Source organism: Entelurus aequoreus, linkage group LG05 (genome assembly GCF_033978785.1).
Source record: "Entelurus aequoreus isolate RoL-2023_Sb linkage group LG05, RoL_Eaeq_v1.1, whole genome shotgun sequence".
NCBI lineage: Eukaryota > Metazoa > Chordata > Actinopteri > Syngnathiformes > Syngnathidae > Entelurus > Entelurus aequoreus.
In genome coordinates, this window is record NC_084735.1 from 33,117,247 (window position 1) to 33,219,746 (window position 102,500).

The 102,500-nt window shown below is 39.3% G+C and overlaps 3 protein-coding genes across 7 annotated transcripts; 2 read left to right on the forward strand and 1 right to left on the reverse strand.

Moving 5' to 3' along the window:
• Positions 1 to 3,305: 3,305 nt before the first annotated feature.
• hsd20b2 (hydroxysteroid (20-beta) dehydrogenase 2) lies at positions 3,306 to 22,879 on the forward strand. The gene is made up of 12 exons (XM_062046650.1): positions 3,306 to 3,343; positions 9,366 to 9,415; positions 14,768 to 14,814; positions 14,908 to 14,983; positions 15,164 to 15,274; positions 16,493 to 16,560; positions 16,768 to 16,812; positions 16,890 to 16,924; positions 17,010 to 17,091; positions 17,184 to 17,249; positions 22,211 to 22,357; positions 22,736 to 22,879. The coding sequence occupies exons 1-12, from the start codon at positions 3,306 to 3,308 to the stop codon at positions 22,877 to 22,879; spliced, it is 909 nt and encodes a 302-aa protein (XP_061902634.1).
• A 12,619-nt stretch (positions 22,880 to 35,498) lies between these two features.
• Positions 35,499 to 68,363, reverse strand: slc12a9 (solute carrier family 12 member 9). Of its 3 annotated transcripts, XM_062047854.1 has the most exons (15): positions 68,253 to 68,343; positions 62,071 to 62,242; positions 54,840 to 55,067; positions 54,623 to 54,757; positions 54,397 to 54,534; positions 51,683 to 51,985; positions 51,510 to 51,617; positions 51,014 to 51,125; positions 47,274 to 47,431; positions 47,123 to 47,205; positions 46,923 to 47,047; positions 41,872 to 42,064; positions 41,637 to 41,811; positions 40,839 to 40,985; positions 35,499 to 38,245 (listed from the first exon to the last, which is right to left on the reverse strand). In XM_062047854.1, the coding sequence occupies exons 3-15, from the start codon at positions 55,042 to 55,044 to the stop codon at positions 37,407 to 37,409; spliced, it is 2,721 nt and encodes a 906-aa protein (XP_061903838.1). In that variant the 5' UTR covers positions 55,045 to 55,067; positions 62,071 to 62,242; positions 68,253 to 68,343; the 3' UTR covers positions 35,499 to 37,406. The 3 variants fall into 3 exon arrangements, with proteins under 3 accessions (XP_061903838.1, XP_061903839.1, XP_061903837.1); XM_062047855.1 differs by lacking the exon at positions 62,071 to 62,242 and having other exon boundaries at positions 68,253 to 68,363; XM_062047853.1 differs by lacking the exon at positions 68,253 to 68,343 and having other exon boundaries at positions 62,071 to 62,359.
• Positions 68,364 to 79,350: 10,987 nt separating this feature from the next.
• gnb2 (guanine nucleotide binding protein (G protein), beta polypeptide 2) lies at positions 79,351 to 96,365 on the forward strand. 3 transcript variants are annotated; one of them, XM_062047857.1, is made up of 11 exons: positions 79,351 to 79,577; positions 79,773 to 79,857; positions 86,329 to 86,409; positions 86,500 to 86,538; positions 86,615 to 86,721; positions 89,467 to 89,530; positions 89,657 to 89,819; positions 92,297 to 92,363; positions 92,449 to 92,650; positions 93,460 to 93,676; positions 95,875 to 96,365. In XM_062047857.1, exons 3-11 carry the CDS (start codon positions 86,353 to 86,355, stop codon positions 95,979 to 95,981), a joined length of 1,023 nt encoding a protein of 340 aa, XP_061903841.1. In that variant the 5' UTR covers positions 79,351 to 79,577; positions 79,773 to 79,857; positions 86,329 to 86,352; the 3' UTR covers positions 95,982 to 96,365. The 3 variants fall into 3 exon arrangements, with proteins under 3 accessions (XP_061903841.1, XP_061903840.1, XP_061903842.1); XM_062047856.1 differs by having other exon boundaries at positions 79,351 to 79,573; XM_062047858.1 differs by lacking the exons at positions 79,351 to 79,577; positions 79,773 to 79,857 and having other exon boundaries at positions 86,308 to 86,409.
• Positions 96,366 to 102,500: the final 6,135 nt, after the last annotated feature.

Below are 102,500 nucleotides of genomic sequence, written 5' to 3' on the forward strand. Positions count from 1 at the left end.
CAGGCCAGCCGGGAGACATAGTCTTCCCAACGTGTCCTGGGTCTTCCCCGTGGCCTCTTACCGGTCGGGACGTACCCTAAACACCTCCCTAGGGAGGCGTTCGGGTGGCATCCTGATCAGATGCCCGAACCACCTCACCTGGCTCCTCTCGATGTAGAGGAGTAGCGGCTTTACTTTGAATTCCTCCCGGATGGCAGAGCTTCTCACCCTATCTCTAAGGGAGAGCCCACCACCCGGCGGAGGAAACTCATTTTGGTCGCTTGTACCCGTGATCTTGTCCTGTCGGTCATAACCCAAAGCTCATGACCATAGGTAAGGATGGGAACGTAGATCGACCAGTAAATTGAGATCTTTGCCTTCCGGCTCAGCTACTTCTTCACCACAACCAGGGGTCGGCAACCCGCGGCTCCGGAGCCGCATGCGGCTCCTTGACCACTCTGATGCGGCTCAGCTACATACATACGTGTCATCACGCTCTGATGTTCGGGAGTCTCCGGGAATAATGAGAGGGTTGGCAAGTATGACGCTATCAAGCGACATTCATTCAAAACTCGCGGGCTGCACCAACATCAAATTTCCACATTAAAGTGCGTGCCTGTGCGTGTGTCGGAGACCCCTGGTTAACATAGCACAAAGCATGTAAGCTTTGTATGCGGTGTTTTTCATTTTAAATTTTAAAAATTTTTTTGTGGCTCCCATTACTTTCTTTATTTGTGAAACTTGCCAAAATGGCTCTTTGAGTGGTAAAGGTTGCCGACCCCTGACCACAACGGATCGATACAGCGTCCGCCTGTCGATCTCACGATCCACTCTTCCCTCACTCGTGAACAAGACTCCGAGGTACTTGAACTCCTCCACTTGGGGCCAGGGTCTCCTCCGCAACCCGGAGAAGGCACTCCACCCTTTTTCCGGGCGAGAACCATGGACCCGGACTTGGAGGTGCTGATTCTCATCCCAGTCGCTTCACACTCGGCTGCGAAACCGATCCAGTGAGAGCTGAAAATCCTGGCCAGATGAAGCCATCAGGACCAAGTCATCTGCAAAAAGCAGAGACCTAATCCTGCAGCCACCAAACAAACAAATATAAAATAATGCGATATATAATATCTTTAAAGTCCAGATATTATGTAGACTACCTAATTACATTTAACATAATATAATACAATGTAATGTAATATAACATAATATATTGTAATTATATTGTACAATATAATAAAATATCATTGATTATAAAAAATGGTGATTGCATTATACTTGTATAGTGCTTTTCTACCTTCAAGGTACTCAAAGTGTTTTGACACTATATTTCACATTCACCCATTCATCATACTTGCCAACCCTCCCAAATTTTCCGGAGACTCCCGAAATTCAGAGCCTTTCCCGAAAACCTCCCGGGACAAATATTCTGCCGAAAATCTCCCGATTTTCAGCCGGAGCTGGGGGGGGCGTGGCCTCCAGCTCCATGCGGACCTGAGTGAGGACAGCCTTTTTTCACGTCTGCTTTCCCACGATATAAACAGCGTGCCTGCCCAATCACGTTATTCCATACGAGGTGTCCGGCATACCGCAGATGAGCATGGTGCAGATGGAGAAGATCTTCTCGGCGTCCATGTTGGCGCACACATTGCCAAAGCCGACGCTGGTCAGGCTGCTGAGGGTGAAGTAGAGGGCGGCGATGTACGAGCTGCGCACCGACGGGCCGCCGACCGTGTTGTTGACGTATAGGGCATCTCCTGGCGTTTGCCCAGCTCATGGAGCCATCCTTGGGGAAGAGACGGGAGGACAACAGGGTGACAAGAACTAAATCATCCAGACTAGAGATGAATTGTATTATTATGTTTATCTTACCAAAAAATTAATATATTTATTAATTTAAAAAAATAAAAAAAATAAAAAAAATGTTTTACTATATTTGCAAAAATCATCAAATTAATTGTATTTTTATTTGTATTTTTTCTGACTCCTTATTACATCCAGCCATAGAATTATACATTAAAATAAACATATTTGAAATAATTAATTTTAAATTATCATAATAATTCATTTAAAATGACCATATTTAATTATTAAAATAAGTGCTTGTTTATCAACAACTTTAGCATTTTATTCATTACATTTTGAAGCTCTCAGAAGCCATGTTATGTTATGTTCCTTAAGATTTATTTATGCAAGTTTGAAGTATCAATTATCTAAATACAGTTTTGTTTGCACATTTTCAGGATGTAGATATATATATATATATATATATATATATATATAATATATATTATATATATATATTATATATAATATTATATATATATATATATATATATATATATATATATATATATATATAATATATATATATACTATATATCTCCTCCCCTCTTAACCACTCCCCCCCCCCTCTCCGCTCCCAACCACGCCCCCGCCCACCCCCCGAAATCGGAGGTCTCAAGGTTGGCAAGTATTCTATTCATACACACATTCACACACTGTCGGCGGGAGCTGCCATGCAAGGCTCTAACCCCAACCCATCAGGAGCAAGGGTGAAGTTTCTTGCCCAAGGACACAACAGAGGTGACTAGGATGGCGGAAGCTGGGATGGAATATACAGTATATAGTATAAAAGTCTAAAGTCAAGATATGTAGACTATATAATATAATGTAAATTAATATAATGTATTAGATTATACTGTGTAATATAATATATTATATATAAAGTCTGGATATTTTGTAGATTACCAAACTACTGTTTAAATTGTTGTATTTATTTGTATTTAGTTTTTCCTATTACTGCCGTGTTGCATTACCAAGATATTTTTCAATAAAAGTGTCCTTCACTACACATTTTTCCCTATTATAATGATTTCTTCTTCACTGATTGGCTGGAAGAAATCAGGTGCTTGTCTCACAGGGAGGCATATTGGCTCCATTTTATACATGACCAAGAACTGTTTAGTTCCTTGCCAAAGCACCGACATCTTACTCTGTTTTGGCAAATAATCGATGCACTTTTTTTTCTCTGGGACCAGGAATTGCTCAGTAAATAATGAGTTTTAAAAAGAAAGAGTTAAGTCATAATCCAATTTAACCTCTTGGATATTCATTCCACATGTTGATGTCAAAAGTCCGAATTTAAACAGATTCAAAATGTTCACATTGTGTTAAGGTGGAGCTTTAAGTCCATGGCTTTCCTCCACATGCAAGTGTGAGGAAGTTTGTCCTGACTTGCACATCGATAGTTGCCTCGCTGCAGTAATCAGATTAGCCGGAGGAGGCTGTGCTAAACTCATCATGCTGCCTGCAAGCCTCTTAGTGACATGACTAACGGTGCTGTCGGAGATCACGGCAAAGTGAGGTTGGTGCCGCTCAGCTAAGAAGCGCCGTGTGCCAAAGTGCGGGCATCAGGAGTAGCCTTCGACACTTTTGAACTCAACTTCACCTGTACGAACTCCATGTGTCCTTTATAGTCCAAGGCAACCAAGGTGGCGTACGACAGATGGCATATTGGTGTTTGGTTGCATGACTTTTAAAGAACATCCTTCCAGGAATTCTTTACTTTTTAAGAGGTAAATTCTTGTCACCAGGAATTAATCAAAGGGCCCGTGGGCGGGGCCATGGAGAGGCTTGGACATTTGTCTCTTTAGTAGGGTCAAGTAGGGTCAAATAAATGTCTTGCCCCCTCAAATCATAATGTTTGAAGTTGAGAAAGTACATTTTAATATACAAAAGGTATTTATGACAAGTTGACAAAATTATTCGCAATAGCGGAGAAATTCACTGAAAAAGGGACACGCTACAACACTTGTATGATGTCATCTTCCCTCTTGTCTGTCCATCACCTGTGTCAGAGGCTACACTAGTCCATGCGCACACAGACACACACACCCCTCCCCTCAGCCCTCAGTAAACCTGCGTCCACAAATAAAAACGAGACTAAAAGTGGTCAGAAACCAAATCCAATCATATTTAATTTCGTCTTGTAAATGGGTGGGACACGTTTTTGAATAACTCCAATCACGGTTCTTTACGGACAAGCTTCACAGTGTCTTGGCTGGATGAGCGCGTATCGGACGCCTCGGTCTCCTTGGACGTATCCTCGCTCATCCATGCGGACTGGACACTGGCCGAGAGTTGGTGGTCGGCCGAGGGTAGAGTCTTTGTTGCTTTGTTGGGTCTGCTCCTGTCTCTGGCCATGATCCCCCCACCCCAGCAGACGATGGCGTGGAACACCGCAGGGGCCACCACAGTGTACAGTATATGTTTTTTTTGTGTTGTTTTTTTTTGTTTTACTTTTGTGGCTGTGTGTAGAAGTGGCTGGTTGCATCAGCTCTGCTCTTTTAATGTTTTTAATGTCCTTTGGGTTCTTTGATGTTTCCCTCTTACACACGTGCTCATGTGTGCTATGGCTATGAGTTTTTTTCCCCCTTGGCCTCAGTCTGGACCCCCTCTCCAGGGCCCAGGCTTAGACTGAATTTTTTTTTTCTCACATCCCCCCTCTCCCCAGCGTTTACTTGTTTCTCACCTTTTTTGTAAGGGGTGCCGGAAGTTGGCAGACCCGTCAGCGATCTTGTTCTGTCATCCCTGTAATGTTTGTCTGCTCTTGAATGGTATTGTGCTGAAAATCTTAATTTCCTCTAGGGGATTATTCAAGTATTTCTGATTGTAATTCTGATTCTGATTTAATAGCGTACAATATGAGAGAGGGTGGGGGTTAGCGAAGAATAATTTTCCTTCTGAGAGGAGGAAGTTGAAATTCTTACCCACAAAAGTGTGGATTTTAACATGTTTTATCAATATGATAATATGTGAACACCTGGGATGAAGTGAAGAAGACACATTTTATTTTTGATGTTTTATGATGCCATCAGCAGGCGAGCTATTAATCGGGACATGGACACAACTGTAAGTTAAATCTGTGTATTTGCTGCTTCGTCGAAAAGAGCTGTCAGTTGCTATTACCGTTTAAACGGTGATGAAAACAAATATGTAGGCTACCATTGTTGGCGTCAATGTGGACTTCCTCACGCTGTAAGTGTCTACATGCTTCATGGTCAGAGAACACAATGAAATAAATATAATTTAAAAGAACAGGGGAACTGTAAAACACAACTTGCAAAAAAACATTACGATGTCAAGAGTGTAGGCAGTGTTTTTAGGTTTATTTGTCTATGAGAATGAGTGTAGAATGCAGAAAGTTTGAGGCATGATGCAACCGACCTGATGATAAACTAGTTTAAGAAGAATGTTTTTGTATTATTCATTAAACTGCTTTACCTTTTAATTTTGTAAATATTGACTATAGTGTGTGAAGTCCTAAAGGTTAAATTAAGTTTAAGAATTAGGCCATCATGTTAAGATAAATGTTGTGATACTTTATTTTATTTATTTTACTTTCATTTTTCAGTTTCCCTCCTGAGAGATTGCCACCTTATTGTGGTTAGGAGGTACCAGCAGGAGTTTAGTCGTCAGGTGTGAATGTAGAGGCCTGACAAAATGCATTTCTCTTCTCTGGGTTGGAGTTGGACAGATAGTGTCTGGTTTACAGTTTTTTCCATTTGCTTACACACAATTTTACTGACTGTGTGTCTTTTTTCGAAAGATATACACACTTTTCCAAACACCACATTCAATTGTCTTAATTCCTAGATTATTTGCAAAATGACACACTTCGGTCAAAAGACATGCCCATTCATCAAAATATAGCAAGCATTTGTAAAATTGCAGTTTTATTTTCATCTCATTCACACAGACTTCAAATGATAAGACACTATTGGAGTGAGTTACCCAGAACAGTGATAAATACAAAACACATTTGTAAAAAAAACTATTTTACTATTAGAAATCACATGTTTGGGGCATTTTGCACTACCTTTTGAGTATATGTGATAAATGATTACTGTAACTTGACAAAACATATTGGCAAATCCAAAGCAATCGTCATTGTTTACTTTGAAGTGGGCCTGTACGTAAGGACCTAAATCTTTTCAAGAACTGCTCAACAATGATGCTGCAAACTGAAAATATGTATTTTTACCAAAGTCAGGTAAACATATCACAGTAGTCAACAATGATATGCAGTACAAATTCAAATATGAGACGAATAAAAAGGTTTGAAAAAATATCTGGAGATAAATAAAAATGACAGCATAGAGTATAGGCTACATGTGCAGACTTAGGCAACAGCAACTCTATGAAAGAACATAGTCAAAAGCCTCAGTTACTGTTTCTAATCATCACCTGCCCGTCTAGCTGGATCAGGCCATAGTGTCTCATCCACATCACATGTGCAAGATGGGAAGGTGTGTGTAAAGCATTGTGTGTAATATTTCACAAAAACTGTGAAGCAGAGTCTATGCCTAATAATAGGCTAATCTGCACAGTGGTTTTGCTTACTGTGTGTAGACTTTGTTAACTGTGTGAACATTTAACATTTAGTGTGTAAGCAATTGGAAAAAACTGTATTAAAGGTTTGCATTTACTCAAACATGTGCAAACTTGATAAGCTGATAGCACACACAAAACTAATCTACTAAACATATGCAAAGTGGACTGCATCTCTTAAGTGAACAGAATAAGGGGTGCAATACATTTTGCATCTCTGTCTCCATTAATATGCAAAATATACACTGATCATCAAAATACTGGGAGAAGAAAATGGCAATATAACTATTTAGCATGCACAATGTGATTTATCAAAACTCATCACCAATTTGCAATCCCTATATTATGTTTTATTTAGTAACTGTGTAAACTGAGAGTTCCACACGGCTGCAGGATCAGCGCTCGTGCTGCACACACACCCCATGGACAGATGACAATCCTCCGTCATACGTGTACCTTTCAACATATTTGGATGGTCAGGAAAAATATATACATATTAGACATATCGTCTATTTAGCAACATAATTGTATAGCTGCTAGAGGACTTAAGGGATGATTAAAACTAATTCAATTGATGTGTTTTGGTTTCCTTTAGTATTTTTGAAAAAAAATTTCACATAAAAATTACTCATATGAAAAAAAACCTACTTGAAGTATGCATTGTTGAGTATTGAGCGGAGAAAGTGCAGCCTCTCTCCCATGCACCTTCAGCAATAAAAGGGGAAAAAAAGGATGTCAGTGTAGATGCACTGCACAACTGCTTCTAAAATGCCCATAAAAAGTGGTAGATGTCTCCTGCATATTTGAATGAATGTGCAGTGTCTCCGTGGTGATGCCCCATACACTCAAAATCCTCATTTAAATAAGGCGGTCTACACCACTTTACAAATCACACGCAATACGCCCACTAATAGCACACACTATTTATAGATAAATCACGCTGTTTAGCGCGTGGTATTTGGATCTCAGTAAATCAGGCCCATACTGTAGCCAACAACCAAACTCTATGAAGAGGGCAATGCTACTTCTGTATTAGCACAGACAACTCGTGCTGGAGCGTGATAGAGCAGCGCGTGCACATGATGCCCCCTTCACATTTCTGACTGTCCCCTCATACATGCCTCCTCCTTAGTGACCTTACTTGATTGCTCAAGTGAAATAACAAGACAGTAACATCATGTATGTCTTTCAGGTGCACAAGAACTGCACTAGAAGTTCAGGAAGCCAGGCTGTGTATCAACAACGCAGATAAACAGTACATCTTATCAACATGTTTAACACAGCGTGCAAAACTGTGTCAAGATTCTCATTCAACCTTAACCGACACAGTCCAAGGTCTCTGTTACTATCACAGAAATGCATACCCAAGCTTCTTTCTGTAGTTCAAGTAAATCTCTAAACTATATCTGTGGCTCCCTCCAGTGGCTGGTAGTACGCTTTCAGTGCTTTTTAGGATGGGATGGAATAGATAGACCAGGGGTGTCAAACTCTTTGTAGCTCAGCTTACGTGGCCCGGACGGGTAAAATCATGGCATAATAACTTAAAAATACAACTATGGCAACTTCAGATTGTTTTTTGTTTTACTTTGGCCCAAAATAGAACAATCACATTCCGAAATTGTACATATCACAAATAATCCTCTTGATTAAAAAAAAAACCTTCAAGTTAGTTGAAAATTCTCAGGAAAAAATTGGTGCAGATTCAAAAACACCATGAAAAACACAATAAACTTAGACTTAATCTCAGTGCATCTACAAAGCAGTTAAACTTTTAAGTCACAGCCCATCTACGATTGAACAAAAAACTAAATAAAGCGTAAAGAAAAAGTCTTCTATGCATTAACTACCTTATTTGTCATTTTCACTGTTCATTTTTTTTTATTTGCACAGAAGAAAATAATTTTCACAGAACTATTTCAATGTGCAGTGTCTCATGCAGCATTTTTGCTGTATAACATATTTTCATTTTCTCCTCCCAGTATTGTTGGCGTTTTGTTGATCAGCATATATTTTGCCCCTTAATGAAGACAGATGTAAGGTGCCCCTTGTTCTGCTCACTTAACAGACACAATCCACTTTGTACACGTTTAGTAGATCAGCTTCGCGTGTGCTATCAGGTTTGCACATTTTTAGTATACGCAAACCTTGAGTAGATCAGGCCCTAAATGTACAGCGGAAAGTAGGGGTGTAGGAAGCAGTGTCGACAACGCTGTGCGTACTTCCTGAATGTTTCAAATCACACAGTGCTTGTCCATTGCCTTCTTTGGACTCACAACGAGCTAGCAAAACTAGTAAAAATGCTAAAAAAAAAAAGAAGGGTTGAAAACACTTAAAAAACACACAAAGTAGCACAGTAGATAACAGCAACGCTGCTCTCCTGACTGAATGAGCACGGAGGTCGATGAGCATGCTCACGATGGATGTGCTGCCGGGAACAAAATGGCTGCACCAAAGCATATTTTTATTCGTTATGTGATTCCTAAATTGAAAAGTTTGTATAATGAGAGGTTCGTAAATTGAAAAGCGCATACATAGAGGGGTTCTTAAATGAAGGTTCCACTATAGTTTTATTTTGCATAAAGTCTAGTCAAGGAGTGCTACGTTTCATTGAAAGACACATGAACTGTAGGGTATGCAGAAATGGCACCGCTGAGCTCTGTCTCTCTTATGTCCTTTGTGTTTGTGGGGAGGCGTGGCTGGCAGACCGACAGCGAGGCAGGGCACGCCGGGGCCGACTCCAAGATGGCGGCGAGGAGGCGTGGCCGGCGGGCCAGCGGCGAGGCGGGGCGCGCCGGGATCGACGCCGAGATGGATGTCAGGTGTGTGGATCGCCCACCTGGGCACAATTATATAATCTCCTCCGAGTATGTAAAAGGGCGGCAGCCAAGAACGACGGGGCAGAAGGAGGTGGAGAACCAGCAGTGGATGCAGCGCGGAAGAGACAGAGAGCGAGAGGCAGACGAAGGCGATGACGCGGCAGACTGAAAAGCGTACAGAAGAGGGAGCAGCGAAGAGAAGCTGAAAAGCGACCCAACGTGGACTGAAGGTTTATTGAAAGAACAAAACAAAGTCAAATTCGCTCAACGTAATGTCTATCCTTGGTGGTCCATGGAACCCAGACGACAGCGAGAGTCTGTCACCGTGTTCTTTTATGTTTTTTCATTCGTTTTTGCCTTTTTTGTGGACCTTTTTAAAAGCTTGCGCTGCGACCACGTGGTTTTGAGGTGCACCTGAAAGGGTGGAAAGCTGATCACAGCACAGTAGCTCCTAAGATTGTCCTCATTTGACAATTGAGCTCCTGTGTGTCAAACAATTTTCTTTGTGGTGTCAATAAAGTTTTTCTTAAAAACTAATTGCATAACACTGAAACTGTAGGGCTTTTAAAATAGCAATTATGTCTAAGTCCAAACCAATTATGGGACATTGTAAGTCACCGTTTTAAGTTCTTCATTAAAAATGTCTAGCGCATAGCAAATGTGACCAGGAAAGAAGTTACAGTAATGCCTAAATGAGCAAAATACTGTAAATATTATGTTATTATTAATGTGCATGTTACTACATTACATAAATACTTACAGCATGCATATAAAATATAATTTTTGAGCGCATTATTAGGATTGTTAGCTGCCTCTTACTAGCAGGATTACTATTTAGAATGCACAGAAAAGGAAAAGACGTGTGTTTTTGTCTCACATATGGATCGTGGATGATGGGATACGTTGTAAAAAAAAAAAGTGCAGTTCCTCTTTTTAAATGCAACACAATTTTAATTCTAATGCAGCTGAGATAGGCTCCAGCACTCCCCGCGACCCCAAAAAGGGACAAGCGGTAGAAAATGGATGGATGGATGGTTTGCTTTTAGCGGTTACAACATTAATAGGCACGTGGAGCTCACAGTATAAGATAAGATTGTGTCATGTTCTGCAGAAGAAGAATAGTTGGCCTATCACAAACATTATCACGCAAACATTCAATCAGGAGCATTTTCTGGTTATCCGGGAACAAACGTCGATTGCCATTAATGAGGACTGCCTCTGCTGATACCAAAACATGGCGGATTGTAAAATTGTGCCGTCACGTGTCCGAGAGAGAGAGAAAACTTGTTTGCCATAGACTATTCAGATTCACAAGGTTTTTATTACTGCTATCACTCATGTAAAAAAAAAAATGTCTTACAGACCTTGCATCATCGCCAAACACTTGACCGTGATCTATGTTGCAGTACCCCCTAACCCATCCAAGTTAAGGATATATAGTTGTGTCTTGTTATGTCTCACCTATTGCACAAAAGGAAACGCTACAGTACATGTTACATTTTCTCATCACAACATTGCTGCTTTATCAATGAAAGCCAAAGCAGTGTCACAACTTTGCTTTGTTAGAATGTGATTAGATTGTCACTGCTTGCTTTAGTGGGAGGGGATGCTCCATTGCCCCACTTGATGATGTCACTGTGATGTAAGCGTGCTTATCTCTTACATGGGTTCTTTTGGATGATGATTACGCTCGGCTAAATTGTAAGTTAGTAAAGCATCCTTGAGCACAAACATGTGGTCGGATGTGTTTTGAAAAATAGAAACATTGTTTTAAAGAATGACTTCCCGTCCATATGTGTGTGTATGATTGCATAATGCATAATGTCTTGCATAATTTCAACGCTCAATAAAAAATGTATATGTAAGAAAAGTGGTGTCATATTAAAAAATAGCGAGTGGAAAAGGTAGATAAATTGCAGTCATGAAACTTAATGAATTGACATGCATTAATTTGGAATCTGAATATAATTACATTAATTACTTATTCATAAAAAAAATATATAACTGACAATACAGTACATATAATTAAATAGAAATGTAATATTTATGAAATGTTTAACATTTTACTTAAACTTGTGTGAATGTGAGTGTGAATGTTGTCTGTCTATCTGTGTTGGCCCTGCGATGAGGTGGCCACTTGTCCAGGGTGTACCCCGCCTTCCGCCCGATTGTAGCTGAGATAGGCTCCAGCACCCCCGCGACCCCGAAGGGAATAAGCGGTAGAAAATGGATGCATGGATGGATGATTAATAAATAAATTGTATTTTAGTGACTCAGACTCATGCTCATTTTCTTAATGACTGTATACTTTTTTATTAGATATTAATTGCAGAAAAATGTCGAAATACATTATCAATTATCAATGAAAACATAATTAATAAGTTCATATACAATATGAATTAAACATATCAATTACACATTTAGCATTTTGCTTAAACGTGACTCATATATAATATAATAATATTTTAGTGACTGAGACTTATGCTCACCTTCTTTATTACTGTATATATTTTTTTAATTAATTAATTATTAATTATTTGCCTAAATACCCTTTATTACTACTGTACCTTGCAGCATTAAAAACTATTCCATATCAAATGCACATGATTAATAGTAGAAATTGTTTTTTTTTTCTCTTTTCACAAATGTTATGGCATCATTTAATGAAATGTGTTTTAGTATTCTACTACCATATATATATATATATTTAAAAAAAAAATTAAGTACAGTATGTGGTAGTTTCCTATGTCTTGTGTCTGTGATACACTGTAAGAGGTGGAGCAAATTAGGGAGGAGCAGAGGTCATCTTGGCACATAAATACTTGTTGCTGTCTCACATATAGAACCATAGTTTGTTCACAGTCCAAAATGTCTTCTGCTGACATGCTGCTGGTCATTGGTGGATTCACGCTAATTTTCTTCTTGCTTAAAACGGGATGGAAATGCTGGCGTGGCTTCAGAGAGTTCATTTGGTCAGAGTTTTGGCGAGTGGATCTTAGGACTTACGGGCAATGGGCAGGTAATGTTTAACATTTTGCGTGTTTATTTGCACAAATCTAAGCATGGCGCTAAGGTTCTTGTAGTTTATTATTGTCCAAATGGGATATGTTACAGTGTGTGCTACTTATATACTTGTTCAAACCCTGATTGATGATGTTGCCTGAAAACCAAACTGGAGCTACAAAAATTGTCAGCTTCAATGTTAAAATCAAATTTATAACAGAAATGTGGCATTTTTCCACCAATAAGCACACATCTGATGATGAAAGTCATGTCATTTTGTCTTTTAGTACTTACTTTATTTCATGTTTTTGTTGCAAGTTGCAGACATTTGACTGCTTAGATCAGGGGTTTCCAAAGTGTAGTCCAGGGGCCATTTGCGACCCGCGGTACATTGTTGGCATAAAACGAAACAAAATAAAACAGCAAAGATGGAAACATAGAGAAAAACAACCAGGGAGGTGAAGCTCTGAGAGAAACAAGGTATAATGGGATGGGTACCTGTCTAATTTGGGACAGTCAGTCAGTGTGCAGTCTGAAGAGTGCAATTCCGAATTTTTCATATCCGACCCTGGCCTCTTTTGTATGTGGATATAAATCGGATGAATACGTGGTGCATCCTCAATGTGAACGCTCCCGCGTTCAAAAAGTGAAAAGTGTCATAATTATTTGCCAAAATAGACGGTTACAAAATGAATAGTTGACAACGGAGCAGAAAACAGGTGAGAATAAAAGGTTTTAGGAAATCACATGAAAGTGTCACCACTCCTGTCACCGACGGCTTGCCCACAGACACGCTCTTCGAGCAAACATCGAAGCAAATGATCACGTAAAACAGGCATACGTGTCTTCTTTCTTCTTAATCTTCTACGTGCAATAATTTGGTTCAGAAAATGCTTCCGTTGATTGCACAAAATCCTTGAAATTGCCAGGAATGCGGCAGTACTGAAACCGACAAGAGATGAAGACATTTTTACTTCCAAAAACGCCGCAGTGCTTGCGACGTCATGCACGGTGGCTTCCCATTTGGCCGCAGGTGCACAGTACCTAGGCTCAAAACTAAAAAGCACAGGTGTAGTTTTGTCCCTGCAGCCATCATAAAGTATATCTCAAGAGAACTAGGTGATCCTCTGACAGGGGTTTGTGGCGGTGTTGATGCTGATGTTGATACTGATGTTGATGATGGTGATGACGATATCATGAAGAGTGCCACATATGCACTTTATGCCATGCACTTTGAAGGTAACTAAATGCACTTCATGAGGCAGCATAGAATGATGATGGGGATAATGACAATTTGTATAGCTAGTTTATTGTTTTTTTATTCATCTTTTGTACTGTTTTGCATGAATGTCTCTCACTGCAAGCCAAATTTACCTGCGGGTAGAAAAAAAAATAATGTAAAAAATCTACTGGTAATCTAATCTAATCTAATCTAATCATGTCCGCCTGCGGGTCAGATTGCATTCACATTAGAAATTTAAAAAAAAATGTATAATGTGAACAGCCACTAAAAAGATCGGATTTGACAAAAAAGTCAAAATTGAACATCAGACCCTGCAGTGTGGACCATGGCATTATTCTTGCTTTGTTGGCATGGAAAATTGTAACATTACCAAAGAGGCACTCCGACTGAGGCTACTCTGAGCGCTTTACTGCTTGTTTCCTTGCCAAGTGCTTTAGCCCGTGCAGAGGCTGCAACCAGACGATTTGATTTGACATTAACTGGTACCCAGTAAGGGCAACAGCGTGGAACAGGGGTTAGTGCATGTGCCTCACAATATGAAGGTCCTGGGTTCGATCCCCGGGACTGGGGTCTTTCTGTGTGGAGTTTGCATGTTCTCCCTGTGACTGCGTGGGTTCCCTCCGGGTACTCCGGCTTCCTCCCACCTCCAAAGACTTGCACCTGGGGATAGGTTGCTAGGCAACACTAAATTGGCCGTAGTGTGTGAATGTGAGTGTGAATGTTGTCTATCTGTGTTGGCCCTGCGATGAGTCTAATGTCTTTTGTTCATTTGTTGTTGTACGCGTTCCCAGCTGGATATCAGGTCCTACCTGTGACTCCTTAATTAGCGCAGTGGCAGCGACACCCGGAGAACATTTGTTAGAAATGTAATGCAATGGTTTGCCAGCAATTTTCTGTGAGTTTAAAATGAATATTTTCACAGTCCTGTGGGCGCAATCCTTCATAACCTGGGTTAGATTGCGAGCGTGCCTGTTTCTGTTTGTCAATAATAACGCTTGCAGAAATATTTATTATGCTACATGACTTTCTACAGCCTGTATAATGTCTTTAAAGTAAGTGGGATATATTTATTCTTGCCCATGGGACAATCAACTCCAGAGAAATGTTATAAGGCGAGTACCAGCACAGTACCATGGCTCATTGAGATGTGGCGGAGGTGTGGTCCTAATGTACATTTTTGCTTATTTTTTCTTGTTGTCTTCTTAAACAAGCAACCTGTATTAAAATTTGGTAGAGTACAATATTTTTTAGTAAAAGCCCTGGTTTAGATGAATGAAACCGTATGTTTTCCCTCAGTAAAAACAGTTATGCGTCATCTTTGTGCTTCCTCCTACAGTTGTCACAGGAGCCACATCTGGAATAGGTAAAGCTTATGCCTTAGAGGTGAGTCTCCTAAATAGTACACAAAGTTGTTGGAAAAGTCCAGCACTACGTTTCATCATTTAATGGTCTTGTTTCATGTGCTCTTGTCTTCAGTTGGCACAAAGAGGCCTGAATGTCGTTTTAGTGAGCAGATGTGACGAGAAGCTTCGACAGGTGGCCAAAGAGATTGGTGAGAAGGCGTCACAAGGGCCAAAAAATCCTGCCAATAATTTTGAAAATACATATTAGTATTGTATTGGCTCTGAAAATAAAATTTGGTAGACAAAACATATGGCAGGATTCTGGCCCCCATTACTGTATATCACCATTGTAATCATTAACCTAATAACATTTTAAATCTTTCTGTCAGAGGGTCAGTATGGACAAAAAACTTGCACCATTCGAGTGGACTTCACACACAAACACAACATTTATCCTTTCATTGCCAAACAACTACAAGACATGGACATCGGAATACTAGGTAAGGAAAGAGCAGCTATTATGAATCATAACAAATGTAGTTCTGTGCGATAACATAAGCATCACCTGTAACATTCTAAAGATGGACGTGATTGAATAATGTTCATATCAGTCTTCTGTACACGAGCATGGTGAAGTTATGTGCTCGTGGCCTAGCATGTAATGTTACGTTATATGTTATGTTACTGTTTTTGTTATGTTATATGTTGTTACTGTATATGTTATCTGTTATATGTAATGTTATGTTACTGTATATGTTATGTTACTGTATGCTATGTTACTGTATATGTTATGTTACTGTATGTTATATTATATGTTATGTTATGTTACTGTATATGTTATGTTACTGTATGTTATATTATATGTTATGTTATGTTACTGTATATGTTATGTTACTGTATGTTATGTTATATGTTATGTTACGGTATATGTTATGTTATATGTTGTTATGTTACTGTATATGTTATGAGGGGGGGTTACCCACATATGCGGTCCTCTCCAAGGTTTCTCATAGTCATTCACATTGACATCCCACTGGGGTGAGTTTTCCTTGCCCGTATATGGACTCTGTACCGAGGATGTCGTTGTGGCTTGTACAGCCCTTTGAGACACTTGTGATTTAGGGCTATATAAATAAACATTGATTGATTGATTGATTGATTGATGTTATGCTGCATGCTATGTTCAATGTCCTGTTATGACGTTGCTTATGATGTATGTTATGTGTCAAGTTATATGGTATGTTATACTGTATGTTGTGTTATATGATATGGGTTAGGACTTTATATGTTATAAGTTATGCATCTGTTTTGTCATCTTTTCTTGTTATGTTATGTTGTACGTTACGTTACACGTTACATTATGTTGTAGGTTGTTTTATGTTAAGCTTAGTGTTACGTTACTTTGTGTTTTGTTTTATTGAGGCATTTTTTCCCTCTTTATATTCTTTTTTTAAATTTATTGTTTATTAAATATTTAATAATCATTATACTACATTGTTTTTATTAAATTTAAATACTAAATTTAATTTAAGAAAATGAAATAATATAGTTGTGTCATTCGCCACATGATTATGTATATTATTTTAGAACAAAAGTACACAAATATATATCGAGCATGTTTAAATTCCGATCATGTGTTATCCAACTTATAGTATATTTGATTACTTATTAAATGGGTAAAAGAAATATTGATAACTCCGCTTATGTCTGTGTCACAGTAAACAACGTGGCAATGTCCTACTCTGATGATTTCGCCTCATTCCTCGAAATTCCAAATGCTGAGCAGGTAAATGTTTGTTGAATGACAAATTACTAATCTGTAATCCATGTAACATCTTGGTTCTTTTGTGTGTATGTGTGTGTGTGTGTGTGTGTGTGTGTGTGTGTGTGTGTGTGTGTGTGTGTGTGTGTGTGTGTGTGTGTGTGTGTGTGTGTGTGTGTGTGTGTGTGTGTGTGTGTGTGTGTGTGTGTGTGTGTGTGTGCGCGCGACCAGAAAATCACTGAGGTCATCAACTGTAACACACTTTCTGTGGCTCAGGTAAGAAGTTGTCATGTCATACAGTATTTGATGTTTGACTATTACACCATCTAATTTCATTCTCTCTCCATGCTCAGACCACAAGGTTAGTTCTTCCTGGCATGCTTAAAAAGTACGTTAATGCGCCAGGTGGCCAATAAAAGTGTATATCTACTGTAATAGAATGTTCACACAATTGTCATGGTTGTCTTTTGCAGAAACAAAGGCTTGATCATAAATATTTCCTCCCAAGTGGGGATCCATGCACAGCCTTTGTTGGCCCTTTACTCCGCTACTAAGGTACACTTTCATTTATATACAATAACTTAGATTAATTTAGATTCCAGTTTACCAGTGATTTGTTTTGTGGCTTTTCTTTTTCTTCCTTGCAGGCGTTTGTGATTTATTTCTCCCAGTGTCTGCATGCTGAGTACAAGTCAAAGGGGATTACTGTGCAGGTAAACAGCTGAAAGAAATGTGAAAAGTTATCGACAGAATGAAGAAGTAAAATTTTGTTTTCCAAAACAGAGAAAACGAATATTGACAATCTATACAATTCTGATTACATACCCGAATATTCTTACTATGTTATAAAAAGTTAAATATTGTCAAAAAACCTTAAATAAATTATTCATCATATAATTGATAACAATGACAGAAATATTCAAATGTCTGATAATACATTGAATTATGATGATTAATATAGAAATGTATCAATCGTACAGTCCATGTATAAGTAATTGTAGAAGTATTTATTCAAATTTAACATAAATTAATACATGTCATTTTAAAAATTAAATAAAAACTTAATATCTTACTGGGAAATTTGGCATAACATATCTCACAATTGAGTGCATAAAACAATATGTCATTTGTAATATTATGCCGGGTTAAAACACGACCTGAGCATATTACACTCCTTCTGTCTTTCTTGTAATCGTAAAAATAATCATTTTACTTGAAAAATCTGAATCTTTGGGAATGGAAATCTTAATATTTGGTGACTAAACATTTCTGTTCAATTATCTAACAAGAATAATATCGTTGCATTTTGGTTACACAGTGGAAGTTTTGACACTAGCTCATTAAAGGCCTACTGAAAGCCACTACTACCGACCACGCAGTCTGATAGTTTATATATCAATGATGAAATCTTAACATTGCAACACATGCCAATACGGCCGGGTTAACTTATAAAGTGACATTTTAAAATTCCCGGGAAATATCCGGCTGAAACATCGCGGTATGATGACGTATGCGCGTGACGAAGTCCGAGTAACGGAAGTTATGGTACCCCGTAGAATCCTATACAAAAAGCTCTGTTTTCATTTCATAATTCCACAGTATTCTGGACATCTTTTGCAATTTTTTTAATGAACAATGAAGGCTGCAAAGAAGACAGTTGTAGGTGGGATCAGTGTAATAGCAGCGGACTACAGCAACACAACCAGGAGGACTTTGTTGGAGCGCTAGCCGCGCTAGCCGCGCTAGCCGCCGACTTCACCTTGACTTCCTACGTCTCCGGGCCGCCAAACGCATCGGGTGAAGTCCTTCGTCCTTCTGCCGATCGCTGGAACGCAGGTGAGCACGGGTGTTGATGAGCAAATGAGGGCTGGCTGGCGTAGGTGGAGAGCTAATGTTTTTAGCATAGCTCTGTGCAGTCCGGTTGCTAAGTCAGCTTCAATGGCGTCGTTAGCACAGCATTGTTGACCTTCGCCAGCCTGGAAAGCATTAACCGTGTATTTACATGTCCACGGTTTAATAGTATTGTTGATTTTCTATCTATACTTCCAGTCAGGGGTTTATTTCTTTTGTTTCTATATGCAGTTAAAGCAAGATGCTATCACGTTAGCTCGTAGCTAAAGCATTTCGCCGATGTATTGTCGTGGAGATAAAAGGCACTGAATGTCCATTTCGCGTTCTCGACTCTCATTTTCAAGAGGATATAGTATCCGAGGTGGTTTAAAATACAAATCTGTGATCTACAATAGAAAAAGGAGAGAGTGTGGAATCCAATGAGCCAGCTTGTACCTAAGTTACGGTCAGAGCGAATCATCTACGAATCTTTCATCCTCGCTCAAATTAATGGGGTAATCATCACTTTCTCGGTCCGAATCTCTCTCGCTCCATTGTAAACAACGGGGAATTGTGAGGAATCCTAGCTCCTGTGACGTCACACTACTTCCGGTACAGGCAAGGCTTTTTTTATCAGCGACCAAAAGTTGCGAACTTTATCGTCAATGTTCTCTACTAAATTATTTCCTTTAAAGGCCTACTGAAATGATTTTTTTTTATTTAAACGGGCATAGCAGATCCATTCTATGTGTCATACTTGATCATTTCGCGATATTGCCATATTTTTGCTGAAAGGATTTAGTAGAGAACATTGACGATAAAGTTCGCAACTTTTGCTCGCTGATAAAAAAAAGCCTTGCCTGTACCGGAAGTAGCGTGACGTCACAAGCTGGAGTGCTGCTCACATTTCCCCATTGTTTACACCAGCAGCGAGAGCGATTCGGACCGAAAAAGCGACGATTACACCATTAATTTGAGCCAGGATGAAAGATTCGTGAATGAGGAACGTGAGAGTGAAGGACTAGAGTGCAGTGCAGGACGCATCTTTTTTCGCTCTGACCGTAACTTAGGTACAAGTTGGCTCATTGGATTCCACACTCTCTCCTTTTTCTGTTGTGGATCACGGATTTGTATTTTAAACCACCTCGGATACTATATCCTCTTGAAAATGAGAGTCGAGAACGCGAAATGGACATTCACAGTGACTTTTATCTCCACGACAATACATCGGCGAAGCACTTTAGCTACGGAGCTAACGTGATAGCATCGGGCTTAACTGCAGATAGAAACAAAAGAAATAAACCCCTGACTGGAAGGATAGACAGAAAATCAACAATACCAAAACCAGGGACCTGTAACTACACGGTTAATGCTTTCCAGCCTGGCGAAGCTTAACAATGCTGTTGCTAACGACGCCATTGAAGCTAACTTAGCAACGGGACCTCACAGAGCTATGATAAAAACATTAGCTATCCACCTACGCCAGCTAGCCCTCATCTGCTCATCAACACCCGTGCTCACCTGCGTTCCAGCAATCGACGGAGCGACGAAGGACTTCACCCAATCATCGATGCGGTCGACGGCTAGCGTCGGATAGCGCGTCTGCTATCCAAGTCAAAGTCCTCCTGGTTGTGTTGCTGCAGCCAGCCGCTAATACACCGATCCCACCTACAGCTTTCTTCTTTGCAGTCTCCATTGTTCATTAAACAAAATACAGATGTCCAAAATACTGTGGAATTTTGCAATAAAAACAGAGCTTTTTGTATTGGATACAATGTGTCCGAATACTTCCGTTTCAACGATTGACGTCACACGCATACGTCATCATACATAGACGTTTTCAACCGGAAGTTTCGCAGGAAATTTAAAATTGCACTTTATAAGTTAACCCGGCCGTATTGGCATGTGTTGCAATGTTAAGATTTCGTCATTGATATATAAACTATCAGACTGCGTGGTCGGTAGTAGTGGGTTTCAGTAGGCCTTTAGATTGGTAGGTTGGAGTTCAAATCCCAGTCGAGTCATACCAAAGACTATAAAAATGGGACCCATTACCTCCCTGCTTGGCACTCAGCATCAAGGGTTGGAATTGGGGGTTAAATCACCAAAAATGATTCCCGGGCGCGGCGCCGCTGCTGCCCACTGCTCCCCAAGGGGATGGGTCAAATGCAGAGGACAAATTCACCACACCTAGTGTGTGTGTGACAATCATTAAAAAAAAAAATAAAAAAAAAATAAAAAAATTACTGTATTCCTGCGATTAAACCTCTTTCTCAAAATAAAATCTCATATTATTCTATTTGTGTATTATATTCTCATATTATAACTTTATTGTTAGTTTTGATATTTACTAGGGATGTCCGATAATGGCTTTTTGCCGATATCCGATATTGTCCAACTCTTTAATTACCGATACCGATATCAACCGATACCGATATCAACCGATATATGCAGTCGTGGAATTAACACATTATTATGCCTAATTTGGACAACCATGTATGGTGAAGATAAGGTACTTTTAAAAATGTTTTAAAAAATAAGATAACTAAATTAAAAACATTTTCTTGAATAAAAAAGAAAGTAAAACAATATAAAAACAGTTACATAGAAACTAGTAATTAATGAAAATGAGTAAAATTAACTGTTAAAGGTTAGTACTATTAGTGGACCAGCAGCACGCACAATCATGTGTGCTTACAGACTGTATCCCTTGCAGACTGTATTGATATATATTGATATATAATGTAGGAACCAGAATATTGATAACAGAAAGAAATGGGGGGAGGGAGGTTTTTTCGGTTGGTGCACTAATTGTAGGTGTATCTTGTGTTTTTTATGTTGATTTAATAAAAAACTATAAAAAAAAACAAAACAAAAAAAACGATACAGATAATAAAAAAAACGATACCGATAATTTCCGATATTACATTTTAATGCATTTATCGGCTGATAATATCGGCCTGGACATCCCTAATATTTACAGTAAAATTCATGTGACTGATCTGCAGTTTTTTTTTACTGTCAATTAGGGATGTCCAATAGTATCGGATTGCCTATATTATCGGCCGATAAATGCTTTAAATGTAATATCGGAAATTATTGGTATCGGTTTCAAAATTATCGGTATCGGTTTCAAAAAGTAAAATGTATGACTTTTTAAAACGCCGCTGTGTACACGGACGTAGGGAGAAGTACAGAGCGGCAATAAACCTTAAAGGCACTTCCTTTGCGTGCCGGCCCAGTCACATGAACAAATACCCAGAACCCCTTGCAGCACTAACTCTAACTCCACACCTCTGCTGTTTTGAGGCATATTAAAAAAAATCATGCACTTTGTGACTTCAATAATAAATATGGCAGTGCCATGTTGGCATTTTTTTTTCCATAACTTGAGTTGATTTATTTTGGAAAACCTTGTTACATTGTTTAATGCATCCAGCGGGGAATCACAACAAAATTAGATATAATAATGTGTTAATTCCACGACTGCATATATCGGTATCGCTTGATATCGGAATCGGTAATTAAAGGTTGGACAATATCGGAATATCGAATATCGGCAAAAAAGCCATTATCGGACATTTCTACTGTCAATGTTTTTACAGCTCATTACTGTACATAAAAAAACAAGTACCGGGGTTATTTCTACAGTAAAATTCAGGCAACTGAGCTGCAGTTTTAATTACTATATATTCATTTTCACAATGCACTTCTGTAAATGTAAAAAATAGTACTACTGTTGTTTTTACAGGAAGATAATGGTACAATTGCTGGACTTTTTTTAACAATGTATTTAGAAGCCTTCTATTACTTAATAAGGAATATCATCCCTGTATGTTTCCAGTGTGTTATGCCCTTCCTGGTGTCCACCAACATGAACAAAATGAAAAGCAGCTGCTGGGTGAAGAGTGCAGCGTCTTACGCCCGAGAGGCCTTGAACACAGTCGGCTACTCCAACTACACCAGTGGTTGTCTTGTACACGCAATGCAGGTCGGCATCAATTCTAGTGGCACACACACACACACACACACACACACACACACACACACACACACACACACACACACACACACACACACACACTGTTACGTGTACAGGGAGAAGAAGACGGCACAGGCAGCAGGGACGTCGTTTAGCTCTATATTTATTATTAAACGATAATAATAAACAAGGGAATGGAGTGTGACTGATCCAAAAGGTGTATGGGTGTGACTATGTGTAGCGAGTATCTGTAGTGTGTTACCGAAAGTGTTGAGCGAGGTGCGGAAGTCCAAGAGGTGGTGCGCCCGGGCCGTGACACACACACACACACACAATCATTCATCGTCATCATAAACCACTCATCAACCATTTCCTGTCATGTTGCAGAGTTTTGCTTTTGGACTTCTTATGCCCGACTGGCTCCGCTTGTCCTCGGCCTTTGTGGCAAAGTTGCACCATGCTGCTCAGAAGAGAAAAGCCCACAGAGGAGCGGGCAAGGATGATTGTACACTGGAAGGAATGGAGGACTAACTAATGGTCACTCGTCTGCAACAAAAAACACATTACTTATTTAAGATGAATGACTTTGAGGATCCTTTTACTGTATTCTAATTACGAGACACAATCCTCCTGAGGCCCAGCAATGCTTTTTCTCAAAGACAAGCCTTTCTAATACAAAACTCAAAAATAATAAAAACCTGTTGTCCCATGAAAAGGACATCCTGGACTTTGTTTTTTGTGTGCAATAAATAGTGTGATGAGGTGGCGACTTGTCCAGGGTGTACCCCGCCTTCCGCCCGATTGCAGCTGAGATAGGCTCCAGCACCCCCCGCGACCCCGCAAGGGATAAGCGGTAGAAAATGAATGGATGGATGGATAAATAGATCTGTTTATTCGAAATGGTTAAAGTTACTGAGTTCTTCTCCTTGGCAGCCTGTGCTTGGGTTTTGTTAGAGATTAGACACTTTTATGACACCTGATGCATTCCTGGAGTCTGATAGAGATGACTCCAAACCGCCACTTGCTCCAAGGACAAAGAGTGCTTTGCCTTTGGAAGATCACTAATTCTTGTATTTGTCTTTTCGTCAAAGGTTTTTGTCATATGGGTTTATTTTGTTATTGTGACTGCCTGGCCATGTTGAATCAAAGCATTCCTGTTTTGCTAATGTCACAATCAGATAAGATGTGTTTTGCTCATTCTTCCAATTCCCTCGTCCAGGATGAGACGTTTTCCCCCGAGCCCTCCTTCCTCTCATTCCTAAACGCGTATAACATTTAAAAGTTCTGTCTCACTCTCTCATGCATTCTTGCTCTTTTTTCTTTCTGGCCATAGCAGCGTAAAACCTTTCTTCTTTGTAATCTGATGTTTTTTAACTATTCAAATTTCTTAAAAAGACCTTTACTGTCCTCTGGACATTTCCTTATAGATAGATAGATAGTACTTTATTGATTCCTTCAGAAGAGTTCCCTCAGGAAAATTAAAATGGGATAGAACAAATTCCAAGTCAGGAGTTAAGGGGAAACAGCACATTTTTGGGGGGGAATTTTGCCTATCATTCACAATCCCTTTGAGACAAGGACACGTTTTTCTTTATTTTTATGCATTCTAATTTGTAATATAGGGCGGGCAAATATGAGGTGACTAACACTGCAGCTTATAGGAGTCCTTTATTGCGCTCATAAAGCCCTTTAAGAAAACATCCAAAAACCGCCAACAATACTCATTTACATGTTGTGACTTGAATATTAAGCAAGTATTAGCGTTATTGCTATTTTGCACAAACGCAGAGGAACTACTTTTAGCCCAGTGATAAGAGTAGTAACTGCTGCAGCTTGTGCAGATATTAGCATACTGAACCGGTGAGCTGTTGCATTAGTGCTATTTACAGATTGTACAGTAAGTGATTGTTTTATTGTGTTAATACGCTGTAAAAAAAAATCACCGCAAAAACTACGGCAAGCAATTGTTAAACAGCAGCAGTAAAACACTGTAAAATCCCAAATAGTTCATAACGGTTAATGCAATGGATTTCTGCAAACTAAGACACAGTAGATGGCGGCGCTTCAAGGCAGCAGCTTCTTGCGAGCGCTCCTGGAAGTGTAGACCGATTTGGCAAAAACACCCGTCAATTCAGTCAATTTCATGGCTGGCTCACAGCGTGTTCACTCCGTGATCACTTACGACCGATTTACGATTCTGGATGTGGAGAGATCGGGCCATTTTGGGCTGAAAGATGCGTGTACGGTGGACCTACTCGCTAGCTTGGGAATTATTCGCGAGCTACATCCAGCAGTGGCCTCTGAAGCAGCGGCGTCCACTACTAGCGGAGACCGTCAACGAAAGCGACGTAAGCGGTGCGCTCGGAAGCAGAAGCGGGGGTGTCGGGCGGGGCTAACAACAAAGCTAAATGCGTTGTTGTTAGCGGGGCTAACGAAAAAGCTAAATGCTAATCCACAAAGAAGCGCTAATAAGGAGTCTGTTAAGCTAGAACTAGCCAGTGCCAGGCTGGATAATCCCTGCACACATAGAAATTCTCTTAGAATAATATACAACTCACATAATGTTTTTTCTGCGTCAGAGGTGGACATGCATTTTACTGAGGTGGCACACAATCTAAAAATTCCTGTCATATCAATTCCTAGATATGGTCGATATTATTTAAAGTGCACTACGCATAATAAACGTAACATTATTAATATTGCTACTACGGATACTTTCAACAAAAACTCCTCAAAACAGCCCACTACCTATAATATGGGCTTTTTAAACATAAGGTCATTGTCTTCCAAAACGTTATTAGTTAATGAAGTCCTTAGAGACAACAATCTTGATGTCGTTGGTCTAGCCGAGACCTGGCTCAAACCAGACGAATTTTTTGCGCTGGGTGAGTCGTCTCCTCCTGGCTATACGGGAACGCATATTGCCCGTCCCATTAAAAGGGGTGGGGGTGTTGCACTAATATACAACAAAAACTTTAGCCTTACCTCGGACCTAAATAATAAATATAACTCGTTTGAGGTGCTTACTGTGAGGTTTGTCACACCGCTGCCTCTGCACCTGGCTGTCATCTACCGCCCCCCAGGTCTCTATTCGGACTTTATCAATGAATTTTCAGAGTTCGTTGCTGATCTAGTGACGCACGCCGACAATATAATCATAATGGGAGACTTTAAAGGCCTACTGAAACCCACTACTACCAACCACGTAGTCTGATAGTTTATATATCAATGATGAAATCTTAACATTGCAACACATGCCAATACGGCCGGGTTAACTTATAAAGTGCAATTTTAAAATTCCCGCCACACTTCCGGTTGAAAAACTCCTTTGGATAGGATTTATGCGCGTGACGTCACAAAAGCAACGGAAGTGGTTGGACCCCATCGGACCCGATAGAAAAGCCTCTTGTTTTCTTCGACAAAATTCCACATTATTCTGGACATCTGTGTTGGTGAATCTTTTGCAATTTGTTTAATGAACAATGGAGACTGCAAAGAAAAACGTTGTAGGTGGGATCGATCGGTGTCTTAGCGGCTAAGTACAATACTATAATATCTGCGATATTTGCATTAGTGTACTGTCTTTGAGGGTTTGGGGAACGCGCATGCGCGAGTGAGTTGGCGGAGAACTTGGGTGTGTGAGCGTGAGTTTTGGCTAACAGCAGCTCGTGTATGTGTGTGCGTTACTTTTTGAACTACAACCAGTTACCGCTTTTTAATAAAGCGATTGAGCAGCGCTTCCTCGTCTGTGTGACTCCTTCTCCACTGCGGGGCATTACAATACTTACAGCAACACAAGGACTACTTACTACGCCTAGCCGATGCTTGCCGCCAAACCCACGGATGAAGTCCTTCGTCGTGCCGTTGATCGCTGGAATGCAGGTGAGCACGGTTGTTGATGGGTTTCTATCTTCATTTGAGAATGATGCTACGCGCTAGCTCAGTAGCTAAGTGTGTCACCGATGTATTGTCTTGGAGATAAGTCACTTTAAATGTCCATTTCGCGTGCTCGACTCTCATTTTCAAGAGGATATAGTATCCGAGGTGGTTTAAAATACAAATCCGTGATTCACAATAGAAAAAGGAGAGAGTACATAGTTCTGTGAGGTCTGGTTGCTAAGTTAGCTTCAATGGCGTCGTTAGCACAGCATTGTTAACCTTCGCCAGCCTGGAAATCGTTAACCGTGTATTTACATGTCCACGGTTTAATAGTATTGTTGATTTTCTATCTATCCTTCCAGTCAGAGGTTTATTTATTTTGTTTCTATCTTCATTTGAGAACGATGCTATCGCGCTAGCTCAGTAGCTAAGTGTGTCACCGATGTATTGTCTTGGAGATAAAAGTCACTTTAAATGTCCATTTCGCGTGCTCGACTCTCATTTTCAAGAGGATATAGTATCCGAGGTGGTTTAAATTACAAATCCGTGATCCACAATATAAAAAGGAGAGTGTGGAATCCAATGAGCCAGCTTGTACCTAAGTTACGGTCAGAGCGAAAAAAGATACGTCCATCACTGCCTCTCAAGTCGTTCACTGTAACGTTCCTCATCTACGAATCTTTCATCCTCGCTCAAATTAATGGGGTAATCATCACTTTCTCGGTCCGAATCTCTCTCGCTCCATTGTAAACAATGGGGAATTGTGAGGAATCCTAGCTCCTGTGACGTCACGCTACTTCCGGTACAGCCAAGGCTTTTTTTTATCAGCGAGCAAAAGTTGCGAACTTTATCGTCGATTTTCTCTACTAAATCCTTTCAGCAAAAATATGGCAATATCGCGAAATGATCAAGTATGACACATAGAATGGATCTGCTATTCCCGTTTAAATTAAAAAAAATCATTTCAGTAGGCCTTTAACATCCATATGAATACCCCATCGGACCCTCCATGCGTGGCGCTCCAGACTATAATTGATAGCTGTGGTCTTACACAAATAATAAATGAACCCACGCATCGCAACGGTAATACGATAGATCTAGTGCTTGTCAGGGGTGTCACCACCTCTAAAGTTACGATACTCCCGTACACTAAAGTAATGTCCGATCATTACCTTATAAAATTCGAAGTTCTGACTCATTGTCAACAAACTAATAATAATAATAATAACTACTATAGCAGCCGCAACATTAATGCTGCCACAACGACGACTCTTACTGACCTACTGCCTTCGGTAATGGCACCATTTCCAAATTATGTGGGCTCTATTGATAACCTCACTAACAGCTTTAACGACGCCCTGCGCGACACCATTGATAGTGTAGCACCGCTAAAGCTAAAAAGGGCCCCTAAAAGGCGTACCCCATGGTTTACAGAAGAAATTAAAGCCCAGAAATTATCATGTAGAAAGCTGGAACGCAAATGGCGTGCGACTAAACTTGAGGTTTTCCATCAAGCATGGAGTGATAGTTTAATAACTTATAAACGCATGCTTACCTCAGCTAAAGCTAAATATTACTCAAATCTCATCCACCTCAACAAAAATGATCCTAAATTTTTGTTTAGTACAGTAGCATCGCTAACCCAACAAGGGACTCCTCCCAGTAGCTCCACCTACTCAGCAGATGACTTTAGGAATTTCTTTAATAAGAAAATTGAAGTCATTACAAAAGAGATTAAAGACAATGCATCTCAGCTACAACTGGGTTCTATTAACACAAATACGACTGTATATACGACGGACACTGCCCTCCAAAATAGTTTCTCCCTCTTTGATGAAATAACATTGGAGGAATTGTTAAAATGTGTAAATGGGACAAAACAAACAACATGTTTACTTGACCCAATTCCTGGGAAACTTATCAAGGAGCTTTTTGTTTTATTAGGTCCATCAGTGTTAAACATTATAAACTTATCACTTTCCTCTGGTACTGTTCCCCTAGCATTCAAAAAAGCGGTTATTCATCCTCTACTCAAAAGACCTAACCTCGATCCTGACCTCATGGTGAACTACCTTCCGTTTATCTCGAAAATTCTCGAAAAAATTGTCGCACAGCAGCTAAATGAACACTTAGCGTCTAACAATCTCTGTGAACCTTTTCAATCCGGTTTCAGGGCAAATCACTCTACGGAGACAGCCCTCGCAAAATTGACTAATGATCAATTGCTAACGATGGATTCTGATGCGTCATCTATGTTGCTGCTTCTTGATCTTAGCGCCGCTTTCGATACTGTTGATCATAATATTTTATTAGAGCGTATCAAAACGCGTATTGGGATGTCAGACTTAGCCTTGTCTTGGTTTAACTCTTATCTTACTGACAGGATGCAGTGTGTCTCCCATAACAATGTGACCTCGGACTATGTTAAGGTAACGTGCGGAGTTCCCCAGGGTTCGGTTCTTGGCCCTGCACTCTTTAGTACCGTAATTTCCGGACTATAAGCCGCACCTGACTATAAGCCGCACCAGCTAAATTTAGGGGAAAATACAGATTGCTCCATATATAAGCCGCACCCGACTATAAGCCGCAGGGTTTTGATGTGTAATTACCGTAGTATATAGGGATTCCTGCTACCACGGAGGGGATTGTCGGGACAGAGATGACTGTTTGGGAACGCAAAGCGTCCCATTTATTAACAATAAATATTTCAATCATTCAATCAAACTTTCACATCTTTGACATGGCGAACAGCATTCGTGCAGAGTACAAATAATACAACGGTGCAAAGTAATACAAAGTGCTCGCCTGTACGTTATCAAAATAACCAGCCTACCGGTATATGAAAAGTCAGTCTTTAATCATTGTGTCATCGTCTTCCTCCTGCGTACTAAAACCACCGAAATCCTCTTCGTCGGTGTCGGAGAAGAACAGGCCGTAAATAAGCCGCACCCTTGTATAAGCCGCAGGGACCAGAACGAGGGGAAAAAGTAGCGGCTTATAGTCCGGAAATTACGGTATTTACATGCTGCCACTAGGTGACATCATACGCAAATACGGTGTTAGCTTTCACTGTTATGCGGATGACACCCAACTCTACATGCCCCTAAAGCTGACCAACACGCCGGATTGTAGTCAGCTGGAGGCGTGTCTTAATGAAATCAAACAATGGATGTCCGCTAACTTTTTGCAACTCAACGCTAAGAAAACGGAAATGCTGATTATCGGTCCTGCTCAACACGGACATCTATTTAATAATACCACCTTAACATTTGACAACCAAACAATTAAACAAGGCGACTCAGTAAAGAATCTAGGTATTATCTTCGACCCAACGCTCTCGTTTGAGTCACACATTAAGAGTGTTACTAAAACGGCCTTCTTTCATCTCCGTAATATCGCTAAAATTCGTTCCATTTTGTCCACAAGCGATGCTGAGATCATTATCCATGCGTTCGTTACATCTCGTCTCGATTACTGTTATACTGGCTCACTTGCACTGGCTTCCTGTGCACCTAAGATGCGACTTTAAGGTTTTACTACTTACGTATAAAATACTACACGGTCAAGCTCCTGCCTATCTTGCCGATTGTATTGTACCATATGTCCCGGCAAGAAATCTGTGTTCAAAGAACTCCGGCTTATTAGTGATTCCCAGAGCCCAAACAAAGTCTGCGGGCTATAGAGCGTTTTCTATTCGGGCTCCAATACTATGGAATGCCCTCCCGGTAAAAGTTAGAGATGCTACCTCAGTAGAAGCATTTAAGTCTCATCTTAAAACTCATTTGTATACTCTAGCCTTTAAATAGTCTCCCTTTTTAGACCAGTTGATCTGCCGTTTCTTTTCTTTTCTACTCTGCTCCGGGGTGGACCGCTAGCCTGTTCATCGGATGGGGACATCTCTACGCTGCTGACCCGTCTCCGCTCGGGATGGTTCCTGCTGGCCCCACCATGGACTGGATTTTCGCTGATGTGTTGGACTTTCACAATATTATGTCAGACCCACTCGACATCCGTTGCTTTCGGTCTCCCCTAGAGGGGGGGGGGGGGTTACCCACATATGCGGTCCTCTCCAAGGTTTCTCATAGTCATTCACATTGACGTCCCACTGGGGTGAGTTTTCCTTGCCCGTATGTGGGCTCTGTACCGAGGATGTCGTTGTGGCTTGTACAGCCCTTTGAGACACTTGTGATTTAGGGCTATATAAATAAACATTGATTGATTGATTGATTGATTGATTGATAGATAGCCTAAATGACTATGGTTATAGTACGTAGAAAACACATGACTTTACTGTGAAAATCATGACAAAATTGTACAATGCAAAATACTGTAACAAGCATGCAAATACTCTAAAATGTACAGTATTAAGTAGAAATTAAATATTTTGTAGGTTGTACATTTAAATTTCCAGCATATCTTAATTGTTCTAGGGATTTGTGGTGAAGAATTAGTTAACTTTTGCTTTATTTTATTTTTGTGGCAAGTGGTTTCCGACATTGAGGGTTTATGTCTATGTGCTTCATTGCAAACTTCATCGAAATGAACCATGCTTTGTGTTGGAACTGGTTGCAAGTAGCTATTTAACAGATACGGAGCATTTAAGGCTCACTTTTAATAGCTCACTTGAAGGAAATTGTTGCGGAAGGCCATGTTGTGATTTGTCCAGTGAAAGGTTGTACAAATACTTTCAAGTTAAAATCCTCATGTACCGCTCACATGTCTAAGAAACACAGGCATTTTGCAAATACTAGTGTCCATGAAAGGGCAGCATGGTGACGCAGTGGTTAGCACTCGTCCCTCACATTGGGTCCTGGGTTCGATTCTGTGTGGAGTTTGCATGTTTTCCCCGTGACTGCGTTGGTTCTTCCTGATTACTCTGGCTTCCTCCCGCCTCCAAATACATGCACCTGGGGATAGGCTGCTAGGCAACACTAAGTTTGGCCCTAATCTGTTTCACGGTGAATTCCTGGCAACCACAGCTGCCATTATTTTACTGTAAATTCTATAGTTTTTTTTGTAAACAGGTTAATATATAAATCTGTTGTTTTCATAGTAATTTACTGTAAGCAAAAACATTTATCAGCTGTAAAATAAACTGGTTCAACATCAACATACTGCAATGTCCTATACATCGTGACTGTATTTTCTATGATAATTTCCTGGCAACCACAGCTGCTGGTATTTACCGTATCAATCAATTAATCAATCAATGTTTATTTATATAGCCCTAAATCACAAATGTCTCAAAGGGCTACACAAGCCAAAACGACCTCTTCGGTTCAGAGCCCACATAAGGGCAAGCAAAAACTCACAACCCAGTGGGACGTCAATGTGAATGACTATGAGGAACCTTGGAGAGGACCGCAGATGTGGGCAATAATGCTCCCTGCTGGAAATGTTTATCACCCAGCTTCTAAAACTTGTAGCTCATCCTCAAAAAGATAAGGTTCTGATTGATCATTCCTCCTAAACTAGTCTTTGTTGACTCTCATGAATCTGCCATGAGTAGTAGTTGTTGAAGAAAATAGCAAACACTGTGATGAGTCTGTGAAATGAATGCGCCATCATGCTTTAAATGGTCAAAATACATAATATATGACATGCTATTGTGACTGCTACCACATTACATATATTCTTACATCATGTATATTAAATGTTGATGGAGGTTTTGAGATGTTTTTAGAGCTCTTTATAGGCAGGAATATTTGCAATGACGTAATGACTCCCATTACCTCTACTGACTACGTTTCCATGCACTAAATTAGTCTGATTGCTCAAATAATTTGGCTCAGAGCTCATGTTATTCTATTCTGTGTTATATGTGTTTTATGTTGCACGATTGCACCAAGTAAAATTCCTAGTTTGTGAAACCCGTTCTCAAACAATGGCAATAAACTCTATTCTGATTCTGATTCAAAAGAAGCATCCTCCAACCCATGGGAATACCCTAATCTGATTGTGTTTGGCTTTTGAAAGGTCCAACAAGCACACCTATATTATGCAATTGGAAACCATATCTCTCGAGTGGGTGTGTGCTGCCGGTGGAAATTATTTGAGTCGCGCATGCGCCAGTCTTAGCGCGCGGAATATAACCCAAAAGCGGATCACATTCAATAAAGACATGGGCAACGACTGGAATGAAGACGGGACTGTTAATTTTCTTTTAAAAAAAAAAAGAAAGATTTATTCAATGCCGGCATCATTGGTACTCCTGAACCAAAACGAGTGAGATGAAAGCGAAGCAAGGATATTAAAGGCAAAGAAGAAAGCGTACACAAACCTCTTCGCGCTGCATTTGTGCTCCAAACTGGTTAGCAATAACACTGTAGTCCACACAACTGGAATGCTTGTACACAACAATATCAACCCTCTTCTGGAGTAGTATCAGGGCACAACCAGTCTTTTTTCTTTGGATTTGAAACTCCTTCCATCAATCCGGGACGGCGTGGCGAAGTTGGTAGAGTGGCTGTGCCAGCAATCGGAGGGTTGCTGGCTACTGGGGTTCAATCCCCACCTTCTACCATCCTAGTCACGTCCGTTGTGTCCTTGGGCAAGACACTTCACCCTGATGGGTGCTGGTTAGCGCCTTGCATGGCAGCTCCCTCCATCAGTGTGTGAATGTGTGTGTGAATGGGTGAATGTGGAAATACTGTCAAAGCGCTTTGAGTACCTTGAAGGTAGAAAAGCGCTATACAAGTATAACCCATTTATTTATCATTTATTTAATCCACAGAGCTTATTGAGGTGCACGGAAAAATGCATTCAAAGGAAAAACACACTTTTTCCTGGAATTCTGCCTATCGTTCACAATCATTATGAAAGACATGACGGATGTCCTTTTTAAAAAAAAATGTTTAATGCATTTTAACTCACAAATAAACACAAATAAACAATGGAGAAAATAGGAGGACCTCTACCCCCCCCCCATAAAACCCAATAAAAACATCCAAAGAGTACCAAAAATACTCAATTTACATTTCGGGACTTGATTATTAACCAAGTATTAGTGATATTGTTATTCGAAGGGCTAACGGAGACAAACTATTTTATAGCGGCGCTGTGATCACAAGCTTGTGTGCCAATGTTGACATCAAAGACAAGTAAGCCGCGTCCTTGCGAACGTTTATTGTAGATCATAAATCAAGCCTCTTGAAGGATGAAGGCGTACTCCAAAAATTTGCTACACTTTGACAGCCAATTTAGACCCGGAAATGGCGTGAAAGCCGCGAAAAGCCGTTTGGTTCCACCCTCCTTTTTCACACGAGGATTATGAGTCATTCTTCATCTAAACGGGAATATAACAAGATTCTCTCAGTCCACGTCCTAATGACAGCAGACATTGTACAGTAAGTGATGTTTTATTATGTTTGTTGTCTCTCATAAAGTCTGCAGTGAGTAATAATCAGTGATGTTTTCGAATAAAAAATAAAAAATCGTAATGCACTTTTGAAATTAATGCGCCGCTAAAGCTTAAAATGATCAAAATACTTCAATATTACATTATTATGAATGTGACCGTTACTACATTACATAAATACTTACAGCATGTATATAAAACCTTAATGGAGGTGTTTGGATGTTTTTTAAGGGGTTTGTCGGCAGAAAAGATCACATTTTGTTATGTGTGCAGGATGGAGTCGACGGTACAGACACAAGGGGGCAATAAAGCTCTATGATTTATTAGAGCTTTACTGATATATATATATATATATATATATATATATATATATATATATATATATATATATATATATGTATGTATAAATATATATTTATATTTATATATATAATAATCAAACAATAATAATATTAAACAAGGGAATGGCGTGTGTGAACTAAATCCAAAAGTTTGTGTGTGATTAGCTGTAGTGTGTTACCTAATGTTGAACGAGGAGGGACAAGGTTCGGATTCCGAGAGACAGACAGTAAGTCGGAGGCTAATCGGGGCGTAGGAGGTCCATTTCCAAGCGGGGGTGGAGGATTGAGGAGGCTGTCCGGGAAGCAGGGAAACAAGAACTGACGAGAAGCACACTCGTTGACGCGGGAATGAAGGCAGACTGCTGGGGAGGACAACAAGGAAGACAATGAAAACACGGAGGGGGAAACGCAGAGAGAGAGAGAGAGCATATAGCAGGGTTATTTGGCTTACGGTACTCGAACGGATGGTTATGTTCTGGCGCGGGATGGTAGGTTGTGAAGGCCTTTGAAGGCAGGTCTGATCATCAGCTCCAGGTGTGCAGATTGCCGGCGATTGATTGCAGCTGTTCGCTGCCGCCGGTTGAATCTGCACTCAGCGCAGCACACAGATGAATGCGCACCGATGCACGTCCGGACCGTGACACATTTATTTACTATATAGTATGCATTAATAAAAAGGAAAATGTGTGTGCTTGTCTTATATAATGATTGCGAATTAAACGCACAATTCCAAAACAAGTGCAGTTCCCCTTTAGTGACAAAAACAAAAATAGTGCAGCAGGGAAATGCACATGAAATGATCCAGGACCTTCCAGAAGACAGAAGACTAAGGGTTGCTAAATAATAGTTTAAGATGGTTTTAGTAAAATACGTCATTTATAAGATACCGACACAATTTTCCAATGTGGTGACCAAAAGGACGGTGGATATTGCTACTTGTTTATACAAAAAGATTAAGTTTGTTGATGCAAATAAGTGGACACTTTCCTGGAAAAGACCAGACTGCCCAATACTAATACACTGCACCATTGTCCTTGCAGACTTTTTGGGGGCGAAAGTTGAAATACAGGACATTTATGGGAAAAAATGGCAAAATACGGGGTAGAAAATGGGAGGGTTGACAGGTATTGATGCAACAAATGCATGCAGATATGACATAAAATGTGTGGCGTTAAATTGACCAAACAGTGTAATAGTTTGCTTTTCACTGCTGAAGTATTTGTAGACAAGATTGCTTCCTAAAGGCAAACGGGAAAACAAAAAAAGATACCTCAGCTTTTATTGTCAACTTCCTGCATTGTGGCATGTACGTCTGAGCATGAGCAGAAGGGAAGTGGGTAAAGACACTGCATAAGCACAAAAGGAAAGGAAACAGGAGGAAGGGACATAATACCATGCCCATTTATATTCAATCCACTAAAACAATATTCCCATTATTGCATTAATCTTTGCAGGCTAATGGAAAATTTGGGATTGAAATTGTCCTCCATGTTTAAACCAAGACCTGTGAGAGTCACCATGGCAACATGATTGTGGGAATGGGATCAGCAATTTGTATCACAGCAAACACAAATACAACCACACAATATTTATTGTACACTGGAGCACTGACGATGCATACATGATGAATACATACAGTATATACTCACTGACCACAACACCTGTACACCTGTGATACTTTGTATAAGCTACAATACAAGAGCTGTATCAAACATAAACATATAATAATGCTTCACTTTGAGTGACAGTCAGCAAATAATAATAAAAAAAAATTCTGATGTGTTTCTAACATTTGTGGGTGTTATTGGCTGCATGAGGGGGAGATTGAAGGCAGTGTTTGTAATTATCGTGTTTGATTTAGTAAGATAAGTGCCAGTGTACGTAATAATGACCTGGGAGGATACATTTGCTAAATTAGTGACAAATATCAGTTATGCATGTTCATACAGTAATGACATTTTTTGAGACATGCAAGCACATGAGAGACGAGCAAAGCCAAATCATGTTTGGCGCTTTTTGTGTTTTGTCCAGTTTCTGTTTCTGTTGAGGTGACATTCAGCGTTAAACACATGGAAAACTAAATATTTGCTACATTGTAGTAACTGGAGTTTTACACTTGATCTAATTTGATCGACCGCAGATCCAGCATAGATTTTTGTGCCGCCCAACGCAAGCATGCAAACAAACAAACACATTCCTTAACTCTTGTGTGAATACTGAAAATGTTTCCCCTTATTTGAGTTTTTGAAAGATCCTGCAACAAAAAAAAAGTAGCAAGAATTAAAACAGATATTGTACTTTCATACAATTAAAAAAAACATCCCAGATAATATGACTATAAATATGGACGTTTCTATAGAACAAATGTGTTTTTTCAACACATTAATTAGGGATGTCCCGATACGACTTTTTCACTTCTGATTCGATACCGATATTGCCGATATCGGTTGGCCGATACTGATATTAATCTGATACTATACCAGCAAGAATCCTATACATACTTTTGTTATTTTGTAGTGTGGAACATTAGAAAAGGTATGATCAAGTGAAATTACTCAGAAAATAATAGTATGTATAAAAACACCTTATGACAGATTTATGCTTTTGAAATGTGGATTGGTAATTTGTGTTTTGGCACACCTAGTGGTTACGAAATTTCATAAATTAAGTGACGCAGTATATTGAATGATACTGACACGCATGTTATTGGGTACTTTCTAATGCACTTCTGCCTTGGAGACATTGTAAGTGTAAGTAATATACAACTATAATATTTCATACTTATTTATATTGACAAACATTGACAATTAAGGACATGTACTGCACACGTCAAGCTTGTGTGCTTAGCTGTTGTGTAGCTGCAAGCTCCTAGTAGCCTATCGCCTACCATGTTTACCTCTTGTAAATGACATCACTAAAATACAAGAAAAGACCAATCCTGTGTGCCTTTCGGAGGACATTTAGATGTTAACTGGCTGTCCAGCTTTGCACACGTAAACACACTGCAGGAGTGCTTGTAGATCCAAGCTGATATCCTCCGATACGTTTTTTTTATTAGTTTTTTTGCTGACTAATATCAATATTGAATCGGGACATCCCTAACAATAATCATAAGTGCCACAATCTCAGCAGTCCAAGTGCATGAAAACAAACAGTACAGGAACGTATCCTACTACAATAGTATTATAGGTGTGTATATATATTTATTGTACACTGACTGTAACAGAGTTTAGAATGTAGTACCGTACACAAACCAGACAGATCATTAGGTACACCTGCACCATGTAATTGGATCGAATACAAGAGATGTTTCAACGCTAATACAGTAATGCTCAGTTTGTACAATAACAAAAATACTGTCAAACCAATTACCTCATAAAATGTACCTAATAAAGCGAACCCTTGTATCCACTTTATGTAACCAGTGCTTGTATAAGAAGACTTAAATAAGCATTTAGGGAAGCGTTCTAAGCGCTCATGCTTACAGATCCGTGTATGTCACCGGTGTGACGCCATGGATGAAGAGCGTTGGCCCTAAAGTGTTGGTCACAGCTTCCAGGTGAGCCAAGTACCCCTGCGATTGGCCGTAGTGAGCAGGAGGTCGCGGTAGATACAGGAAGCGGACAGCAGCCTGAGAACTGTGCTCCAATAACATGCAGTTCACCGCGGACAAGAAGAGCTCCGAGAGGGTGTGGCTTTGCTCCTCAGCGTCCTTCGTTGGCTGAGTGTAGTGCTGCACCACCGAGTCCCACGGCACGATCTTAATGGACGCCCGGATTCTGAGCTTCCTCAGTAACTCTCGAAACGTCTCTTCGTTCACCACCCAGCCCTGGTCGCTGGACTCCGTCTCCACATTCAGGAAGATCCTCATCCTGGCATGGCGCCACTTGCTGGACATGTTGAGCACACACGCCATCTGCAGCAAGAACAGGCTGCACACGTCCTGATAATCTCCACAGCCCGGCTGCAGCAGATTGAGAGGCCACACGTCAATGGTCCGCTCCGACCCGTCCACTTTGCTCTGCTTCCCCTCGCCTTCTAAGTGGAAGAAATAACGTCCCAGGCACACGTTCTTGTTCATTTTGATGGCGTCCGAAATGATCCCGACGTACTCTTCGGGCGAGAGCCAGCGTGGGCTCTCAACATGTCGGACCGGAGGGAAATGAGCTTGTAATGAAGGCAGGTCAACCCCAAAATTATACTCGCCCTCTGTGCCTTGTCCCAGTGACGTGCCACAGAAGGCTGTATCTTGAAGGAAGAAGTCCTCGGGGGTGCAGTTGTCATAGAAACCCAAAATCAGGGTGTTGGGCTTCATGCCACCTTGAACACAAACATTAAGATGTCACCAGAGAAAATGCATATTTCACCTTTTCCATCCATATAATGGATAGGGTCTTTTTTTAACTTAACTGCAGAGAGTATAAGGCATCTTATATATTATTCTTTATATTAATGCTAAAAAAATTTGGACACTATTTGGATGTGCATGTGAAGTCCATACATTTAGCTAACCACGTTAAACCCAGATTCCGAACTAACAAAGGTCTTAACTCATTCTCTTTCTATGCCACATCAATATGGAATGCACTCCCAACAGGTGTAAAAGAAAGGGCATTTTATCCTCCTTCAAAACCGCACTAAAAGAACACCTCCAGGCAACTACAACCCTAAACTAACACCCTCCCTTCCACATAATACCTCTTCGGACTATAAATAATCAAATGTAAACAATCAAATGTAGACTTTTTCTTACACTTTTTCTTATACTTTCTGATCTCTCTCTATGTCCACTACTTGCTATATACTGTATATCCTACCAAGTCAGTCCTACACTGTTTCAATATCCATTTCTCTGATGATGCAATTGTTGATGCGGATTGTTGTCTGAAGTGTTGATACCAACCAAACCTACCCCCCTCCATATCCCACACCCCGGATTGTAAATAATGTAAATAATTCAATGTATATACTCTGATGAGTATCTTGTGTGATGACTGTATTATGATGTTAGTATATATTTGATAGTATATATCTGTATCATGAATCAATTTAAGTGGACCCCGACTTAAACAAGTTGAAAAACTTATTCGGGTGTTACCATTTAGTGGTCAATTGTACGGAATATGTACTTCACTGTGCAACCTACTAATAAAAGTTTCAATCAATCAAAGCTTTACAGATGTCATGTCTTCTAACCATGGAAAATGGTGGCATTGGTCATAATATAGTACATTGGTTGTAACTGGTATTTCGCAGATCTTTCCCTGGTAGAGATGTAACTTTCGTAAATGAGTCTTTTAGCGTCTCTTTTAAGGGAACAATTAGAACCGTAAAAAGATTGACAAACCTTTAAACACTGAATCATCAAACCTTCAATATTTAACTGAAGTAGGTTTGTCCCGATACCAATATTTTGGTACCTGTACCAAAATGTATTTTGATACTTTTCAAAATATAGGGAAGCACAAAAAACTGTCATATTGGCTTCATTTTAACACAAAATCTTATGATACATTAAACATGTTTTCTATTGCACTGAAAAAACAATTGTAGAAGACTAAAATAAAAATTAAAAGGCCACATTGTTTTTTATTATTGCAATTTACAATTGTATATATTACATGTAGTCTGTCATAATCTAGGATTAGGTTAGAATAGAATAGAACGTTTTGTTGACATTGTATTAAATGCTTCATGATTTATGGTTGCCACTCTTGGTCTGGCTTTAAGAGAATTACAATCATTAGTAAATACTAAAAGCAATACGGCTAAAATTACACAGATAAGACATGTAGCAGATAAAACACATTGTTAAAGATGAAACACAAATTGTAGGAATTTGTTACAAAATTCACTTGCATTACTTTACGCTATGTGGGCGGTTTGACTGTGCTACTAATTGGCATCGTGCGAACCAGCTGTGTGCGCGTCTACGTATGTGCACAACATGGGAGCTGAGTGACTATATCACATGTCGATCTGATGGCTTGTTATTTAATTGTTTAGCTAAGTTTGAAGCAAAGATTGTAATACGTTATGCCACCTTTGGCGAGGCATGTTTGAAATACGGACGCGCCGTGCTGCATGCCAACGTGTTTAATGCGTCATCTTTGTTGATAGTTTTGAAGCCCAAATATCTCCATATTGCGCTTCACACACCATCTTTATTAACCGGTAATATGCTGTTTTTTTGCCATTCTTCCTTTCCACACCTTTCTTGTATGTACTCTCGGCTGTAAGTGCGTGCTGACACACTTAACATTATACGCCTCAGCTCTATACCTCAGCATGCGGATGAAAAAAAGTACTGGTATTTTTCAAAGGCAGTATAGTATAGTTTTTAATTCATTAGTAACGCGGGACTTTATTAGGACCGGTATACCGAACAACCCTTTGGGTTGCTGCTTGTCATTAAAGGGTCACTGTAAGCAGTGCAGCAAAACCATTTAAGAACCAGTGGCATAGTTCATTACAGTCATAAGTGGCATTTCAATACATGACTAGAAAAGGAAAGCATCTACAGCAGTGGTTCGCAAAGTGTTTACACCAAGTAACACCTCAGCAAACACTTGGCTCTCAAATTACCACTATAATGACCAACATTAAAATACAGTAGCGTTGTAGGCCTAGGTATTCATTACAAACAATGCAGATGTTTTATTCAACAAGTATATTTAATATTTTGGCCACTGTAACATTACACAGTTTGAATAGTAACACTATGTTTGAATATAGGGAACTAAAACTTTCCTTGAATCAAGTGATTCTTTGGCGTACCACTACCTGAAGCCCGCGTACTACAAGTGGTACACGTACTACAGTTTGAGAATCACTGATCGGCAGTATTCAAAGTGCAGCGTATTTATTTCAAGCGGTTGATGCACTAAAGCAGAGGACACACATCTGTGCTTACCGAGACCTGTGATGCGCAGAAGATGTTGCGTTCCCTGTCTGACAGACGGAGAGAGCGTCAGGTCTACGAAGGCCTTCACCCCGAGCTTGTCGACTAAACTCAACCAAAAGCTGTACTGTTGCTGCACAGGGTCTGACGGAAAAGAATCTTGAAAACAGAAAAAAATATCAACTGAATTATTCACGTTATTATATGTTACTTGCAACATTCTTTCTTGAAGACATCTAAGGACACTTTCCATTCTATGCAGAGGTCTTAATCACTCCAAAATGCCACTAGGGAGCAATAGCATTGAGAGTGAAATGTTATTTGTGATTAATAATGAAATCAGTACCTCCACAAAAAAATATTTTTTGCCGTGTTAAAAAATGTATAATGTAAATATTGATTTATGAAAAAAAAAAAATGCATTTCTGTAAGATTTGGCAAAATACATCTACAGTATTTCTTGTTCTCATCTACTTTCAATTATATAATTCATCACAAGACAAGTTTGCTTGAGGGCAGGTCAAAGAGTGAGTAAAATAGTGTAATTCGATTTTAGTACAGTATTATGTTCATACTGGAGGCACTTTGCTCTGGCGAGTACATCTACAGTCCGGCTTACTTATAAATAACAGGAAGTGAAATAACTGTAGCCAGCCATAAAAAACAATGCAAACATATGACACCAATCAGTAATATGACCCTTTTGTCTGCATAGAGTTCGCTTGCATGTGTGTTTATTGTGTGTGTGGTAAGAGGAAAAGATAAGAAACAGTTAATACTGTTAGCTGCAGACCATAGACACACAATTACCTAGATCCCCGAGCTGCACGTGGCCCAACACATATAGTCCTCCCTTTTTCAGCTGGTTGACAAAGAGGATAAGCTGGCAGGAAGATCGCGGATTGGCGACCATTAACAGCACCTGTGGCCTCCAGAACTTCACATGGTCCTTCCTCACATCCAGCATCAGCAGATACTTGCGCACCTATAGCCGATAGTAGAGCATGAGAGCTGTATGGTAGACGATGGGTCCCTTCCTAGATACCTGATGGAAGATGAGAGCCTGGCTGATGTAGCCCCAGCTGCTGGTGGGAGAACGGAAGTGGAGGAAGAGGAGCAGCAACAACAGGAGCACGATGCTACCCGATGAGTACACAGGGTTTATGACGAACATCATGACTAAACAACTCAGGATCCCCAGCAGACACGTGTGCCAAGAGAAGAACCGAAAGGTCGGCCTGTAAAACACAGAAATATAAACAGAATGTCTGTGTGAAGATAAACACGACTGTTACTGCCCTGTGAAATAAACCACGAAAAGAGTGTTGGTGAAGTGCAAAGCTCTTATTAGGATACGCTTAAAGAGAATAATTATGTGGCTATTCTTTCAGCGGCCTGTGACTACCCAGGTCTAGTCAGACTTAAAATGGCATCAAATCCATGTTTCCTAGGAGGTTTTTTTCAGGTCTGTTGTTGTCACAGAAGTCACCACAGAAACCAGGACTGGCCATTAGGCCTAAAAATAAAATCTCCAAATTTGTAACCAAAAAATTGTTTTCCAATTTATGTCTCTACTTTTTAAACAAAACCATCAAATATAAATGACAGATAGTTCAAAACAAATTTAGATTTTTATTAGGGATATCCGATAATGGCTTCTTTGCCGATATCCGATATTCCGATATTGTCCAACTCATAATTACCGATTCCGATATCAACCGATACCGATATATACAGTCGTGGAATTAACACATTATTATGCCTAATTTTGTTGTGATGCCCCGCTGGATGCATTCAACAATGTAACTTTACCATGAATTGATTAACGTGGACCCCAACTTAAACAAGTTGAAAAACTTATTCGGGTGTTACCATTTAGTGGTCAATTGTACGGAATATGTACTGTACTGTGCAATCTACTAATACAAGTTTCAATCAATCAATCAAAAACAAGGTTTTCCAAAATAAGAGAACAACTTCAACTCCAGTTATGGAAAAAAGTGTCAACATGGCACTGCCATATTTATTATTGAAGTCACAAAGTGCATTACTTTTTGTAACATGCCTCAAAACAGCTTGGAATTTGGGACATGCTCTCCCTGAGATAATCCTGATACCCATTACAACTATGGGAAATACTATACTTTGACTTTCACAAAGTGCATTATTTTTAATTGTTTTTTAAACATGCCTCAAAACAACAGCTACAAAAAAATGAAGGCACGCAGCTTCAGTCCAGAGTACTAGAGCATACTTGGAGATCGGGAGATGGGGGGGGGGGGGGGGGGGGGTGTTGAGGTGTGGGGGTTGGGGGGCGGTGTTTGGTGGAAGAGTTAGTGCTGCAAGGGGTTCTGGGTATTTGTTCTGTTGTGTTTATGTTGTGTTACGGTGAGGATGTTCTCCCGAAATGTGTTTGTCATTCTTGTTTGGTGTGGGTTCACAGTGTGGCGCATATTTGTAAGAGTTGTTTATACGGCAAACCCTCAGTGTGACCTGAATGGCTGTTGATCAAGTATGCCTTGCATTCACTTGTGTGTGTGAAAAGCTGCAGATGTTATGTGATTGGGCCGGCACATAAAGGCAGTGCCTTTAAGGTTTATTGGCGCTCTGTAATTCTCCCTACGTTCGTGTACACAGCAGCGTTTTAAAAAGTCATACATTTTACTTTTCGAAACCGATACCAATAATTACCGATATTACATTTTAAAGCATTTATTGGCCGATAATATCGGCAGTCCGATATTAATCGGACACCCTTAATTTGTATTGATCCAAAACTAGTAGTTTTTGGATCAATAGCACAATTTACAGGGATTCATGGCATAAACATTCACTGCATCTTACTGTTAGCAAAAAGCTTTTTGGACGCAGTCTTCAGTGCACACGTTCAATTGATCAATTTGCATGTGCTATTGAGATGTCAAAAGTAACAAGATAGTCACGTGTTAACTATAAGTTCCTTGAACAGCACAAATTTTTTTAACAGCCGATAAACACACACACTGTACATACTTTTTGACCCTTGGACCGTTCCGTAGCAGGGGAAAATTTGCTGCGTTCACTAGTTACTGATGAGCCACAAGTGGGAAAATAGCGAGCAGAAATGCAAAAGAGTACATTATGGAATTGTCAGGTCCAAAACCATGACAAGCTGTTCTCCCGACAAGAAAATACTATTTCTCCATGAGCTGTCTTCACTGGTGAACATGCCTGCTGCACGTGTCATTCAGAGAGGTGGGTGGAGCTTCACTTACGTGTTTAAATAACAGTTAAGGTGTTTTAATAACATAAGAGGTAGATTGTTACTGTGACTGCTTTAGTAAGGTGTCATTAAAGCGCAACAGAAATGAAATACGGTAGGCAGGAAGTCGAAAGGGGATTTTTTTTTATTGCAAAGAGTCAGTTCCGTTGTCAAAACATGCCAAGACACCTTTTCAAACCAATCACACTATTCCATCTTAAAAATAAAAGTGTTACACTTTACATTAACTACATTTTAACTACATTAACAAAATAAAAGTGTCATACAATACGGTCATGCTTTGTCGAAGATGTTTTGTAATGTTTGTAATCAGTTGAGAAATATGGGAGGGATTTTTTCCGGCTGGCTGAAATATTGTGTAAATTATTTTATAGCATGTTGTGGTTAATACTCCTCAGTTACAGAATGTTTAAGAGGCTGCATTTTACATTTTATTAATAAATAGAGAAGGTTAAGACATTGTTATGCAGTCATATGCAGACCATTAACTTGTACAACATGTAATGTACAGAATATTAGAAGCATTTATTCAGGTATAAATATCGCAGATGACATTACCAAATATCTTTGACAAAGTATGATCGTAACAATCCACATTTTGTGTTAACAGTGTTGGGACTAACGCGTTACTTTGTAACGCGTTACTGTAACGCCGTTACTTTCGGCGGTAAATAGTAATCTAACGCGTTATTTTTTATATTCAGTAACTCAGTTACCGTTACTACATGATGCGTTATTTTACGTTGTTTTTTATGTAATATCGGCTAGAAACTGAGAAGATCTGAGTGTGTTTTATTGGAGCTCTGCAGAAGAGGCGACCGGATAAGAGGTGCGTGCCGTGTACGTGTGTATGTGTGTGTGTGGGAGGGGACGTGTCTGTGTTTACATCATGGCGGAGGCAGAAGTCGAATGGAGATATTCTCACTACTTTTCTTTTGTCGGCCACAAAGAAAAGAACATTTTAGTTAAATGTAAGTTGTGTCTTGGATCAAAGATCCTATCCTAGCAATTCAAATCTGCTGAAACAGCTACAAAAGCAACATGCTTCGACGAAGCTAGTAAAGAGAAACACACCTCACCTCCACCTCCAACAACAGCTGGATTTTAACGCGGCACTGCGCACTGAAGGTACACACTCTTGTCAATTCTCTTATACACTCTTTCATTCTAGACTTCTGGAGTGTTTGATTATCACATCACTCTAAATGTATAGACTATAAAGTTCACAAACATAAAGAGGGATGCTAGTGGGCCAGGCCAATCTTTCTTTATCTCTAAACTAAAACTGGGGAAATGCGTAGAGTGTTCTGGGCTTCAGACATGATTTTGTTTCAGAATTTCTTGAGAGAAAAAAACGCCTGGTTAGGCTTTGTGTATGTAGTGTGTGCCTTCTTTGGTTTACAGCTATGTTTTTATTATGCTTTGTTACTTATGTATGTTATGTTGCAGCTATTTAAAATAGTTTTGTCAATTTGTTCTGGCCTGAAACAAATTGGCCCTTTGAAACATATCTTTGTCTTTGTGTGTTGTATGTAGACGACATTGCTTAGCATTGTTCAGTGATGCAAATGCATGTCAAGTTGATCAACAGATTGTATTATTCTCCAGTGCAATAACAGTACTGAAATGAAGGCTAAAAGGGCATTAAAGGGGGCCTTAAAAAAAATAAAAAATATATATAAGTAACTAAATAGTTACTTTCACAGTAACGCATTACTTTTTGGTGTAAGTAACTGAGTTAGCAACTGAGATACTTTTGAAATAAAGTAACTAGTAACTGTAACTAGTTACTGGTTTTCAGTAACCAACCCAACACTGCTTATTAATGTGTTAATGTGTTATTAAACTGGAATCTAAACATAGTTTAGCTCCTCTCCTCTGAATGCAAGTGTTTCTACAGCAGGAATGAATACAAATTCTGTATTCCTACAAAATAAAAAATCAGGCAAGACACTGCAAGTATTTTTTTATTGTCATTATAAGTGTGTTTATGTCCTTCCTGTGTTGAGCAGTTTTAAAAGCATAATGTTTATAAACATTTCATTAAAGCAAAATAATTATCTAGTCATGGTATTAAAAAGTAAACTATACCTGTCTAGGGTACACTTATTAATAATGAAAAAAAATATCTATCTGTGATTCCTTTTTAGTTAACTATGAATGAAATGCGAGTAATCATGATCAAATATTTCAACCATTTGACAGCGCTAATTTTAATACACGCAGACCTTTAGTAGATCAGGCCCTGTGTTTTTAGTGATTTGCAGAGCAACCACTTTAGTGACTGTTCCCATCGTGCTTCTTTCTTATTATACATGGTATATTGTGTAAATGACTTCACCACAGTAAGCTGCTTTCCGCGGGAGCTTGTTTGTTTGTTTGGCCTTGTTCCCCTCGGAATCATTTGCATTTCCCCCACTCAGATGAATGCTTCTATTTTAGATGTTGAAATAGATTTGTTGTGCTGCTGCCATTTTAAACAAACGTTGCAGGATGCAGTCACTTGTACCATGTCTGTTGCCACAAATTCAAGCCACTGACTACAATACTCTTTTCTTTGGAACAAGCGTCTCACCATCGTTCGCGTTACAGTAGCCATGTTTTAAAATGTGTTTGAATCTCCACCCCAAAAAAATAAGGGGGAGAGCGGAAGCTACGGAAGCTCCTGGGGGAAAAAGAATGATTGAGCAAGAGGAAAAAACATAGATTTTTTTTTTTTTAATCGTTTGCCACAAAAAACTTTCATCCATAAAATGAATTTATCGCCAAAGCCTAAGAGAAACCTCAACTGACTGACCTTTTAGTCCCCGTCATCCACTTTGTTTTCTGATTACCTGAAATTTGGCGCTGAAGCCCACTCAAGGGCCAAACAAGCCAAGTCAAGCGCGGCGTAGGCAAGCAAGTAGAAAACAGTCACCAAGCTGGCAACAGCATTGAGTTGACCAGCAAACACCACACACTGTAACACAACACACAACGCAAGTTATCATGCTGTATGAGTACTAGTATAATACGCCAAGGGGGACCTGCTCACCTGTGCCAGCCCCCACGTGTAAAGCACAGCCATCCATGGGTTCCCTGAGCTGGTTGTGATGGTGGCAGGGGCTAATGGCAAACCTGAGCGAAAGGAAACAGCTTAGTAGACCTGGGACAAAGACAGCAGTCATGGAAAGTTAACGTTCTACCAAAGAGTTTATCCACAGCGAGGGCGTGCAGGATACGGGATGCCCCGATCATGGAGCACATTGCGGCGAAGAGGGCGCCACAGTATATCCCTATGGTCACAAATGGCGGCCAAATGTTTATTCTTTGGAGGAAGCCATAATCTTGAATCAGCAGAGTCCTAGAGAGAAAAAAAAAACTGGTAATGCTTTTAATTTAATTGACTGTAAAATATATTGCATTTAGAGTTGCTCTTCGGAGATTGGCCTTCATCAATTTTGACCAATGTAGGTCAAAATGTTAAAGAACTGTAAAGGACCCAATTCCCGACTACGCAAAGCAGCTAAATCATTGTGTTTTTATCCACTTGCATCTAGAAGACATAGGGCTAATCTACTAACATCCAAATAAGAAGTGCTAAATAGAGTGTACAAACTCATTTATAAAATAGTAAATCGTGTGTACTATTAGTGGGCGTGTTGTGGGCCATCTGCTAGGACTGTGTGTACAATTAATAACGAGTGCAAATGTGGTGCAGACAGCCCTGTTTAAATGAGGTCTCTGTGTGTATACCAACTGTCACCATGGAGACAACTAATTTCGCCCCACATTTATGGCATCATCGTCATCATATAATATGGCCACTTTTCTCTAGGCTATCCTAAAGGGTGATCAAGACAACAGAACCTATTTTCAGCTCGCTGAAGGTGCGCTTTGGGAGGCGCAGCGGTGTTGTAATTGTACGTCTGGAATGATCCAGGTGCAAGAAAATGCATATTGCAAAAACTTTTTTCATGTTGGGAAAACAAACAACATGAAAAAAAGGCAGCACACACCAAAAATAATACATTAAATTTGTTTTAATTAGCTCCTTAAGTCATCCAACAGCTGTAAAATTACAAATTGCCATTCCTGAATAGAGAACATGTCTAGTGTTTTTACTTCTGACAGTCCAGACAAAATATTCTCAATCGCCTGTCCTTGCAGCATGATCGCCTCCTTTCTCACAGCCATTTATATGTAACTGTTCCAGTTTGCACCAACATTTCAGATGTTCTAAATAAAAACGCAAAAACAGAGACCGCAAACCGTTTTAGATTTGATAAATCCTTTCACAAATGATAAATAATTATATGTGTATCTCCTTCTCCTGGTATTGTGGGCGGTCTGATAATCAGCATATATTCTGCATGTACATGAAGACATACACACTAAATGGATTGCACTCTATATTTTGCTTACTGCAGTGCTTCTCAAAAATGTTCTGTTACGCACCCCCTAGGAAGAGGAAATTATTTTGCGCCCCCCTACTCTCCACCGTGACTTTGAATAGTATAATTTGTCTATAAAAAGTGTTATAACTATATCTCTGCAAAACATTGTAAGCTTATTTACATTAAAGGACAAAACACACCAGCCTTTCCTTGTCTCTCACCGTGGTTACAGTGAAGCCAAGTGCTACATACGCTTCATCATATTCTGATACGGCAAAAAAAGCATGTTCCCCCAGGTCACACGCGCCCCCCCTGGCATCGCACCGCGCCCCCCTAAGGGGGTCCGCCACACTATTTGAGAAGGACTGGCTTAGTGCTTAGTGGGTGCTATCAAGTTTGTACTTGTTTTAATACATGCAAACATATAGCAGTTCAGGCCCATAATGTACAGCAGAGTAGATTATTACTAGGGAAGTAACGGTTTCAAAATGTCACAGTACGATATTATCACGGTATTAAGGCTACGGTACGATATTATTGCGGTATGTGTCCAAAAAAAAAACTTGGTAAAAATGCCATAGTATGTAAAATGAAGTGTCAGGAATGTTTAGGATAAACACACTTACTGTAATTAAACACAAACATAATGTTAAAATGTTCTAATTTATATTTTTTACTAAAAACAAGTATTTCTAAGTGCCTATATTTGTGCAGGAACATCTACTGTTTCAAGCAAATATTAAAAATAACAACTTATAGTTGATGTCATTAAAGTAACAATGTAAACATGCAGTGTAACAAGTGTAAAACAATAATGTACATATAGTTTAGTGTCTTTCAACCAAGCAGTGTCCTCCACAGTAGACATGTATATAGGAGTCTGGAAAATGTTGTTTCTCAGAAAAGTAAACTAACAATTCAATTTTTATTAATGTAAATACCTCACAAACTGATGTTTGTCTTCGCTGGATTAAAATATTTTTTCTGAGTGACGGTTATGAGGCGGCGACTTGTGCAGCCCTGCTTTCTGCCCGAGTGCAGCTGGAACAGCCTTCAGCCCCCCCGCAACATCGCGACAGACAAGCGGCAGAAAAAAAGATGGTTGGATTGAAGATGTATCAAGTAGCTTTTTAGTTACCTCGTATTTCCAACGTTGAACATTTGGGTGATTTCCCGCTGTGCTGTGCGACCAGACCTGCTGGCTCTCTGTTGCCTTGGAACCGCTCTAAAACGAAAGTGGTGCGCTTCGCTTTGCAGAACGCAGACTTTCTTACCGCTGCCAAAGAGGTTATGTTTTGGCCTGGGCTTGTTTGTTAGCAACATAACTCAACCAGTTATGGACAGATTTCTTGTCACGGCGCATGCGCAGTCCCGTATGCCTTCTGCTGAGAGCACAACCGGCGCCTCTGCTGCAGCCGCGCCGGGACACGCCTCTGCTCGCTCGGCCCGCATCGCGCCCACGCGCCGGCAATCTGCAATCAGCGCACCTTGGACTAATCAAGACAAGCAGCCTAAAGACCAGCAGACCCGAAGATCCAGTGCCGGAACGTAGTTCAGTCTTTGTAGTAAGCATCCCGTCTCTGGCTCCCCTCCCCCGTACTTGCTCTCTCTCTGTGCTTTCCCAGTTCCCGCGTCTTATGTCCTTTGTGTTTCCCGCAGTGCTTTCCTTGCCTCCCGTGATCGAGCTGTGTGCCTCGACTTCTTTTTGGATTCCGGACTGCATCCCTCGATCCTCGACCCCTGCTTGGACACGGACCTGTTGACGCCTCGCTATACCCCCCCCCCCAACAACCTGCCAGTCTCACTGACGTTCGAGCCTGCCTTTCCCCTCCAGGACTTCCGCCTCTCGCTCAACATAACACTCAGCAAGTAATTCCCACACATAGTCTCACACACACACACTCTTAGAATTTAGTCACACTCCATTCTCGAGTTTATTATATTACTATTTATTAATATATATATATATATATATATATATATATATATATATATATATATATATATATATATATATATATATATATATATATATATATATATATATATACTGTATATTGTCATTATATATATAATAAAACATAGAGCTACTACACCCCATTGTGGTCTGTGCCGTCTATTTCCCCCGTACATAAGATTTATGGTTCAAAAAAACTATTCATTTTTATCTACGACGAGTATGAACACACTTCACTTCCTGCTTACAGCGTTAAACGCGGCCACCTTGCCAACCACGCGCTGCGCAAAGGATTCTGGGAGAAGTAGTTTATTTAAAACGCCAGAAAAAAACTATACTCACCAAGTTTTCGTTTGGTACGTCACACGTCACGGTATTATTGAGAAGACATTGAAACTAAAATACTGCAGTCTTAATAATACCGTTACATCCTTAATTGTTAGCTATATATATTTTTGGGACCAATTAAGTGAAATTGGATAATTTCCCACAGTGCATCTGATGATTTCTCAGGACACACTGATGTGCCGCGGCAGAGTGGATGGGAATGACTGATCTACAACATTTAATAGGCATTGCCATAGTTCCCCACCTTTCACAGGTGGCGCTGACCAGGAGGAAGAAGAGAACGTAGACAATGAATGTGTAAATGACGGCCACGATGGTACCTTTGGGGATGGATATGCTTGGAGTTTCCAGGTCTCCTTCAGAGAGAAGAGCAAACATCTCATTAGAACAAATTGTTTAATTTCACCTCACAAGACTTGAAACTACAGCAAGGAAGGGATTCATATGGCCCCATTCCTGGGTGGATCTTGCGTGAGAGGAAGAGGGGGGGTTAATCATTTTGAAATACAGTTTGCTGAAAATTATGGAAAGGGACACTCAACATATCAATTGCTGCTGTGGTCAAAGTTGGAATTGCCACAAAACAACTTTTAAGACATGCAACACTCTACTGCCATGTGGCGGTTAAAGTGGATAGTACACTACCAAATTTGTCACGTTTCATGTATCAGGTCAATTTTGACGAATGGGGCCATATGAATACCCTTGACACAATCCATTGTAATGTAACAAGCTATAACCTGACATGTTGGCTCCAGCCATAATTCCAGTGCAGCTGGTGAACATGACGGCGAACACGGTGGCAAAGGACATTACAGTGTGGGTGCTGTAGTCCAACGAGTAACCAGCTAAAGGTTGGAAAAGTGATGTTAAATAAGAAGTAATAAATGTCAGCGTACAGCCAAACACTTACGGCCCAGGTTGTTCTTCAGCGTTGTTAGGTTAAAGCCGGTGTAGCTGGCGTTATAACGCTGGGTCTGGTTGCCAGGACCCAAGTGAGTGAGGACAAAATCTAGAGGTTTGACGGCCAAAGAGCTGATAAAGACGGACAACAGCGACACGGTGACCAGCAGCAGGATGGCGAAGGCGGTGCGGGAGTAGATGTGGGCGCCCACCAGACACACCAGAAGACACAAGAGGAGGACCACAGAGGAGTAGAGCACGATGTACCAGTAACCTTGAGGGAGCACGCGCACACCCTCGGACACGGATGTTTCTGAAAGCAAACAGACAAGACATTAAAGTGTGCCAAAAATGAGGCATTGAAAAATAAAAAGTTGTTATGTTGTTTGGTTGCTAAATCTTGGAGGCATAATACAATTCTGTACTTGGCAACCACCAGAAAATTTTGCAATTGACTTAAGACAGCAAAGTTTGTTGTACAAAAACCCTATTTACTGTAAATAATTCATTACTGTATATACCTACAACACAGACTAGGGTTTGGCAATATAGATGATATATTAATGATGTCAATTTGGCTGGCGATAGGGCATTTGATTCTATCGCCATATCGTGATAATGCAAGTTGATGACACATTCTAACTGTGTCCAGCAAATTTGACAGAGACAAGCGTACAAACGCGTCCTCAACACACTGAAGGATTCTCACTAATGTCCCTCCTGCTTTTAAGTCACTAATCTTCGCCTCCATGGCGCCAAATAAACTATGTTTCTTACTAGAGGACGAGTAATAGATAAACATGCTAAGCTGCACACTGCAGGAGGATACGGTAACCGCTAAGCTAGAGCTCTTGAATGCAAACAAAGGTAGGCGGATCAAATATGTTTTGTTGTCAAAATATCTTTTGTCATTTTTGTTATCGGTTATAAACTCAAGAAATAAGTCCCTGGATGCAGGACAAAAATGATTTCAGTCAGAGCCAATAGTAAGAAATAATTAAAATATTTAGTTGACATTGTTACACCCCTACCCAGTGCTTTTGTCTAATTATTGTCATCAAAAATGGAATCATTCATTGATCTTGAAAATGTGAAATATCAGTAAACCCAAAAGTGTAGTATGGTGCAAAAACAATTGTAAAGTATCCAAACAACTAAGGAATAGTGCTTATTACATTTGAACAAAAGTGTAGATTGATCTGTGTTACAGCAGAGAGTAAGCAGTTATTATCAGTAAATTAGCAAGTACATTAAGAACAGTTATCAATCAATAACTGTAAATGACGCAACAGCCAAATTAGGAGCGTTTTTACCTCATTTTAAAATGGTTCCATTATCATTCATATGCCAAATAACATATCGTGATATATATTGTTACGGCTGCAATATACTGTATACATTAGGGAGGAATTCATATGCCCCATTCGTGCGTGGATATCGCATGAGAGAAAGGTGGGGGGGTTACTCGTGAGTGCACCGTCAACCTTGCTGCTGCTCGAGCCGGCTTCGGCAGCCCCGGCAAGCTGGCTGTAACCCGCAAGCTATTATCCTGCCACATCAAACCTCCAGGGGCCAGATGCGGCCCCAAACACGGACAACCACTCCAAGGCTTCTGGGTTATTATACATTTTGCAATGCAGTATACTGAAAATTATGGAAAGCGCCACTCTATATAGCAAACAACCCTGTGGTCAAAGTTGGAATTGCCACAAAACACGTTTTAAGATATTCAACACTCTACTGCCGTCTGAAGTAGATAGTGCACCCCCAAATTGGTCACGTTTCATGTGTCATGTGCGACAAATGGGCCCATATGAATCCCCTTACAAATGTATTGTAATATAGATTTTAGAACATATTGCTCATCCCTAACACCGACTAACGGAGTGAGGTTCTCTACGCTGGGAAAATTAGTGAGTCAATACTTGTGTGTTTGAACCTTCGGAGGGGGTTTTCTAAGCAACATGACGCTCACCCTGCAAGAATCCTTAGCCCAGAGGTAATTTATTTTTAAAACTTGAGGTTTTAAATGTGAATAACTGTAGCTCATAACTTAAGGGCGGTATAGCTCGGTTGGTAGAGTGGCCGTGCCAGCAACTTAAGGGTTCCAGGTTCGATCCCCGCTTCCGCCATCCTAGTAACTTCCGTTGTGTCCTTGAGCAAGACACTTTACCCACCTGCTCCCAGTGCCACCCACACTGGTTTAAATGTAACTTAGATATTGGGTTTCACTATGTAAAGCACTTTGAGTCACTAGAGAAAAGCGCTAAATAAATATAATTCACTTCACTTCACAAGTTGTACTCCGCTTTGTGTTTTGTTTTTGTGAAAAGGGTACTGTACTTGAGAACTGTTCAAATAATAAATGTTTTTAATCAGCTTATTAACACTTTTGGATTTGGATTAACCATGATTAATAGTCACAAGTTATTACTCGCTTCCATAATTTAAATAACTTTAAAAAAAGCCCAATATTTGGACACAAATGCAATGATATTGTCAGAATGTCATCCAGTAACATTTTTTTTATGTTTTATTTGAATGCATGTCATTTATTTGTTCAAAACTAGGTAACGGTTTTAACTTAAGTCGAGTCTGGGTGTAGTCCTCGCTCATCTTTGCACTGACGTATGCGTTGAACTGATCACTGACCTTATAGCAACCTGTGCCATATTTCAAGTAATCGTCCACGGTTAAGGTCGGTTACACATCAAATAAACTTACCAGCATCCACGCCAAAGACGTCAAGTATAGCCTCCACAAGACCAAGAACATATTCTCCACACGCAAACACTTTGGCCAAGAAGAACATCAAACCAATACTTCCTCCAAACTCAGGTCCCAGGGATCGACTGATCATGTCTGTTGAATAGTCAAGGTTTTTTTTCACGTACTGTAAGACTAGAAAAATGCATATACTCCACATTAGTGAAGGCACTGGTTAAGATACAGTAGGCACCACCGCCTTGTATGGCTCCGTTGGTGGAAATGGCACAGATAGACAAGATGGTGAGCGTTATGATGGTGTAGGCTACAACCACCATCAGAAGACCTTCCAGGAGACCAGCGTGGCCAACAACAAACCCTGCAAAATGAGATCATGCCAGCGTAAGTTCATTTACATAAACACTGAACCGTTATCGTACCTTTAAATGTGCATCACTCACCTGTTCTCAGGAACAGTACGATACTGAACATGGAGAGGATGGTCGGCACCATCACCCCGAAAAAGGTGTTGAGCTTCCGAGGCTCTTTGCTGGGTGGGCCAGAGCTGGAGTCGGGGGACGTGTCCCGTACGGCGCCGCATGTTCCTGCTGCCACCGTCAGACCACAAATCCCTGAAGTAACGAGGGGCGTGCGTTCGTTGGACATGACTGCTGCTTCCTTAGTTTGCCCTGTGAAACAGATATCTACTTTGAAACATCTGCCACATATCCTAAATGAGGATTTACTGTCTTCCAATTTTGGTGCAAGTTGCAGGTCAGGGTCCCCGATCTCACAAAAACATTTGAGGTCAAATCACTTTCAATTTGGTACTTTCATGGACATGTTAACTTTAGATGGTTATAAGCAAAAAGTTAGTATAGTGCAATTTTAGAAAAATTAAACAGTAAAATGATGACATAAAACTTTAGTAGGGATGTAACAATATGAAAATGTCATATCACAGTTATCATGATCATTACAGTATTGTGCTAAAAAGTACTTAGACACACAAACACTAAAATATTTTGACTAAACAATTATTTTTTATTAACTAAAATAAATACACACTGTTAGAAAAAACACTATTTGGCATGTTTTGTGTTTCTAATGCATCACTGATAGTGTTTTAGTCTTAGTATTTAATCTGTTTCAATGGCTAAGCTTTTATTGTTTTAAACATTGGTTTTAAAAATTCTGCCTGTATGAAAATATCAATATTCAGTTACATATTTAGCAGTGTTTTTCATGAATTTTGTCATTCTTCCAATCAAATTAGTATTATTTTGTTTTTTTACTTAAAGGTGCTCTTTGCAATTTCCTCACAGTAACATTTTTATGTTATATATAACAAGAACACCACTGGCAACCTTTTGATACCAGTAGAGGTTTAACAGAACACATTTGTTTGACAATTCCCTGTATTTTTCACAATTACAGAGTTTATGTATTTAAGATTTTTATTAACCCGAAAAAAATTATTGGTGTTTACCGAGGTCACTCACCTGGTCTCAACAACAAGTATGCGCAGGGAGTGTGAGCACACATATAAATGCAGTCCAAAAGAAGCAAGGAACAATTTGCAGACATGTTGTTGTTATGATAGAATATACAGCTAACACCAGCTCTCTAAATTGCTATTATTATTTAACAACACCTAAAGCTAATGTGCGTGCATGTGTTACGTACGTATGTATTTATGTCATTACGTACGAGAAGCTGTGAGAGGGCGGGATACACTGTGTAAAATACATTGGAAAGTTGCCGCCCTCTAGGCATCTGTGTATATGCAAACAGCCTCTTTAACTAACTAAACGTTGTTTATATTTAAAGTACATTTTGAGTTATGTTATTTGAAATACACAACTTTTTAAATTTCAGAAGACACATTAGGTATATTTGCAAAAAGTATCGGTATCGGATCGGTATAGCCGATACCAGCCTGAATTTCACTAGGTATCGTATCAGAAAGAAAATCAGTGGTATCGTACATCACTACTAGCCTCAAAGAAAGATGTGCACAAACTACAGTTAAATCTAAACTTTAAAATGAATACATATGAATAAGTTATTATAGTGATCGGTATTGCCCAGAAAAAAACAATTATTTATTGTTGATTTCCTTTAATGTAATCGAATACACATTTCTTGAGGCCAAAGGGTTTATATTTTGTTTATTTTATTTTATGTAGAAAAAAAAGCTCAAAACAGTATGGCTGGTTATTAGACAAAAACAATTGTAGTCAGGTTTAGTTCCTAAAACAGTCGCATAACAACTACAGTACACACTACATGCAATGAAGTTATTATTGTCCAAGCCATGAAGAAGAAGAAGAAGAAGAAGAAGAAGAAGAAGAAGAAGAAGAAGAAGAAGAAGAAGAAGAAGAAGAAGAAGAAGAAGAAGAAGAAGAAGAAGAAGAAGAAGAAGAAGAAGAAGAAGAAGAAGAAGAAGAAGAAGAAGAAGAAGAAGAAGAAGAAGAAGAAGAAGAAGAAGAAGAAGAAGAAGAAGAAGAAGAAGAAGAAGAAGAAGAAGAAGAAGAAGAAGAAGAAGCACTTCATTATGAGGAGCCATTAGGGACATTATTCAGAATTAGTAGTATGAGTGAGAGGTAATTCTGAATAATGTCCCTGACGGCTCCCCATACTTTATTGTCATTGCACAAACACAAGGAAATTTCATGTGCCAAGCACTCACATGTTCTTGAAAATGCTAATCAACATCCTCACCGTAGCAATGTGTTACGAAACACTGTGAGACTAATTTATTATTGTAAAAGGGTCATCTGAGCATAGTGAAATGCAGCAAATCTAATTGGCAAAATCATAAACAGCCTGACAGAGCAGTCAACTGATGCTAACACATAGCCTGATGCATCACGTTACTTTTGACGGCTGACAATTTCCATGTTCTACCTATTTTTTCTTTTTGCATAGAGCGCAGCAAAGTTCAAAGGATGACACAGTACAGTAGCAGGAAGGCCCAGCATGTGATGTTTGCCCGCACTCTACGTTTAATGAAAGCTGCTCACACCTCTGTTTAGTATTTGGAGCCAGCTGACTCACACTTGCTTGTCTGACTTGACACACACTTCAAACTAAAAAAAAACACAGTACTTTTTCCTTCATATTTTTACTGACTGGAAATGTCCTCAAAACTCGTTATCTTCTTCCTGTTGCTAAAACAGCAAGAGGAACAACATGGTGTGAATGCAAGCGGCCTAATTTCTTCAATAACGAAACTGCCTCTCTGCTAACTTAGTCTTTGTTCAAACAGTAACTGCTCATTTGGTGCATAAGCATTGTTTCCCTTGCAAATTCTCAACAGGATGAACTGACAATATGGAAAATAATATTACTATTGCAGATCATTAAGCAAAAGTCCCACCTGGTGATAACAAAAACTGAAACAAAAACCTCTTGTTGTGTGGGATTGTTAGACATATTTTTTTAAATACACAACAGCCGTTGTGTTCTTCACACAGACATCCATCATCAATGGCACTTACTGTACACCCTCCAATTTGACATTAAACTCCAGTATAAAACTTATCAAAATAAAGCATGGTCATAAACACAGAACTAGAACGGCATCATATTATGTGTTTTAATGAAACTCTGGTTATGATTTATTTGTTTCAGAAATGTAACAAACCACATCAAAGAACATCATATGGTTACATTTGCACAATTCAACATATCTGAAAAGATGTAGGCAGAAGAAAAAAACATTATTTAATCCTACCCCTTCTTGTCTTTTACTGATAATTATTAAAGTTAAAGTTAAAGTACCAATAATTGTCACACACACACTAGGTGTGGTGAAATGTATCCTGTGCATTTGACCCATTCCCTTGTTCACACCCCTGGGAGGTGAGGGGAGCAGTGAGCAGCAGCGGTGGCCGCTCCCGGGAATAATGTTTTGGTGATTCAACCCCCAATTCCAACCTTTGATTTATATATAATAATTATTAAATATATATATATGAATTATTCCCACAGTACATGTTACATGTTTACCTTAAGTTCACTCAGTGTGTGAAAGAAAGGAAGAAAGTGTCACATTTCAATAAGTAAAACCGTAAAAAAAAACATTCTGTGTAAATATACATACTAGAAAAACTTAAACTATAGTGCAAACTACAACCACAATTCCTGACATATTAATTGTTATTTGTTCATTGTACATTTTCTGTCAGTTTTTAATCCTTTATTGATTGATTGATTGAAACTTTTATTAGTAGATTAGACAGTACAGTACATATTCCGTACAATTGACCACTAAATGGTAACACCCGAAAAAGTTTTTCAACTTGTTTAAGTCGGGGTCCACGTAAATCAATACATTTCTTCCCTTGCTATCCACAATCTCTATACACTCCATTATCACATTATTTCAATCTCATATTATTTTCTTTCCCTATCAGAAAATGATCAAACACGAACAGAGGAAAGACTCAGCCAAGGGACTGCGCTTCTTCCATGTTGAATTGTGCAAGTGTAAACATGTGATGTTCTTTCACATGTTTTAGATATTTTCGAACTAAGCGTTATTTTTGTAGTAGCCTAAGGGTGGTAAAAAGGCCATGTATTTACCCCACAGGGAAAGTGTATGTTTTGGTAATTTAATTTTCTTTTCATTAATGGAAATGGAAAACGAAAAAACGACCGGTTTATTTGAATTTCACTTTTAAAAAACAAAAAAACAAAAGTTGTTCTTTTTTGGTTTTGAAGAGCTATAACTACATATAAAAAAACAGTTAGATTTTCATTGTATATTTCATGTAACACACATTTACATGCCTAGTAAAGAGATACAGAAGAACAGACCAAAACAAATGTTTTTTTTCATATTCTGATACTGTAAGTTTTTCTTTTCAAAATAAAAGCGGGGATACTACATAGTACCTGTGTGTCTGGCTAATATTATTTGGAGCCCTACACAAAAACTATTTTAAACATGGTAAAACAAGGACTGACATCTTCAGAAATCTCTACGCACATGTCACATGAAAGTGGAGGCTGAAAATGATTTGATCAAGCACTGTATCAAGGGTCTACGACATTTAGTATCAAAACATTTTGCGGCCTCTTCCACTGAAGAAAAATAGTATAGAGCAGTAAAACGTAACACAGCTAATAAAGGTTATAATAGTTTTCATCTTTTTTTTTTTTTACAGGAAAACCATCTCTTTATGTGAAATTAAACCTCTCCCTTTTCTATTTTCTTTTTTGGCAAGTCTTTGGGGTTAGCTTACCCAAGGGGTTGCATATTCCAGAAGCTGAAGTGAACACACAGGCTTCTATTCTCTTTTACTATTCTTGCTCCTTAAAACTCAGCCTGTGTGCATTCATGGTCTCACAGACTGTTGGAAAATATGGAACTCTTTATAAAATTGCAATGCATAAACCAAATCTGAGGGAGTCACAACAAGGAGGCAGAAGAGCCACATGTGGCTCCAGGGCCACGGGTTGCAGACCCCTGGACTATACCAGTGGTCCTCAACCACCGAGCCGCGGACCGATGTTTTTTTTTTTTTTTTTTTAATTAAATCAACATAAAAAACACAATATTTACATTATATATCAATATAGATCAATACATTCTGCAGGGATACAGTCCGTAAGCACACATGATTGTATTTCTTTATGAAAAAAAAAAAAATTGTGTGGGACACATTTTCAAGCGTTGACCGGTCCCCAGCTACAAAAAAGTTGGGGACCACTGGACTATACAATACAGCAATGTATAACAGTATCACAGGCCACGCCGCGGTCCTGTCTTTTGAAATTACTACTTGTGGCTCCGGTGTCGGAATATGAAAAAAAAGTCAGTTTTGATCTGTTTTTCAGTTTGCTTGTAGAAATGAGTACCATTGTGATTTTCCAGCTTTTATTTTGAAAATAATATTAGTTTTGAAACATTAGTTTTGGTCTGTTTTCCCGTTTCTGTTTCCTGGGGATTTTTGTTCATATAAAATACAAATTGAAAATCAAACCATTTTTAGATATAGTTATTGCTCTTTAATTGGCACCAAAAAAAGAACGCAAGTTATTTTATTTTATTTATTGCATTTTAAAATGAAACTCAAATAAACCAATTGTTTTTGTTTTTCAATTTCCATTGATGAAAAGAAAATTGAATGACCAAAAATATACACTGATCCATAGTTGTGCAGGTTGTGGCAAAGTTGTTTATGTTGCAGTCACACCGGTTGGCCAATTGGAAAATGCAAGAAAAAAAATGCTCAATTTAAATCTGATTAATATTTAATATTCCTTTTCTGCGTTGTTGCTCGTACTAAAAATAAAGGCTGTCGTCCATTCCAGATGTTGCTGCATGCTAGGGATGGGCGATACCACACTTTTAGGATTCGATACGATACCGATACTTTTTCATCGATACCATACCGATACCAATAATTTCTTATTGGCAATTTATTGTCAGTCAAAAATATTATTACTATTGTTATTATTTAAGACAAATCACAAGACAAATACAGACCATTTATACCACATTTACTATGGTCAATATATAATAAAAGTACAATTAAAATAAATAACATAAATATGAAAAATAAATTAAATATTATATATAATAATAACTATATATTATATATAATAATAATTGAATATTAGGGCTTTCCAATTAACAGTCAAATCCAAATTGCAAGAAGCTGCAGTTATTTTTTAAAGTTTGTGATATAATTAGCAATTAATGAAATATGAAATAGGCTAATGTTTTCGAAATGTAAGAAATCATGTTACAGATTAAAACCAAAATCACATTCAATCATATATTCAAGATTTTCTTGGAAAAAAATAAAACTGTAATGCAAAGATGAAGAATCTCCAAATTGTATCTCTTTCTTATCTTGTTTTAAATACTCAAGCAATTTTCAACTAACAGTAAATTCCCCTGTGTGGAAATTATTTGAATTTAGGATAATCATTTAAACAAAAATATTCAGTAAACATTACTAAAAAAAAAAAAAACAATGCCTGTTTTAAGTGAACAATTGGACAACACTGGATATGCCTGGCTGCATCGCTGTCGGCTGGCTGTGTGTGTGTTGCACGTTGACGACGCTCATTCGCTGTCTCCTGTCACGTGACTGGGCCAGCTCTATACTCTGCCAGGTACAGGGGTGTCCCAGCACATAGTAAGTTAAGTAAGTCATCAAAAACATCTGAAAGTGATGCTTGCACCCCTTACACGCCGTTTTTTGGTTTATATCGATACTTTTTTCAGAAAAGTGATGCCAAATGAGTAGCGTGTGAGTATCGATATATCGATACCACAGGATCGATACGCACATCCCTACTGCATGCTGCCAGTAACCATCTTAAGCGGCCATCTGATGGTCTCTGTGTCCATTTGGAGTACAGTTACGTTTCAACATAAATCTTCAGTCACGCCAAATAACGCTAAAAAAAAAAAGAAAAAGGATTGAACTCACTAAAATATAAAACGAGAAAACAGCTCATCTGCTAGTGTTATGTTTTGTAGCAAGTAAGCGAGAGCAGCCACCCGACCTGCCTCGCCGGCGGCACACACGGTGAAGATAAAGCAACGCACCTTCGAAAATGAAACTCAAAACAATAAATGTACAAATCTGAATGAACGTATATCTAGACTCTTGCAGACAAGTGACGTTTTTTATCAAGCTAAACCACAACATGGACTCGTTAACTCACCACTGCCGCTCGTTGACAAACTCTATAGCCCCCCACTTCCTGCTTCTGGTCAACTCCGTAGTTGTGTTTAATATGTCCGCTTTTACGTCCACGGTACTCGGTGGTGATGGCCGCCGCTGCTTCGGCTGTCCCAGGCCGGTGGTCGGCGCCGAGTAGTTCCCGGTGCCGATAGCTGTGGCCAGAGGAAGATGACCAATGACAACAAGGCGGCATGGCACGCCTCGTTCAGCGGTTATTTGCTCTGAAGTGTCATGGGAAAGCGGAAAAACCACCATGTGACTCTTAAAAAGGGCGGGGCAAACATACACAATAATAGCCGCGCCCCTTCTTCTTCCTCTTCTTCTCTCTCCTTTTCTTATTTGTCTTTATGTAATCATTTGTTTACACATTTACTTTGCTTACATTTGTGCCTTATATTTTGTATTCCAACACAAGTGTTCATATTATGTTTGTAGAGTTGAACTGCTTAATGTTTTGGACTTGCAATGTGGTTTTTACGCACCATGAGGCGCTGTTGCTCGACAACAGAGCTTTACAAAGATAGATAGATGTATGGACGAATAATAATAATAATAACACTTTTATTCATTCCACAATTGGGAAATGATATGGTTGCAGTGCAGGTTTTTACATACAGTAACAGAAATAAAACGTAATGAAGTGGTCTCCTGCTGGTGCCTAGATCGAGTCAGGATCAAACATGGTGAGGCTGCATTTCAGTTTTATGCTCATAAAATATGAAATAGTCTTCCAGAAGATGTGAGACAGGCCTCAAATCCAGGCTGAAAAACGTTTATTTAATTGTGCATATATCAACTGAAAGTTGTTTTTTTAATCTACACCAGTGGTTCTCTATATTTTTTCAGCAAGTACCACCTCAAAAAACACTTGGCTCTCCAAGTACCAACATTGCAATACAGTAGCATAGTAGGGCTAAATATTCATTAAAAAACAAGGCAGGGGTGTAATGTAACAAGTATCTTTAATATTTTAGTCACTGTAACATTACATACAGTTTGAACAGTAACACGTGTTTGAATATGGGAAAATAAAACTTTGTACTTTAATCAAGTGATTCTTTGGCGTAACACTAGATAGAGCCTGTGTACCACAATTTGAAAATCACTGACCTACACCATTTGTTTGTTTGTTTGTTTGTTTGTTTGTTTGTTTGTTTGTTTGTTTGTTTGTTTGTTTGAATTATGATTTTTATGATAATTTAATTTGTCCTGATTTTAATTTAAATGATGATTATTTGTATGTTTATTTTATATTTTCATGTTTGCCTTCTTGTAATTTTCTGTAAAGCACTTTTAATTGCCTTGTGAAGAATTGTGCTTTATAAATAAACTTGCACTGCCTAATGAAAAACTAAAAATGTGTAATAAATAACACATATTGCGCACTATGTATATATAGAACAAAACAAAAAACACAATCTTAAAGGCCTACTGAAATGAATTTTTTTTATTTAAACGGGGATAGCAGATCCATTTTATGTGTCATACTTGATAATTTCGCGATATTGCCATATTTTTGCTGAAAGGATTTAGTAGAGAACAACGACGATAAATTTCGCAAGTTTTGGTCGCTGATTAAAAAAAGCCTTGCCCCTACCGGAAGTAGCGTGACGTCACAAGCTGGAGTGCTGCTATTGTTTACACCAGCAGCGAGAGAGATTCGGACCGAGAAAGCAACGATTACCCCATTAATTTGAGCGAGAATGAAAGATTCGTGGATGAGGAAAGTGAGAGTGAAGGACGTCTATAGTGCGGTGCAGGACATATTTTTTTTCGCTCTGACCGTAACTTAGGTACAAGGGTTCATTGGATTCCACACTTTCTCCTTTTTCTAATGTGGATCACGGATTTGTATTTTAAACCACCTCGGATACTATATCCTCTTGAAAATGAGAGTCGAGAACGCGAAATGGACATTCACAGTGACTTTTATCTCCACGACAATACATCGGCAAAACACTTTAGCTACGGAGCTAACGTGATAGCATCGGGCTCAAATGCAGATATAAACAGACAAAATAAACCCCTGACTGGAAAAATAGACAAAAAATCAACAATACTATTAAACCCTGGGCATGTAAATACACGGTTAATGCTTTCCAGCTTGGCGAAGATTAATGCTGTTGCTAACGACGCCATTGAAGCTAACTTAGCAACCGGACCTCACAGAGCTATGATAAAAACATTAGCGCTCCACCTACGCCAGCCAGCCCTCATCTGCTCATCAACACCCGTGCTCACCTGCGTTCCAGCGATCGACGGAAGGACGAAGGACTTCACCCGATCATCCGTGCGATCGGCGGCTAGCGTCGGCTAGCGCATCTGCTATCCAAGTCAAAGTCCTCCTGGTTGTGTTGCTACAGCCAGCCGCTAATACACCGATCCCACCTACAACTTTCTTCTTTGCAGTCTTCATTGTTCATTAAACAAATTGCAAAAGATTCACCAACACAGATGTCCAGAATACTGTGGAATTTTGAGATGAAAACAGAGCTTTTTTGTATTGGATTCAAAGGTGTACCAATACTTCCGTTTAACTAGTGACGTCACTCGCATACGTCATCATACAAAGACGTTTTCAACCGGAAGTTTAGCTGGAAATTTAAAATTGCACTTTATAAGTTAACCCGGCTGTATTGGGATGTGTTGCAATGTTAAGATTTCATCATTGATATATAAACTATCAGACTGCGTGGTCGGTAGTAATGGGTTTCAGTAGGCCTTTAACACTTGTATTGCACACAAAGTTTACAGTTCTCACACAAGTGTGTTGTAAAGTCTAATGGCTGCTGGTAGAAAGAACCTGTGGTAGTGCTCCTTCTTGCACTGTGGATGTAACAGTCTAATGCTGAAGGAGCTACTCTGGAGATACTCAGGGCCTCCATGGTGCTGTGCATGGGGTGAGAGGGATTGTACATTAGAGATGTCAACTTTGTCTGCCGGCCACCTACTCAATGCTGTCTAGTGTGCAGCCATAAGACAGTCAGGATCATAGGCACCGGTCTGCCAGTGGGTGCTCGGACTGTCTGTAAATCTGATGCTACTTTTCTGAGAATGCATAGTTTTTGCTTGGTGGTGAGAAAGAATTTGCCATCAATCCCACATGGGTGCTCGGCATTGTCCGTGGGTGCTCGGGATCGACGCCTATATGGTCAGGATAGTCAGCTCTCTTAGGCAGTTTATTAAGTCTGTTCCTGTCTCGGACCGTGCTTCCTCTACCTGAACAAACGACGGTTTAGAAAGCCGCAGAAGCTACCACAGTGTCATAAAATGTGCGCAGCAGTGACCCACAAAAACGCCGAAGGACCTCAGTCTCTTCAAGTCGCTTAGGCGACTTTGACCCTTCTTGCACACAGCGTTTGAATTGTGAGTCCAGTCCCATTTGTTGTTGAGGTGAACACCCACATGTATTTAAATGAGTCTAATACTTATCTGCTTGATCATTGGATGTTCACCAGTGTGGGTGGTGGAGCTGACATTCTTGATGCCGGAAGTCAATCACAAGCTATTATTATTACTGTAGAACAGTGATTCTCAAACTGTGAGGGGTCCATCTAGTGGTACGCCAAAGAATTATCCATCCATCCATTTTCTACTGCTTGTTCTTCTCTGGGTCACAGGGGGTGCTGGAGCCTATCCCAGCTGCACTCGGGCGGAAGGCGGGGTACACCCTGGACAAGTCGCCACCTCATCGCAGGGCCAACACAAATAGACAGACAACATTCACACTCACATTTACACACTAGGGCCAATTTAGCAGAGGTGGGACCAAGTCATTGCTTTGCAAGTCACAAGTAAGTCTCAAGTCTTTGCCCTCAAGTCTCGAGTCAAGTCCCGAGTCAAGACAGGCAAGTCCCGAGTCAAGTCCAAAGTCAAGACTAGAAAGTCTCAAGTCAAGTCCCAAGTCCTGCATTTTGAGTTTCGAGTCCTTTCAAGTCCTTTTAACCACAGACTAATATTTTTACACAGATTGTGTATGCTTTTAAAATGCTGTATTTATTTATTAAAACAAGTGCATTTGAAATTGCAGGAAAAAAAATAGTGCTGACATTGCAATTCATAATAGCACTATTAACCATTCATTTTAATAGTTTAAAAAATTTTAAACATTTAATTCATTCCTTTACAGAATAAACACATTTGCAAAAACAAACATTAACATACTATTGGTTGTATTTTATGAAAACAATATAACCACAGAGTTGAGAAGGAGCAAAGATCTTCAATATTTGTATGTGAAAATCACAAAGAAATCTTCCGGGGGAGGATGACCCCCCTACAGGGGTTTGGTTTACAAACTTTCAGCCCCACCTAAAACAAAATTCACCAGCCGCCACTGATTATGATGCATTCTCATTTTAGGCAAAGTATAAGACAATAATTTCTTAACAGTATAATTGTAACCAGGAATAAGTCTTCAAGTAACAATATTCAAATACTAACACTGTTGAGTAAGACAGAATTTGGTTTTATTCTGAATCCAGTGAAACAGATTGGTGGTTTTAGCTGATATAAAGACTTTCAGGTGTTTATATATATTTTTAAGTATTTGGCAGACGCTTTTATCGAAAGCGACATACATAAAAAATACATATATAACAATGACTGTAAACATTATCATTTAAGGGAAGAATGTAATAGAAAATATCAATACAAAGTGTCAAGACAGAATAAACTCTCTGCTGCTGCAGCAACAGAGTTACCGTCTATAGCAGTGTTTTTCAACCACTGTGCCGCGGCACACTAGTGTGCCGTGAGATACAGTCTGGTGTGCCGTGGGAGATTATGTAATTTCACCTATTTGGGGTAAAAATATTTTTTAATTATAAATAATTATAGTCTGCAAATAATGTGCCGTTGTTGAGTGTCGGTGCTGTCTAGGGCTCGGCACCGTAACAATGTTATACTCTTCAATATCAGTAGGTGGCAGCAGGTAGATAATTGCTTTGTAGATGTCGGAACATGGTTTGTCGTGATCACAATATGCAGATGACAGTGCGAGGCAGCATGCAGGTGAAAAGGTATCTAATGCTAAAACCAAAAATAAACAAAAGGTGAGTGCCCCTAAAAAAGGCATTGAAGCTTAGGGAACAAAACTAAAACTGAACTGGTTACAAAGTAAACAAAAACAGAATGCTGGACGACAGCAAAGACTTACAGCGTGTTGAGCAAAGATGTTGTCCACAAAGTACATCCGAACATGACATGACAATCAACAATGTCCCCACAAAAGAAGGATAGCAACAACTTAAATATTCTTGATTGCTAAACCAAAGCAGATGCGGGGAATAGCGCTCAAGGAAGACATGAAACTGATACAGGAAAATACCAACAAAACAGGAAAAGTCACCAAAATTGGAGCGCAAGACAAGAACTAAAACACTACACACAGAAAAACGCCAAAAAAGTGGTGACAGCACTTTAAGTCAAGAGCTATATTGGCAGGTTGGTTATGGTTTAAAGTCATACCCAACAATTGCGACAACGACTTTTTACTGTCAATATCGGCTGCTGAGTTTCATTTTTTAATGATTTCTGCTGGTGGTGTGCCTCCAGATTTTTTCAATGAAAAAATTGTGCCTTGGCTCAAAAAAGGTTGAAAAACACTGGTCTATAGGTCCCTAAGATATATAGATATCTAATGTATTCATACATTGTTTATGTAGGATATACGCATGTATATATAACCTAATCATATTGTTTCTTCAATTTAAAAATTGCTGACCGTTTTTTCCCCCTTTCTCTGGGATTATATTCCCAGTTTTGATCTCGGACGTCTGGTCACTTATCGCGTATAAGAATATTATATTACTGCTAAGCAAACTATGAATAATAAAAACGCCAAAACATGTGTCCGTTATCATAGCTACACGTATGACAAAAAAACCGCGTGAAAATTGTGAAAACACGCGGTTTAAATTCGCTGACAGTTCGATGCTCCTGCCAAATGAATTGCACTGAGTGGAGCAGATCACCACTCCAAGATGGCGGCCCCGCGTCTCGTCTGCGCCAGTAGGCAGTAGAGCTCAATGCTGCGTACCCTTATAAGATGTCTATGGTTATGACGTTAGCAGTGAGTTTACAGCCTCACTGATTTAACTACACAGCAAATAAAAGTCATGTTACTTAGCCAATAAACGTTATCTTACATTCAAAACTTACCCTTCTTTGTGCAACTTCAAATGTCGAACGAAGTTGGAAGTTGTTGCGTCTCCGCCTGTAATATTCCAACTGCGTGATTTGCATACGGCAATTCGTTTTTTGTTGACCAAGTCGTAACAAAACCAACTTTGGCATAATTGTTTCCGCGTTGTTTGACAATTTGCAATTTGATTGGATGAATGCTGTGGGATGAAAACAACGTAGATCTAATTTGATTGGCTGTTGTACTGACAGCACTGAGCACACCAGCTGACAAGCAGCACACACGCTTATAGACACAGACTAGGGATGGGCGATACCACACTTTTAGGATTCGATACGATACCAATACTTTTTCTTGCATTTTCATCGATACCGATACCGATACCAATAATTTCTTATTGGCAATTTTTTGTCAGTCAAAAATATTATTACTATTGTTATTATTTAAGACAAATCACAAGACAAATACAGACCATTTATACCACATTTACTATGGTCAATATATAATAAAAGTAAAATTAAAATAAATAACATAAATATGAAAAATAAATTAAATATTATATATAATAATAACTATATATTATATATAATAATAATTAAATATTAGGGCTTTCCAATTAACAGTCAAATCCAGATTGCAAGAAGCTGCAGTTATTTTTTAAAGTTTGTGATATAATTAGCAATTAATGAAATATGAAATAGGCTAATGTTTTCGAAATGTAAGAAATCATGTAACAGATTAAAACCAAAATCACATTCAATCATATATTCAAGATTTTCTTGGAAAAAAAATAAAACTGTAATGCAAAGATGAAGAATCTCCAAATTGTATCTCTTTCTTATCTTGTTTTAAATACTCAAGCAATTTTCAACTAACAGTAAATTCCCCTGTGTGGAAATTATTTGAATTTAGGATAATCATTTAAACAATTCAGTAAACATTACTAAAAAAAAAAAAACAATGCTTGTTTTAAGTCAACAATTGGACAACACTGGATATGCCTGGCTGCATCGCTGTCGGCTGGCTGTGTGTGTGTTACACGTTGACGACGCTCATTCGCTGTCTCCTGTCACGTGACTGGGCCAGCTCTATACTCTGCCAGGTACAGGGGTGTCCCAGCACATAGTAAGTTAAGTAAGTCATCAAAAACATCTGAAAGTGATGCTTTCACCCCCCACACGCCGTTTTTTGGTTTATATCGATACTTTTTTCAGAAAAGTGATGCCAATTGAGTAGCGTGTGAGTATCGATATATCGATACCACAGGATCGATACGCACATCCCTAACACAGACGTAGAAAATGAAAAATACGGAGCCCTCCCAAATAACTTTTTAAGCTTTGGGTTTTGGGGAAAGTAGCAAGTCATGTCAAGTCAAAAGGCTCAAGTCCAAGTGAAGTCACAAGTCATTGATGTTAAAGTCTAAGTCGAGTTGCAAGTCTCTTTACATTTTGTCAAGTCGAGTCTAAAGTCATCGAATTCATGACTCGAGTCTGACTCGAGTCCAAGTCATGTGACTCGAGTCCACACCTCTGCAATTTAGTGTTGTCAATCAACCTATCCCCGGGTGCATGTCTTTGGAGGTGGGAGGAAGCGGGAGTACCCGGAGGGAACCCATGCAGTCACGGGGAGAACATGCAAACTCCACACAGACAGACCCCGAGACTGGGGATCGAATCCAGGACCTTCGTATTGTTCCACCGTGCTGCCCATGTAATGTAATACATTATTTAAGTACAGTGTTTTGTTTTCATATAAACACTTTCACTACGTTTCCATGCACTTAATTAGTCTGATTCCTCAAATAGTTATTATAAAGGATAAATGGGTTATACTTGTATAGCGCTTTTCTACCTTCAAGGTACTCAAAGCGCTTTGACAGTATTTCCACATTCACCCATTCACACACACATTCACACACTGATGGCGGGAGCTGCCATGCAAGGCGCTAACCAGCAGCCATCAGGAGCAAGGGTGAAGTGTCTTGCCCAAGGACACAACGGACGTGACTAGGATGGTAGAAGGTGGGGATTGAACCCCAGTAACCAGCAACCCTCCATTGCTGGCACGGCCACTCTACCAACTTCGCCAGTTTGTTTTTTGTATTTTCCTAAATGTGAAGTCCAGGCATACTTGCCAACCTTGAGACCTCCAATATGGGGGGGGGGTGCGCGCTTGGTTGGGGGTGGGGGAGGGGGGGCGTGGTTATTTACAGCTAGAATTCACCAACTCGAATATTTCATATATATTACATATATAAATGATAAATGGGTTATACTTGTATAGCGCTTTTCTACCTTCAAGGTACTCAAAGCGCTTTGACAGTATTTCCACATTCACCCATTCACACACACATTCACACACTGATGGAGGGAGCTGCCATGCAAGGCGCTACCAGCACCCATCAGGAGCAAGGGTGAAGTGTCTTGCCCAAGGACACAACGGACGTGACTAGGATGGTAGAAGGTGGGGATTGAACCCCAGTAACCAGCAACCCTCCGATTGCTGGCACAGCCACTCTACCAACTTTGCCACGCTGTCCCCAAATATATATATATATATATATATATATATATATATATGAAATACTTGACTTTCAGTGAATTCTAGCTATATATATATATATATATATATATATATATCAGTGGCGTGCGGTGAGGTTAATGTCTGGTGAGGCACACTGCATCATCACAGTCAAATTTAAAAACATATGAACCTGCAGTGCAGGTGTACCTAATGTTGTGTCCCTGCGGTCGTTCGCGGCTCCTGCAGCGCGAGCATTGTTGTTTTTGCACTTTTTGTCTTCTTGTTAAGTGACTTTTTTTGGGTGGATTCGGTCTTGCACGTGGAGGGTTTGGGTGTGGGCTTTGGTTGGTGTGGCCGCGGCGCTCACGTCGGGGGTGCATTCTGCGGCGGAGGTGCTTGGCACCAGGAGGCGGGGTTATGATACAAGCCTCACACAGTGTGTCTCCGCAGCAGATTTATGATCGCTCAGCACTAAAAATAAGTTACACACATACAGTTGTTGACAAAATACACTGTACATTATATACCTCAGCTAACTAAACTATGGAAATGTATAATATAATTCATATAGCAATACGGTCTCACTGCACAGCAGGCCAGCAGTTAGCCGAGTCGCAATCCATGGTGAGGCACAAGTGCCTCAACTGGCTGCTGATCACCGCACCGTCTCTTCTCAGTATTTGAACCGCAAATGTGAAAATAAAAATACAAATTATCTAAAACTGGTGAAGTTAAATGGAAAATAACTTTAGTATAATCACTGGATACATATAACAATTTAATTAATTTTTTTTTCTTTTTACTTTTTTTTTCTTTCCATGATGGCAGGTGAGGCCGTGCCTCCCCTGCCTCTAGTGACGGCACGCCACTGATATATATATATATTTATTTTATTTACGTAGAAAAGAAAAAAAATACTTGAATTTCAGTCTTCCGGTGGCTATCCATTAGATGGCAGTATTGTCCTGTTTAACTTCTCCGTTCATTGGGCAGGCAAGCTGTTTATATTGTGGGAAAGCGGACGTGAGAACAGGCTGTCCCCACTCAGTCTCAGGTCCGCATTGAGCTGGAGGGGGCGTGGCCTCCAGCTACGGCTGAATACCGGGAGTTTGTCGGGAGAAAATCTCTGCCGGGAGGTTGTCGGGACAGGCGCTGAATACCGGGATTCTCCCGCTAAAAACGGGAGGGTTGGCAAGTATGAGTCCAGGTGTCCATGCACTCTCTCTAATCTAATGCGACTATTGGTCATACGCCATGTGCCTCCCATACACTGGGGGGCGCTATTTCATTTTAGCACGCTCAAATTAATTCCTTTTCCGGTTGACCTATGATGTCGCACTAGCCATTTGCAGATCCTTACAGCTTGTTTTAACTGATGTCCACTGTATTATTGGCAAAGATTGGAAATATTACATCTCAAATGGCTACGCTGATGTTAAATAGCAAACAGCATCAAGAAATGATCTTGGATTGCGCTACGAAAATGACGCTACTATCAACAATGTATCGGGGCGGATGCAGGTCCGATGCAAAGAAAGACCGTCGGAAGAGTTTTTTCATATGAATTTTTGGACGGAAATCATGGAAACAAAACTTTTGAATGTCTTAAAGTTCATTCATAAGGCTCAGTGGATTGATTGGAAGAGTTTTAAATCCGAAGGAAAAGACCGTTCATGCAACTCGACTGTTATCCAGGGGAAGGTTGCTATTGTGGACTATCTTGCCAGTTGTGCAAAAAGTTAATAACTTGGCTTGCACAAATGCAGCGTAAAAGAGGTGTTTGTTCGCTTTATTATTCGCCTGTAATATACCTGCTTCATTATCCTTCATCTCATTCGTATTTCGTTCGGGAGTCGAATTAAGTCGGCATTCTACATTTCCTTGGCTACCTTCTTAAATAAATCTCAGTTGTTTTTTTTCTACCATCGATGTACTTGAAAATGTTCTGTTCTTAAATAAACAGTCTTCTCTTCATTACAATTATTGCTATGTTTTTATTGATTAGTACTGCATTGTACCCACGTTGAGACTCACGCGTGCGTGATACAAAGGATCCTCTCCAGCCACCCACTCCCCCTCGAGAGATCTGGTTTCACATAATCCAGGTGTGTTAGTCCGACTTTTCAAAAACCGAACGCGATCGGAGTAAGGTGTTTCCATGGGGTGTAGAAGGCTTATTTAGAACCAAACTATTTGAGAAGTCTGACTAATTTAGTGCATGGACACGTACTGAGTGTTACTGTTCAAACTGTCTGTAATGTTAATAAAGTGGCCAAGAATACTGAATATACTCATTCAATACAACCTCTGTCTTGTTTTTGATGAATACTTTGCCCTACTACACTACTGTATTTAAATGCTGGTCGTTATGGTGGTAGTTGGAAAGTTAAGTGTTTTCTGAGGTGTTAGTAAACAGTTTGAGAACCAATGCAATTCTACATTTCATCAGCTGAGAATCACCATTACAGTATACATATTTCATAAAATTGAGTGCTAGTTAGTTCAGTTTATGTTAAGGATGCTTCAGAAATAAGTGCACAATTCAGGAGTATTGGAAAGGGAGTAGGAAGGAGAACTGTTTATTTGATCCTACTTCTTCTCTAAATCTTAGCATTTCCTGATTTCAAGGCACTTCTTGTGTTTAACACGTTCCCAAATTTTCATTTTCTAATAGGGAAAGAAATGCAGAAGGACATGTGATTATAAGCTTCTTATAGTTTATGGATAGCTTAATTAGCAATGAAAGAAAAATAGAATAAATACATTATCTAGTAAAAACTGACAACAAGGTTGTACGACAGATACATAGATTCAACTACTTAGCAAAATTATAACAAGAGATACAGGAGTAAAACATTGCACATGAGTAAATAAATAGAGGATATAGTAGTCCCAACTATAGGAACATTGTTAATGAGTAAGTAAAAAAATACAGGCTATGATATCTTATTAAACATCGATAAATTAATTTAGGACCAAGTATATCATATGCTGTATGCATGCAGTAATAATACATGGATGAATTTGGGTTAATGATATCAGACACAGCAGTATTCATTCAATAATAATTAAATTAATGATTTCAGTATAAATTATATAAGACACTGCAGTATTTGTTCAATGATAATGAATGAATGCAGGGTAACTGATATCAGAAACCCCAATATTATTTCAATTATAATAAATGAAGAAATTTCAGATAAATGATGTCAGACACCGCAATGTCCATTAAATGATACAGTAAATAAAAATATTCTGGGTAAATGATATCAGACACTGAATTCATTCATTACTACTGAATACATAATATTAGACACTACAGTATTCCTTTAATCATAATAAATACATGAATGCAGGGTAAATTATATCAGACACCGCAGTATATATTCAATGATAATACATGAAGTTAGTCAGGATAAATTATGTCAAACATACAGTAGCAGTATTTATTTTATAATAATAAATTAATGAATGCAGGGTAAATTACATCAGACACTGATGTACAATAATAATGAATGGATGATTTCAGGACAAATAATATGAGACAGCAGTTTTCATTAAATAATGATAAATGAATGAATGTATGAATAATAAATGAATGAATTCAGGATAAATTATATCAGACACTGTAGTATTCATTTAATAATAATACATGACCTGAATGCAGGATAAATGATATCAGACACTGCAGAATTCATTTAATTTAATTTCATTTATTTATTTATTTTAGGCAATGACATAAAAAAGTACAAAGTTGACAACACATAATAATATAAATTAATATAGTGCAAAAGGTAATGTATAGTTTGTATTGCATGATTTTCCAGTTTTGCCTGAAAGGGAGTGGGAAGAAGATCATTTATTTAATCCCGCCCCCAGTTCTCCATTCAGTGATTATTCACATGAGTTTCACTCTTACTTTGTTCAAGGATTATAATACAGATGTTGTATCATAGTGGCATTACCACAGGTAACAATAATTATTACACTATAACAATAATTTGTATTAACAATGTAGGAATAATGAATATACCAACAATGGTAATAGACAACATAACAATAATGGTAATAGACAACATAGCAATAATGGTAAGGAAACATTGAGCACATGTTAACACTTTGAGACAGAGTACAGCAGCAGGTCAAATTAAAGACCCTCATCTCTATATTTGAACCAGACCCCATGTTTGTATAATAGTTTAAATCGATTAATAGTTTGGCATTGCTTGTGTTGTAAGTCCAGTTTACTCCATAGTTTTACTCCGCATACAGACACACAAAAACGTTTACGGGTGGTTTGAGCTCTCGGCAATAAGAAATATCCAAAGCCTCTCAAGTTATGAGCCTGCACTCGTCTTATAAAAAAACGTTGTAGATTAGGCGGCAATAATTTGTTAAATGCTTTATATAAGATTATTAATGTATTATATTTAACAAGGTCATCAAATTTGAGCAACTTTGATTGCATAAACAAATTATGAGTATGTTCTAAATAACCAACGTTGTGAATGATCCGCACTGCTCTTTTCTATAATATGATCAGAGGATGAATTGTGTTGTGGTAAGTATTCCCCCATACTTCAACACAGTATGTAAGGTATGGGAGTACCAAGGTGCAGTATAGAGTACGGAGTGCATTTTCATTGAGGTATAGTTTTGCTTTGTTTATAATGGAGAGGCTTTTGGAGATTTTTGTTTTAATGTGTCTGACATGAGGTTTCCATGATAGTTTACTATCAATTATTACTCCCAAAAATGTATTTTAATTTACGATTTCAATTTGGGTACCATCAATACTTACTTTCTGTTCAGACGTTATGTTGCGATTTCCAAACATCACTATCTTAGTTTTATTTATATTCAAAGATAATTTATTTGTGTCCATCCATTTTTTTTACTATGTTTAGTTCTGTGTTTACTGTATTTATGAGCTCATTATAGTCATTACCACTGTAGAATATATTTGTGTCGTCTGCAAATAGTATACATTTCAGTACTTTGGATGTATTAAACATATCATTAATATATACATTAAACAGTTTTGGCCCCAACACGGACCCTTGGGGGACACCACAAGCAATGCCAAGAGTATCAGATAAAAATTGACCGATTTTAACAAACGGTACCCTCCCTGTTAAATAACTTTTTAATCAGTCACCAGCCAGCCCCCTAATTCCATATCTTCCCATTTTATCTAGTAGAATTGAATGATTAATGGTATCAAAGGCTTTCTTTAGATCAATAAAAATACCAACTGAATATCTTTTATGCTCCAGTGCATTAGTAATTTCTTCAATGGCTTCAGTTATCGCCATTGAGGTTGTTCGTTTGCACCTAAAGCCATACTGACCGTCATTGATTATATGATGCTTCTCAAGAAAAGATTCAAGTCGAGAGTTAAATAGTTTCTCTAAGATTTTTGAGAACTGAGGCAAAAGAGAGATTGGTCTGTAATTGCTTAAAGCGTGTTTGCTGTCACTTTTGAAATAATAATAAATGAATGAATTCAGGATCAATTATATCACTCACTGCAGTATGCATTCAATATTAACAAACAGGTTTATGGATAAATTATATTAACCACTGCAGCATCCATTCAATAATAATAAATGAATTAATTTAGGATAAATTATATCAGACACTGCATTAAGTAAACTAAAGTAATGATTTCCGAAAAAAATGATACCAGACACTGTAGTATTCAATGAATAATAATAATAAAGTCGAATTCAATACATTGTAATAATAAATACACAAATTCAGGATGAATGACACTGCTGTTTTCATTCAGTCACAATAAATGAATAAAATAGTCCCCAGCATTTTTACTTATCACTTCCAAAAAACCGAGTGGTTCAGATGGGAAAAACATTGTTTTGCTTCCTTTCTATGATCACATATATTCTATGACAACCAACTGAAATATGAACACAAACTTGTGTGTTCAGTGGCTTCATTTGAAGCTCAGTATACCCCTCGTGATGTGTGCATGCTTGTGGCCGGGAACACACACAGCTAGGAACCACTCCTTAGTCTGCAACACTTCATATCTCTTACAGCAAAATTACTTCCACGAGGAAAAGCGGAACATACACGTTTGTCTTTTCATTATGCGTTTATCAGGCGATTTTTGTGTGTGTGCATATTTGCCTCCCTTTTTCACTCCTGCACTCGAGTGATGATGAGTAAGGGTGGGCGGATCGATCCAAACAGCGACAATACTGATACCAACAGCAGTACGGGTATCAAATTGATATTTCTCTTTTATGTTTATTTTCACAGATATTTGTTCTCATGTTGTAACAATATGATATTTATATATTGTGCACACACTCAGTGTTTTGGATTCAAACGAGTATATTAAAAGGGAATATGGGGAATGTGGTGTTGTTATATTGTTGTATATTGTTAAATTGTCCATAAATATATTTTTTTATTTGCTTCTCTAAAATCTTTGTGCCATAATGTTTTATTCTGATTATAATCATGAATAACAAAGGAAAGGGGGAAAAATCAATGATCTTGAAAAATGCTCCTGTAAAAAGTATCGGTACTAGCATCAGCGATACTGGCTTTTATTTCTAATCTATGTTTAGTTTCACAAATATACGTGTTTTTTGTTGTTGCTGTGTTGCCCATATTGTCACATGTGATATTCTTATATGTATTTATTGTTTTACTGTGTACAAATTCAGGAAATTGGTCCAAAAAGGGGTTATATTGCATTCAATATAAGGGAATAATTTTTTACCAATGTAACAATGTTAACGTTTTAACATTGTCTTATGTGTATGTCAGACAGCCAATGTTTATGATTTTAAAAAAACAGTATTCTGATTACAGTCGTCCCCTCGCCAAATAGTGCAGATTCACCAAGTTGAATATTTTTGTTGTTGTTGTTGTTGTTATAGAAGTAAGCATTTTCAAGCATAACTACGGCTGTAGTATTACTATTGTTAGTTAGTTATTGTTGTTAGTTCTAACAATAGTAATACTACAGCCGTATTGGCTACAATAGAGAGCAAACCAATCAGATCACGCTGTTCAGTATTGTGGCCATTGATTGGTTCAGCCTCAGGAAGCATTCATTTACTGGATTAAAAGAGTGTAAAGATGACTATAGAGTGGTATTTCATGTGTAGAGGGCTCTCATAATGTTGGAAAAAAAACGTATTTAGAAAGTCGTAAACAGGTTTTTATGCCCTATCTATGACAATATTGGATTTATAAATACTGATTATTGCTTCTTGGAAATGTATTTATCGTGGTCCTATCCTGAAGCAATTAACCGCGATTAATGAGGGATGACTGTATAAACATGATCAACACAGGTCCATGTACCTTCTGTTCATTCTATTTCCAATTCTTAAATGCGAATCAAAAAACACATTTCGGGCCATTTTTTCTATTTTCATTTCTGAAACAAAAGTTGGACAACTATTTAATGACACTTTTTAAAAAAAAAACGACAATAGGACTCCTGCTGAACAAAGATGTTAACATTATGCTAAAAACATGCTAAGCGCAAAGGAAAAGCTAAAATACTGCTTCTGGCATCACACAGATAACCACAAATTTTTGCATTTTGGATTAACATGAATCAGATTTTTGTCTGCTTAGGCTGCTGCCCCCGCGACCCGACCTCAGATAAGCGGAAGAAAATGGATGGCTGGATGGATGGATGGAAAAAATAAAATCCATTAAAGGAAAACAGCACAAAATAAAATTTTATGGCAATATTTTCATGAAAATCAACCCTTTTTTTGGTTTGTTTTCAAATCTGCCATTTATAGTAAAAAAATCGAAAAACGGCCCTAACTTTGTTTTTTTGTTTTTCAGAATTGAAAACATTTTCAGCTGGATATATAATTGAAGAATGAGTGAGGGCTTTTTTAACATGTGGAAAAAATTGGTGCGTTTCTTTTTTCTTTTTTTTCTTTTTTCTTTTAACGTTACGGCCACCTATACTCAGTGGCCTAGTGGTTAGAGTGTCCGCCCTCAGATCGGTAGGTTGGGAGTTCAAACCCTGGCCGAGTCATACCAAAGACTATAACAATGGGACCCATTACCTCCCTGCTTGGCACTCAGCATCTAGGGTTGGAATTGGGGGTTAAATCACCCAAAAAATGATTCCCGGGCGCGGCACTGCTGCTGCCCACTGCTCCCCTCACCTCCCAGGGGGTGAACAAGGGGATGGGTCAAATGTAGAAGACACATTTCACCACACCTAGTGCGTGTGTGACAATCATTGGTACTTTAATCTTTAATCTCAACTTTCAAATTCTAGCCGCTTAAAAGCAGACAAAAAGACTTGAATATGCTTTCATGAAGCAAAAATATAATACCCAAGCTTGTTTGGATTATTCCCTTGTGTAACTGCAATCAAACAAAAACAAGATTTGCATGATATCTTGTTGTCATTCACTTTTCGAACAAGATTCACCTGAAACCTGCTGAAACATTGGAATATCCACGTTGACACGGCATCAACTAACACATTCTCGAGCTACAAACATATCGGTATCAGTATCGACCATACTGGCTCGTTCCACTCGGTATCGGATCGAACGTCAAAATGTGCAGTATCGCCCACCGCTAGTGATGAAGAGGGAGGAGGAGGAAGCCACGAAGAGAGGAAGGAAATGAAGATCACGTCACGAAGAGCAGAATCGGAGTAAAAAAAAAAGAGAAAAAAAGACGGAGTGCTATTTAATGGACGCTCCTCGCCTTGACGCCACCGCGGACTCTTCTTCTACAACCATGTCATCGTGGACTTGTTCGGCGTGAAAAGGGGAAACGCGGTCACGCAGCTGTGGGTATACATAAATATATATTCATACATATATATCTTTTTTGTTGTTGCTGGTGTGGAAATGTGTAAAGACCTCCTCTTCTTCTTCCTCCTCCGTGTGCCTGCCCACTGACGCTTCTTCGGGTGCATCTTCACACACAAAAAAAAAAAAAAAAAAAAAAAAAAAAAAGACTTACTGTTGCGTTTTTTTTCTTCATAGGGGAGGGGGATTTTTCTTTTTTACATCTGAAAAGCGGAAGGAGAAGAAGAAGAAGAAGAAGAAGGAGCATCGGGAGAATTAACAGGTAGCCACCCATCGTTTATGTCTATAGGCCGGCTTTCTATGTGTAAGATGGCTGGGTGGTGATGATGGTGATGATGATGATGGTGATGATGGTGATGATGATGATGATGATGATGTTCTATCCATCCGCATTGGAAAACATATTGTTGCTATGACTGCTGCCTCCGTGGGCCTGCTATTTCTATGCATTCTCATGATATTTCCTGGATGTTTAAAGATGGCTTCACTTTCCCTGACTCCATGTTAGCTGTGGGCTCTCCTCCAGCTGCAAGCCAAAGGGGTGGGGCAGCGAACCCCCTCGCTGAGGAGGATGCATCCACACGAGGCGGGGGGTTAGGGGGGCTGGGACGACGCTAATAGTCAAATAATATCCTTTATGTGCCATTTTGTCCTCCGTTGGCTGTTTGCAGGCCTCATTTTGGAAGCGCCTCATTGGCTGTGGAGCTGATGACACCTCCTTTTGTCTATTAGTAGCAAGTTCCAGTCACCCAAAGGAGGCCTTTAAGATGGAAATAGGCTCTAGTGCAGTGACCCTAGTTGGCCTGCAGCAAAATAGGACATTAGGACCAGTGCCTTATAAGATATATTCCCCTGCTAAATTAATTATAGCGAGCCCAAGTGTAACAGGTCCCCTCTGCTCAAGAGGGAGTGGTCCCTCCTCAGCATCTTCGTGTGCCTGGCGGTGATGCGGGCTGGGCTACATGGCCGCTTAGTCCGCACAGATTATTATTTCTCGCTAAAGCAGCTCACACCGACATAAATAGATTACCGGGCTTATTCTCACTAAAACTAAGAGATTTAAATCCATGCTCTTATTCCAGAGTGTTTATTTTTATTTGTATTGAATAGCTGGATCAGGGATGAAGAAGCAGGTTAATAATTTTTACTTCATTAGTAATCCCTCGTTTATCGCTGTTAATTGGTTCCGGACATGAACGCGTCAAATGAATGTCTGTCAAGTGTATGAATCATTAATTATGCAGTACAAAAGGGGATTCATATGGCCCCATTCGTCGCGGTTGACCTGACACATGAAACGTGACAATTTGGGGGGTGCGCTAGCCACTTATGCCACAGGACAGCCGCGGAGTGTTGAATGTCTTAAAAATTTGTTGTGTGGCAATTCCAGCTTGGACCACAGCGTCAGTTGCTTTGTAGAGTGGCACTTTCCATCATTTTCAGCAGACTGCATTGCACAATAATTAAAGATACCACCCAAGAATGAGGCCATATGAATCTCTTCCCTACTGTAAATCAAATATTTTCAGTATAAAAGATCCTCTTCACTATTTCCTAAATTTTTTTCACCATAATGAGAGTCATTTAGACATGAAATATTACCCTTGAGTCACCTTTACACACTTTTATTCCAATACAGTAATGCTGTCTGAGGCTGAGCCAATCAGTGGCCACAATACTGAACAACGTGCTCTGACTGGTTTGGTCTCCACGAGTGACCAATACTGCTGCGGTACTGATATTTTTAGTCCATTTAGTTTATACTTAAGAATGCTTAATTTAGAGCAAACTTTTTGTAGAATATGGCGCTGTGGCGAGGGACGACATTATTCTGATACACAATACAATTGTTAATACAATCCGAAACAGGGAAGAACAGGTCTAGTTGTCACGTTTTACTCTAGTCTGAATTGCTCATCATCAAAACTACAGGTTCCCGATCCGATATTGGTATCAGATATCAGTCCAATTGCAGCAAAAAAAACCCAGATGATATCGGGTTGCATGTACAATCTCTGATACAAGCAGTCAGTGAACATCTTAATGTCCTCCAATAAGCACACAAGTTTGATCGTTTCTTGTATTTTAGTCAAGTCATTTACTAAAGGTCAACATGGTAGGCTATAGGCTACAGCTACACAACAGCTGAGCACACAATAGCACCCTAGCTAGACATATGTAATAAGAAATTTGAAAACACTGCAGTCTAAAACACGGCATTTGTCAACACAAAACAAATAATTACAGATGCAAAATAATTACACATACAAAGTCTCCAAGGCAGAAGTGTAGTAGAAAGAATCCAGTAACAAACGTGTCCGCATCATTCAACCTACTGTGTCATGAGCTGAAATCCATGAACTTGAAAAGGTTAGTGTTTTTCATACCTACCATTGTTCTTGGAGTAATTTCGCTTGATCAAACCTTTTCTAACATTCCACACTACAAAATGCACTATGATTCCTGCTGATATCCTTTCGGATTAAAATCGGTATTGGCCAACACTCAAGGGTCCAATATCAGTATCTTATCAGGAGTGAACACCCCTAATCAAACATCTTTCAAGAGTCATTCCTGTATTAAATTGAAGTTGAAGGTGTCAGCTTTAAATGTGTATCCCTCGTCCATTTTCCAGCTCTTCAACCGACCCCATTGCGGGGGATGGTTGTCATCCACTATGGCGTTGGTTGTCACAATGTCATTTCATTGGCAACATTTTTTTTTTTTAAAGGCAGGAAAGCAGAAATAAATGTGAACGTTTAATTGCATTGACAGGTCGACAAAATACATACCTTAATGCATCCTAGCAGAGAATGAACAGGAAACACATCCTGAGGCCAGCCTACTGTACAGTGTATGCGATATGTTATGATAACCTTTATTGTCCATTTGCGGCCCGCAGGCCCGTATTTTGTGGCCCTCTACTTAATTTCATAGTTTAGTGTAATGGCAGGTGCACCGTGCGCAGCTAATAGGTAAATATATTTTTGCAATCTTGAATCCCACTACATAGAACACTGACTACAATAACGTTGCAGCACAACAAACACATGTAGGGGAACACAAAGAGCAACTTCCTGTAAGCAAGCGGAAATGTTTCTGACCATCTCCTGGGGAACTAAACAATGTCAAAATATACAATTTGGACATTTAATTTTACATGTATACCTACTGAAGGCTTATCATAGGTAAAGGTCACAATATCAGTGGTAGAAGTAGTTAACAAAAACCTTCACGGCCACCAGTGGCCCCCATGTAAATTGAGTTAGAGACCCCTGGTTTAAAGTAATAATGGCAGTGGAATGATGAGTACAGAGAGTGCGTGGGGTCCTAAATGATATATGTGGCTTTCCTGGCTGCCTGAGTGTAAAGATCTATAAGGGAGGACTGGGGGGAAATCAAATTATTTTACAGGCCTGTTTTATTATGAAGAAAAGTTTAGTTGTATGTTTGATGACAAGTGAGTTGTACCAGGAAGCCATGTTGAAAACTACCATGGATTCTATTAATGATTGACGCCACTCGGGAAGGGATTCATATGACCCCATTACTGGGTGGGTCTCGCGTTAGAGGAAGAGAGGGGTTAATCATTTTGCAATGCAGTCTGCTGAAAATGATGAAAAGCGCCACTCTATATAGCAGGGGTGTCCATACTTTTTCAGCAGGCGAGCTACTTATCAAATGACCAAGTCGAAGTGACTTGGTACATACCTTATATGTGAAGTGAAGTGAATTTTATATATATATATATATATATATATATATATATATATATATATATATATATATATATATATATATATATATATATATATATATATATATATATATATATATATATATATATATACACAGATAGATAGATAGATAGATAGATAGATAGATAGATAGATAGATAGATAGACAGACAGACAGACAGACAGACAGACAGATAGATAGATAGATAGATAGATAGATAGATAGATAGATAGATAGATAGATAGATAGATAGATAGATAGATAGATAGATAGATAGATAGATATATAGATAGATAGTTAGATAGATAGATAGATAGATAGATAGATAGATAGATAGATAGATAGATAGATAGATAGATAGATAGATAGATAGATATGAAACAGATGTTTTTTGTTAACATGATCAAAGGTGTTGAATAAAAATACAAGTTTGTTTAACGCATATAGTTTCCCTTATTTAATGAAGACAAGAATATAAGTTGTTTGTTACCCCTATTTTGCGACCAGCTTGTGACTTCATATAAAGTTAAAGTTAAAGTACCAATGATTGTTACACACACACTAGGTGTGGTGAGATTATCCTCTGCATTTTACCCATCACCCTCACCCCCTGGGAGGTGAGAGGAGCAGTGAGCAGCAGCGGTGGCCACGCCCGGAAATCCTTTTTGGTGATTTAACCCCCAATTCCAACCCTTGATGCTGAGTGCCGAGCAGGGAGGTAATGGGTCCCATTTTTATAATCTTTGGTATGACTCGGCGAGGGTTTCAACTCACGACCTACCGATCTCAGGGTGGACACTCTAACCACAAGGCCACTGAGCAGGTATATAGAAGATATGTAGAAGATATATAGATGAAGATTGATGATCGCTTATGTTTAGGTTTATTTTTTTTAATGCCTGACTGACACACCGTCCGCGATCGAGCGGTAGCTCGCAATCGACCTAATGGGCACCTGTGCTACATAGCAACTGACGCTGTGGTTAAAGTTTGAATTGGCACAAAACCAATTTTAAGATATTCAACACTCTACTGCCATTTCTCAGCTAAAGTGGATATTGCACCCCCCAACTAGTCACGTTTCATGTGTCAGGTAAACTGCCACGAATAGGGCCATATGAATCCCCTTCCTACTGTACACGAGGACTAACCCCAACTGGAACTTTTTGTCAGCTAATAACCATTTAAACCAGTGGTCAGCAACCTTTTTTAGGTTTAGGTCATGAACCAAGGCAAGATCGACCCCAACAACACCACCAACCGAGTCAAAATGCAAGCAGCTATGCTGGTCACTGTCTGGGGAGGGCTTGTTGTTCATTTTCCAGAATATTCTCGTGATGAAATGGTAAAGTCCCAAAGATCGACTCTTGATGGGTTGGTACCCCTAATCCAAACCATAGCTTTCCCTTTATACATTCTAAAGGTAACAATTGCTTCATGATAAAGCCACGGTGTAAAAGGCTGGAAGACAAAACCAGAGGAGCTTAAAATTCAAAATGTTTTCATGAATAAAAGTCCTCATACCTCAAGTTTAGCTGTCTTACTCCAGAGAAGACTATATAGGTGGGCTCTGATCCCATTTCCAGCAATTTCCACACCGATTGAGAGACAATACTCTCTCGTAACGAGTGTGACAACTAACCCTGTTCTCCCCATTAATAATAATGTATTTGTGTATGCATAACCCTTACTATCCTCAGGATTCATACCTACCATCGGCCTATTTCGTTAACTCTTTTAGTGATGTGTCTACGCTACAATTTTACAACCTCAATAGTAAACAGATCATCAAACAGTGTCGATCAAAATTGAGCAAAATCTTTGATGCATATTTTGCATGGAAGGGATTTACCAAATGAAGTGTCCGGTGAGTACATGTAACAAATAAAATATAAAATATTGAATGGCCTTTATTGTCATTGTGCATGGCAACAGCAAAATAGGCGGGGCTCTCCCACCCACTGCGCAATAGTGCAAAAACGCAAATAAATAGTTAGTAGCAAGATGGTCAAGAATGCTAAAAATGCTAAAAAACACAACGCTATACAGAATTGAAAATATATATAGCCAGTAAAATACTAAATAAAATATGCATTCTTGATAACGTATTGCACATGTCCAGTAGAGCAGTGGTTCTCAACCTTTTTTCAGTGATGTACCCCCTGTGAACATATTTTTAATTCAAGTACCCCCTAATCAGAGCAAAGCATTTTTGGTTGAAAAAAAGAGACAAAGAAGTAAAATACAGCACTATGTCATCAGTTTCTGATTTATTAAATTGTATAACAGTGCAAAATATTGCTCATTTGTAGTGGTCTTTCTTGAACTATTTGGAAAAAAAGATATAAAAATAACTAAACACTTGTTGAAAAATAAACAAGTGATTCAATTATAAATAAAGATTTCTACACATAGAAGTAATCATCAACTTAAAGTGCCCTCTTTGGGGATTGTAATAGAGATCCATCTGGATTCATGAACTTCATTCTAGACATGTATTTTGTTGAAGTATTATTCAATAAATATATTTATAAAGGATTTTTGAATTGTTGCTATTTTTAGAATATTTTAAAAAAAAATCTCACGTACCCCTTGGCATACCTTCAAGTACCCCCAGGGGTACGCGTACCCCCATTTGAGAACCACTGCAGTAGAGGGTGGCGGAGTATTTATACCTGAACAGGAAGTTGCATGGAGCAGTGGTTCTAAAAATGTTTTACCAAGTTTTTTTTCACCTCAGAAAAAACTTGGCTCTACAAGTACCACCAACATTAAAATACAGTAGCGTAGTAGGCCTAAATATTCATTAAAAACACGGCAGAGGTTCTATTGAACAAGTATATTTTAATAGTTTTGGCCACTGTAACATTACACACAGTTTGAACAGTAACACTGTGTTTGAATATTTAATTAACTGATTCTTTGGTTTACCACTAGATGGAGCCAGCATAACAGACTTGTCTGATTGTTATTAATGTGATGTCATTAATAACAGGCAGCAGCTACATCCAATCCCAAAATGAGTGAGCTGGAGCAGCTTCGCCAGGAGGCCGAGCAACTGAGGAACCAGATACGAGTACTTTTGAGTATTTCTATTGACCTGAGTACTTGCTTTGATGTTAGTTGTGTCCATTTCCTCCATTCTGCTGGTATTGTTGTTTTACAGGATGCCAGGAAAGCGTGTGGGGATTCGACGCTGACACAGGCAAGTGTCACATAATTGTTGTGGTGGGAATAATATGGACTTGTTTTCATATTCTCATCTTTTCTGTTTTCTGCAGATAACAGCTGGTCTGGATCCAGTGGGGAGGATACAGATGCGAACAAGACGCACCCTTCGTGGCCACCTTGCTAAGATCTATGCCATGCACTGGGGGTCAGACTCAAGGTGGGGACATGCTTATTCTGTCGCCACTGACTAATGTTTTGGATAATTTTTCAGTTATACCGGAAAATGTTCGCAAAAAGTCTGCCCCGATTTTCATATACGGTCAAACATCCTATGAATCGTAAGAATTCCACCCACACTTTGGTGACTCAATCTCTGAGCTTTTTTTTATTGAGTATGACTGCAAAATGAGCAACCACAGGGCCAAAGAAAGGTGCGAGTGCTAGTTTGATAAAGTAGGTGAGAAACACTACTGAATTCAAGTCTTAGCAAAGTGCGAAGCTATTGCCACGATGTGAAACGTTCAAATTATTTCATATGTAATCTATGTATTTTGCATTGTTTTCTGCATGCAAAACTTCAACTATTCTCTAATCTATGTATTTTTTATACCTGGACAGATTACTTCGATTTACATGATTTTTTTATGGGAGAAATTGATTTGGTTTTTGTTTAATGCGGTTTTTGTTGGACCTGTTGGAACTAATTTTTAGCAAAAATCCAGTCTCTTTGTATCGGCACACATGATATCAGATATCATATTAAGGATAATTAGAGCCACCTAGTGATACTACCTAAGATAATTCTTTACAGGAACACATTAGTTTATTAATTACAAGAGGATGAAGGACCAAGCAATTCATTTTGGCAGATCCCATGGCTGAATATAATAAACAAGTCTAAAAAAGTCAGTTCTAGACATTTATACATGCAAACTAACTAGGCGAAACAGAGCTTTTCTTCCTATTACTAACTCACATCCTAGCAGTCGTTCCGATGCTCATTTTAAGATAATAGTAATCAGAGTTATCAAACAACTGAGCTAAGAAATATTGAAGCCTTCTAAAGACAATTTACTTCCAGTTGTCATTTTATTGATATTAAAATCATGAAAGGTCATTTTTGGTGGTCACATTATCATAAATAATTCCATAACTGTACCCACTTGGTATCCAATGCAGCACGGGAGGGGGGTTCCCTAAGGCTCCTTCCCAAGGTTTCTTCTTTTTCCCCATTTTGGGCTTCTGGAGTTTTTCCATGCCCGGATGTGGGTTCAGATCAGGGGATGTTGTTGTGGTCTGTGCAGCCCTTAAGGCACTTGGGATTAAGGGTTATATGAATAAACTTTGATTGATTGATCGATATACAGTGGCGAAGGGATTCATATGGCCCCATTCCTAGGGGGATCTCACATGAGATATCATTTTGCAATGAAGTCTGCTGAAAATTACGGAATGCGCCGCTCTACATAGCCACTGACGCTGCGGTCAAAGTTGGAATTGCCACAAAATTAATTTTAAGATATTCAACACTCGACTGCCATCTGGCGGCTGAAGTGGATAGTGCACGCCCCCAATTTTTCACGTTTCATGTGTCAGGTAAACTGCGACGAATGGGGCCATATGTACTGTATCCCCTTCCTACTGTATTCATAGTCGTCTTATATAAGGATGCATGTTGCATCAGATTGAGTGGCGGGCCGTGCGTTTCCCACATGGGCCTTCAGTGATGTTCGACTTTGATGATTACCTCTAAAAATACCATCATTTATGTCACCACATGACCATTGCTGGAGAAATACCATACAGAAACACATTCACGCACTACTGTACATTGAAACACATCAACAGTGTACAAATAGGCTATTTTCTGGCGCATTTAAAAATCATTAAACCCGCATCAGCAATTAAAACATATCTTATGTGGTACTGTCAAAATAAAAAGTTGTAAAAAAACATTAAACGTGAAAAAATGTAAGGAATAATATATTTGAACTCACTATTTGTAGCACCCATTCAGCGTCGTGTAAGCCAGTGGTACCGCTCGTAGTCGGTTGATTCGAGTGGAAGTGGCGGGCATTTCCCCATTTCATCGCCGGGAGAGCTGAGCTAGCTTCCGGGGTTGGCCGACTTCATCTCACAAGATGTAGTTTCTCTTTGAATATTCTTCTTGAAAATGGTCTTGCAAATATATATCTGCCACCTAATCAACATTTTGTTCTCCTTCTCTGTGGGTTAAAAAAGTAACTATATTACATTAATCCGCCAACAGTCCCATGTGTGGCTCTGCTTATCTGCATAGCACCGCCGCGGCTCAAACCAGTGAGTATCCAATCACAGGACGCGTAAATGTCACGTTCAACATGAGGCCGGCTAGAAGGTCTTACTAAGAAAACAACTGGTGATCTGATTGGCTATCGCAATTATCTATCAACTGTATGTGCCCGTTCACTTACACAAACGCCCGCATTGTTGATTCTGAAGGCCCCGGGCAGATTTGGTACAGCATGGCAACATAAGCTAGCTGAATTCTGATTGGACAAAAACTCTAACCTAAAAACAACAGCGCTGGAAGTAGCATAATATGACATGAAGAAAATATGAATACTTATAGATATTTAAGGAAAGTAAATTTAAAAATTACTCTTATTTTTAATTATGATCATGATTTCTGGTTATGTTAGGCCAGCAGAGAAGGTCTTGATGACCACTGATCAGATTCAACAAAAAGTGAGGGTAGTGATCCACCAGAAGCAGCCGTGATGGACAAACTTGGTGTGTGTTCTAGCTGGTCCCCACTTTGCAGTCACTCACTTTTTGGGGGGTTTGTTCCCTGTTGAGTGTCATTTTTTTTGTTTTGTTTTGTTTTTGACATGCGAGGAAACTGTCTGGAAGGTTAATGTGTGCTTAAATAGGAATCCTAGAAGTGAGTGCTGATCACATGACGCAATGCGTGTCCCCCCAGGCTTCTTGTTAGCGCCTCTCAAGATGGCAAACTGATCGTGTGGGACAGCTACACCACTAACAAGGTACTCTCAGTTGTCACTTAATCCTGACATCTATCCATTAGGTGTCCCATGTTAGTAACAGTTCCTTGCCATTCTTACGCAACATGTCACGAGGTCTTACACAGATGTGTTTACCTTTTTTTGTAGATACACGCCATCCCTCTGCGCTCCTCCTGGGTGATGACCTGTGCGTACGCTCCGTCCGGAAACTACGTGGCGTGCGGAGGCCTGGATAACATCTGTTCTATCTACTGTCTGAAGACAAGAGAGGGGAACGTCAGGATCAGCAGGGAACTACCTGGACATACAGGTGAGAGAAACCAGCATCAAACCACTAATGACACCAGGAGTGTCGGTTGGCATGTCCAAGTCCCAGTGGGAGAATACAATAGGGACCTAATTAACGTGGTTCATTAGGCACAGGTTGGTAATGAAGCAAGATGTTACCTCCTGTCACATTTACATCAGTCCAATCAGTTTGCCTTTAGATGCCATTGTTTTAGAAATACTACAATAATGACCAGTTAGTATTACTTTACTTCATTACGGTACAAGCAGAAAACACTGTCCAACACTTCATTTTAATTCCACTCAATATTTATTTTGATATTTTTGTAACTGAACCATTGGAATAGTATTTAATATAGTACAAAATATGTTTTTTAATATAATTTTAAAATTTCTTCATCAATTATTTATGAATAAATAAAACATATCAGTGACCTAACAATAGAAGTTTTAAAGCCATGTAAGCTATTAAACAGAGCTGGCCCACGCTAAATTGGGGCCTGAAGCAGAATTGTAAATCTTTTTTTCCACACTTTTTTATTTACATAAAACAATTTGTGTACTTTTTTAAAAATCAAAATGTATTTAATTTAATGCATTTTTTGAACAAGTGGAAAATAACAATTTTACATCATCCATCCATCCGTTTTCTACCGCTTGTCGGGGAGCCTATCCCAGCTGCACTCTGGACAAAAATGTTTACATCATTAAAATATAAATTTTAAAAACTTTTCGATCTACTTTGACCAGGATTCAAACTCACTGCCACAGTTTTATGAGATGAGCACTAAAGTGTGTCAGTATATTCTAACCAGTGACAGAACAGGAGGCTGTACAGTATATAGTCCTTAATGAAAAAATGACATGTATGGAAACTTCCAGAACATGACACAAGATATATGCTGACACATGATGTACATTGTGAATGATAACCTAATTTAATAAATAAACAAAAGTCATACATTTAAATATCTGTTGTCGCAAGTAGAGATGTCCGACAATATCGGACTGCCAATATTATCGGCCGATAAATGCTTTGAAATGTAATATCGGAAATTATCGGTATCGGTTTCAAAATGATCGGTATCTGTTTCAAAAAGTAAAATTTATGACTTTGTAAAACGCCGCTTTGTACACGGACGTAGGGAGAAGTACAGAGTGCCAATAAACCTTAAAGGCACTTCCTTTGCGTGCCGGCCCAGTCACATAATAGCTACGGCTTTTCACACAGACAAGTGAATGCAAGCATACTTGGTCAACAGCCATACAGGTCACACTGAGGGTGGACGTATAAACAACTTTAACACTGTTGCAAATATGCGCCACACTGTGAACCCACACCAAACAAGAATGACAAACACATTTCGGGAGAACATCCGCACCGTAACACAATATAAACACAACAGAACAAATACCCTGAACCCCTTGCAGCACTAACTCTTCCAGGACGCTACAATATACACCCCCGCTACCCTCTACTCTATAAACCACGCCCACCTCAACCTCCTCATGCTCTCTCAGGGAGAGCATGTCCCAAATTCCAAGCTGCTGTTTTGAGGCATGTTAAAAAAAATAATGCACTTTGTGACTTCAATAATAAATATGGCAGTGCCATGTTGGCATTTTTTTCCATAACTTGAGTTGATTTATTTTGGAAAACCTTGTTACATTGTTTAATGCAACCAGCGGGGCATCACAACAAAATTAGGCATATTAATGTATTAATTCCACGGCTGTATATATCGGTATCGCTTGATATCAGAATCTGTACTTAAGAGTTGAACAATATCGGTATATCGGATATCGGCAAAAAAGCCATTATCGGACATCTCTAGTTGCAAGTTGTTCTGCACTTCTGTATATATTCAAAAAAGATCTTTAAAACCATTGAATAATTTCTGTAATACATTACACATACTGTAGAAACATGTAAACTACAATAAGATGACAATTTTTCCCAGGAAAAATGTTTTAAAAAAGGGTTAGTCGTATATTCGGGGTGTAGAGATTTATACACGCGTGGCCTCATTCGACTTTACCCCAAACTAGTCGGTGCTTTTCTTCATGTCACTCACACAAACTAGTGACCAAGAGAGATGCATCCGCAACAACAAAAAAACGTGTCTTTAAGGTTGGACAAATTAGCAAACCTAATGATGCTAATTTTAACCAATCAACAACACAAAATAAATATATCCTTTTTGTTTTAAATGACCAGTTATTCACTGATATATTATTATATTAGCTATTGTTATTAATGTTTTGGTCAAAAATGGGTCTATTTTATTACTATAAACCCCCACAATATACTGTAATGGTTGTCCAGGGTGTACCCCGCCTTCCGCCTGATTGTAGCTGAGATAGGCTCCAGCACCCCCTGCGACCCCAAAAGGGACAAGCGGTAGAAAATGGATGCAGTGGCGTAAAAGTGTACTGCATCCTACAAAAAGTTGTTTTTAACATTTAGTTTGTGTACTTCTATGTATAATACTGTCTCAGGTTACCTGTCATGTTGCCGTTTCATCGATGACAATCAAATCATCACAAGTTCAGGAGACACCACCTGGTGAGTAAAAAATTTTGTCAAAAGGCCAACGATTCGTTTCTTTCTTCGCGAACTGACCCCTAGAGTTCTCTGTCCGTCCTCGCAGTGCATTGTGGGACATCGAGACGAGCCAGCAGACCACGGTGTTCTCGGGCCACACGGGCGACGTCATGAGTCTGTCGCTGTCGCCCGACCTGCGCACCTTCGTATCGGGGGCCTGCGACGCCTCGGTGAAGCTGTGGGACATCAGAGACAGCATGTGCCGACAGACCTTTACGGGCCACGAGTCTGACATCAACGCCATCTGTGTGAGTGTCCGAGTGGAAAGGGCGGTGCTTCTCTAGTGCAGGGGTGTCAAACTCCTTTTAGATCTGGGGGCCACATGGAGAAAAATCTACTCCCAAGTGGGCCGAACTGGTAAAATCACAGCAAGATAACTTAAAAATAAAGATAACTTCAGATTGTTTTCTTTGTTTGAAAATAGAACAAGCACAAATGTACAAATCGTAATGTTGTTGGGTTTTTTTTACACTTACATGTTGCGGTTAATAATTTATTTATATTTTCTGAATAAATTATGTGATAATGTTCATTAGGTGTTAATTTTCAATCTATCAAGATAAAAAAAATTGTATCAATATCAAATTACAGGATGTTATTTATGTAGTTTGATCATTTTCCTCGACTGATGTACTAACATAATGTGGTTTATTTTGTACATATGTAGCATCATCTACAAAGATACAAAGAATTGCTATTTTGACATCCAGTGGACACATTTAGAACAGCTGTTTCATTCATTCAAAAATTTTAGGTTAATTTTTATACTTAGCAAACTCATCCCGCGGGCCGGATAACACCTGTTCGCGGGCCTGATCCACCCTTCGGGCCGTACGTTTGACACCCCTCATGCAGCCCTGACAAAAGATAAGCAGTGTTTAGCAAATGACTTAAGTACGATTACAAGAGAAATAGCAGCGGACTATATTAACCTTTTACATTGTTATGGTAAGTGTGGGGTTACCCACTGCTCTAGTGGCAAGCAATCAGCGGGTGTCCAAATATTTTTGTCCATGTAAGTGATAGCATCCTCTTACCTCTCCTCTGCGTCCCCCAGTTCTTCCCCAACGGCAGCGCCTTCGCCACGGGCTCTGACGACGCCACCTGCAGGCTGTTCGACTTGCGCGCCGACCAGGAGCTCAGCCTCTATTGCCATGACAACATCATCTGCGGCATCACCTCGGTGGCTTTCTCCCGCTCGGGCCGCCTGCTGCTGGCGGGCTACGACGACTTCAACTGTAACATCTGGGACGCCATGAAGGGGGACAGAGCAGGTGGGTGCTGGCCAGGTTCAGGAGAATCTGTAGATTTTCACTTTCCCGTTTGTGCACGCCAACACAAACCTGCGTATGTTGACAAAAATATGTTTAACATTCAAACACGAGTCGTTGGTTACTTCACTTCTAGCAGAAAAAAAAACAGTAAACCGTGTAACGGGTACACGTGTTCGTATTTTTCGTTACGGAGCCTTCAGTTTGGTACAGAGGCAATGGAGATACCGACATGCAAGGCACCTCTACAAGCCTCGGGAATATGCTTTACCAACGCAGTGAAAGACAGGCCGTGGAAGCGTGCAGAACTCCGCCACAAGTGTGCAGCTCAGCCTTTGACTAAACCTGTGCACGAGCGGATATCCGGACATTCAGGGCACCTCCACATGCTTCCAGGAGTGTGCTTTACCAACACGGTGTGAAAGCGTGAAGAATATCTTAACGATTGGGTTTCGGATTAGGGGATGTCTTTGTGGTTTGTGCAGCCATTTGAGGCACTGATTAAGGGCTATATAAATAAACTTTGATTAATCGATCGATTGAGTGTACAGCACAATCTTTGATTAGCAGCGAAGATTCAGACATGCAGGGCACCTCCACAAGGCCCCGGGAGTGTTCTTTACCAACAAAGTGAAAGACAAGCTGTGGAAGCATGAAGAGTACCTCAACAAGTGTGCAGCCTAGCCCTTGACTAATTGTAGAGTAGCGGAAATCCATGCAGCGCACCACCACAAGCCTTGGCAGTGTGCTTTACCAACACAATGAAAGATGAGGTGTGGAAGTGTGCAGCCCAGCCTTCCACTAACCGTACAGTAGCAGAGATCCAGCATAAGAGAAAGATGAGGTGTGGAAGCTTGCAGAACACCTCTGCACCCAGCCTTCAACTATAGCGATAGTGCCCTCCTACTGAAGTGCAGCCCGCAGAATCCATCCATCAATCCATCAATCCATTAATCCATCCATCCATCATCTTCTTCCAGAGAGTGGGGGCTTGCTCCCAGGACATTGGGGAACTTAAAGGATAGCAGCAGTTAGATTTTAGGAGGAATTGTAAACACAATAATGACATCTTGTAGAATGCCCCCACCGGTAAGAGTAGAGTGGCGGTCGCAGGTCAACCGACTTAAACTGATCAGAGGAAAGAGGTCAGGGAACTGGCCAAACAACAAACTGGGCTTTGTCCAGATTGGCCGGCTCCAAGGCTAGAGTTACGAAGAGTGGGGGTCTTCCTGTAAGGTGTATCTAGGCACAGTGGTCCGAGAGGACATCAGAAGAGTAATTTGTCCCATACTCTTTCTCCTGGAAGCTGCAGTTCCAGTCTGAGGCTCGCTGAAACTTTAAATTTTAGAAATAAAAGAAACAAATCAAAACGAAAAACCTAGCAAAAATGTATCAAAAGAGGCATAATGTAACAAGAAAAAAAGCTGAAAAGTTGATACTGATAAATAATTAGCATCTTCTTATTGTTGTACTTACCTGCTTTACTGTTTCACTTTCACAAAATAATTGGTATCATTTAGGATGTAGTGTTGTATTTATTTATTTATTTAATAGCTAAGTAGTAGAATAGTTTGTATTTTGTATCCATACTGTACCAAAAATGTATTAAATGGTGACTTTAATGCAGAGGTACGTGATGATGCCATATATCGATTCTTTCAAATCCGTATCTCGATTCTTCCATGTTGGTATCTCCATTTTTCTGCATGTCTTTCATGCATAGGACAATTGACAATCCTTCAAGTCTCTTGAAACAACTAAACTAAAATACACATGAATACATTATTACTGACCACAGCATTAGGTACACCTGCTACTGTATATGCAAGATGTGCATCAAAAAGTTCATGTTCACTTTTGATTGACAATGTTTATCATTGCCGTTTGTACAGTAATACGGACATTGTCAAGCACTACTGAGCATTATAGATGGTTTTAATATACTGTACTTCCTGCATTTCAGATAATAAAGACGAGTTATTTAAAGTGCTACATAGTTGACTTAAACAGTGATTTCTTTCATATTCACACATTCATAACCGTGCATGTTTCAGCGTCACAAATGATGACGTCGGGGGAAACACAAGGACGGCAGTGTTCTGTGTGAGCTTAAGACATTTCTGCTCAAGTCTGCGGGGGAAAAAAAAAAACATTTGAAAGTTTAACAAGTCTTCTTTTGTGTGTGTTTGACCCTCCTGCAGGAGTCCTGGCCGGCCATGACAATCGTGTGAGCTGTCTGGGCGTGACTGATGATGGCATGGCTGTGAGCACCGGGTCCTGGGACAGCTTCCTCAAGATCTGGAACTAATACACACACGCACACACACACACACACACACACACACACACACACACACACACACACACCCACACACACACACACACACACGCACGAACACACATGCACACACACTTCTGGCGAACACTAGTTGGCCAGCATGTGTTCGCACTGTAATGTAAGCTTCAACAAAGTGCAACAAGTGTACATAAGACATAGAATGACTTAGTTTACACCAATCACACATGCTACCTGCAGCTGACTGCAGCTGCAAGGCTACACACACACACACACACACACGCACACACACACACACACACATGCGCACGCACACACACAATGTAAAAAAAAAAAATACAAAAAAAACATCAGTGTGACCAAATACAGTTTTCTTGTATTTTAAACAAAATCACACCTATGACCTGAAGCCTTTGAAATAAAATGTTCCTTTTTCCCCGAGAGACAGCGCTCGTGTTCAGCAGGGGAGGAGACAATTCTGTCTTTGTTTACAATGAAGTCCAAGTCAGACAAGTACTATTCTTTAGTCTCCATGTTACAGTGACGCTTTTGAAAGGGGGATCGTTTTAATGCTGAAAAAGGTAACGAATTGCCAACTTATTCTCTAAACAAACCATCATGCTTCAGAGGTTTTTTATAGCTAGTTCTATGTCCCCATATTCAGTGCATTTGTTTTTTACACCTATTTTCTTCATGTTCTCCCCGTGTGCCTCAGATACACTTAACGGATTATTACTAGAGAAAACTGATAAGTGGTTAAGTAACTAAAAAAAAGAAACAAGCATTGTTAAGAAGCGTGTGAATGTAGCAGGAGCCATTATTCACACTTCAATCTGGACATTATGATGGTATAATTGTACATAATAATAATAAATAATAGCTTCTCCTGCCAGTGATTGTGGTCTTTTTTTTTTTTTTACTTCAAAAAAGACAAAAACATGTAGAATTGTCCCTTGTCCATGTTAATTGGTTCCGGACCTAACCACGATAAATAAATTTCCACGAGATAGCAATCCATCCATCCATTTTCTACCACTTGTCCCTTTTGGAGTCGCGGGGGGTGCTGGAGCATATCTCAGCAGATAAGAATCCATCCATCCATCCATTTCTACCGCTTATTCCCGAATCATTAATAATAAATATTATAGCATAAAACAACTGTTTATGACCATCTCAATACATTTTTCTACACAATGAGAAACCTATAAACATGAAAATACCATCTTTTAGTTACGTTTAGGCTCTTTTATTCCAACATGGTAATACTGGCTGAGGCTCAGCCAATCAGCAGACACGATACTAAACAGCGAGATCTGATTGGTTTGGTCTCCTCTAGTGGCCAATACTGTAGTACTAATATTTTTCCTTTTGACTATTTTTATACTTGACAATGCTTAATGTAGGACAGACAAATGTAAGAATAAAAACATCTGCAACGTGGTGAAACCGCAATATTTGTGGTGTGGGACGACTGTACGGGTGTTGGGCTACCTATAAATATACAGTATTTTAATTTGATAGAATAGCAACATGTCATGCAAATCATTGACGTTTATAGTGCTGTGAATAGTTCCTATTAAAATGACAACAGTATATATTTTCAATATAAAAGCCTAATCATATAGGTAGCTGTATCTTTGAAATAAGCTTGAAAAATGTATATACATAATACATCCATCCATTTTCTACCGCTTATCCCTTATGGCGTCGCGGGGGGTGCTGGAGCCTATCTCAGCTACAATCGGGCGGAAGGCGGGGTACACCCTGGACAAGTCGCCACCTCATCGCAGGGCCAACACCAACACAGATAGACAGACAACATTCACATAACCCTTTAAATAGCAGCTACCAAGTGGACTGTGGCGCCACCTATTGGTACGATACAAAATGGGCACAGTTCTGACGCAGATATGGAAATAAGTGTAAAAACACTGCATAATAAAACGAGACAATGTGAAATCAATAGATTTTATTTTTCAAACTTTTCTGTATTAGACATGAATTCATTGAACACAATCTTTTTCGAAAGTAAAGAGCTTATGAAACAATCTCTCACAAATAAGCACTGGCCAACTAAAAAACAACAACACTGCAGTGTACAGCAATAAAAAATAAAAAAACTTATTAGTTTTCTACTACAATTTATTGGCTTCAGTCAATCAATGCTGCTGATCACTCCTGTTGATTAGTATCATTTGAATGATTAGCTCGGATAATCATTTTTTGATCATCTTCATAATTCCTGGCATTCAGTAAAAGCAAAACAAGGAGAGGAATCACAGCTACTGATTGTGTTAAGCAAACAGAGACAAGTTGAAAAGAAAAGGTTACAGAGCAAGGAGAGAGTCACAAAGCAGCCATCAGTGATGCCTCCAAATGTTCTCCTGCTGAAGCCACGCTGAGATGGACCTCATCAAACGCTTGTATTGCTTGGAAAATGACTTTTGACAGCATTTGTCTTTCTGACTTTGTGCATCCTGCCTGTTCAGGAACACTCACATCACATCACAACATGTCAGCTTTTAATGGCTCCTGGTAGCAAACATGACCAACCATTGCCACTCTTACCACTTTCTAAATAAGGGACTGGCACGTGTTGATTTACAGGAATGTCGATTTTTCTCAAGGAAAAACTAGATATGCATGGCTGTACTGCATGGGCATACTCAAATTATTTATGATATTTTAACATACGGTGTGCCATTAAAGCCTGAAATTATAGTTAATCAGCGGACACTGTGCCGCTCATAATGCAAATACTGTACATTGGTAAATATTATTTTAAAATGTGCCCTAATTTTGGTAGGAACAAGTGTATTGACCCTGATGCAAGACACAAGTTTGAACAGCAGGTAGTGCAAAATGGCTTTCCCAAATGCAATACAGGGAGCTTTTCTTACAGTCACTCACAACTACTTAGTGGCCTAGTGGTTAGAGTGTCCCCCCTGAGATCGGTAGGTTGTGAGTTCAAACCCTGGCCGAGTCATACCAAAGAGGGTTGGAATTGGGAGTTAAATCACCAAAAATGATTGAATGCATGTTCTATCATAACAACATGACTGGAAACTGTTTGTTGCTTTCCTTGGATTGCTTCTGTATGTGCGTACGTGTTGTCTAGGCCGGGTGAGTGATCGCCGTAAACACCAATCATTTTATTCAGGCCATTAACAAAATGTATCACATGAACTTAGTACTTGTGAAAAATATAGCCAAAAGTCCAGTGGTTCTTAAACTGGGTTCGATCGAACCCTAGGGGTTCGGTGAGTCGGGCTCAGGGGTTCGGCGGAGGTCAAGACACACCCGACTCATCGTGCAAATGAAAACTTCTCCCTATCGGCGTATTACGGATACGACAACAGCAGAAGTCACACTGATTTGCAGGTGTGTAATTTGTTGTGAGTTTATGCACTGTGTTGGTTTTGTTCTTTGAACACGGTGATGTTCATACACAGTTCATTTTGTGCACCAGTAAAAAAAACATGGTAACACTTTAGTATGGGGAACATATTCACCATTAATTAGTTGCTTATTGACATGCAAATTAGTAACATAATGGCTCTTAACTTGTCATTATTAAGTACTTATTAATGCCTTATTCGGCATGACCTCATTATAACCCCAACCCTCTAACCCAGGCCCTAACCCTCTAACCCTAACCAAATAACTCTAAATTAAGTCTTTGTTACTTAGAATAGGTTTCCCTAGTGTCCAAAAAACTCTAAATTAAGTCTTTGTTACTTAGAATATGTTCCCCATACTAAAGTGTTACCAAAAACATATAACATTGTCTTGAATTTGAAAAAAAAACATTTTATTTTTCACTAAAGAAACTGGTGGGGTTCGGTACCTCCAACAAGGTTAAGAACCACTGCAATAGTCTAACAAATGTGTTCTGTTAACCCACTAATGATAACATAAGCTAGCCGGTGATAATCTTATGTTTTTTGCTTTGAAAAATGTAACTGTGATGAGGAAGTTGCAAACCGCCCCTGTAAGTCGTGCCCCTGCAATTTCAGTCAGTCTTGTTACTCTAGCACCTTACCCACGATAAAAAAAAAAAATAGCTCAGCACAGTCCTGTTACCTAAATTATATTTTGGAAGAATTATTTTTAGGTGAAAATATGTTAACAGCACTAGATATAAGTATCTTGTGGCGTACCTCAGGGATTAATACTGGGACCAAAAGTGTTTAATCTTTTTATAAACAACATTTGTAAAGTTACAAAGAACTTAAAGTTAGCACTATTTGCGGATGACACGACTGTTTGGTCCTGCAGAGAACACAAAGAAGCTAATACAAATAGAAGAAATGAAAAGATGATTTGACGTAAACAGACTCTCTTTGAATCTCAGTCAAACGAAAATAATGCTATTCGGTAACAGCAGAAGAGAACGTCAAACAAATACAAATAGACGCAGTAGACATTTAAAAGGTGAAATAAATAAAATTTTGGGGTGTAATTAATGATGATTTTGTTGAATCATGATACGGTCATTTCCGAGATCCGCAATTTACTTTTTCCCCACGCTTTGAATCCTGTGCTGTATACAATGCTGCGGCTAATTTAATGATTTTTCGGGTTTACAAGTTTCACATTTTTCCAATTAATTTAGCCTCATCACATCAGCCCACTGAAATTGCCCAGCGAGTCACGGAGGACCAAAGACATTATATCAAACACACTTAAACAATCATTCAGTCAGACATTTAGCACATTATGGACTCACTCTCGCTGTGGAGAAGAAATTATGAAATGCACAAGACGCAGCCCTAAAGCCACCAACTCGGCTATCAAAAAAAGAAACAGCCTCCGCACGTGACAGAAATTCACAATCACTAACGGGTCCCTACAGGCTTCTCTGGTAAGTTACTGTATGCCGTGTTACAGAGTGTCTTTTATTAAATTTGTGAATGAACACAAGCGCATGTTTAAATATTTCATATTTCAATGTGCACACCTGCGGCTTATAGACATGTGCGACCAATATGTACAAAATAAAATACATCCAGAAATGAAATTGGTGTGGCTCAGTTAGGTGTGCTCTATAGTCTGGAAATTACGGTAACGTGTTTAGTGTCAAAATGCTATTAGCATTAATGACATGTGGCTAAAGTTTAGGTATTTGCTAATTGTGCTAAAAACTCACTCCTGTTACTCAAATGAGTCCTATTGGGCTTAGGAACCTTGTACAAATGTTGCCTGAGATGGGCCAATACACATGTTGTGTTGTTCAATATGAGTATTACCATATTTACAGTTGAAAAAAGAAACAAAAAACAAAATAAATGTGTTACAACAAGCAAATGGCACGATTCTCTGTATTTATCTAGAAAGTGACTTTCTTACCGTGTACATTGGATGATCATGTTAGCATGTATGTTACACCGTGCCCCAATTTACAGCCAAGTGAGTCTAAATCAAGGCCCCGTTAACCACCTGTACCACCTCATACCCGATGACCAACAGAGAAAACACACGCTTCCACATTGTGCTTTGACTAATAGGAGCGGCACACTTTTATATAAATACAAATCTCTCTTCGATAGACGTACATTCACGGTTATTTTTCAGACTAAATTACATACTTTATAAAATAGGACTTCTCTTAATATTGTCTGGCTACTTCAACGTTACACGATGGACATTGAAGGGTAAGCGCCAATCTACGAGTGGACGTCACAAAACAAGTTTCTGACGTATGGCTTTTCTCTGTGCCGCCTCCCACTCGGAGTCAGGACCATTTTTTGTTGTTACATGGGATTAACTTGACATTTATTGGATTATTTTGTTATTGCAACTCGCTGATTGGATCCTTGGAATACGTACGCTTTAAGTACGTACGTTTTAAGTCCTTAAGTGCACTTTAAGGGGCATGGGGACAAACTATGCCTCTTGTCAAGTAAGAGATAGGGGGGGTCTTAAAACCATCCTATTATATTGTCGTCGTTCCAACTCCAAGGCACTGCTTAAACTGTAAACATGGCTATGGTTGAGAAACAGTAATAACCCGAAATAAATCACACTGATCCCGTGTGGAATGTGGGTCATGGCACAGAATAGGAAACAAGATAGCTAAAAGGGGGAAAACAACCTGGATACGCTATGGCTTACATGAGAGTGTCTGCTCAAGCTACACTGTACATTGTTATATATTTGTATATCCAATATATATATATATATCTCCTTACGGGAGCGCCTCACACCAGATTAGCCCCGTTGATCGCACGTCGGTTTTTCACCCAAGCAACAAATCCCTGCTAACTAAGAATTGTGACACACTTGAACCTGACCAATGCGAGCGAACTGCTGCGACTTCTGCCTACAATCTCTGAGCTAAGAGTGCCAGGGTGACCTACCTAATGCAGTTACTTCCTCATAACTCCCCCACGCCTTCTGCAGTGTTTCTATCCCAGTGACATTACACAGAACGGAGAAGACTGTGTCTCAACATGTCCGCTTCTTCCTTCTTTGGCCTGTATTGGTCCACACAATGCAGCTTTGGCAAAACGTAGACACAGAAATGATATC

Coding starts and splice junctions, on each gene's coding strand:
- gnb2 (XM_062047857.1), top strand. CDS start 86,353: ATGAGTGAGCTGGAGCAGCTTCGCCAGGAGGCCGAGCAACTGAGGAAC. Junction 92,364..92,448: donor AGTTCAGGAGACACCACCTG/GTGAGTAAAAAA, acceptor CCGTCCTCGCAG/TGCATTGTGGGACATCGAGA. Junction 93,677..95,874: donor CATGAAGGGGGACAGAGCAG/GTGGGTGCTGGC, acceptor ACCCTCCTGCAG/GAGTCCTGGCCGGCCATGAC.
- hsd20b2 (XM_062046650.1), top strand. CDS start 3,306: ATGACTAACGGTGCTGTCGGAGATCACGGCAAAGTGAG. Junction 16,813..16,889: donor ACACACTTTCTGTGGCTCAG/GTAAGAAGTTGT, acceptor CTCCATGCTCAG/ACCACAAGGTTAGTTCTTCC. Junction 17,250..22,210: donor CAAAGGGGATTACTGTGCAG/GTAAACAGCTGA, acceptor GTATGTTTCCAG/TGTGTTATGCCCTTCCTGGT.
- slc12a9 (XM_062047855.1), bottom strand. CDS start 55,044: ATGTCCAACGAACGCACGCCCCTCGTTACTTCAGGGATTTGTGGTCTG. Junction 47,432..51,013: donor GTCAGCGCCACCTGTGAAAG/GTGGGGAACTAT, acceptor TTTTCTCTCTAG/GACTCTGCTGATTCAAGATT. Junction 41,812..41,871: donor AGGCTCTCATCTTCCATCAG/GTATCTAGGAAG, acceptor TATCGGCTATAG/GTGCGCAAGTATCTGCTGAT.